At 44.9% G+C, this 133,316-nt stretch overlaps 2 protein-coding genes, 1 long non-coding RNA gene and 1 pseudogene across 4 annotated transcripts in view; 1 reads left to right on the top strand and 3 right to left on the bottom strand.

Moving 5' to 3' along the window:
• Nucleotides 1-29,000: 29,000 nt before the first annotated feature.
• LOC149439091 (ribonuclease inhibitor-like) lies at nt 29,001-61,516 on the top strand. Its single transcript, XM_089659500.1, has 5 exons — nt 29,001-29,128; nt 44,447-44,611; nt 46,912-47,076; nt 55,880-56,044; nt 58,503-61,516. Exons 1-5 carry the CDS (start codon nt 29,001-29,003, stop codon nt 58,564-58,566), a joined length of 687 nt encoding a protein of 228 aa, XP_089515626.1. The 3' UTR covers nt 58,567-61,516.
• A 13,080-nt stretch (nt 61,517-74,596) lies between these two features.
• LOC149439090 (ribonuclease inhibitor-like) lies at nt 74,597-90,615 on the bottom strand. Its single transcript, XM_089659485.1, has 5 exons — nt 90,375-90,615; nt 88,203-88,364; nt 84,938-85,102; nt 80,823-80,987; nt 74,597-77,141 (listed from the first exon to the last, which is right to left on the bottom strand). Exons 2-5 carry the CDS (start codon nt 88,238-88,240, stop codon nt 77,057-77,059), a joined length of 453 nt encoding a protein of 150 aa, XP_089515611.1. The 5' UTR covers nt 88,241-88,364; nt 90,375-90,615; the 3' UTR covers nt 74,597-77,056.
• A 12,941-nt stretch (nt 90,616-103,556) lies between these two features.
• On the bottom strand, nt 103,557-120,295 carry LOC149439089 (NACHT, LRR and PYD domains-containing protein 3-like; annotated as a pseudogene). The gene is made up of 6 exons (XR_016307863.1): nt 120,195-120,295; nt 116,057-116,171; nt 113,833-113,993; nt 112,152-112,329; nt 107,339-107,404; nt 103,557-105,265 (listed from the first exon to the last, which is right to left on the bottom strand). The product of XR_016307863.1 is annotated as an NACHT, LRR and PYD domains-containing protein 3-like (transcript).
• A 12,454-nt stretch (nt 120,296-132,749) lies between these two features.
• The window catches only part of LOC149439088 (uncharacterized), an 8,307-nt gene continuing 7,740 nt past the window's right edge, over nt 132,750-133,316 (bottom strand). The window contains exon 2 of the long non-coding RNA XR_016307867.1: nt 132,750-133,316. This exon is cut by the window's right edge and continues 1,719 nt beyond it. This is a non-coding gene — a long non-coding RNA (uncharacterized LOC149439088).

Raw genomic sequence — 133,316 nt, 5'->3', positions numbered from 1 at the left:
AATTTGCAACCAATTTGTGGACCTGACTAAGTGCTTGGGTGCTATTTTTTCTTCCTTTGTTGCACTAAAACTTTATATCACTTTTGTCTTCTGTGTGATACTCTCTGCGACAGGTGTGACGGGCACGGCATCAGACCCCCAGACCTTCTCACCGACTTGTGACCGAAGGACTAGCCAATCTAAAACCGCGCTGCCACGTGCGTAACAATGCCACGTTCAGCTGCACCCTGCACAAAAGTTTTCCACCTCATTGGACCACAATCTAGGTGTCGCAGCCTGAGAGCGATTGTTACTGGGTCAGGTTAATTACGCAATTAACCCTTCACACTGCCACCACCACCTTTCTGTACAGAGGAGAAAACTCACCAATCTTATAGCAGTAACATTATGTTTGAATAAGCGTCTGTATACACACTGTCACAGCAGGCAGATGTATGCAGAAGTTTAAAACACACAGTAGCACTCTTCAGAGACAGGGATTCTTAGTTTGCATTAAAGAGCTTTAGAAACCGTTCAACACTTTTCAGAAGATAGGATTTATTACTAAAAAGGTCAAAATGGTGCAATAAAAATATTTACAGAAAAAGATGTAGCCAATATATATATATAAATACAGAGCGCAATAACACAACAGGGAGATAACAAAAAGAAGTTTAGAGAGGTAGAGTGGAACCAGAGTGTTCAGGGGTGTCATATGCTAAAATACTAAGATGTAGCTTCTTGATAAGGTAGAGAATGAGCTTTCTCTCTCCAGTCTCATTCCTCAGGCCCAGGACTACCTCTGACCCGAAGGTAGTGGCGCCTGTGTGCACCGGAATCAGACAGGTGAATTCGGGAACTCGCCTCCCAGGTGTGCCTACAGGTACCTTCGTCCAGGTTGAACAGTCCTCTTCACATGCTAGCATCAAGGACACCATTTCCATCAGTTTCCTTATCTTAGTTACATCTTTTAAATATTTTTATTGCACCCGTTTGCCATTTTAGTAATAAATCTTTTTTTTCTGAAAGTGTTGAACTGTTTCTATAGCGCTTATTGCAATTTACGAATTCCTGCCTCTAAAGAGACGTTACTGTGTTTGTTTAACCCTCTGTATAACTGTGTTATGCAGACGATTACCTCAACCATTATAGTGTAATTGCTGAAATTGCAGAGTTTCCTCTTTCTCTGTATAAAAAGGAGGTGGTGGCAATGTGAAGGGTTAATTGTGTAATTAACCTGACCCAGTAACAATCGCTCAGGCTGCCGGTACATCGATCTGTGGTCCATTAGCTGGAAAATCGTTGTGCAGGATGCAGCTGGGTGTGGCATTGTTACTCACGTCACATCGCGGTTTTAGATCGGCTAGTCCTTCGGTCACGAGTTTGGGTGAGACGGACTGGGGTCTGACGCTGCGATCATGACATATTGTTGGCAGTGTATGTGGGATAGTTGCATTAGGAGCTTCAGTGCATTGTTAGGCGTTAGCTCTGCACTGAAGGATTGTAACCTGTGTGGAAACAGTCCTTAGGCTCTACATTCCCAGGGGCTCAGAGAGGGCCTCGCAGGATGGGCATACAGAGACTGACACTGGAGGACCACCGAATGTTATCTACACACCACCGCCTGAGCAGGCTAGCACCGGAGTGCCTGTAAACAGCAGAGACTCTCCCCAGATGCAGGAAGCCCTGAAATGCACCTAGGAGACAGCTCCTCTGGCATACTTGTAGTTCCTTGAACGCCAAGCAGCGGCTGACAGAGAGGAACGCCAAGCAGCGGCTGACAGAGAGGAATGCCGAGCTGAAAGAGCGGCTGTGCAGAGGGAATATGATCATCGGCATGAGCTGGAGATGGTCAGGCTTTAGCAGCAGTGACAGAGCCAGAACCTCGGGTCCCTAGAGCACAGGGACACCACTCTGGCCGTGGGCGCAGCCAAGTTCCCAGTGATGGAAAAAGATAGTGACATTGACATGTACTTACTGTCCTTTGAAAAAACGTGCCATCAGTACCATGTGCCCCAAACACAATGGGCTCGGTACCTGAAACCAGGGCTATGAGGCAAGGCCCTGGACGCATTTGTTGAATTGCCAGAGGGGCAAAACGATGATTACGAAGTTTTAAAAGATGCCATCATCCGGAAGTACCAGATGACCCCGGAAGTGTACCGCAAGCGGTTCAGGTCCATGCAGAGGGGACCTGGGGACTCTTACACGGATGTGGCGAGTCGCTTACGCACTACATTCCGACAGTGGACTAAGGGACTGAAAGCTGACTCCTACGAGTCTTTAGACCAGATGCGATTTCTCCTGCGCTCTAGGGCCCAGACCGGTGGCAAATAGATGGAACCAACACCAAAGCAAGCGACCACCAGTATATTTCAAGGTTGTGCAGCTCCAAAACAGGGCTGGGGAAGCCCGATCGATACTGCAAAGTGAAACAAAAAACAAGAAGCACACCAACCTTGCGCAGGTAGACATTCAGTATAGCTGACGCGTTTCGAAGGCTATGCCTTCTTCCTCAGGGCTGAATGCCTACCCTCATGATGGGATTCGCGCTGGCTTCTTATCTTTGAAGTCCCTTTGAGGACTACATGCCTGATTTTATTCGCTGTTTGTGAGTACCTATCTTCTATTAATAAATTCTGTTATTGAGGTAATGCGCAAGGTTGGTGCGCTTCTTGTTTTTTGTTTCACTTTCCTACGAGTCTTTGGAAGATCTCATGATACGGGATCAGCTTCTGCACATCTGCCCGGCCAACGTCAGACAGTTTGTCTTGAAGAGAGAGCCAACATCTACTAAAGCTGCAGCCGATTTGGCCGATACCTACGTTCATACGCGAGTGTATCACAAATCGCAAGGCTCCGCCGAACGGCTGGAAGGGGAAATAATCGCCCCTAGCAACCTCTCCTACATCGGTGAGTCAAGCTTCCCCTCCGCCCACACCTGCAGCTCCTGGAGCCAAGTCATTCCTGCCTGACAACCGCAGATCTTTCACATGTGGGAAAGCCGGACATCTCAGGACGCAGTGTCCTGAGCAAAAGCAGATGACATCATCTGGCCAGCCGGCCAGAAACTATTCTTCCATGCTGTTTGTCCGCAGGAAGATGCGGTTAACCCCCGCCAACTTGCAGCCAGTCACTGTGGGCAACCGGTCTGTAACTGGTTTCCTGGGACACCGGGGCAGAAGTCACCTTGATCCGGCCAGAGGTGATTGAGCAAAGAAACCTCATCCCAGGAAAGTTCCTTACCCTCACAGGAGCTGGGGGGACCCGTTCACGCATACCCTGTGCAAAGGTATTCATTAATTGGGGTGCGGGAAGGGGATGAGGGAGGTGGGGGTCTCGGAGGAAATTCCCACACCTGTTTTGTTGGGTGCTGATCTAGGCACTCGTTTCTTATTATGCCCCTGCCGAGAATACCCGGAAGGGCCCCCTGGAACTCTCTGGACATGCCAAGGTACTGTGTGCAGATATTGGGGTAATGTCTGGGCACCCTGTGCATGGACAGAGGGAGGGGGCTGGAAATGGATTGGGGCTACAGGATTCTCCATTAGCTGGAGAACGAGAAGAAATCCCCCTGCCTGGGGAGGTATTGAACTCACGTGTCACTGATATTATAAACGTGACTGTTGATAATGATAATGATGATGACGAGGGTGATAATGTCAGTTGATGATAATGTAAGTAATGCTAATAATGGTTATGATATGCATGATGAAACAAATGATGCATTTTCATTGTTGGGGGTCACCCAGAGTGCTGTGGAGGGGGCAGAGGTACAATCTCTGGGGGCTGAGCAAAGGGATGGTCTGGATAGCCCTGTTCCGTGCCCAAAAGATTGTCCCTTGATAAGTGCCCAGTTGTTAGCCTTGCATGGTACTGGGCAACCGTCTGAGACTTGTAGTTCCACGCATAGGGTAGCACTGAAAATCAATTCACAAAGGAACTTCAGCGGGCAGCTAGCTCTGAGTTGCCCCGCTGAGAAGAGTAAACAACAGCCGGCTGGGACTTGTAGTTCCACGGGTAAGGCAGCCCTGGAAAGCCATTCAGATGGGGATTTCAGCCTCTGACTAGCTGTGAACTTCCCTGCTGGGAAGAGTAAACACAGGCCTGACAGGAAGAATGGCCTATCACCAAGGGGCTGGAAGCCTGAAAGCATGTCCATTGATCTGACCTGTCATGGTGTGTCAACAGGCAGGCAAACGTGTGTCCGAGGCAGTGACAGCACACCTGGATTGGAAATGCGAGGGATCTCCGGAGCTCAGAGAGGGGGCTGCGGTCCTCGGCTCCAATCACCTTTACTTTCCACTAAGGTCCCGAAGCTGCTGGCAATGCCTCTGATAGATGGTGTCTGGATTAAGGAGAACCCGGGAGGAGCTCACAGTGCGGTTCAGGAGTTAGACGGCAGAATGTCTGCCTCCCTCCTGCCTTCTGCCAACATCCTCTCCCAGGAGGTGCAGGCTGAATGGGCCAAAGAGACCGAGGAAATGGCGCAGTCAGGAATCCAGGGGTCCGCTAGAGTCTGGGCATCCCCGGGAGTCTCAGTCCTCAAACAGGATCAGATGACCAGGCTTTTTGAGGACCTTGGAAAACTGAGCACCAGCCCTGTGGTTGTGGCCTACCCCATGCCCAGGAGCCATGAGGTAATGGAGCATCCGGAAGGGGCCCGCTGTCTAACCATCATGGACCTGAGCAGAGGGTATGGGCAACCATCTCCAACCCAGGAGGCTCAGGACGAGCCAGCCTTCACTACCCCATGTGGCTTGCCTGAATCCACGGGAGAGCTAGTTGGGGTTGAGAACGTGCCAACCACCTCCCGAGGGGTCAGGAATGGCCCACAATGTAGAATGGAACTGGGTGCAGTTGCCCACTTTAGGGGCCTTGCGGTGTTTGGCCCTGTCTGGGAAAAGCAACTCGGGCCCCTGTCACTAGTCAGTAGCAAACCACCCGTGCCTAGTCTGACAGTCGAGAATGGCAACTGTCAGAGGGGCATGTCAGTGGTTCAGTTTTGGGAACCACCAGTAGGAAGAGACCCCCAGAGGTCTGAGCATGGGGAGACTGAGGCAGTGGTGGCCTAGTCTACTCCCCAGGCCAAAAAACAGGTTACGTCAGTCGTGGGTGCAGCTGGCTACGGTAAGACGCCTGGGTGCAACTATCATGGCTCAACTGGACCTGTGACTGACCTAGCAGACAGGAAACTGGCGGAAATGGTGTCCTGAATGCTAGCAGGTAACGAGTGTAGCTGGCCAGCTAAGACCAGTCCTAGGTTGCTAATATGGTTCACATATATGTGTATACCAAACCTGCCAATAACCTCAGTACAGTGTATATGTGTATATGTTAAAGCTAAAAGCAGAATCATTGCTGTGATTTATGTCTTTGAATGTTATATGACATTTCTATATTCATTGTGTTAGCAGAAGCAGAAAAGGAAAATATGCCTTTAAGAGTTAGTTAAAGGTGAGCCAATCACAGACAGCCTCACACTGTACAGTGCCTTAACCAATCCCAGCCAGTTTCACATTTATGCCTGTGTAAAACTCCCTGCTAGGTTTTTCTAGAGACACATGCTCACCAGACAGAGGAGGAAACAGACAAAGTTCCAATCGGAGAAGCTCCATGGAGGTAGAGAAGGCCAAATAGGTATTTAATGCACTTGTGTGTTCCTCTATTGTTTAACAGTGCAGGTAGATCTGTGTCTAAAAAACTGTTGTATGTGTTTACTTGTAGTTCCACCGAACTTACGAATCAAGTCACTGTAGAGTAATCATAATCCAACGAATTTACCGAATCTAACGAATTTATCAATTTATCGAATCAACCCAATGTAATACAAATTAAACCATTGTAATATGAAAGAAATAAGCCATTGTAAGCAGTTATATGAAGAAGATTGAAGTTATTAAAGAAGTTAACTAAAGTATTCGGTGTGCTCTTTAAACCTACTGCATCCATAGAGCGGCATTGGAGGAATTAAAGAGTAAAGTCAGTCTAATCAACAAAGAAACAGCAATTGCATAATTTTTCTAATGCCACAGCGCACTAGGCACCAAAGGGTGCTGCGCCTGCCACAGTGGAACTATTACCCTCAGAGGTCAAGCAACAGCGCTCCTCAACTTGCACAGTAAAGAGTACACAGAGCGCCAGCATATACCGCCACGCGGAGACACCTCAGCAGAACAACAGTACAGGCCATAGCACGTGCGCATTAGTCAGGCTGCAGCCGACTCTTAAAGTGGCATAACGGCAAAGGCAAGACAGTCAGAGAAAGAGCGCCAAATCTCCTGCACCCCTAGAGAGAGAAAGAGATGCATGGGGGGAGGGCCAGAGTCCAGAGCCAGAGTACCCGCACCGCTATCCATCAAGAGACCACGTGTTACATCCAGGGAGTTCACGCAGAGCATCGCAAAGTCACCGCAGAGCATCGCAAGCTACAGCATCAAGAAAAGAAAAGTCTCCTTTAAGACTGACATTTGTTTCTGCAACCTTCAGATCACGGTTTCCTGCTTTCCAATTAAGGTCAGATCTTTCCTTTATTACTCACTTATGCACATAAGTTTCTGCAAGAGACATTTTTGTGCTCAAGAGAATACAGACTTTTAATAAAAAGAGACAGTTGTAGTATATGATTCTGATGTATTTAAAGTGAAAGTCATTTATTGCCTATGTTTTGGTGCTATTACATGTAAAGTGAAAGTCATTTATTCTTGCATTTGTTAGTATTGCATTTAAAGTGACAGGTCCTTATTATTCATATTAATTGTTATAGCATTCAGAAATGGCTGAGCCTAGCATTGCCACCCCCCTGTTAGCGGATGCAATGATAGATATGGTAGAAGGTGAAGAGCAAGAGAACCCGTCTGAAAGGTGCAATGAAACGGTAGTCTCGCCCCAAACAAATATAGCTGAAACAGGTGAACTAAGACGTTCATCACGGGACAGAAAACCGACCCAAAAGGTGCTAGAAAATTTGGAGCAAGAGGCAGCACTAAAAGGAAAAAAGTTCACCCGAATGTATGAGAGGTGGAAAGCATACATCAAAGACATTCGCAGAAAGCTAAAACAAGAAAGCATAAAGGAAAATTTGAGTGAAATAATAGAGACAGTAGAAGATTCTGAGTCAGAGCTTATGACAACATATGTCAACTTGCGGTCGTCCTTGACACCCTCCCAGGATATTGTAAGGAACATGGATACATGCACCGCAGTCACTAGGGATTTAGTGAAGCTTATGAGAGAACTATCATCTGCAGCAAATTATGATGAAGTCAAGGCACGGAAGGGAATGAATGAGCTCTTCATGAAAGACTATGCTAGGTCCTTAGGAGGAACCACAATCTCAAGTGTGACTTCCATCACTAGCAGAAGCGCCAGCCACATAACAGAGTTCTCAAGTACGTCAGCCAAAAGAAAGGAATTAGCTGAACAACTCGCTGCCAAAAGAGCAGAAGTAGAGATGGAATCTGCCATTGAGGCTCAGCGCCAGGAAATGGAAGCTCAGCACCATAAAATGGAAGCCGAAATGAAAAGTCTGGAAAGGCAGAAGGAAGTTAAGATTATAGAAGCCAGACTCAGAGTGCACGAAGAGGATACGAATCAGGGTAGTCATAGATCCAAATCAGTACTAAGTGGAGAAGCTGACTCCTACGTTCTTCCTTACGCCCAGGAAAATGGAAGGAAATCTCCAGCATGTAGTGAAGAAATAAGTCACAGTTCTTCCATCCCTGCTCAGAGAGAAAAGAAGAGAGACTTACCTGATTCAGAACAAAGTGGAAAAAGAGAACCAGATAATTCAACTCCCATATGTCATGGCAGTGGTCACGAGGATGTTACAACTGTTGACCCGGCGAAACCTCAGAGAACATTTCTCACTAGACTTCCTGTTCCGGAACCTACTGTATTCTCCGGAGACGTCTTGAAGCTTATAGAATGGAAGGCAAGTTTTGAAATGATCATTGAACATCATTGCTCCAGTCCAGTGGACAAGGTATTCTACCTCCAGCGATATACTGGCGGAGAAGCAAAAAAGGTTCTTGAAGGTAACTTCTATAGGAAAGATGAAGAAGCCTACAAGCAAGCTTGGGAAAAATTAAATGCAAGATATGGTCATCCCTTCTTAGTGCAAAGAGCTTTCAGAGAGAAGTTAATAAACTGGCCTAAAATAGGTCCTAAAGAACACTTCAAGCTCCAAGAGTATGGCGACTTCCTGCAAGCATGCAGCAATGCTATCCCACATGTTCCAGGACTAGAAGTATTGAATGACTATCTAGAAAACCACAGGATGCTAGCCAAGCTACCAGAACAAGTGGCTTCTGGGTGGAATCGCTATGTGACTAAACAGTTAGATCATGGCAAAAACTTCCCAAGTTTTAAAGAGTTCTCTGAATTTGTCAATGAGGAAGCACGAATAGCGTGTAATCCAGTAACAGCATCTTATGTCTTAAAACCCTTAGAAGAAAGGCCTACAAGAGAGATAAGACGCTCAAGAGCAGCTAGCTTTGCAACCAACACAGCTTCTAAAGGTCCAGATGCCCATGCGAGCAAGTTCAACGTCATTACTGGGATCAGTAAAGCGTTTGAACCGACAATTCTTCAGACTACCTTCAAGTGTATGTTCTGTGAAGAGAATCACTCCATACATAAGTGGCAACAATTGAAGGAAAGGTCTCCAGATGAAAAGAAAAAGTTTGTGTTTGATAATCAGCTGTGTTTTGGATGTTTAACCACTTGCCTACCAGGCACTTATACCCCCTTATTTACCAGGCCAATTTTCAGCTTTCAGCGCTGCCGCACTTTGATTGACAATTGCGCGGTCATGCAACATTGTACCCATATGAAATTTTGATCATTTTTTTCTCACAAATAGAGCTTTCTTTTGGTGGTATTTAATCGCCACTGGGCACTTTACTTTTTGTGCTATAAACAAAAAATTGCCAAAAATGTGAAAAAAAAAAAAAAGTTTCTTTGTTTCTATTATAAAATTTTTCAAACAGGTAATTTTTCTCCTTCACTGATGTGCGTTGATGAGGCAGCACTGATGGGCACTGATAGGCAGTACTAATGAGGTGGCACGGATAGGCGGCACTGATAGACAGCACTAATGAGGTGTCACGGATAGGCGGCACTAATATGCAGCACTGATAGGCGGCACTGATAGGTGACACTGATGATGGGTAATGATAGACGGCACTGACTGGCATCACTGCTGGGCACTGACTGGCGGCACTGACTGGCACAACCGCTGGGCACTGACTGGTGGCACTGACTGGCAGCACTGCTGGGCTGCACTGGTGGGTGGCACTGGTGGGCAGCACTGGTGGGCACAGGTGGGTGGCACTGCTGGGCACAGGTAGGTGGCACTTCTGGGCACAGGCGTGTGACATTGCAGAGTGGCACAGGTGGTGCATTGCTGGGCACAGGTGGGTGCATTGCTGGGCACAGGTGGGGGCACTGCTGGGCACAGGTGGGGGCACTGCTGGGCACAGGTGGGCGGAGCTAGTGGGCGCACTGCTGGGCACAGGTGGGCGGAACTTGCGGGTGGCACTGCTGGGCACCGATCATCAGGGCACTGATCATCAGTGCCCTGATGATCGGTGCCGATCCCCGCTCTGACAACTGCCGGTTCTCGGCAGTACTTTCCTCACGATCTGACAGCGTGAGGAAAGTGCAGCCGAGAACCGGCACTTGCATTTCCCTCTGATCAGCGTGTCATTGGACACCGCTGATCAGGTGGTAAAAGGCCGCTGTGATTGGCCTTTTACCACATCACGTGATCAGCTGTGTCCTTAGGACACAGCGATCATGGAGATCGCCGGGTGCGCGCCCCCTGGGGTGCGCAGGAGAGCGCGTTCTGGGGGGACGTCATATGACGTCCACTCAGAACTGGCCGGCCGCAGTGCAGCCTTCATTCGGCTATCTGCGGTCAGCAACAAGTTAAGAAAAGGTCATATTACTAAAGAATGCAAGAAAAAGGCCAATTGCAGCGTTTGTAAAGGACGCCATCCTACACCACTACATGAAGAACGTCCAAAGAAAGAGAAATCCTTAATGCCTAAGGACACTGAGGAAGAAAATAAAGCGACAGTATTCTCTTGCAGAGTGAGAGAAAGAGAAATCAATGGCACATCAATGGTTGTACCAGTGTGTATTTCAAATCCTAAAAGGAAGAATAAGAAGGTATACGCCTATGCGCTACTGGATGCCCAGAGTGACGTCACCTTCATTGATCAAGAAATCTGAAAGAAATTACAAGTAGCCACAGAACCAGTGAAACTCAAACTCACCACAATGACAGGAAGAGACACATTGGTGAACAGTCAAAGAGTCAAAGGACTGAGAGTTAGAGGACTCCACTCAAACTGCATATTATATCTACCTCCAGCTTATACAAAAGACGACATACCTCTGGATCGAGATCGCATACCTACCTGTGAAACAGCCAACAAATGGAATCACCTATCTGTCATATCTCATGAAATGTCCCCGCTGAAGGAATTTGGTGTTGGACTCTTGATAGGCTATGATTGTCCCAAGGCGTTGGTGCCACGAAAGATAATTGCAGGAGGAAAGGGTGAACCCTATGCAGTCCAAACTGATCTAGGATGGGGTGTTGTTGGAGGAAAACGACAGATTGCAGATTCAGGACAGGTGACAGGATTGTGTCATAGAATATCTGTCCAAGAGTTACCAACTGTAATCCAGCGAAAGTACTCAAAATCCTAGAATCTGACTTTGCAGACGTAAGTTGTAATGAAAAGAGTGTATCCCAAGAGGACATAAAGTTTGTACAAGTTCTAGAAGATAATATTCAGCAAAATCAACAAGGTCATCTTGAAATGCCCCTACCTTTTAGAGAACGACCTCATCTGCCAAATAACAGAGATCTTGCCCTGGCAAGATTGAAAAGCTTAAAGAAAAGGATGGGAAGAGATCCCAAACTCAAAGACGATTATTTGAATTTCATGAAAGAAATCCTCAAAGAAGGGCACGCAGAGAAAGTTGATGGTCAGCCTAAAAATGGAGAAGTGTGGTACATTCCACATCAAGGTGTCTATCACCCAAAGAAACCGGATAAGATCAGAGTAGTTTTTGATTGCTCAGCAAAGTACAATGATGTTGCATTGAACGATCATCTACTAAAGGGACCAGATCTTACAAACACTGTACCTGGAGTACTCTGTAGATTCAGAAAGTATCCCATAGTAGTCATGTGCGACGTTGAAAAGATGTTCCATCAATTTCATGTAAAGGAAGAAGATAGAGACTTCCTGAGGTTCCTATGGTGGGAAGACGGAGATACAGATACAGAGCCAGCGGAATACAGGATGAAAGTACACTTGTTTGGAGCAGCATCATCCCCAGGTTGTGCCAATTATGGTATGAAGTATCTGGCCAATCAGAATGAAAAGGATTGTCCATCAGCAGCAAATTTTTTGAAGAAAAACTTTTATGTAGATGATGGTCTTATAAGCCTAGAATCCTCAAAATCTGCAATTCAATTGGTGAGAGAGAGCCAAGAGTTATGCGCAAAAGGAAACCTGCGTCTTCACATATTCATCTCAAACGACAGAGAGGTACTAGAATCCATCAGTGACTCCGAATGTGCATCAACAATAAAGAATGTGGATCTTAACTATGATCCTCTTCCAGTTCAGAATGTACTCGGATTGGGATGGAATGTAGAAAACGACAATTTTTTCTTTGAAGTATCCATGGAAGAGAAAGTTCCAACTAGACGTACCATTCTTTCCACAGTAGCCTCAATATATGATCCGTTGGGATTCTTGGCACCAATAATCCTCAGAGCAACAGAAATACTGCAAGAATTATGCAGACAGAAGTTGGGATGGGACGAACCCATACCTGCAGGCTTGAGGCCAAGGTGGGAGAGTTGGATAAGAGACTTGCAAAATTTGAAAGAAATTCGGATACCCAGATGTTTTGTACCTCATGATTTCGGAAAGTACAAGAAAATAGAACTTCATCACTTTTCAGATGCCAGTAGTCATGGTTATGGTCAGTGCTCCTACATCAGAGCAGTAGGAGAAGGAAAGATACACTGTGCCCTAGTTATGGGAAAGGCCAGAGTAGCACCCAACAATATTCAGACAATACCAAGACTCGAACTAACGGCAGCAGTCGTTTCAGCATCAGTAAGTCAGTTTCTGAGAGAAGAATTGGAATTGAAAATAGATGAAGAGTATTTTTGGACAGACTCTCAAGTTGTCCTAGGTTACATAAACAATGAAGCTCGAAGATTCCACACTTTTGTCGCTAACAGAGTTCAAAAAATTCGGAAAACAACGAATCCAGAACATTGGCACTATGTTGACACAAAGCAAAACCCGGCAGATCATGCTTCAAGAGGCCTAAATGTAACAGAATTGAAGAATTCAAACTGGTTCACCGATCCAGAGTTCCTTTGGGAAAGGGAAATCATACCCAGTGAAGGTTATACAGAACTGTCTATGGGTGATCCAGAAGTAAAGGTAGTTCAAACATTGAGCACTACCGCCAAGTGTCAATATGACATACTTGAACGACTAGCCAGATGTTCAAAGTGGAATACAGTCATAAACATAGTAGCTCGAATTCAACGCTTAGCAAAAGGAATCAGAAAGAAAGAATCGTTGAATGTAGAGGAAAGAGTGAAAGCTGAAGAAACGGTTATAAGACTCATTCATCAAAGATTCTACAGTGAAGAATTGAAGAGACTTAGTCAAGAACCTAAGAGACTTCCAAACAACCACCCATTGTACAAGCTTAATCTTATTCTGCAGGATGGTACACTGAAGGTGGGAGGGAGGCTGGAAAATGCGTCGCTACCTAACAGAGTTAAGCATCCAGCAATTCTACCCAAAAATTCTACGTTCACAAGATTTATTATCAATCACTACCACAACAAATCCTTGCATCAAGGAAGAAGCTTTACTCAAAGCTGTTTGAGAGAAGGTGGTTACTGGATAGTGAAAGGAAGCAAAGTTATAGCGAAGTACATAAGTAAATGTGTAATCTGTAGAAAGACACGTAGACCTACAGAAGAACAAAGAATGGCTGATCTACCAGCTGATCGTGTAAACCCATCACCACCATTTCTTTATAGCGGAATGGATTGTTTCGGCCCATTTATCACCAAACAAAACCGCAAGGAGTACAAGAGATATGGACTGATATTTACGTGTCTAAGCTCCAGAGCAATTCACCTGGAAATGTTGGAAGATATGTCAACCGACGCCTTTATCAACGCCTTAAGATGTTTCATAGGCATTAGAGGTACTGTCAGAGAACTTAGATCTGACCAAGGATCTAATTTTGTTGGAGCAAAGAACGAATTGAACAAGGCTCTAAAAGAGATTGATAAAGAAAAAGTAACTGAGTACTTGTTAGAGAAACAGTGTGATTTTTACATGAATGCTCCACATGCAAGCCATACAGGCGGAGTCTGGGAGAGGCAAATCAGAACTGTAAGAAACGTACTAAGTTCAGTGTTGAAAAAGAACGCCGGAAGATTAGATGATGCTTCACTTAGGACACTATTCTATGAAGTAATGTCTATTGTTAACAGTCGTCCACTTACAGTCAACAACATCAACGACCCAACAAGCTTGGAACCTCTAACTCCCAACCATCTACTTCACCTTAAAGCTGATTACATACAGCCACCGCCTGGCAACTTCACCAAAGAGGATTTATATGCAAGGAAAAGATGGCGAAGAGTTCAATATCTATCAGAGCAGTTTTGGAATAGATGGAGCAAGGAGTACTTAGCTCATCTAATACTAAGAAGTAAGTGGCAAACGCCTAGAAGAAATGTTCGTGTTGATGACATAGTGTTAGTAAAGGAAGACGACTTACCTAGAAGTCAATGGAAATTGGCCAAAGTCCTAGAAGCTCGAAAGGACGAAGAAGGACTAGTAAGAAGAGTTTTGTTACAAATGGGAGACTCAAAACTGGACAAAAAGGGAAAACGTCTCACAACTCCACTCAAGTTGGAACGTCCAATACAAAAGTTAGTCGTTCTGCTTGAGAGTAACAAAGACACTTGAGAGTTGAGAAACTGATGGAAAATTCATCAAATTCATGTTCGAATCCTATTACTGAGAACATAGAATTATAGGTAATTTTGGTGGGAGTGTAGCTGGCCAGCTAAGACCAGTCCTAGGTTGCTAATATGGTTCACATATATGTGTATACCAAACCTGCCAATAACCTCAGTACAGTGTATATGTGTATATGTTAAAGCCAAAAGCAGAATCATTGCTGTAATTTATGTCTTTGATTGTTATATGACATTTATATATTCATTGTGTTAGCAGAAGCAGAAAAGGAAAATATGCCTTTAAGAGTTAGTTAACTAGTTGCCGACCGCAGATAGCCGAATGACGGCTAAACTGCGGCCGGCCAGTTCTGAGTGGACGTCATATGACGTCCTCCCAGAGCGCGCTCCTGGGGCGCGCACCCGGCGATCTCCGTGATCGCTGTGTCCTACGGACACAGCTGATCACGTGATGTGGTAAAAGGCCAATCACAGCGGCCTTTTACCACGTGATCAGCGGTGTCCAATGACACGCTGATCAGAGGGAAATGCAAGTGCCGGTTCTCGGGTGCACTTTCCTCACGCTGTCAGATTGTGAGGAAAGTACTGCCGAGAACCGGCAGTTGCCAGAGCGGGGATCGGCACCGATCATCAGGGCACTGATGATCAGTGCCCTGATGATCGGTGCCCAGCAGTGCCACCCGCAAGTTCCGCCCACCTGTGCCCAGCAGTGTGCCCACTAGCTCTGCCCCCACCTGTGCCCAGCAGATCACCCACCTGTGCCCAGCAGTGCACCCACCTGTGCCACTCTGCAGTGTCACACACCTGTGCCCAGAAGTACCACCTACCTGTGCCCAGCAGTGCCACCCACCTGTGCCCACCAGTGCCACCCACCTGTGCCCACCCACCAGTGCTGCCCACCAGTGCCACCCACCAGTGCAGCCCAGCAGTGCTGCCAGTCAGTGCCCAGCGGTTGTGCCAGTCAGTGCCGCCAGTCAGTGCCCAGCAGTGATGCCAGTCAGTGCCGTCTATCATTACCCATCATCAGTGCCGCCTATCAGTGCTGCATATTAGTGCCGCCTATCCGTGACACCTCATTAGTGCTGCCTATCAGTGCCGCCTATCCGTGCCACCTCATTAGTACTGCCTATCAGTGCCCTTTAGTGCTGCCTATCAGTGCCCATCAGTGCTGCCTCATCAACGCACATCAGTGAAGGAGAAAAATTACCTGTTTGAAAAATGTTATAATAGAAACAAAGAAACTTTTTTTTTTTCCAAATTTTTTGCAATTTTTTTATTTATAACGCAAAAAGTAAAGCGCCCAGCGGCGATTAAATACCACCAAAAGAAAGCTCTATTTGTGAGAAAAAAATGATCAAAATTTCATATGGGTACAATGTTGTATGACCGCGCAATTGTCAATCAAAGTGCGGCAGCACTGAAAGCTGAAAATTGGCCTGGTAAATAAGGGGGTATAAGTGCCTGGTAGGCAAGTGGTTAAAGGTGAGCCAATCACAGACAGCCTCACACTGTACAGAGCCTTAACCAATCCCAGCCAGTTTCACATTTGTGCCTGTGTAAAACTCCCTGCTAGGATTTTCTAGAGACACATGCTCACCAGACAGAGGAGGAAACAGACAAAGTTCCAATCAGAGAAGCTCCATGGAGGTAGAGAAGGCCAAATAGGTATTTAATGCACTTGTGTGTTCCTCTATTGTTTAACAGTGCAGGTAGATCTGTGTCTAAAAAACTGTTGTATGTGTTTACTTGTAGTTCCACCGAACTTACGAATCAAGTCACTGTAGAGTAATCATAATCCAACGAATTTACCGAATCTAACGAATTTATCAATTTATCGAATCAACCCAATGTAATACGAATTAAACCATTGTAATATGAAAGAAATAAGCCATTGTAAGCAGTTATATGAAGAAGATTGAAGTTATTAAAGAAGTTAACTAAAGTATTCGGTGTGCTCTTTAATCCTACTGCATCCATAGAGCGGCATTGGAGGAATTAAAGAGTAAAGTCAGTCTAATCAACAAAGAAACAGCAATTGCATAATTTTTCTAATGCCACAGCGCACAAGGCATTAAAAGGGTGCTGCGCCTGCCACAACGAGGACTGTGCATCTTGGATAAAGGTATCTGTGGACACATCTGGGAGGTGAGATCCAGAAATCGCCTGTCCGGTTCCGGTGCACACAGGCATCACTACCTTCGGGCAGAAGTAATCCTAGGCCTGAGGAAGAAGATGGGAGAGGGAAATATCCTTCTCTACCTCGACAAGAAGCTACATATTAATATGTTAGCAGGTGACACCCCTGAGCCGAAGTGTTTTGTGAACAGGTGGGCATCCCAGCAGTCACCACAGTATTTGGATAGCCACAGCCGACTGGTGCCCACCCATGACCACTCACTTGGTCGGCACAGCAGTGTTGCCGGGGAGAAAAGATTCCTTTTCAGACGGAACTTGTCCCTCCCGCAGTGCAGCGGTACCAGGTCGACCCAAGGTGAACCTCTGGGCAGAGGTCAGTTGCGTCAGGAGGGAAATTGCAACCACCTGAGCGGGAGGTGTCGCAAATGTGTGCAACAGAGACTGACGCAGTCCGCCATTTTGTTAAGAGTTTCCATTATTCTCCCCTCACTCCCTTCCCCCTCCCTCTCTGAGAGGAGACATTTGGCCAGTGTGTGTGTGCTGGTTGTGGGTCACTGGCAGGCCAAGGCAGCAGGGAACCCTAGAGCTATAAAACCTCTCTGAGCAAGGTGCCTAGCTGTCTGGGCAAGCTGTACCATATCACACCTTGTATAAGATAAGGCAAGCTTTCCCAAGAGTTGAAAGAGATTCTGACCTAATGAACCTAACTCAGCTTAGGTGACAGAATCAGATAACACTCCTCAAAATCCATTTTTTCCCTATGTCTCATATCTTGGAATATGAGAGACTTAAATAAAAACCGGACATATCGTCAGATGGACGATGAGCAGGCGAACAGTTTGATGGGTCACTCTCTTTGTCTCGGACACACAGGAAAGCAGAAAAATAAATCTTGTGAACTGTTCAGTATAGAATTACATATTTCATCTCTAATCAATCCTCACACTTGTCTGCATAATAATCTACCCGCGGGTGGAATGTCACTTGTGCAGATGGAAAGTTATGGACCAAAATATGAGTTATGGGAGACTTTGGCTCTAGTTGAGGTATCAGCCCATACCTATACGCCCTAAATGCGGTATTGGTCCTTGACTTCAGAGACGCCCCCTGCTGGGGAACTACAAATTGGGCTGTCAGGCCTAAGAGGAAGTGGAAGACATCTCCCATTTTAACATCAATACCACCCGGGGAGACCCGTGCCCTTTTGCTCTGAAACTTGGATCTGCTAACCCAGGATTTTGGCAGGTACCTTAACCCCTTCACCTCTCTGATATCTCCTTGCTTTGCTGTTGGTTTCTGTATTTGGTTTCTGTATTTGGCCAGTGTATATATATATATATATATATATATATATATCTCTTAGTTACATCTTTTTCTGTAAATATTTTTATTGCACCCGTTTGACCTTTTAGTAATAAATCTTTTTTTTCTGAAAGTGTTGAACTGTTTCTATAGCGCTTTATTGCAATTTACGAATTCCTGCCTCTAAAGAGACGCTACTGTGTTTGTTTAACCCTCTGTATAACTGTGTTATGCAGACGATTATCTCAACCATTATAGTGTTATTGCTGAGATTGCTGAGTTTCCTCTTTCTCTGTATAAAAAGGAGGTGGTGGCAGTGTATAGGGTTAATTGCGTAATTAACCTGACCCAGTAACAATCGCCGGTACATCAATCTGTGGTCTATTAGCTGGAAAATCGTTGTGCAGGGCACAGCTGGGTGTGGCATTGTTACGCACGTCACATCACGGTTTTAGATTGGCTAGTCCTTCAGTCACGAGTTTGGGTGAGAAGGTCTGCGATCGCGACATAGAGTACTTGCCAGAGTCCTTGGTTTAAGCAGATCAAGTGTCCTGAACAAAAGGGTACCGTTTCTCCCAAAATTGATTCCTGATGTTAAAAGGGAGAATCTTTTCATCTTACCTCTCTCAGGCCTGACAGCCTCTTTTCTGGTCCCCCAGCAGGGGGTGTCTCTGAAGCCAAGGGCCAATAGCCTCATGTGGGGAGGGGGTTTAGGCGGAGACGCAGGCTAGGACTAAATCCCTCGCAAGTTATACCATGGTCAATAACCTTCCATAGGTACATGTAGCATCCTATCCACTGGTAGGATAATATGCAGAATGATATTCTGAACGTCCAGACACTAGATATAACATATCTGCTTGAGACGGTTAAGGAGATATCGCTTTCTGCTATCGGGTAGACGTAATCTAGGGTTGTAAGGTATCAGGTGACTCGCATTAAACTGACCTGTCTGAATATATGCTTTATTTTATTGTAAGTATTTCCTGCCTAAAGACATGAAATTGTATGAAAAAGTGGTTTCACATGGAATGCAGGTTTTACTGCTATCCCGGAATGCTTTCAAGTTCAGTGACTGACAGGTTAATAGCTTTTTGATCAGCTCAGAGCAAGAGTCAGCCAGACACCATGGCATCAGCTAATTGGGTTTACAACCATGAAGTTTATCCAGCTGTGCCCGATGCACTCCTCAACTCAGCCACACCAGACCACATGCCATTCAACAGAAAGGGAGGGGGGGACTGATTTGGAGTGAGAATGACACAAGATGGAGGATCTTTAGCAAAATGGATGTCCGCATCCATATATGTATGTACAATTGCTACACCTTCCCCCTCAGGTGGTTGCATGGGAGGGAACTGCAATTTTGCTCCTGAAGCAACCAACACCTGCTGTTGGATTGGCTGATCAGGACACAGATTCGTTAGGCCCAGATGTTCACCTTGGGGTGATCTGGTTCATTCTGATCAGGTGAATTCAGGAACTCGCCTCCCAGGTGTGCCTACAGGTACTTTCGTCCAGGTTGAACAGTCCTCTTTACATGCTAGCATCAAGGACACCATTTCCATCAGTTTCTTGTCTGCTAGGTCAGTCACAGGTTCAGCTGAGCCATGATAGTTGCACCCAGGCATCTTACCATAGCCAGCTGTACCCAAGACTGACGTAACCTGCTTTTTTGCCTGGGGAGTAGGCAAGGACATAATTGTCTCAGTCTCCCCTTTTCCAGGCTTCTGGGGGTCTCTTCCTACCGGTGGTTCCCAGTGCTGAACCACTGACATGCCCCTCTGACAGTTACCATTTCTGACTGTCAGACTAGGCACGGGCAGTTTGTTCCTGACTAGTGACAGGCGTCCAAGTTGCTCTTCCCAGACAGGGCCGAACACTGCAAGGCCCCTAAAGTGGGCAACTGCACACATTTGCACTTCACATTGTAGGTCATTCCTGACCCCTGGGGAGGTGGTTGGTGCGTTCTCAACCCCAACTAGCGTTCTCGTGAATTCAAGCAAGCCACATGGGGTTGTGAAGGCTGACTTGTCCTGAGCCTCCTGGATTAGAAACGTTGGCCTATATCCTCTGTTCAGGTCCACGATAGTTAGACAGTGGGCACATGACGGCTGCTCCATTACCGCATGGTTCCTGGGCATGGGGTAGGCCGCAACCACAGGGTTGGCGCTCAGTTTTCCAAGGTCCTCACAAAGCCTGGTCATCTGATCCTGGTTGGGGACCGAGACTACTGGTGATGACCAGACCCTGCGGGACTTCTGGATTCCTGACTGCGATATTCCCTCTGTCTCTTTAGCCCATTCTGTCTGCACCTCCTGTGAGATGAGGTGGGCTAAAGGCATGAGGGAGGGATACACCCTGCCGTGCAGCTCATGAACAGCAGGGTGGGCTTTCCCAGGGTTCCCCTGAACCCAGACATCAATTACCACAGGCCTTGCCAGCAGCTGCTGTACCTGAATGGAAAGGAAGGGTGATTGGAGCTGGAAGCTGAAGCTCCCTCTCTAAGGACCGGCTATCAACTCCAATAGGGTCCCTCGCACTTCCAATCCAGGTGTGCTGCCACTGCCTATGACATACGTTGGTCTGGTTGGTTTTTGGGGAGTGAATCTAAGCCAGAAATAGTTTGAGGTGACTTCCTCCCTGGCTTCAGGGTTTCTCCATAGACATTGACAGGCTGTATCAGGTGACACTCTCACTACATGTCTCCTAGGCTGACTGGATACAATGAACATTTGGTTAACTCTTTCAGTCCGCAAGCCCCCTGCACTGTCCCAGCCAAGCTGTTGTGTATCTTTTTCAGCAGGGAAGCTCACAGCTTGCATGCTAATGGATGCAACATTTTGGTCACTCCCCAGTGTTGCCTTGGCCGTGGGACTACAAGTACCAACCAGCTGTCTAGTACCATACAAAGACAACTACTGGGAGGTTATCAAGGTAGAATCCTCTGGGCTGGAGCAAGGCAAGGGCCTACCCAGACCATCATTTTGCTCAGCACCCAGAGGTTGTACCTCTGCCCACTTCACATCACCCCAACAATGAAAATGCATCATTATTATCCTCATGATCATCATCATCATTATCAGTATTATAATCATCATCAACATTTACATTGGTAACATCAATGACACAGGAGTTCATTACCTCCCCATGCAAGGGGATCTCCTCTCCTTCTCCAGGCGACGGAGAAGTCTGTAACCCCCCTCTATTCCCAGCCCCCTCCCTCTGTCCATCCACAGATTGCCCAGACATTACCCCAACATCTGCACACAGTACCTTGGCATGTCCAGAGAGTTCCAGGGGGGCCTCCAGGGTGTTCTTGGCAGGGGCATAATAGGAAACCAGAGTACCTAAATCGGCACCCAATAGAACAGGTGTAGGAATTTCATCCGAGACTCCCACCTCCCTCATCCCCCTTCCTGCACCCCAATCAAAGAATACCTTAGCACAGGGTATGTGTGAACAGGTTCCCCCAACACCAGTGAGGGTAAGAAACTTTCCTGGGATGAGGTTCCTTCGCTCAATCACCTCTGGTCGGATCAAGGTGACTTCTGCCCCAGTGTCACGGAAACCAGTTACAGGCCGGTTGCCCACAGTGACTGGCTGCAAGTTGGCGGGGGTTACCCGAGTCTTCCTGCGGACAAACAGCACTGAAGAAGAGTTGCTGGCCAGGTGATGACATCTTCTTCTGCTCAGGACACTGCATCCTGAGATGTCCGGGTTTCCCACAAGTATAAAATCTGCAGTTGTCAGGCAGGAATGGCTTAGCCCCAAGTACTGCAGGTGCTGGGTGATGGGAAGCTTCACTCACCGGTGTAGGAGGGGTTGCTATGGGTGATTTCTCTTCTTTCCAGCCGTTTGGAGGAGCCTTGCGATGGTCAGACACCCGCATTTGTGGACATAGGTGTCGGCCAGGTCTACTGCAGCTTTGGCAGATGCTGGTTCTCTCTCCAAGACAAACTGTCTGACGTCTGCAGAACAGAGATGCAGTAGTTGATCTCGTATCATGAGATCCTCCAGGGACTCGTAGGAGTCAGCTTTCAGTCCTCTGGTCCACTGCCGGAATGTGGTGCATAAGCGACTTACCACATCCATGTAAGAGTTCTCACGTCCCTTTTGCAAGGACCTAAACCGCTTGCGGTACACTTCCGGGGTCAGCTGGTACTCCCGGACAATGGCTTCTTTTAGAGCTTCATAACTGTCGTCCTGCTCCCTTGGCAACTCGAGAAATGCATCCAGGGCCTTGCCTCGTAGCCCTGTTGTTAGGTACCGAGCCCATTGTGCTTGGGGAAGATGGTACTGACGGCACGTTTTTTTAAATGACAGTAAATACATGTCAATGTCACTATCTTTTCCCAATGCTGGAAATTTGGCTGCTGGGCCAAGGCCAGAGAGGCGTCCCTGTGCTCTAGGGACCCGAGGTTCTGGCTCTGTCGCTGCTGCTGGAGCCTAGCCATCTCCAGTTCGTGCCGACGATCAGCATCCCTCTACACCGCCTCTCTCTCAGCCGCTGTCTGGTGTTCCGCTCTGTCAGCCTGGCGTTCTGCAGCTTCTCTCTCAGCCGCTGTCTGGCGTTCCAAAGCCCCTCTGTCAGCCGCTGCCTGGCGTTCCACAGCTTCTCTCTCAGCCTGGCATTCCGCAGCCTCTCTGTCAGCCGCTGCCTGGCATTCCGCAACTTCTCTCTCATCACTTAAATCACTTTTGTTCATTCTCTTATATTCTGTGAAACCAGGCATAATTGCAAGCAAAGGTAGAATAGAAAGCAGAAAAAGGAAGGCGCTGTTGCTATCTCTCTCTCTCTCTATATATAAAAACCGACTTGTGACCGAAGGACTAGCCAATCTAAAACCGCGCTGCCACAGCGTAACAATGCCACGCTCAGCTGCACCCTGCACAAAGATTTTCCAGCTCACTGGACCACAATCTAGGTGTCGCAGCCTGAGAGCGATTGTTATTGGGTCAGGTTAATTACGCAATTAACCCTTCACACTGCCACCACCACCTTTTTGTACAGAGAAGGAGGAAACTCACCAATCTTAGCAGTAACACTATGATGTTTGAATAAGTGTCTGTATACACACTGTCACCGCAGGCAGATGTATGCAGAAGTTTAAAACATACAGTAGCACTCTTCAGAGACAGGGATTCTTAGTTTGTTGAACGGTTTCTAAAGCTGTTTCATGCACTTTTCAGAAGATAGGATTTATTACTAAAAAGGTCAAAATGGTGCAATAAAAATATTTACAGAAAAAGATGTAGCCAATATATATATATATATATATATATATATATAAATACAGAGAGCAATAACACATCAGGGAGATAACAGAAAGAACTTTAGAGAGGTAGAGTGCTTGCCAGAGTCCTTGGTTAAAGCAGATCAAGTGTCCTGAACAAAAGGGTACCGTTTCTCCCAAAATTGATTCCTGATGTTAAAAGGGAGAATCTCTTCATCTTACCTCTCTAAGGCCTGATAGCCTCTTTTCTAGTCCCCCAGCAGGGAGTGTCTCTGAAGCCAAGGGCCAATCGCCTCATGTGGGAAGGGGGTTTAGGCGGAGACCCAGGCTAGGACCAAATCCCTCGCAAGTTATACCATGGGCAATAACCTTCCATAGGTACATGCAGCATCCTATCCACTGGTAGGATAATACGCAAAAGGATATTCTGAACGCCCAGACACCAGATATGACATATCTGCTTGAGACAGTTACGGAGATATAGCTTTCTGCTCTCGGGTAGACATAATCTAGGGATGTAAGGTATCAGGTGACTCGCATTAAACTGACCTGTCTGAATATAAGCTTTGTTTTATTGTACGTATTTCCTGCTGAAAGATATGAAATTGTTTGAAAAAGTGGTTTCACATGGGATGCAGGTTTTACTGCTATCCCGGAATGCTTTCAAGTCCAGTGACTGACGGGTTTATAGCTTTATGATCAGCTCAGAGCAAGAGTCTGCCAGACACCATGGCATCAGCTAATTGGGTTTACAACCATGAAGTGTATCCAGCTGTGCCTGATGCACTCCTGAACTCAGCCACACTAGACCACATGCCATTCAACAAAAAGGGAGGGGGGGACTGATTTGGAGTGAGAATGACACAAGATGGAGGATCTTTAGCAAAATGGATGTCCACGTCCATATCTGTATGTACAATTGCAACAACAGGTTCTCCTTGATGAGACATCAGAGGTCTATCAGACCCCTGATGCCTCACCTGCCCTTGATTGAAGCTAATGTGCAGATCACAAGAAACTGGAAGTGACATTATATGTATCACTTACAAGTACTTAACAGCCAGCGAATGGATGTCTCCCTGCTTTCCTTGTTCCATGCCCTCAGATAGGACAACAGAGCCTGGGAAACATGGTACATACAGGGCCACAGTTCTGGGGGTCAAAAAAGCAAGCTGTACAGCTGCCTGATTGCTTTTATCGGAAAATTGGTTTGTAGAGTAAACACAATATACAGTGATATGAGTTTTAACACACACACACACGGATTCAACTGGATGGACTGGTGTCTTTATTCCACCTTACCAACTATACTATATTGCCAAAAGTATTGGGCCACCGGCCTTTCCACGCACATGAAACTTAATGGCATCCCAGTCTTACTCTGAAGGGTTCAATATTGAGTTGGCCCCGCCCTTTGCAGCTATAACAGCTTCAACTCTTCTGGGAAGGCCGTCCACAAGATTTAGGAGGGTGTCTATGGGAAGGTTTGAGCATTCTTCCAGAAGCACATTTGTCAGGTCAGGCACTGATGTCGGAGGAGGAGGCCTGGCTCGCAGTCTCTAATTCATCCCAAAGGTGTTCTATGGGGTTGAAGTCAGGACTGTGCAGGCCAGTCAAGTTCCTTCACCCCAAACTCGCTCTTCCATGTCTTTATGGACCTTGCATTGTGCACTGGTGCAGTCATGTTGGAACAGGAAGGGGCCATCCCCAAACTCTTCCCACAAAGTTTGGAGCATGAAATTGTCCAAAATGTCTTGGTATGCTGACACTTTAAGAGTTCCCTTCACTGGAACTAGGGTTACAGAAGAGGATCTGAGTGAGTACTCCTGCACCCCCTGGACAGATAGTGGAAGGAGCACTCTGGTGCGACACCAGATTTGCCACCTGCCAGTGACTCTCTTAAAGTGACAGGAACCGGATCCCCTGTTCAAGGATATCTCCAGATTGCTGGGTGAAGTAGAAGAATTCATCTAGGGTCTGGGGTGATATATTGGGAGATGCTGGCTAGAGAGAGTGTTGCAGAGAAGGCTTGTAAATAGTTCCAGGAAGTTGTCCTTAGTCCATCTGTTCCCTTGGGCATCCTGTACACCCCTAACCCTGTCTCAGTTCAAATCCCCTAACTAAAAATAACAGGACCAAAGCTAAGGTACTGATTTCTAATTCTGGATGCAAGTCTATGTAAAGATGTGGATCGCCTGGCTGTCCAGGGCTAAAGGGCCCCAAATCTCTAGCGACTCCTAAGGGGGTAGTGCGACACTAGGGACAATTTATTCGTGAACCAATTAACCTACCAGCATAAATATATTAAAAAGTAAGGGTCCCAACACTGAACCTTGGGTTATATCACTGACAACCCTAGACCATTCAGAGTATGAATAATTAACCACTACTCTCTGAAATTTGATCTTTTAGTCAGTTTTCTATCCATTTACAAACTGATTTTTCCAGCCTGTAGACTTTACCTTTACACATTAGCCGTGTGTGGGGAACTGTGTCAAACGCGTTTGCAAAATCCAAGTATACCACGTCCACCCCTCTGTCCAAGTATACCACGTCCACCGCCACCCCTCTGTCCAAGTATACCGAGTCAACAGCCCCCCCTCTGTCCAAGTATACCACATCCACAGCCACCCCTCTGTTCAAGTATACCGAGTCCACAGCCCCCCCTTTGTCCAAGTATACCACGTCCACAGCCACCCCTCTGTCCAAGTATTCCCCATCCACAGCCAGCCCTATGTCCAAGTATACCACAGCCAGTCCCTTGTCTAAGGTTTTGTTCACTTCCTCATCAAAAGAAATCAAAATGTCTTACAACTTCTGTCTTTCATGAATCCATGCTGTCTGTTGCTCAAAATGTTTTTTTTTTTTTCCCACAAGAACTCATCTATGTGTTTTTTTTGTAACACCCTGCTACAAGTGGATGCAGGATGTTCAAACAAACACATGATGGCAGTGTCCTGCATTACAGTGGCATTCACACTCTGTAAAGCAGCCCCATGGATCTTGTATGCTGAACTGCAGGACTTTGCTAAGGAACAGTGTAGTAAAGAACATTTCCCAAAAAAGCATGCATGTGGGCAGGGCAGTATATATATATGAAAGCCCGTGAGATGAGACAGAAAGTGAGAGGGGAGAGATCTGGAGAGATGAGTGCATTGACTGCAGGAGGACCCGACCAGGCCCGGGAAAGAGAAAGAGAGGAGACAAGGAGAATCTGCTGATCACTGACCTTGCCGCATCATGGAGAAAGCTAATCTGCTAGCAGGTGACCAGACAGAATGTTGCAGGCAGGACTGGAGAGTGTATGGAGGCCTTAGTGAAGGAGAGAGAAAAACCACCAAAATTCACCAGATGCCATCCCTCGGGTGAGAGAGTCCCAAGCATTATCAAGGACAAGGAACACTGACACCTGCTCCACCTTTGTTATTTTCATGCACGCAGTTGCAGACATTGCACACAGTTATTAGAAGTTGCGGCCTAGTTCCTTTAGCCACTATCATCTGATTACACTTAGCACAGCCTTACCATCAGAACTGATAGCAGGACAGTCGGTCCACAGGCCAAACCACCGCTGTGTCACCATCATCATCAATTCACTCTGCTAAGGAGGCCATTTCCCTATTTTCCAAAAGTCTTGTAGCCCAAAGAAGAGTTGCCCTGTGCCAACAATCACTTTTACCAGATTGGCCCCTTGTTGCTTTAGACTTGGAAGTGACTAGTGCCCTAAAGGAACATTATATTTGTAAAATTTCTGTCTGCAGGGGGAGTGTTATTCTTTCCTCTCTTTTTTACACTGTTCCTCAGAGAGTTACAGTCCACACTTCTCTTCACTGCACACCAACTGGGCCCCATCACACGTGTGGAAGACACTTCATTGCCTTTAAAGAACATTGGTTGTTTTGGGGTAAAGAGCTCTTTTCCTTATTTCAGGATATCTTGCCATCAGGTCCTGAGGACCCAAAGTGAGCTAGTCTACCTGATAGTCCTAGCTGCTCACTGGGGACTGTAAGACCACCTCAGGTTGAGGGTATTGGGTTAGTTTCTGAAAACTAGGGGGTTAGTTTTCCTTAAGGTAAAATCAACGCAAGTAACATTTGATTTTACACATTCTAATTCTGTTTATGCTGTGTAACCAAGCCATATTGAATTTTGCTAGAAACCTCTTACTAGTTAACCATTAGCCGCCCGGCCAATGGCCGTTTGGCGGCTTCAAATGTGCTGCTGTATTCCGGGTGCACGCCATTTGGCGTGCTCCCGCACATGCGCAGTTTGCGCTAATGCAGAGCGGTGCAGCAGCGCGATCTGTCACCGGCCGCGTACCTCGGACACGGCTGATGACAGATCTGAGTACCGGCCCCCGTTGCAGGTACCATGTGACCTGCTGTGACCAATCACAGCAGGTCACATGACAGTTGTATACAATGGATGGCTTCATTCATGCCATCCATTGTATACTAGTGCCCAGCTGTGAATGGTCACAGCTAATCACATGCACATGTCATGTGATTAGCTGTGACCAAATCACAGCTAAGCACAAAAAAAAAAAAAAAGCTGAATGAATCGATTTCATTCAAGTAAATGCTTGCTTATAGCAAAGTAGTTCTTTGCTATAAGCAAATTGTGTAAAAAAAAAAAAAAAAATACTGATCACTTCCCCAAAGTAGTACAAGGTTACTATGGTAACCTTGTACTACTTTGGTCATAGTAAAATATGAAAACAAAATCTTAAAAAAAAAAAAAAAATGTAATAAAAATTTAAAAATAATAAAAAAAAAATATATATTTTTTTTTTTTCATACTGTCGCCAGTCAGTGTCCCTGTTCACCGCCATGCCAGTTATATGATGACGCTGTACTGCACTGGTGACAATATGTAAAAAAAAAATAGTGAAAATTTTTTTTTCATTTTTTCATTTTCCGAAAAATTATGACAAAAAAAATACAACTTCAAAAAACTCGCCATGCCTCTTATGAAGTACGTCGGACTGTCTACTCTGCAAAAAGGGGTAATTTGGGGGATATCTGTACTGTCCTGACATTCTTGGACCTCTAGAAATTAGATTGGCCGTCAGTACTTCAGGATTGATCAATATTCAGATCTTTACCATAGTTTGTGAACTCTATAACTTTCCTACAAACTAAATAATATATCCTAATTTGGGTTATTTTCACCAAAGACATGTAGCAGAATACATCTCGGCCTAAATTTATGAAGAACAATTATTTATTTGTAAACTTTTATAACAGAAACAAAGAAAAACGTGTTTTTTCAAAATTTTTGGTCTTTTTTTGCTAATTTAGCAAAAAATAAAAACCCCAGCGGTGATTAAATACCACCAAAAGAAAGCTCTAGTTGTGTGAAGAAAATGATAAAATTTTAGTTTGGGTACAATGTTGTATGACCGCGCAATTGTCATTCAAAGTGTGAGAGCTCTGAAACGTGAAAAATGGCCTGGGCAGGAAGGTGTAAAATTGCACGGTATTGAAACGGTTAACTTCAATAGGTGTGAGAATTCACTTTCTGGTGGAGATTTCCCTGTTCAGAGAGTCTGTGAACCCCAGGAAGAAAGAAGGAAACCCACTGATCACTGCCTGATACCAAAAGCAGAATGCCAGAATAGTGTGTGGTGCTGAGCCTCCCTGGAGATGACTGGACTGAAGAGCGGGTCGAGCAGATGCTGACAGCCTGCATCCCTGATCAGGGAGTGAGAATCCTCTACATCAGACGTATTGCAGATGTTCCGAATGTTTTGATACTGACAGAATGCAAAAAAGGAATTCATCCTCTACTAGAACAAGATAATATACACCTGTCTGATACAGTAATGGCCCAGGTGTTTCAACCAGTCCACCCTGATGGCAGCTCAGAGAGTTCAAGAAAAGGAACCCCGGAACCTGAGCCAGGGGTGGACTGACAATTCATGGGGCCCCCGGGCAATAGGGGATCCTGGGGCCCCTGTGTCCTTGCCAAACTCAAAAAAGCCTATGAAAAAGGTACCAGGGGCATCTCATGGGGCCCCCTACTGACCCCGGGGCCTTCGGGCAATGCCCGAGTTTCCAAATAGTCAGTCTGCCCCTGACCTGAGCAATCCACCTCAGCAGACATACTGGGAGGCATACCTGCTACCTCACTGGTGGTGTCAGCAGGGGTTGTGTGTATCATGTGTGTGACAGTGTGTGTATCATATGTGTATCGTGTGTGTGTGTATATCTTGTATGTGTGTATTGTGCACATGCAGCCCTTCTTTTGGGTGCCTGCACTGGAGAGCAGAAGTGAGTGCCCTCTCATCCTGCATGGATCCTGGCTTAGAAGAGGAGACCTGCCTTGTAGTGGAGGTGTGCTGTGCAGTGTACTGGGATGTCCAGGATGGCATAGCTGTGGATGGAGAATTGGATCCCTCTATGACAGGTGGTGGGGTTGGGTAAGGACCCTGCCCCCACCCCCCATTATACGCCTGTCATTATTTGTATGTTGCAGTTGCACAGACCTGCTCAGTACTGCTCACCGCACGATGGCCAGGAACAAGCTGCTGCCTCCACTTCCAGAGATAATGGCCTCCCCCACCTCCTATTTCCCCCCAATTCTGCCCGAGGTGCTGCCTGTGTCACCGGCAAGAACTGCTCTGAATGGTTAGAGTAGTGTGCTGCCCTTGGGTCTCTGCAGCCCGAGCAATGTCACCCGGGCGCTGGCCAGAGAATAATTTCTGAGCTCCTTTAAATGTTGCTCATGGAGCGACTGCATCAGTTGCCCCCCCTCATCCGACAATTAGAGCCTCATATGAGCTTCCTGTCACCTGACACAACCATCCACTATTCATTGTCAGTGGATCCCCCCATTACTACACATCTACTAATAAACAGGAAAGCGCAGGGCTAAGTAATATAAAATAACCAAGCAAATAAGGATGAGATAAAGTTATAAAATTATAAAAATAAAGAGACATCCCATCCCTGGTATGATGATAGAAATAAAAGTTCCAGTATATACCATATATAGGATAAAGTGACTCTTGTGCTCTGGTGACTCTGGACCCGGTATCAGTGCAATAATGATAAAGGTAATGCGCACTCACCGGACGCACATAATGTTTGCGCCTTATGTATATAATCCAGGTGTCATCAGATATGGAGAGGGTCAGGAGATGGGTGGTCTTTCCTCTAAGGGATGGTGGGTCATCAACCTGGGTGCTATGAGGCTGGAGCAGGTGATCCTCGTCCTCTAGGGGTCCCCCTTTTCCAGGTAAGCTGTTACTCTCTGGGTGTGCAGATATCCACCAGAAAGTAATAATCCGTGCCGGGGTAGTAGGTCTGTAGATTAAAGAACTCCTCCAGGGGGTAGGAATAAGGATACTCCCATAGTGTAGTAAGTATAAAAATTGTGATACATCAAAGGGTATAGTAAAAAACAGCAGACAGAGACCGGTTAGGACTAACCATTTGGTAAAGTAAGATGGCCACCGGAGCTCCACATTGCTCCGGCGGCGTGACGTCACGGTGTGATGTGGCTCCTCCTGACGCCTAGCGTGTTCAAACACGTCCTCAGAGGGGGGTCACCCCATTACTACACATCTACTATTCAGTGTCAGGGGATCCCCCCATTACTACACATTTACTATTCAGTGTCAGGAGATCCCCCATTACTACACATCTACTATTCAGTGTCAGGGGATCCCCCATTACTACACATCTACTATTCAGTGTCAGGGGATCCCCCATTACTACACATGTACTATTCAGTGTCAGGGGATCCCCCATTACTACACATGTACTATTCAGTGTCAGGGGATCCCCCATTACTACACATCTACTATTCAGTGTCAGGGATCCCCCATTACTACACATCTACTATTCAGTGTCAGGGGATCCCCCATTACTACACATCTACTATTCAGTGTCAGGGATCCCCCATTACTACACATCTACTATTCAGTGCCAGGGATCCCCCATTACTACACATCTACTATTCAGTGTCAGGAGATCCCCCCCATTACTACACATCTACTATTCAGTGTCAGGGGGTCCCCCCATTACTACACATCTACTATTCAGTGTCACGGGTCCCCCACTACTACACATCTACTATTCAGTGTCAGGGGATCCCCCATTACTACACATTTACTATTCAGTGTCAGGGGATCCCCCATTTCTACACATCTACTATTCAGTGTCAGGGAATCCCCCCATTACTACACATCTACTATTCAGTGTCAGGAGATCCCCCCATTACTACACATCTACTATTCAGTGTCAGGGAATCCCCCCATTACTACACATCTTCTATTCAGTGTCAGGGGATCCCCCATTACTACACATCTATTCAGTGTCAGGGGATCCCCCATTACCACACATCTACTATTCAGTGTCAGGGGATCCCCCATTACTACACATCTACTATTCAGTGTCAGGGGATCTACCATTACTACACATCTACTATTCAGTGTCAGGGGATCCCCCATTACTACACATCTACTATTCAGTGTCAGGGGATCCCCATAACTTTTTATGAGTACAGAGCTCTGATCAGTAGAGATAAATAGAATATCAGATACAATCGTCCCGTCCAATCACTAGCAATGCTGATTCCGGCCTCACACTGTCTGCTGATCCCATTCATGCTCCATACACAAGGAGATGATAGCACAATACGAGTCATGTCAGTGGTATTCTGTGCTCATCCTGTGTATGGAGATATCACCGTCTCTACACATGGAGGACAATGTTGGGGGGTCCACTCCAGTATAACATTTGTCTTATAAAATTCTATTTCCTGGAGATTTATAAAGTGATCGAATATAAATGATTCCAATAAAGAGAAATGAGTTCCATCCATGTAGAGAATAGTTCCATTCATTCTTGGGGGGGGGGGGGTTCATTTAATTCTGGTAACATTCTTCTCTTCTTCTACAGATTGGATGATAATCACCTGACAGACAGTTCCTGCCCCCACCTGGCATCTGGAATAAGAAATAACCTGACACTGAGGACACTGGACCTGTCTGGGAACAATCTGGAGGGTCCTCATTTCGGGGATCTGATGGCGGCTCTGACAACAAGCCAGATAGAGGGATTACGGTGAGTATAACAGGACAGTTCTGGTGGAGCCTTACGTGCTGATGTCACGGCACCGCGGCCAGAGTTCGGAGCGGCGGCCAGAGCTCGGAGCGGCGGCCATCTTGGTATGTGCTTTATACAGAAATGAATTGTTTTATCCATGTGGATTGTATATTAAGCTTTTAATAAATACTTGTAAATTGTGGTGCTGCGCTAATAAAATATATGTGAATCTCAATACGTGATAGTCAGTGAATGGGTAAACAATATCCCCTTATAGATCAATTAAATCAAAATATGACCTATACCCCAATATATACCTCTACACCACTTCTACAAAGTGAGTACATAAACAAAATATTCCACGTATACATATACAATAATTATACACATACCGTATATACTCGAGTATAAGCCGAGTTTTTCAGCACATTTTTTGTGCTGAAAAACGGCCCCCTCGGCTTATACTCGAGTCAACGTCGAGTCAACGTTGCAGATGACATGCCGTCCCTGTCATCTGGACACCCCCCCGGGATCAATCCTGTCAGTGTGGGAGGAATAGTGCCCCATCGTTGGTGTTAGTGGGGGGGGGATTACTGCCCCATCGTTTGTGTCAGTGGGGGGAGGAATAGTGCCCCATCGTTGGTGTCAGTGGGGGGAGGAATAGTGCCCCATCGTTGGTGTCAGTGGGGGGAGGACGAGTGCCCCATCGTTGGTGTCAGTGGGGGGAGGAATAGTGCCCCATCGTTGGTGACCCCTGCTCCAGCCTGGGCTCGTTCGCTCCCTCCCTCTCCCATGGTACACACTTACCTGTCAGATGTCTTCCTTCTCCGGCCGCTCTCCTCCTCCTCACTCGCTCAATCTTTGCGGTGCCGCTCAGCTCCTCCTCTCGCCGGTGATTGGGCGCCTGTGTGCCTCTCCTGAGCTACAGTTCCGGCGGCCAATCACCGGCGAGGAGGTGGAGCTTGGAGAGGAGGAGCCGAGCGGCACCGCGGAGATCGATCGAGGAGAGCGGCCGGAGAAGGAAGACATCTGACCGGTAAGTGTGTACCATGGGAGAGGGAGGGAGCAAACGAGCCCAGGCTGGAGCAGGGGTCACCAACGATGGGGCACTATTCCTCCCCCCACTGACACCAACGATGGGGCACTCGTCCTCTCCCCACTGACACCAACGATGGGGCACTATTCCTCCCCCCACTGACACCAACGATGGGGCATTATTCCTCCCCCCACTGACACCAATGATGGGGCACTATTCCTCCCACACTGACACCAATGATGGGGCACTATTCCTCCCACTGACACCAATGATGGGGCACTATTCTCCCCACTGACACCAATGATGGGGCACTATTCCTCCCCCCACTGACACCAATGATGGGGCACTATTCCTCCCACACTGACACCAATGATGGGGCACTATTCCTCCCCCCACTGACACCAACGATGGGGCACTATTCCTACCCCCTCGGCTTATACTCGAGTCAATAGTTTTTCCCAGTTTTTTGTGGTAAAATTAGGTACCTCGGCTTATATTCGGGTCGGCTTATACTCGAGTATATACGGTATATTAAATGCCGTGATGCCGAATGAACTCCTCAACGGCAACACCAGTGAATAAAGTGACATAAACGCATGTTAACTTTACATTCCCTGAAAAAGCAGGCTGAAAGAAATAATAGTGATCCCACTAGGGGGTAAAAATCAAAGTGAATCAGTGACATCACTCTTTGTAGCAAACATAACAAAACAAAAAAAAAGGAATCAAAAAGCTAAACGCATGTATATGCTCAAAATGAATTGTGAATCTAAACAATGCCAGTGATCCCACTATGGGAGAAATACAGAGGATCTGTGAAACCACAAATGGTGGTAATTGTGAAAGAAAGAGAAAAACAGGCTCACCGCCTGTAAATCATTAACAGTCACTTAAATAAACGATAGTGACCCCCTACTGGGGATAAGTGACACCAAAAAAAAAAGGCTAAATGCCTATAGATACCGACGTGATTCCTGACCCCAAATGGGGGTTCTGAATAAGCGTGAAAATAAGTGACTTCAAACAGTGCTTCACACTTTCCATACAGTGAGGAACAGAAGTATTTGAACACCCTGCGATTTTGCAAGTTCTCCCACTTAACTCCTGAACTCCTGAAGGACAACACCAGTGAATAAAGTGACATAAACGCATGTAAACTTTACATGCCCTGGATAAGCACGTTGAAAGAAATAATAGTGCGGGTTCCCCCTCATTTTCTTTGGTTGCTTCAGGAGAGTTAATGCGTTTTATCTGGGCCGATAAGCACCCCAGAGTATCCAAAAGTACGCTTTTTGCCCATAGACTTCAGGGTGGTCTTGGGGTGCCTAATGTGACTAAGTATTATCAAGCGAGCCAGATTGCCCCACTGTCTATGTTGCACGCCTCTTCCGACATCCCCCTCTGGGTCCTGTTGGAACTACCTAATTGTGCCCCTATCGCACTGTCGACGCTTCTATGGCTTCCCCCTGCCCTGCGCCCTATGGCACTGAGTCCGATGTTACTTCATGGCCTACAAGTTTGGGACTCGGTACGTTATTCTGGTGGCCTGATGTCACCTTTTTTGCCTTTGCTCCCAATTATTAACAACCCTCTTTTCCCACTGGGTTTAGATCACCCAGGGGCGTTTTCTTGGTGGGTGACTAATGGTTTTTCGCAGGTGCGACACTTTTTGATTTTTCGGTCCTTTCCCACCTGGAACTCTCTTCGGGAATCCCGGAATATCCCCCCGGCGGAATTCTTTCGATATCTTCAATTGCGACACTGGCTGCTCTCGCTGCTGGGCACTTCTGCTTTCCTGTACCAGAAATCTGTCTTTGAACAGCTTTGCCAACAGCGTCCGGGCGCTCCGGGCCTTATATCCCTTCTTTATGCAGCTCTGAACAGACGCTCGTCGCATACTTCTCTTTCATATGTTGTTCAGTGAGAGCGCAATCTGGGAGTGGCTTTGGATCCGGAGGACTGGAATAGGGCTTGGTCACTCATAGCTAAATGCTCATTTAATACGACCACACTGGAGGCAGCCTATAAGGTATTGTTTCGTTGGTACTGGGTTCCGGCTCGGTTGGCCCGGGCCAACCCTGCCTGTAGTGATCAATGTTTTCGGGGTTGTGGCCATCGTGGTGATGTATTGCATATCTGGTGGTCATGCCTGAGACTGTTTCGTTTTTGGTCTCATGTGTTTGGCCTCCTTTTCACCTTGTTCCATCTCTCCATACGCCGGGATGCTCGGTATGCTTTGCTTCATTGCCCCATACCGGGCCTCTTGGCTCACCAGCAGAAGTTGGCTTCCTATGTGTTTTTATCCACCACTAGAACAATTGCTCTGGCCTGGAAGAGTCCATTTGTTCCTCTTCAGGGGGTGCGGGATCGTATGACTACTATGATGCTCAATGAACAGATGTCGAGTATCCGCAACGACTCCCAACGTAAACTTTTGAAAATATGGGAGCCGTGGTTGCAATATGCCTTTCCCTCACTCCCCCCAGGTAGTCTGGGGATGTAATGGCGTTCAGTATTGGCGCTCTTGGACCCCTGCTCTTTGCCCCCCCTCTTTTTTTTTTTTCTCCTCTTTCTTCCTTTTTCTCTCTCTCTCTGTTTTTGGTGTGACTAGACAGCTGCATTTAGTTGTTATAGTCAGTTACATTAATGTTTTGTAACTTATGTGCCATTGATAGCCCCTGTGTGGGCGTATCTTTTGCCCTGTTGGCGTTAGAGCACCGTTTTTCCTTTTTTTTTATTTTGCATTTTGTTTATCTGTGCAATTGATAGCCCCTGCGTGGGCGTGTTTTGTTGCCTCTGTTTTATACTGTTTAAAAAATTAATAAAAACCATTGAAATAGAAAGAAATAATAGTGATCCCACTAGGGGATAAAAATCAAAGTGAATCAGTGACATCACTCCTTGTGGTAAACATAAGAAAAAAAAAAGAGGAATCAAAAAGGTAAACGCATGTATATGCTCAAAATGATTTGTGAATCTAAACAATGCCAGTGATCTCACTATGGGATAAATACAGAGGATCTGTGAAACCACAAATGGTGGTAATTGTGAAAGAAAGAGAAAATCAGGCTTACCGCCTGTCAATCATCAACAATCACTTAAATAAATGATAGTGACCCCCTACTGGAGATAAGTGAACACCAAAAAAATATGCTAAATACCTATAGATACCGACGTGATTCCTGACCCCAAATGGGGGTTCTGAATAAGCGTGAAAATAAGTGACTTCAAACAGCGCTTCACCCTTTCCGTATATCCACAAACATAAATTAACAGTGGATAGTCCACCCACCAACATAAACCAAAACTACAAAAAATGAACGTGTCCTAAAAAGTGAAAAAATAAAAAAAATTAAATAAATGTCCAATCTAAAAAAGTGTCCAGAACCATCCAAATGGTGGAGGTGTACTGTAGTCCTGTGATCACCAAACTGTGCAACAGGATACTATGAATCCCACTCTAGGTGCAATGGCCCCTCACCTCCATGCGGTGACTCTGCAGGGTCAAAATGCCTTAGACAATCAAATACCACCGCTCTGGACTCCCTCCCGGTACCCTGATGAAGTCACGTGACATCGTGATGTAACGCGTGGGCTTGTGGGGACACAACTTCCGGCGTGCTGACTCAACTTTCGGGGCGGATGCCATCTTGGAACTCCTATTGAGGTCAATGTATTAGTACACCCACAGCATGTGGATAGGTACTAAAAGCTTATAATTTCAAGTTAAATGTGAGTGGAATTTGATACGTTTTTATCCATTTTGAGTCATTAAACGTTCATACACTATAGGAGCACTTTGCATTCTCTTTCTGGGCGAATGAGGAGCTATCACTTCTAGGACCACTGAGAGGAGGCTGTATGCGGGACCTTGGCCATCAGAAGGTAGCGGACATGGTGGTGGACCTGACATCCGTTGGAGGGATTCTGGGTTCCAAACTGGTGGAATTTGATTGTCTAAGGCATTTTGACCCTGCAGGGTCACCGCATGGAGGTTAGGGGCCATTACACCTAGAGTGGGGTTCATAGTATCCTGTTGCACAGTTTGGTGATCACAGGACTACAGTACACCTCCACCATTTGGATGGTTCTGGACACTTTTTTAGATTGGACATTTATTTATTTTTTTCACTTTTTTGGACACGTTCATTTTTTGTAGTTTTTGTTTATGTTGATGGGTGGACTATCCGCTGTTGATTTATGTTTGTGGATATACAGTGAGGAACAGAAGTATTTGAACACCCTGCGATTTTGCAAGTTCTCCCCCTTAGAAATCACGGAGGGGTCTGAAATTGACATTGTAGGTGCATTCCCACTCTGAGAGACAGAATTTAAAAATAAAATAAGAAAATCACATTGTATGATTTTTAAAGAATTTATTTGTCTTGCACTGCTGAACATAAGTATTTGAACACCTAAGAATTCTGGCTCTCAAAGACCTGTTACTGCGCCTAAAAAGTCCCCCTCTACTCCCCTCATTAATCTAACTTAGTAGCACCTGTCTGAGCTCTTTAAAGACACCTGTCCACCCCACAGTCAGTCAGACGCCAACTACTACCATGGGCAAGACCAAAGAGCTGTCAAAAGACACCAGAGACAAAATTGTGGACCTCCACAAGGCTGGAAAGGGCGACGGGGCAATTGCCAAGCAGCTTGGTGAAAATAGATCAACTGTTGGAGCAATTGTTAAAAATGGAAGAGGCTAAAGACGACTGTCAGTCTCCCTCGGACTGGGGCTCCATGCAAGATCTCACCTCGTGGGGTATCACTGATGATAAGAAAGGTGAGAAATCAGCCCAGAACTACAAGGGAGGAGCTAGTCAATGACATGAAGAGAGCTGGGACCACAGTTTCAAAGGCCACTGTTTGTAGAACACTACGTCGTCATGGTTTCAAATCATGCATTGCACGGAAGGTTCCCCTGCGCAAGTCATCACATGTCCAGGCCCGTCTGAAGGTTGCCAATGACCATCTGGATGATCCAGAGGAGGCATGGGAGAAAGTCATGTGGTCAGATGAGACCAAAGTAGAACTTTTTGGTCTAAACTTCACTCGTGTTTGGAGGAAAAAGAAGGATGAGTTGCATCCCAAGAACACCATCCCTACTGTGAAGCATGGGGGTGGTAACATCATTCTTTGGGGTGCTTTTCTGCGAAGGGGACAGGACGACTGCACTGTATTTAGGAGAGGATGAATGGGGCCATTTATTGTGAGATTTTGAGCAACAACCTCCTTCCCTCAGTCAGAGCATTGAAGATGGGTCGTGGCTGGGTCTTCCAACATGACAACGACCCAAAGCACACAGCCAGGAGAACCAAGGAGTGGCTCCATAAGAAGCATATCAAGGTTCTGGAGTGGCCTAGCCAGTCTCCAGACCTAAATCCAATAGAACATCTTTGGAGGGAGCTGAAACTCCGTGTTGCTCAGCGATAGCCCTGAAACCTGACAGATCTAGAGGAGATCGGTGTGGAGGAGTCGGCCAAAATCCCTGTTCCAGTGCAAACCTGGTCAGGAACTACAGGAAATGTTTGACCTCTGTAATTGCAAACAAAGGCTTCTGTACCAAATATTAACACGGATCTTCTCAGGGGTTCAAATACTTCTGTTCAGCAGTGCAAGACAAATAAATTCTTTAAAAATCATACAATGGGATTTCCTGAATTGTTTTTTAAATTCTGTCTCTCAGAGTGGGAATGCAGCTACAATGTGAATGTCAGACCCCTCCATGATTTCTAAGTGGGAGAAAATCGCAGGGTGTTCAAATACTTCTGTTCCTCACTGTATGGAAAGTGTGAAGCGCTGTTTGAAGTCACTTATTTTCACGCTTATTCAGAACCCCCATTTGGGGTCAGGAATCATGTTGGTATCTATAGGTATTTAGCCTTTTTTTTTGGTGTCACTTATCCCCAGTAGGGGGTAACTATCGTTTATTTAAGTGACTGTTAATGATTTACAGGCGGTGAGCCTGTTTTTCTCTCTCTTTCACAATTACCACCATTTGTGGTTTCACAGATCCTCTGTATTTCTCCCATAGTGAGATCACTGGCATTGTTTAGATTCACAAATCATTTTGAGCATATACATGCGTTTACCTTTTGGATTCCTTTTTTTTTTTATGTTTACTACAAGGAGTGATGTCACTGATTCACTTTGATTTTTACCCCCTAGTGGGATCACTATTATTTCTTTCAGCCTGCTTTTTCAGGGAATGTAAAGTTAACATGCGTTTATGTCACTTTATTCACTGGTGTTGCCGTTGAGGAGTTCAGTCGACATCACGGCATATATGTGTATAATTATTGTGTATGTATATGTGGAATATTTTGTTTATGTACTCACTTAGTAGAGGAGGTGTAGAGGTATATATTGGGGTATATGTCATATTTTGATTTAATTGATTCATAAGGGATATTGTTTACCCGTTCACTGACTATCACGTATCAGGGTTCAAATATAGTTTATTATGAAGCACCACAATTTACAATTTGGGTTAAACATTTTTATTGGTATATGGTTAGGTGTTAGCAGCTTTAGCCACAAGTTCATCTAAGCGCAGGAGGACTTTGATTATTGTTTTAATAAATACTACACTATATGCCGAACCTTGGGCTCCTGTGGTGAGCATTTCCCCCTAGGAGGATTCCCTAATAGGTTTTCAAAAGTCTATTTTCTGGAGAAGTCTGGTCTGCATATATGTCTCTTCGAGATCTTCTATGGAATCAGCACAAATGCTCCTATACCAGTAGTGTTCTGGTGAGTGCATATCCATAAGAGGTGGTGGATTCCCACATTGCATTATGAGCACCTTTTCAATATCTCACCTGGTATTGCTGAACCTTGTAGTACCACGGATTCTTTCACTGGATGATGAGCACTATTATATTTATCACATTGGTATTGCTGAGACTTGCAGTACCACGGACATTTTATTTATGTTTTATTTTGTTTAATATTTGAATGGTTACTTGTGCAATACATTCAGATTTTGTCACATGGTCTAATAACATCAGGTGTTCACATTTTTCACCATAACACTTTATGACGTCATTTAATATTTAGCTCTGCACTTCCACTTATACTAGTTTTTGTGGGATTCTTTTACCTTTGCCCCATTTTGTGCTAGCAGCTCCTAATACTCAGCGCTTGCCAGATATCCTGCATTCCATATATATAGGTGACATTATAGATATTCATATACAGTACATGGGAATCTGATCCTAATGCAAGTGATCAGAGTCTCATACAAATTCTTTTCATCTGGCGTGCTATTCAGTTCCAGAAGATCTCCCCATTACTGAACATTTGTTACCTAGCGCCATGACGTCCTATGAGTACAGAGCTCTGATCAGCAGAGATAAATAGAATATCAGATACAATCCTCCCGTTCAATCACTAGCAATGCTGATTCCAGCCTCACACTGTCTGCTGATCCCATTCATGCTCCATACACAAGGAGATGATAGCACAATACGAGTCATGTCAGTGGTATTCTGTGCTCATCCTGTGTATGGAGATATCACCGTCTCTACACATGGAGGACAATATTGGGGGGTCTACTCCATTATAACATTTGTCTTATAAAATTCTATTTCCTGGAGATTTATAAAGTGATCGAATATAAATGATTCCAATAAAGAGAAATGAGTTCCATCCATGTAGAGAATAGTTCCATTCATTCCTGGGGGGGGGGGGGGGGATTCATTTCCTTCTGGTAACATTCTTCTCTTCTACAGATTGTCCTATACTCACCTGACAGACAGTTCCTGCCCCCACCTGGCATCTGGAATAAGAAATAACCCGACACTGAGGACACTGAACATTTCTGGGAACAATCTGGAGGGTCCTCATTTCAGGGATCTGATGGCGGCTCTGACAACAAGCCGGATAGAGGAATTACAGTGAGTATAACAGGACTGACTGAGACAATCATATTCTGGGACAGATTAACATTCAATTGTCTAAATCTTCGGATCTTCTCTAACTCTGTTATCAGCAATAAATTAGACTTTTTCTACATCTGGCCATAAGTGGATCAAATATGGACAGGTTTAGTAAGGACCAGCCGAGATCTGACCCATCTATGGGCAGGCTGGTTGTACTGAAGTTGATCCGTCAATCACATTCAGTACAACCATCCTCTGGGACTTTTTGCATTCGATCACTGCTGGGGGTCTATAGCAGCTAACAGTGATCAGTGTTCTGCTGGCAGGGAAGGCTTCCTGTTGGCAGAACACAGTTGTGCGGCAGGAGTGATTCCCCCATCCATTCTGACTGTGTTGATGGGGGGATTGAGCAATTGTCTTTCTTTCCACCCGTAGTGGAAGGAAAGAATATTGTATAGTCTGTAGCTTACTTAAAGCTCCCCACACACAGTACAGTCTGATCTTACAATCTTCTTTACCTCCATTGCCTAATTGGATACAAACTGACTGGATACATTGGGTAGGTCCTCATATGATATAAAGTTGTACAAACAGCATAATATCAGATGGTAACATGGTGACCCTATAGACTATAAAATGTAAACATTAAAGTGTTACTAAACCCACAACAGTACAATCAGTCTGTAGATGCAGTAAAGCATGCTTGTGATACTCACTGTGGAACCTAAGGGGTTAATCCTCTGCATTGTGTAAAAAGACCGATTGATCCTTTCTGCTCTGTTCCTCCATTTTGCAAGCGACCACCTCTTATCTTCTGATAAGACAGACTGAACCATAGGCATTTTGCACATGCTCAGTTTAGTGTGTATTGTTAGAGGTTTTTTTTTCCTTGGAAGGGTGCATGTGATCAGCACAGGGCCAATCAGCGCTGTCCAGACAGAGATCAAGAGTTCTGCATCCTCCTAGAGCAAAAAAAAAATCTCCTCCTACAAGCTTTAATCATTGCTCTGCTGGACACTAATAGAAGTCAAAAGACTGCTATATACTGCGGATGAGAAAAGGGATATAGAAGTTTATATTTACTAAAGTAATTGCATTTCCACGTTGATGGGTTTGGGGAGAGCATATATAGTGAATGCAGGGTCAAGGGAGAGCTGATATAGTGAATTCAGGGTCCGGGGAAAGCGGATATAGAGAATGCAGGGTCCGGGGAGACCACATATAGTAAATGCAGGGTCCGGGGAGTGCGGATATTGTTAGTGCAGGGTCTGGATAGAGTGGATATAGTGAATGCAGGGTCCGGGGAGAGCAGACATAATGAATGCAGGGTCCTGGGAGACCAGATATAGTGAATGCAGGGTCCGGGGAGAGCGGATATAGTGAACGCAGGGTCTGGGGAGAGCAGACATAGTGAATTCAGGGTCCTGGGAGACCAGATATAGTGAATGCAGGTTCCGGGGAGACCAGATGTAGTAAATTCAGGGTCTGGGGAAAGCGCATACAGTGAATCCAGGGTCCGGGGAGAGCGGATATAGTGAATGCGGGGTCCGGAGAGAGCGGACAAAGTGAATGCAGGGTCCATGGTGACCAGATATGGTGAATGCGGGGTCCGGGGAGAGCGGATACAGTGAATGCAGGGTCCAAAGAGAGCAAATATATTGAGTGTAGGGTCCGGGGAGAGCAGATATAGTGAATGCGGGGTCCGGGAGAGCAGATATAGTGAATGCGGGGTCCGGGAGAGCAGATATAGTGAATGCAGGGTCCGGGGAGAGCGGATATAGTGAATGCAGGGTCCGGGGAGAGCGGATATAGTGAATGCAGGGTCCAGGGAGAGCGGATATAGTGAATGCAGGGTCCGGGGAGAGCGGATATAGTGAATGCGGGGTCCGGGGAGAGCGGATATAGTGAAGGCGGGGTCCGGGGAGAGCGGATATAGTGAATGCAGGGTCCAGGGAGAGCGGATATAGTGAATGCAGGGTCCAGGGAGAGTGGATATAGTGAATGCGGGGTCCGGGGAGAGCGGATATAGTGAATGGGGGGTCCGGAGAGAGCGGACAAAGTGAATGCAGTGTCCGGGTAAAGCAGATATAGTGAATGCAGGGTCCATGGTGACCAGATATGGTGAATGTGGGGTCCGGGGAGAGCGGATACAGTGAATGCAGGGTCCAAAGAGAGCAAATATATTGAGTGTAGGGTCCTGGGAGAGTGGATATAGTGAATGCAGGGTCTGGGGAGAGCGGATATAGTGAATGCAGGGTCCGGGGAGAGCGGATACAGTGAATGCAGGGTCCGGGGAAAGCGGATATAGTGAATGCGGGGTCCGGGGAGAGCGGATATAGTGAATGTGGGGTCCGGGAGAGCGGATATAGTGAATGCGGGGTCCGGGAGAGCGGATATAGTGAATGCGGGTCCGGGCAGAGCGGATATAGTGAATGCGGGGTCCGGGGAGAGCGGATATAGTGAATGTGGGGTCCGGGGAGAGAGGATATAGTGAATGCGGGGTCCGGGGAGAGCGGATATAGTGAATGCGGGGTCCGGGAGAGCGGATATAGTGAATGCGGGTCCGGGCAGAGCGGATATAGTGAATGCGGGGTCCGGGGAGAGCGGATATAGTGAATGCGGGGTCCGGGGACAGCGGATACAGTGAATGCAGGGTCCGGGGAGAGTGGATATAGTGAATGCAGGGTCCAGGGAGAGCGGATATAGTGAATGCAGGGTCCGGGGAGAGCGGATATAGTGAATGCGGTGTCCGGGGACAGCGGATACAGTGAATGCAGGGTCCGGGGAGAGTGGATATATTATTATTATACAGTATTTATATAGTGCTAAAAGGTTTGCTCAGCGCTGTACATTATAGTAGGGGACAGAACATGATACAATACAGTAACAAAACAAAACACGAGGGGTTCGAGGGCCCTGCTCTTTCCAGCTTACAATTTAGGAGGGAGGGGATAGTGGTCCAGAAGGAAGTGGCTGTGGGGGATGGAGTGGAAGAGATGGAAGAAGTGGCTGTTAGGTGAGGGTGGGGTATGCATCCCTAAAGAGATGGGTTTTCAGGGTGCGCCTAAAGGTGAGGAGGGTAGGTGACAGTCTGATGGATTGGGGTAGTGAGTTCCAGAGGATGCGGGAAGTCCTGGAGAAGTCAGGCGTGGGAGGTGGAGACCAGGGAGCTAGAAAGTAGGAGGTCTTGTGAGGAGCGAAGATTACGGGTTGGGTGGTATTTGGGTGTCATGTCGGTGAGGTAGTTTGGGCAGCGTTATGAATGGCTTTGTATGTCTGTGTTAGTAGTTTGAATTTAATGCGTTGGGCAATCGGGAGCCAATGGAGGGAATGGCAGAGGGGGTGGCAGGAGTGGAGCGGTTGGTAAGGTGGATGAGTCTGGCTGCTGAGTTCAGGATAGACTGATATAGTGAATGCGGGGTCCGGGGAGAGCGGATATAGTGAATGCGGGGTCCGGGGAGAGCGGATAGAGTGAACGCGGGGTCCAGGGAGACCGGATATAGTGAACGCGGGGTCCGGGGAGAGCGGATATAGTGAATGCGGAGTCCGGGGAGAGCGGATATAGTGAATGCAGGGTCCGGGGTCTACTCCATTATAATATTTGTCTTATAAAATTCTATTTCCTGGAGATTTATAAACTGATGGAATATAAATGATTCCAATAAAGAGAAATGAGTTCCATCCATGTAGAGAATAGTTCCATTCATTCCTGGGGGGGGGGGGGGGGATTCATTTCCTTCTGGTAACATTCTTCTCTTCTTCTACAGATTGTCCTCTAATCACCTGACAGACAGTTCCTGCCCCCACCTGGCATCTGGAATAAGAAATAACCCGACACTGAGGACACTGAACCTGTCTAGGAACAATCTGGAGGGTCCTCATTTCAGGGATCTGATGGCGGCTCTGACAACAAGCCGGATAGAGGAATTACAGTGAGTATAACAGGACTGACTGAGACAATCATATTCTGGGGCAGATTAACATTCAATTGTCTAAATCTTCGGATCTTCTCTAACTCTGTTATCAGCAATAAATTAGACTTTTTCTACATCTGGCCATAAGTGGATCAAATATGGACAGGTTTAGTAAGGACCAGCCGAGATCTGACCCATCTATGGGTAGGCTGGTTGTACTGACGTTGATCCGTCAATCACATTCAGTACAACCGTCCTCTGGGACTTTTTGCATTCGATCACTGCTGGAGGTCTATAGCAGCTAACAGTGATCAGTGTTCTGCTGGCAGGGAAGGCTTCCTGTTGGCAGAACACAGTTGTGTGGCAGGAGTGATTCCCCCATCCATTCTGACTGTGTTGATGGGGGGATTGAGCAATTGTCTTTCTTTCCACCCGTAGTGGAAGGAAAGAATATTGTATAGTCTGTAGCTTACTTAAAGCTCCCCACACACAGTATAGTCTGATCTTACAATCTTCTTTACCTCCATTGCCTAATTGGATACAAACTGACTGGATACATTGGGTAGGTCCTCATATGATATAAAGTGGTACAAACAGCATAATATCAGATGGTAACATGGTGACCCTATAGACTATAAAATGTAAACATTAAAGTGTTACTAAACCCACAACAGTACAATCAGTCTGTAGATGCAGTAAAGCATGCTTGTGATACTCACTGTGGGGCCTAAGGGGTTAATCCTCTGCATTGTGTAAAAAGACCGATTGATCCTTTCTGCTCTGTTCCTCCCCTTTTTCAAGCGACCACCTCTTATCTTCTGATGAGACAGACTGAACCGTAAGCATTCTGCTCATGCTCAGTTTAGTGTGTATTGCTAGAGGTTTTTTTTTTCCTTGGGAGGGTAATGTGATCAGCACAGGGCTAATCAGCACTGTCTGGACAGAGATCAAGGGTTCTGCATCCTCCTAGAGCAGAGAGAAAACCCTTCCTACAAGATTTAACCATTGCTCTGCTGGACACAGATAGAAATCAAAAAGGTATTTAACAGTTTATATTTACTAAAATAATTGCATTTCCATGTTGTGTGTACTGTAGGAGACCAGATATAATGAATGCAGGGTCCGGGGAGAGCGAATATAGTGAATGCGGGGTCCGGGGAGAACAGCTATAGTGAATGAGGGGTCCGCGGAGAGCGGATACAGTGAATGCGGGGTCCGGGGAAAGGGGGTACAGTGAATGCGGGGTCCGGGGAGAGCGGATATACTAAATGCAGGCTCCGGGGATTGTGGATATAGTGAATGCAGGTTTCAGGGAGAGCGGATATAGTGAATGCAGGTTCCGGGGAGAGCGGATATAGTGAATGTAGGTTCCGGGGAGAGCGGATATAGTGAATGCGGGGTCCAGGGAGAGCGGATATAGTGAATGCGGGGTCCAGGGAGAGCGGATATAGTGAATGCGGGGTCCACGGAGAGCGGATATAGTGAATGCGGGGTCCAGGGAGAGCGGATATAATGAATGCGGGGTCCGAGGAGAGCGGATATAGTGAGTGCGGGGTCCGGGGAGAGCGGATATAGTGAATGCAGGGTCCGGGGAGAGCGGATATAGTGAATGCAGGGTCCGGGGAGAACGGATATAGTGAATGCAGGGTCCGGGGAGAGCGGATATAGTGAATGCAGGGTCCGGGGAGAGCGGATATAGTGAATGCAGGGTTTGGGGTTTAGTAACACTCTACATTTATTTTGGTATCTGTATAAATAGATGACATTAAAGATGCTCATACATGGGAGAATCTGATCTTAATGCAATGAGTAATCAGAGCATCAAACAAATTCTCTTCATCTGGCGTTCTATTCAGTTCCGGAAGATCTCCCCATTACTGAACATTTGTTACCTAGCGCCATGACGTCCTATGAGTACAGAGCTCTGATCAGCAGAGATAAATAGAATATCAGATATAATCCTCCCGTCCAATCACTAGCAATGCTGATGCCGGCCTCACACTGTCTGCTGATCCCATTCATGCTCCATACACAAGGAGATGATAGCACAATACGAGTCATGTCAGTGGTATTCTGTGCTCATCCTGTGTATGGAGATATCACCGTCTCTACACATGGAGGACAATATTGGGGGGTCTACTCCATTATAACATTTGTCTTAGAAAATTCTATTTCCTGGAGATTTATAAAGTGATGGAATATAAATGATTCCAATAAAGAGAAATGAGCTCCATCCATGTAGAGAATAGTTCCATTCATTCCTGGGGGGGGGGGGGGGATTCATTTCCTTCTGGTAACATTCTTCTCTTCTTCAACAGATTGAATGATACTCACCTGACGGACAGATCCTGCCCCCACCTGGCATCTGGAATAAGAAATAACCCGACACTGAGGACACTGGACCTGTCATATAACAATCTGGGGGGTCCTCATTTCAGGGATCTGATGGCGGCTCTGACAACAAGCCGGATAGAGGAATTACAGTGAGTACAACAGGACTGACTGAGACAATCATATTCTGGGACAGATTAACATTCAATTGTCTAAATCTTCGGATCTTCTCTAACTCTGTTATCAGCAATAAATTTAACTTTTTCTACATCTGGCCATAAGTGGATCAAATATCGACAGCCTTAGTAAGGACCAGCCGAGATCTGACCCATCTACAGTCAGGTCCAGAAATATTGGGACATCGACACAATTCTAACATTTTTGGCTCTATACACCACCACAATGGATTTGAAATAAATCGAACAAGATGTGCTTTAACTGCAGACTGTCAGCTTTAATTTGAGGGTATTTATATCCAAATCAGGTGAACGGTGTAGGAATTACAACAGTTTGCATATGTGCCTCCCACTTGTTAAGGGACCAAAAGTAATGGGACAATTGGCTTCTCAGCTGTTCCATGGCCAGGTGTGTGTTATTCCCTCATTATCCCAATTACAATGAGCAGATAAAAGGTCCAGAGTTCATTTCAAGTGTGCTATTTGCATTTGGAATCTGTTGTTGTCAACTCTCAAGATGAGATCCAAAGAGCTGTCACTATCAGTGAAGCCATCATTAGGCTGAAAAAATAAAACAAACCCATCAGAGAGATAGCAAAAACATTAGGCGTGGCCAAAACAACTGTTTGGAACATTCTTAAAAAGAAGGAACGCACCGGTGAGCTCAGCAACACCAAAAGACCCAGAGGACCACGGAAAACAACTGTGGTGGATGACCGAAGAATTCTTTCCCTGGTGAAGAAAACACCCTTCACAACAGTTGGCCAGATCAAGAACACTCTCCAGGAGGTAGGTGTATGTGTGTCAAAGTCACCAATCAAGAGAAGACTTCACCAGAGTAAATACAGAGGGTTCACCACAAGATGGAAACCATTGGTGAGCCTCAAAAACAGGAAGGCCAGATTAGAGTTTGCCAAACGACATCTAAAAAAGCCTTCACAGTTCTGGAACAACATCCTATGGACAGAGGAGACCGAGATCAACTTGTACCCGAGTGATGGGAAGAGAAGAGTATGGAGAAGGAAAGGAACTGCTCATGATCCGTCGCATACCACCTCATCAGTGAAGCATGGTGGTGGTAGTGTCATGGCGTGGGCATGTATGGCTGCCAATGGAACTGCTTCTCTTGTATTTATTGATGATGTGACTGCTGACAGAAGCAGCAGGATGAATTGTGAAGTGTTTCGGGCATATTATCTGCTCATATTCAGCCAAATGCTTCACAACTCATTGGACGCTTCGCAGTGCAGATGGACAATGACCCAAAGCATACTGCAAAAGCAACCAAAGAGTTTTTTAACCTCCCTGGCGGTATTCCCGAGTGTAGCTCGGGGTAACATTTCAGTACCAAAAGCGGTAACCCCGAGCTACACTCGGGAATACCATGCGGTGCTGCTCCGGCGTGTGTTCTTCACTTACCTTACCCTGCGCTCCCGCGATGTGTCCCCTGCAGCGTCCCCGGCCATCTCCTCCGGCTGATGCCGGCATTCGGCTTCTGTGTCCTGTCCCTGTGACGTCGGGACGTACGGGCGCCGCTGCCGCCGGCGGCGGCGGGAAATTTAAAAATTTTAAAAAATGTCATTTTTTTTTTTTTACATTTTACATAGTAAAACATTGCTGTCTCAACCCATTTCACATACATATTGTCCCGAGTGCTTTGTCCTGCGCCCTGCCTGCATTTTGTCTGTTCTTTCTGCCTGGAAACTGAGAAATGTCCATGGCGTCCAAAAAGTGTCCCTTTAGGTCAAAAGCGGTTTAGATCAGCTAGAGAACAGCGATAGTAAATCAGAACCACTTGCAGAATTGAGTGATAATGATTCGTGGGGAAATTCATCATCAGACACTGAAAACGATTTTGCGACTGAGCTCAGCAATGTGCGAACTTGGCGCTATATTTCACATTTCAGTGTTTTTGGTTTGATTATATTATTGAATTAATTTTTTTATTATTTTTATATTATTTTTATGATTATTTATTAAATTATAATTTATGATTTTGTGTTTCAAATTTTATCATACCCGGGATGTTTACTAGACTCTTGTTCGGACAGATTTCAGTGAGTGCTTCCTAAAAATTACAGCCTACAATAAATAAAATACATATTTCCATGCAAAAAAATGGTACCGCTTTCAGCACCAAAAATCTGAAATAATCATACCGCCAGGGAGGTTAAGGGAAAAAAGTGGAATGTTATGCAATGGCCAAGTCAATACCTGACCTGAATCCGATTGAGCATTTCACTTGCTGAAGACAAAACTGAAGGGAAAATGCCCCAAGAACAAGTAGGAACTGAAGACAGTTGCAGTAGAGGCCTGGCAGAGCATCACCAGGGATGAAACCCAGCGCCTGGTGATGTCTATGCGTTCCACACTTCAGGCTGTAATTGACTGCAAAGGATTTGCAACCAAGTATTAAAAAGTGAAAGTTTGATTTATGAATATTATTCTGTCCTATTACTTTTGGTCCCTTAACAAGTGGGAGGCACATATGCAAACTGTTGTAATTCCTACACCGTTCACCTGATTTGGATGTAAATACCCTCAAATTAAAGCTGACAGTCTGCAGTTAAAGCACATCTTGTTCGTTTCATTTCAAATCCATTGTGGTGGTGTATAGAGCCAAAAATGTTAGAATTGTGTCGATGTCCCAATATTTATGGACCTGAGTGTATGGGCAGGCTGGTTGTACTGAAGTTGATCCATCAATCACATTCAGTACAACCGTCCTCTGGGACTTTTTGCATTCGATCACTGCTGGAGGTCTATAGCAGCTAACAGTGATCAGTGTTCTGCTGGCAGGGAAGGCTTCCTGTTGGCAGAACACAGTTGTGCGGCAGGAGTGATTCCCCCATCCATTCTGACTGTGTTGATGGGGGGGGGGGGGGAATTGAGCAATTGTCTGTCTTTCCACCCGTAGTGGAAGGAAAGAATATTGTATAGTCTGTAGCTTACTTAAAGCTCCCCACACACAGTACAGTCTGATCTTACAATCTTCTTTACCTCCATTGCCTAATTGGATACAAACTGACTGGATACATTGGGTAGGTCCTCATATGATATAAAGTTGTACAAACAGCATAATATCAGATGGTAACATGGTGACCCTATAGACTATAAAATGTAACCATTAAAGTGTTTCTAAACCCACAACAGTACAATCAGTCTGTAGATGCAGTAAAGCATGCTTGTGATACTCACTGTGGAACCTAAGGGGTTAATCCTCTGCATTGTGTAAAAAGGCCAATTGATCCTTTCTATTCTGTTCCTCCCCTTTTTCAAGCGACCACCTCTTATCTTCTGATAAGACAAACTGAACCATAGGCATTTTGCACATGCTTAGTTTAGTGTGTATTGCTAGAGAGGTTTTTTTTTTTCCTTGGGAGGGTGCATGTGATCAGCACAGGGCCAATCAGCGCTGTCCAGACAGAAATCAAGGGTTCTGCATTCTCCTAGAGCAGAAAGAAAACTCCTCCTACAAGATTTAACCAGTGCTCTGCTGGACACTGATAGAAGTCAAAAGACTGCTATATACTGCTGATGAGAAAAGGAATTTAGCAGTTTATATTTACTAAAATAATTGCATTTCCATGTTGTGTGTACTGTGGGAGACCAGATATAGTGAATGCGGGGTCTGGGGAGACCAGATATAGTGAATGCGGGGTCCGGGGAGAGCGGATATAGTGAATGTAGGGTCTGGGGAGACCAGATATAGTGAATGCAAGGTGCGGGGAGAGCGGATATTGCGAATGCAAGGTGCGGAGAGAGCGGATATAGTGAATGCAAGGTGCGGGGAGAGCGGATATAGCGAATGCAAGGTGCGGGGAGAGCGGATATAGCGAATGCAAGGTGCGGGGAGAGCGGATATAGCGAATGCAGTGTCCGGGGAGAGCGGATATAGCGAATGCAGTGTCCGGGGAGAGCGGATATAGCGAATGCAGTGTCCGGGGAGAGCGGATATAGCGAATGCAGTGTCCGGGGAGAGCGGATATAGGGAATGCAGTGTCCGGGGAGAGCGGATATAGCGAATGCAGTGTCCGGGGAGAGCGGATATAGCGAATGCAGTGTCCGGGGAGAGCGAATATAGCGAATCCTGAATACGGCTGCCAGACTCATTCACCTTTCCAACCGCTCTGTCTCCGCACCCCCCTCTGCCAATCCCTCCACTGGCCTCCACTCAGTGTCCTCCACCCCCCTCTGCCAATCCCTCCACTGGCTTCCGATTGCGCAACGGATCAAATTCAAAATCCTAACACTGACGTACAAAGCTGTCCACCATACTGCCCCGAACTACATCACTGACCTAATATCCAAGTACCGCCCAACACGCACACTCTGCTCCTCACAAGACCTTTTTCTCTCTAGTTCCCTGGTCTCCTCCTCCCATGCCCGCCTCCAGGACTTCTCCAGGGTGTCACCCATCCTCTGGAACTCCCTGCCCTAACCCATCAGATTATCACCTACTCTCCTCTCCTTTAGGCATACCCTGAAAACTCATCTCTTCAGGGAAGCCTACCCCACCCCCTGCTAACTTGCCGACCTCCTCCACTCTTCCTACCACTCCATCCCCCACAGCTATCTCCTCCTGTGCCACCATCCCCTCCCTCCTAGATTGTAAGCTCGAAAGAGCAGGGCCCTCCATCCCCTCATGTTTTGCATTGTATTGTTATTGTTCTGTCACATGTTCTGTCCCCCTTTGTAATGTACAGCGCTGAGTGAACTATTGGAGCTTTATAAATACTGTAGAATAATAATAATAGCGAATGCAGGGTCCGGGGAGAGTGGATATAGCGAATGCGGGGTCCGGGGAGAGCGGATATAGTGAATGCGGGGTCCGGGGAGAGCGGATATAGCGAATGCGGGGTCCGGGGAGAGCGGATATAGCGAATGCGGGGTCCGGGGAGAGCGGATATAGCGAATGCGGGGTCCGGCGAGAGCGGATATAGCGAATGCGGGGTCCGGGGAGAGCGGATATAGCGAAAGCGGGGTCCGGGGAGAGCGGATATAGCGAATGCAGGGTCCGGGGAGAGCGGATATAGCGAATGCAGGGTCCGGGGAGAGCGGATATAGCGAATGCAGGGTCCGGGGAGAGCGGATATAGCGAATGCAGGGTCCGGGGAGAGCGGATATAGCGAATGCAGGGTCCGGGGAAAGCGGATATAGCGAATGCAGGGTCCGGGGAGAGCGGATATAGCGAATGCAGGGTCCGGGGAGAGCGGATATAGCAAATGCAGGGTCTGGGGAGAGCGGATATAGCGAATGCAGGGTCCGGGGAGAGCGGATATAGCGAATGCAGGGTCCGGGGAGAGCGGATATAGCGAATGCAGGGTCTGGGGAGAGCGGATATAGCAAATGCAGGGTCTGGGGAGAGCGGATATAGTGAATGCAGGGTCTGGGGAGAGCGGATATAGCGAATGCAGGGTCCGGGGAGAGTGGATATAGCGAATGCAGGGTCCGGGGAGACCGGATATAGCGAATGCAGGGTCCGGGGAGAGCGGATATAGCGAATACAGGGTCCAAGGAGAGCGAATTTAGTGATTGCGGGGCCCGGGGAGAGCGGATACAGTGAATGCGGGGTCCTGGGAGAGCGGATATAGTGAATGCAGGGTCCGGGGAGAGCGGATATAGCGAATGCAGGGTCTGGGGAGAGCGGATATAGCGAATGCAGGGTCCGGGGAGAGTGGATATAGTGAATGCAGGGTCCGGGGAGACCGGATATAGCGAATGCAGGGTCCGGGGAGAGCGGATATAGCGAATACAGGGTCCAAGGAGAGCGAATTTAGTGATTGCGGGGCCCGGGGAGAGCGGATACAGTGAATGCGGGGTCCTGGGAGAGCGGATATAGTGAATGCAGGGTCCAAGGAGAGCGAATTTAGTGATTGCGGGCCCGGGGAGAGCGGATACAGTGAATGCGGGGCCCGGGGAGAGCGGATACAGTGAATGCGGGGCCCGGGGAGAGCGGATATAGTGAATGCAGGGGGTGGGGAGAGTGGATATAGTGAATGCAGGGTCTGGGGAGAGCGGATATAGTGAATGCGGGGCCCGGGGAGAGCGGATATAGTGAATTCGGGGTCCGGTGAGAGCGGATGTAGTGAATGCGGTGTCCGGGGAGGGCGGATATAGTGAATGCAGGTTCCGGGGAGACCGGATATAGTGAATGCAGGGAGCGGGGAGAGCGGATATAGTGAATGCGGGCTCCGGGGAGAATGGATATAGTGAATGCAGGGTTCGGGGAGAGCGCATATAGTGAATGCTGGGTCCGGGGAGAGTGGATATAGTGAATGCTGGGTCCAAGGAGAGTGGATATAGTGAATGCTGGGTCCGGGGAGAGCGGAGATAGTGAATGCAGGGTCCAGGGAGAGCGGATATAGTGAATGCAGGGTCCAAAGAGAGCGAATTTAGTGATTGCAGTGCCTGGGGAGAGTGGATACAGTGAATGCAGGGTCTGCGGAGAGTGGGTAGTGAATGCAGGTCCTGGGGAGAGCGGATATAGTGAATGCAGGGTCCGGGGAGAGCGGATATAGCGAATGCAGGGTCCGGGGAGAGCGGATATAGCGAATGCAGGGTCCGGGGAGAGCGGATATAGCAAATGCAGGGTCTGGGGAGAGCGGATATAGTGAATGCAGGGTCCGGGGAGAGCGGATATAGTGAATGCAGGGTCCGGGGAGAGCGGATATAGCGAATGCAGGGTCTGGGGAGAGCGGATATAGCAAATGCAGGGTCTGGGGAGAGCGGATATAGTGAATGCAGGGTCTGGGGAGAGCGGATATAGCGAATGCAGGGTCCGGGGAGAGTGGATATAGCGAATGCAGGGTCCGGGGAGACCGGATATAGCGAATGCAGGGTCCGGGGAGAGCGGATATAGCGAATACAGGGTCCAAGGAGAGCGAATTTAGTGATTGCGGGGCCCGGGGAGAGCGGATACAGTGAATGCGGGGTCCTGGGAGAGCGGATATAGTGAATGCAGGGTCCGGGGAGAGCGGATATAGCGAATGCAGGGTCTGGGGAGAGCGGATATAGCGAATGCAGGGTCCGGGGAGAGTGGATATAGTGAATGCAAGGTCCGGGGAGACCGGATATAGCGAATGCAGGGTCCGGGGAGAGCGGATATAGCGAATACAGGGTCCAAGGAGAGCGAATTTAGTGATTGCGGGGCCCGGGGAGAGCGGATACAGTGAATGCGGGGTCCTGGGAGAGCGGATATAGTGAATGCAGGGTCCAAGGAGAGCGAATTTAGTGATTGCGGGCCCGGGGAGAGCGGATACAGTGAATGCGGGGCCCGGGGAGAGCGGATACAGTGAATGCGGGGCCCGGGGAGAGCGGATATAGTGAATGCAGGGGGTGGGGAGAGTGGATATAGTGAATGCAGGGTCTGGGGAGAGCGGATATAGTGAATGCGGGGCCCGGGGAGAGCGGATATAGTGAATTCGGGGTCCGGTGAGAGCGGATGTAGTGAATGCGGTGTCCGGGGAGGGCGGATATAGTGAATGCAGGTTCCGGGGAGACCGGATATAGTGAATGCAGGGAGCGGGGAGAGCGGATATAGTGAATGCGGGCTCCGGGGAGAATGGATATAGTGAATGCAGGGTTCGGGGAGAGCGCATATAGTGAATGCTGGGTCCGGGGAGAGTGGATATAGTGAATGCTGGGTCCAAGGAGAGTGGATATAGTGAATGCTGGGTCCGGGGAGAGCGGAGATAGTGAATGCAGGGTCCAGGGAGAGCGGATATAGTGAATGCAGGGTCCAAAGAGAGCGAATTTAGTGATTGCAGTGCCTGGGGAGAGTGGATACAGTGAATGCAGGGTCTGCGGAGAGTGGGTAGTGAATGCAGGTCCTGGGGAGAGCGGATATAGTGAATGCAGGGTTCGGGGAGAGCGGCTATAGTGAATGCGGTGTCCAGGGAGAGCGGATATAGTGAATGCGGGGTCCGGGGAGAGCAGATATAGTGAATGCAGGGTCCCGGGAGAGCGGCTATAGTGAATGCGGGGTCTGGAGAGAGCGGATATAGTGAATGCAGCGTCCGAGGAGAGCGAATTTGGTGAATGCGTGGCCCGGAGAGAGCGGATATAGTGAATGCCAGGTCCGGGGAGAGAGGATATAGTGAATTCGGGGTCCGGGGAGAGTGGATATAGTGAATGCGGGGTCCAGGGAGAGTGGATATAGTAAATGCAGGGTCCGGGCTTTAGTAACACTCTACATTTAGTTTGGTATCTGTATAAATAGATGACATTAAAGATGCTCATACATGGGAGAATCTGATCTTAATGCAATGAGTGATCAGAGCATCAAACAAATTCTCTTCATCTGGCGTTCTATTCAGTTCCAGAAGATCTCCCCATTACTGAACATTTGTTACCTAGCGCCATGACGTCCTATGAGTACAGAGCTCTGATCAGCAGAGATAAATAGAATATCAGATACAATCCTCCCGTCCAATCACTAGCAATGCTGATTCCGGCCTCACACTGTCTGCTGATCCCATTCATGCTCCATACACAAGGAGATGATAGCACAATACGAGTCATGTCAGTGGTATTCTGTGCTCATCCTGTGTATGGAGATATCACTGTCTCTACACATGGAGGACAATATTGGGGGGTCTACTCCATTATAACATTTGTCTTATAAAATTCTATTTCCTGGAGATTTATAAAGTGATCGAATATAAATGATTCCAATAAAGAGAAATGAGTTCCATCCATGTAGAGAATAGTTCCATTCATTCCTGGGGGGGGGGGGGGGGGATTCATTTCCTTCTGGTAACATTCTTCTCTTCTACAGATTGTCCTATAATCACCTGACGGACAGTTCCTGCCCCCACCTGGCATCTGGAATAAGAAATAACCTGACACTGAGGACACTGAACCTGTCTGATAACAATCTGGAGGGTCCTCATTTCGGGGATCTGATGGCGGCTCTGACAACAAGCCGGATAGAGGAATTACAGTGAGTATAACAGGACTGACTGAGACAATCATATTCTGGGAGAGTTTCCATTGAAATCTTCCTGAGACCTCTATGCCTGGCCTGAACAGAGCAGAGACAATCACTGCAGACATTTTTCCATCAGATAATTGAACTCACCAAACACTGCAATCATGAATATTTTTCTTGTATGCAGGACGTTCCGGCAAACTATACAATGTGGAAGAATTCGGTATATATAGTGATATAGAGTAAAATTTCTGCCTCATTTCAGTGCCTGTCTTGCAGAAAGGATAGCAGGAAATTACAATGAAAGAGAAAAAAATGACATCATACAGATACAGGGGAGGATATAGAAAAAAATGAGTGCATTAAAAACAGTGACCATAGACAATACATGAACAAAAACGAGCTGCATGGTCGAGTTGCCAGAAAGAAGTCTTTACTGTGCCAATGCCACAAAAAAGCCCGGTTACAATACACCTTACAACACCTTGAGACGCCTCACCGGGCTTTTGTTGTGGCATTGGCGCAGTAAAGACTTCTTTCTGGAAACTTGACCATGCCGCTCTCTTTTGTTCAAGTATTTTCCCATTGTGCTTCTTAAAAAAACAAAAACCACACCATCTTTTTACACAGCAGCCTGTATTTCTCCTGAGGTTAGATGGGGTTTTTCCTTGTTTCCCAAATAATTATTCTGGCAGTTGTGGCTGCTGTTACTTGGTCTACCTGACCTTGGCCTGGTATTCCCTGAATTTTCCACTCCTTAATAAGTGATTGAACAGTACAGACTGGCATATTCAAGACTTCCATTACCTTGTCTTTTGACAGTTATCTCTGATTCCCATGGCTCAGTATTAAGCCTGCTCAGTGCTTCCATGTGAGAGCTAACTAACTCATTATACTATTTATACACAGACACCAATTGCAATTGAAATAGCCACAAATGCAGGAAATGAACGTTTATTTGCCATTGTAACCTGTGTCCCCCCTTGTGTGTCTGTACAAAGGCCAAACATTCCAGGGGAGGGAAACTTTTGCTCAGGTCTATTTGGGTGATTTCTGTTATCATTAGGATTTAAAAAGGAGCCAAACAACTCTGTGATAATAAATGGCTCCTCCCTGTCTTTATGGACCTTGCTTTGTGCACTGGTGCGCAGTCATGTTGGAACAGGAAGGGGCCATCCCCAAACTCTTCCCACAAAGTTGGGAGCATGAAATTGTCTAAAATGTTGCCTTAAGAGTTCCATTCACTGGAACTAGGGGGCCAAGCCTAACCCCTGAAAAACAGCCCCACACCATAATCCCCCCTCCACCAAACTTTACACTTGGCACAATGCAGTCAGGTAAGTACTGTTCTCCTGGCCACCGCCAAACCCAGACAAGTCCATCGGATTGGTAGACAGAGAAGCGTGATTGGTCACTCCAGAGAACACATCTCCACTGCTCTAGAGTCCAGTGGTGGCGTGCTTTACACCACGGCATCTGACGCTTTGCATTGCACTTGGTGATGTAAGGCTTGGATGAAGCTGCTTAGCCATGGAAACCCATTCCATGAAGCTCTCTATGCACTGTTGTGCTAATCTGAAGGCCACACCAAGTTTGGAGGTCTTTAGCTATTGACTCTGCAGACAGTTGGCGACTTCTGCGCATTGTGCGGTTCAGCATGCGCTGACCCCGCCCTGTCATGTTACGTGGAATGCATGGGAAGTCTGGGAGAGTTTAGCAGCAGGAGATTCACCAGTTACAGCTCTGACCGGGGCATGCGGGGATACTTTCTCAGGGTGTTGCAGGCATGTTATCTATGTGGAGCATTTGAGTGGATTATTTTTATTTCATATATTGCACTTTTCAATAAAAACATTCATAGCTCTAGTCTTTGTGATTCTATTGTTTTTCTTTTTGTTGGAGGCTAAACTGAACCTACCTGTACTTGGTCTTATGTTCATATCTCTGATGAAAACCGGGATCGGTGATTTAGCCATGCAATTTTATTTTACCCAAAATACCCCAGGTGCCTGTCTGTCCATGTATGTGTTTTCATCCTCCCAATTTACGTCCACCAATCAGTGTTCATCATCATGTCATTTTGTGTCTCTGCCCATCAGTCTGTGTGGGTTTTGGTGTATTATGAAGAACACTCCTCTGATATAAATGAATATAGATGGAGAAATACAGTTGTAGTCCCAGGGATTCATATAATCAGTCATTTTCTACATGTTCAGGGCCTCCTATACACCGTCTGACCTGCTATAGCATTAGGAAAGCCAGAACCTGATTGGGTAATGCAGTATATGTATAAATAGTTCTACAGACTTTTGGCGGGAGGTTCTTTATGATCTGGAGAGCAGTAATTAAGCCTGTGAATAAAATTAATATAAAAAACAATAATAATCGTCATACATTTCTCTCATTATTACACCTCAGCAAATTAAAGACATGAGATTGATCTGATGACCATTTCTATCCTCTCTTCTAGGATCAGGAGCAATCAGCTGTCAAATGAAGCTAAAAGAAACCTGGAAAGGCTGGAATCCCTCTGACCAGGACTCAAGGTTGTCATATGATGACCCTAGAGGAAAAATCTCTGCTACAGCTGTGAATGGAGTCGGGACATTGCATGGGATGACGAGGAGCATAAGATTCAGAAAAGGGAAACCCGACGCAAGAGGAGAATGAAACATACACTATGAAAAAGTGTCTATGCAGCGCACAAATAATGCTCTAATATACTAGTGTTATAAGTAGATGTACACCATAAACATATATCATTGTGTGTAGTAAACAGATATACTCCAATAATTACCAAATATACATACAAAAATGTGTGAATCCTTGTGACATAACTGACAAACACATGTGCCCGAACGTGCATTGAAATGATCCAAAATTAAACATGTCCATCAAAAAAATGAGAACATATTAAGTTCCAAATTCATCATAAATCACTCATACATCCACGTGGTGAACTTGCTGAACGCCGTGTTTGAAATTCCCCGTACCCTATTAAACAAACAGTTTTTATAGTGAATTGTGCCTTTAATACTGCCGTGCGTCATGTGATATTCAAATCCAACCGAAGTGCAATAGTGTCCCTCTTCAGTGTCCACACACCCCCGACACACTGTTGTGCTCACCTTAATGTCTGACCTGTATCCCAGGTCTAGCTGCGCTTTTCCCTTTTGACCGGATAGGTATATAGATGTAACTGCTCTTCCACCGTCAGCTTACTGTCTCCTCCAACTCCACTCCATACATATGAAAAAGATACTCCTCATAGTGTAGTATTGTAAATAAAACACCTTTATTAAAATACAAAGATTTTCCAAAAGCACATTTGTCAGGTCAGGCACTGATGTCGGGGGAGGAGGCCTGGCTCACAGTCTCCGCTCTATTCATACCAAAGGTGTTCTATGGGGTTGAGGTCAGGACTCTGTGCAGGACAGTCAAGTTCCTCCACCCCACACTGGCTCCTCCATGTCTTTATGGACCTTGCTTTGTGCACTGGTGTGGAGTCATGTTGGAACAGGAAGGGGCCATCCCTAAACTCTTACCACAAAGTTGGGGGCATGAAATTGTCCAAAATGTCGCCTTAAGAGTTCCCTTCAGTGGAACTAGGGGGCCAAGCCCAACCACTGAAAAACAGCCCCACACCATAATCCCCGCTCCACCAAACTTTACACTTGGCACAATGCAGTCAGGCAAGTACCGTTCTCCTGGCCACCGCCAAACCCAGACACGTCCATCGGATTGCCAGACAGAGAAACATAATTGGTCACTCCAGAGAACACATCTCCACTGCTCTAGAGTCCAGTGGCGGCGTGCTTTACACCACGGCATCCAATGCTTTGCATTGCACTTGGTGATGGAAGGCTTGGATGCAGCTGCTCGGCCATGGAAACCCATTCCATGAAGCTCTCTACGCACTGTTGTTGGGCTCATCTGAAGGCCACACCAAGTTTGGAGGTCTTTAGCTATTGACTCTGCAGACAGTTGGCGACTTCTGCACACCTCCATACACTGACATTGCTAGGCCATGTAACCTGTCCCAGATGCCCACAACCTCCCCCACCACCAGCACTGCACTCACTGCTGGAGATTTACTAAAACTGGTGCCCACAGAATCTGCTACAGCTTATTGTCAATGTTTAATTGAACAAGCTGACGTTGGAAGCTGATTGGTTACCAGGTACAGCTGCACTAGTTTCTGTGTTCACCAGTTTTAGTAAATACTCCCCCCCCCCCCCCCAGTGAGTCAAACAAAAGAAGCCTTATTGTTATTGCTGATTATCAGCAGTGAGGAGCAGAGTGTCACCTATCGTTATGGTCCCTTGCTTTTCTGGAAGAGGTTTGGTCTCTGCTATTATGGATTCTGTTTGGTTAGTACCAGCATTAGCCAATCAGGAGTCAGAACACACCCCTTGATGGGAAAAAAGTGGACAATCTTAATGTAGCTACTCTCTGTTGTGATTTGATAGTAGTAAAGCTACTGGTGCTTCGCCAATTTTTTTTTCTAGGATACATATATTTATAATGTGGATTTTACAATAATTAAAGTGGTTCTAAAGTCAAAAAATGTATTCCCTTTATGTATTCCCTGCATTAACCACTTGGGGCCCGCCTGCCCACAATGTACCCGTACATCACTGCCTACTTTCTTCCTACTTTGTGATTGTACAGAGCGGGAGCCTGTCAGCAAGTCACAGCCAATTATTCATGGCCCAGACATGCTGATCGGCTGTGTCCAATCACAGCCCAGAGCTCTGTACACAAGGAAAGAGCTCTGTTTCTCATCCCTGCAAAACAGGGATGAGAAACTTAAGAGATCAGTAAGTAAAAGCTGCACACTTTACACACATTGTTAGGCATACATTTAACCCCTGGATCGCCCTAGATGTTAACCCCTTCCCATTATACAGCATATATTGGGACTGTGATAGTGTGATGGGCAATCTTACACTAACTGACACTGGGGGAGGATGTAGCTAACTGCCAATGACATCACCAGTGACATTATCACAGTGAACAGTGATAATACTATACATTGTCACTGAACTAATGTCAATGGTGTTGTCAGTGGCAGTTAGCCAGTTCCTCCCCAGCATCAGTTAGTGTCAGCTTGCCCACCGCACAATCGTAGTCCCATTATAAGTTGTAAATCGCCGCCATGAGTAGTATAAAAATAAATAAATAATAATTCCAGTATATATACACCATAGTTTGTAGGTGCTAATACTTTCACTCAAAGCAATCAATATACACTAATTGGGATTTTTTTTTTCCTATAAAAAGACATGTAGCAGGATACATTTTGCAAAATGTTGAAGAAATGTGGTTTTTGTTGTTTTTTTATTTGGATATGTTTTGTAGCAGAAAGTAAAAAATGTTTTCTTTGTTTTTTTTTTAACATTTGTGGTCTTTTTTTTGTTTGTTTGTTTATACCGCAAAAAAATAAAAAACCAGTGGTGAACAAACACCACCAAAAGAAAGCTCTATTAGTGTGAAAAAATGATATAAATTTTGTTTGTGTACAGTGTTGCATGACCGCGCCATTACCAATTAAAGTAGCGAAGTGCCAAATAGCAAAAAACCATAGTTAGGCCTACCGTTAACGGTCTTTTCCAGGATGGCTAATATGGAGAGATACTGGCTCCTCCCTCTACAGGAAACACAATACAGAGATGGTTTAAAAAGCCCCTCCCCCTTGTCCTCAGTTGTTAGACAAAGCAGGCCGCCACCAGTGTGCACGAGGGGAGATAAAACATGCAAACATAAATCCCGTCAAAAATGAAATACTCAAATCCAGGTGGGAAAAAAGGACGCTGTCCTGGAAAACCCCCGGAAAGACAGTTAATGGTAAGAATAACTGTAGTTTTCCCAAAGGATCTTCCAGGATGGCTACCATGGAGAGGATAAACAAGTAATACTACTACTTTAGGGAGGGACCACCGCCTGCAGAACTTTCCTTCCAAAAACCAAATCCTGGCTAGAAAAAAGCTCCACGCGGTAGTGTTTGAGAAATGTATGATTATTGGACCAAACCGCAGCTCTGGAGATTTCTTTCCATGAGCCATTGACACCAGGGGCATAGATAAGGGGGTCAGGGGGGTCTGAACCCCCCCAGAGAAGAGTTGACAACCATCCCTGGCTGTAGGCCCTCAAAATTTGGGTTGGATAGTGAGAAGAACACAGCGGCGGGCACACAGCAGTGGTGGAAGGGGGGGGGGGGAGCAGAAATAAGACTGTGCTATGCAGCGATGGAGGCGGCGAGCAGCGCTGGGGCTAGGTGTGTGTGGGAGGGGCGGCAGTGGTTGTGGTGACAAACAGCTATCACCTGTATGGCTTTCAATGAAGCAGCTGAAAGCCGCGGGAGGGAGAGGAAATGGATCAGCCCTTCTCATGAACTGGGTACCCCCACTTTAGCTAATTCATCATTTAGGGGTTCCGAGAGTCCCATGCGAAATTGATAACACAGGGCTGAATCGTCCCAGTCTGTGTCAGCACTCCAGCGTCTGAATTCAGTCACATATTCCTCAACAGCCCTGCGGCCTTGCTGGAGTGTGTGAAGGGCCACCTCTGCCGAGGTTGAACGTTGAGGGTCATCATAGAGTTGTGCCATGGTATCAACAAAAATCCTTAAGAGTGGACAATCGGGCATCTTCTTTTTCCAGGAGATGATTAGCCCTGGTCTGGGTTCGCCTTGTAGCAAGGAGATGACGAATCCCACCTTGGTGGCCTCTAATGACAATGTGCGGGGGTGGAACCTGAAATTTAGAGGAGGGCCTCCCTTGCGGCTGTAGCTCGGGGCCCTGGTAAGGTGACGGAGAGCACCGGATCACGAGTGCCTGGTAGGAATCCGGGGACGGCTGTGCGCTTGGAAATGCAGGAGTGGCTGGAGGAAGGCACACTGGCAGAGGTGCAGGTGCAGGATACTTGCATGGTAGATGGTAGGAGGCAGGATCAGAGTAGGCAAAGTCAGGCGGTCCAGTCCAGCAACAAGTGGGCAAGGTCAGGCAAAATCGGCAGGCAGAAGAATAGTCGGTGGGCAGGTAAAGGTCAAGGCAGGCAGCGTTCTAGCGAGGTCAACTGACAGGTCAGGATCAGCAAGGCAAAACAAATAGCAGAGTATACTGGAGCACAGGATAGAGACCAAACGGCAATGTGGCAGAGTCTCATTGAAGTTTAAATAGCCCGCACGGCGCCAAAAAGCCACCAAGCACACAACCGCGCACACGCTGACCGGCCGCAAACGGAGCCGACCGGAGCCCCGAGACGGTGCACATCTGTGCGCCGTCCCTGACACAATAGCAGTGAATAGTATTTACTGCTATTGACAGGACTTCCTAAACCCATGTGCAGGGTCAGATTTAGGCAGAGTAGGCACGTGTCTAAGCGTCCTCCATAGAGATGCCTTCTCTGCCTTTTTGCTGAGGTGTCTGGCGGTGTCCTGTGGTGCACTGACAGGACACCACACACCCCAGCATAAGGCTGCCCTGTGCAATGCCTGTCCAGCGTTTTGGAAGAAAATTGAGAGTGGCAGCTGTCGTTCCAGGGGCAGCGATAACAGCCGTCACTCTGTCAATTTTCTTCCAAAACCTGGAAAATTTATAACTGGTGGGGTCATCTTTTCCATTTAATAGTGTGTAGCAACAACCCTGAAGAAGGAAGAGTCTTTTCTCCCGAAACGCATTGGTTTGAGTACTTGTTGATAATCTCAATAAATGCATCTTAATCTACCAGCAAAAGTGCATTCTTCTGGACATCGGGCGCTCCTTCTTTCCTATTATTCCAAGTCTATGTGTGGAAACGACCTTAAGGCCGTACCAGAAAGGAAACCAGTATCCACCACTGGGCACAACCGACTGGAGAGACATCACCCTACCCACCCACACAACCACCCACCTACAACCAATGACTGATCCAGTAAGTCTAGTGCGGTCTTCACCACAGACAAGATAGTGTGTTTTATAGGGCATCCTTACATCGGGATCCAGCTCCTAGGGGAGTCTTAGTGTGATATTTACCTCTATTGTCAATGAGAGAGAGAGAGGGGAGAGGAGAGAGGGGAGTTGATAAAAAAGGCGATTCTTATAATCCACACACTGATGCAGATGACTAAAATATGACTAAAACTAAAACTTTTGCAGATGACTAAAATACAACTGAAACTAAAACAATGGTAGATGACTAAAATCGACTAAAATTAACCGCTTTCCTGGTGCCCTATAGCAAAAATACTGCTATAGGGTGGCAGGGGTGCGCAAAATTATGTGTATATATACGTTATTTCGCATTTCCAGGTAGGGGGTGCGCGGCCTCGGCTGCCAATCACCAGGTCCCGGGTGGTGATTACTCGCTGACACCCAGTGATCGCAAGATAATAATGACAGGGGGAGAGAACTGTATGTGTACAATACAGATCTCTCCCATGTCGACTCCACCACACTGCTTTGTATGGCTCTGTATAGCAGAGCCATACAGCGTGCTTACAATAAAAAGCACATACACAGCCCCATAGTAAAACACAAACAGCACACAGTTAACCCTTTGATCACCCCAGATGTTAACCCCTTCCTGCCCAGTGCCATTAGTACAGTAAATAATAAATAAACAAACTACCCTACTACATATAGGGTCCCCACAAATGTGCACATACTACAATGCCCTATGTGCAGACAAATATATCCTTCCTGCCCAGTGACTACAGTAAATCATAAATAGGGAACCAATATATATACTCAGCGTGCTCAACCAACAATTGTGCTATAAAATAAATAATAGTAAATATACAATACCAACAAACTACATGTACAGTGAACTTGTATGCAAAAGACAATATGTATGTATATTAAAGTCCCAATCAATGTGCAAACAAATAAAAATTCCCATGTGGAAAAATAATCCCCATCCGCATCCAATATGAATACCCGGTGATACAATAGTTAATCTTCTAATCCATAGCAATCCTCTGTGTGAAGTGCTCCAATTAGTGCTCCCCCTCCAGAGCCCCACTCATCACAATAATTTACCACCATAATTTACCCCACTCACCACATAATTTACCACCATAATTTACCCCACTCACCACATCATTTACCACCATAATTTACCCCACTCACCACATAATTTACCACCATAATTTACCCCCCTCACCTCATCATTTACCATCACCATCTTGAATGGTAGGTCAAATAGCACATTGGGTGTGGCAGCACTCTCCTGCAGTAAGTTGGCTGTCTGTGTGATCTTGATACCTCTATACGCTGGTAACGGACTTCAGAACATCCACAGTACTCCTCCACCACCAGACCTCCTGTGTAAATATAAATTGGTGACCTGTAAAGGCTTTTAAAGCGTTGCCTATCAATAATAAAAATGTATGTACTTTGTTGCGATTGCACGGGCATGCGCAATTTTAAAGCATGTCATGTTGTGTATCTATTTACTCAGCGTCAAATCATCTTTTATCTTATCAAACAATTGGGCAATCTATTGTGTTTTTGTGCATTCAAATTCTAAAAAGTGTATTTTTCCTAAAAGATTTGCGTTTGAAAAAATCGCTGCGCAAATTCTGTGTGACGTAAAAAATGTCAACACCCACCGTTGTATTCTCTAGGGCCTCTGCTTTAAAAAAATATACGTTTGGGGGTTCCAAATAATTTTCTAGCAAAAAAAAAACAGTTTTTTCATGTGAACAAACCACAGAGGTGATCAAATACCACCAAAAGAAAGCTCTATGTGTGTGGAAAAAAGGACATTAATTTTATTTGGGTACAGCATTGCACGACCGCGCAATTACCAGTAGAAAAATGTATTTTTGTGAAGAGGTGAGCACAACCTTGGACAGAGGGGTGGCGGTGGACGTGGCATACTTGGACAGATGAGTGGCGGTGAATGTGGAATACTTGGACAGAGGGGTGGCGGTGGATGTGGTATACCTGGACAGAGGGGCGGCGGTGGACGTGGTATATTTGGACAGAGGGGTGGCTGTGGACGTGGTATACTTGGACAGAGGGGTGGCGGTGGACGTGGTATACTTGAACAGAGGGGTGGCTGTGGACATGGTATACTTGAATTTTGCAAAAGCGTTTGGCACAGTTCCCCACACACGGCTAATGTGTAAGGTAAAGTCTACAGGTTGGAAAAATCTGAATGTAAATGGATAGAAAACTGACTAAAAGATGGTATTCAGAGAGTAGTGGTTAATGATTCATACTCTGAATGGTCTAGGGCTATTAGTGGGGTACCCCAAGGTTCAGTGTTATTAGAAGGATACCCCAGGGTTCAGTGTTATTAGTGGGGTACCCCAGGGTTCAGTGTTATTAGTGGGGTACCCCAGGGTTCAGTGTTATTAGTGGGGTACCCCAAGGTTCAGTGTTATTAGTGGGGTACCCCAGGGTTCAGTGTTGGGACCCTTACTTTTTAATATATTTATAACCAATATAGGGTCTGAGATTATAAATCCCATTTCAGTCTTTGCAGATGACACCAAGCTGTGCCGGGGAATAACGTCCTTACAGGATGTCTCCAATTTACAAGCCGACCTCAATGCTCTGTGTAATTGGGGGACCATGGGGCCAAAGAGGTCAATGTTGATAAATGTAAGGTTATACACTTGGGGGCTAAGAATATGCATGCAACATACATACTAGGGGGAGTTAAACTGGGGGGGTCAATGGAGGAGAAGGATCTGGGGGGGGGGGGTCAATGGTGGAGAAGGATCTGGGAGGGGGGGTCAATGGTGGAGAAGGATCTTGGGTGGGGGGTCAATGGTGGAGAAGGATCCGGGGGGGGGGGGTCAGTGGTGGAGAAGGATCCGGGGGGGGGGGGGGGTCAGTGGTGGAGAAGGATCTGTGGGGGGGTCAATGGTGGAGAAGGATCTGGGGGTTCTGGTAGATCACAAGGTTAATAATGGCATGCAATGGCATGCAATGCCAAGCTGCGGGTTCTAAAGCGAGCAAAATCCTCTCTTGTATTAGGAGAGATAGAGAGATATCATCCCCCCCCGGGTACAAATCATTAGTAAGACCTCATCTGGAATATGCAGTTCAATTCGCAAAAAGAACATTGGGGAATTGGAGAAAGTACAGAGAAGGGCAACCAAACTGATAAGAGGCATGGAGGAGATCAGCTATGAGGAAAGATTAGAGGAACTGAATTTATTCTCTCTTGAGGAGATTAAGGGGGATATGATCTCCATGTATAATACATAAGGGGGATATGATCTCCATGTATAATTACATAAGAGGGATATGATCTCCATGTATATTACATAAGGGGGATATGATCTCCATGTATAATACATAAGGGGGATATGATCTCCATGTATAATACATAAGGGGGGGATATGATCTCCATGTATAATACATAAGGGGGTATATGATCTCCATGTATAATACATAAGGGGGGATATGATCTCCATGTATAATACATAAGGGGGATATGATCTCCATGTATAACACATAAGGGGGATATGAACGTCATGTATAATACATAAGGGGGGATATGATCTCCATGTATAATACATAAGGGGGGATATGATCTCCATGTATAATACATAAGGGGGATATGATCTCATGATAATACATAAGGGGGGGATATGATCTCCATGTATAATACATAAAGGGGGATATGATCATCATGTATAATACATAAGGGGGGATATGATCTCCATGTATAATACATAAGGGGGGGATATGATCTCCATGTATAATACATAAGGGGGATATGATCTCCATGTATAATAAGGGGGGGATATGATCTCCATGTATAATAAGGGGGGATATGATCTCCATGTATAATACATACGGGGGGATATGATCTCCATGTATAATACATAAGGGGGGATATGATCTCCATGTATAATACATAAGGGGGGATATGATCACCATGTATAATACATAAGGGGGGGATATGATCTCCATGTATAATACGATATGATCTCCATGTATAATACATAAGGGGGATATGATCTCCATGTATAATACATAAGGGGGGATATGATCTCCATGTATAATACATAAGGGTGGATATGATCACAATGTATAATACATAAGGGGGATATGATCTTCATGTATAATACATAAGGGAGGGATATGATCTCCATGTATAACACATAAGGGGGATATGATCTCCATGTGTAATACATAAGGGGGGATATGAACGTCATGTATAATACATAAGGGGGGATATGATCTCCATGTATAATACATAAGGGGGGATATGAACGTCATGTATAATACATAAGGGGAGATATGATCTCCATGTATAATACATAAGGGGGGATATGATCTCCATGTATAATACATAAGGAGGGGATATGATCTCCATATATAATACATAAGGGGGGATATGATCTCCATGTATAATACATAAAGGGGGATATGATCATCATGTATAATACATAAGGGGGGGATATGATCTCCATGTAGAATACATAAGGGGTGATATAATCTCCATATATAATACATAAGGGGGATATGATCTCCATGTATAATAAGGGGGGATATGATCTCCATGTATAATACATAAGAGGGGATATGATCTCATTGTATAATACATAAGGGGGGATATGAGCTCCATGTATAATACATAAGGGGGGATATGATCTCCATGTATAATACATACGGGGGGATATGATCTCCATGTATAATACATAAGGGGGGATATGATCTCCATGTATAATACATAAGGGGGGATATGATCACCATGTATAATACATAAGGGGGATATGATCTCCATGTATAATACATAAGGGGGGATATGATCTGCATGCATAATACATAAGGGGGGGATATGATCTCCATGTATAATACATAAGGGGGGATATGATCTGCATGTATAATACATAAGGGGGGATATGATCTCCATGTATAATACATAAGGGGGGGGGATATGATCTCCATGTATAATACATAAGGGGGGGTATGATCTCCATGTATAATACATAAGGGGGATATGATCACCATGTATAATACATAAGGGGGATATGATCACCATGTATAATACATAAGGGGGGGGGGGATATGATCTCCATGTATAATACATAAGGGGGGGGGTATGATCTCCATGTATAATACATAAGGGGGATATGATCACCATGTATAATACATAAGGGGGATATGATCTCCATGTATAATACATAAGGGGGATATGATCACCATGTATAATACATAAGGGGGATATGATCTCCATGTATAATACATAAAGGGGATATGATCTCCATGTATAATACATAAGGGGGGGGGGGATATGATCTCCATGTATAATACATAAGGGGGGGGTATGATCTCCATGTATAATACATAAGGGGGATATGATCACCATGTATAATACATAAGGGGGATATGATCTCCATGTATAATACATAAAGGGGATATGATCTCCATGTATAATACATAAGGGGGGATATGATCTCCATGTATAATACATAAGGGGGGATATGATCGCCATGCATAATACATAAGGGGGATATGATCACCATGTATAATACATAAGGGAGGGATATGATCTCCATGTATAATACATAAGGGGGGATATGATCACCATGTATAATACATAAGGGGGGGATATGATCTCCATGTATAATACATTAGGGGGGGATATGATCTCCATGTATAATACATAAGGGGGGATATGATCTCCATGTATAATACATAAGGGGGGATATGATCTCCATGTATAATACATAGGGGGGGGGATATGATCTCCATGTATAATACATAAGGGGGGATATGATCTCCATGTATAATACATAAGGGGGGATATGATCTCCATGTATAATACATAAGGGAGATATGATCTCCATGTATAATACATAAGGGGGGGGGGATATGATCTCCATGTATAATACATAAGGGGGGGGATATGATCTCCATGTATAATACATAAGGGGGATATGATCTCTATGTATAATAGATAAGGGGGGGGGGATATGATCTCCATGTATAATACATAACGGGGGATATGATCTCCATGTATAATACATAAGGGGGGGATATGATCTCCATGTATAATACATAAGGGGGGATATGATCTCCATGTATAATACATAAGGGGGGATATGATCTCCATGTATAATACATAAGGGGGATATGATCTCCATGTATAATACATAAGGGGGGATATGATCTCCATGTATAATACATAAGGGGGGGGGATATGATCTCCATGTATAATACATAAGGGGGATATGATCTCCATGTATAATACATAAGGGGGGATATGATCTCCATGTATAATACATAAGGGGGGGATATGATCTCCATGTATAATACATAAGGGGGATATGATCTCCATGTATAATACATAAGGGGGGGGATATGATCTCCATGTATAATACATAAGGGGGGATATGATCTCCATGTATAATACATCAGTGGTTCATATAGTGAACTCGGTGTAGTTATTCCCCCTGAGGTCATCACAGAGGACAAGGGGGCACTCTTTACATCTGGAGGAAAAGAAATTTAATCTCTGAACCTGGAAAGGTTTCTTCACAGTGAGAGCTGTGAGAATGTGGAATAGACTCCCTCCAGAGTTGGTTGTGGTCAGCTCAGTGGATTGCTGTAGGAAAGTCCTGGATTGTTTCTTGGATACACAGAATATAACTGGATGTAACATTTATAGGGAAAGTTGATCCAGGGAATATGAGGAAGGAATTGTTTTCCCTGCAGGAGCACATTGGATCATTCTTTGCTGGGTTTTTTGCCTTCTTCTGGATCAGCTGAGGGTGTGGGATTATAAATTTTTTCTTTTTGGTTGAACTGGATGGACTTTTGTTTTGTTTTTTCAGCCAGACTATGTAACTCACGGCTGTTACTTAGGTCTTCCAGCTTTTCCCCTGTGATTGGCTGAGGAGACCTGTCACTCCCATCACAGCTGTCCTGCCTCCCAGCTCCTCTCCTGTTATTGGCTGAGACTGTTTGTCAATCATCTCACAGGCGTTTTGCACCTTCCATTTCTTCTCCTGTGATTGGCTGAGTGGAGACTCGCCAATGCCTTCAGAGCTGTTCCACCTCCAGTAATTAGCTGAGAGAGCTTGTCACCTGTTACCTTGGGTGTTCCCGCCTCCCAAATACTCTTCCGTGATAGGCTGAGAGAGCTTGTCACGTGTTACCTCAGGTGTTCCCACCTCCCAAATACTCTCCTGTGATTGGCTGAGATTGTCACCTGTTACCTCAGGTGTTCCAGCCTCCCAAATACTCTTCCGTGATAGGCTGAGAGAGCTTGTCACGTGTTACCTCAGGTGTTCCCACCTCCCAAATACTCCCCTGTGATTGGCTGAGATTGTCACCTGTTACCTCAGGTGTTACCGCCTCCCAAATACTCTTCCGTGATAGGCTGAGAGAGCTTGCACGTGTTACCTCAGGTGTTCCCACCTCCCAAATACTCTCCTGTGATTGGCTGAGATTGTCACCTGTTACCTCAGGTGTTCCTGCCTCCCAAATAATCTCCTGTGATTGGCTGAAAGGAGTGTGTCATTTACCCCACAGATGTTGTAGTCTCCTAGTTCCTCTCCTGCGATTGGTTGAGGAAACCAGTCACTCACCTCACAGCCATCACACCTCCCATCTACTCTCCAGTAATTGGCTGGGAGAGCTTGTCACTCACCTCACAACAGTTACCTCAGGTGTTCCCGCCTCCCAGATTCTCTCCTACGATTAGCTGAGGAGACCTGTCACTCCCTTTAGTGCTGCCCTGCCTCACAGCTACTCTCCTGGCTGTGAGAAATTGTCCCCTCACAGCTGTGTTCCCACCTCCCAGATAGTTGCCTGTGATTGGCTGAGAGAGCTTGTCCCCTCACAGCTGTGTTCCCACCTCCCAGATAGTCTCCTGTGATTGGCTGAGAGAGCTTGTCCCCTCACAGCTGTGTTCCCAGATACTCTCCATCACCCTCTTATAGTTATAACCTCAATTGTTCCCCCTCCCATCTGCTCTGTGGTAATTAGCTGAGGGAAGCCTGTCACTCACCTCACAGTTCCCAGCAGTCCCTTCAGGTGTTCACACCTCCTCTCCTGTGATTGGCTGAGGAGACCTGTCACTCACCTCACAGTCATCACTTCAAACATTATCACCTCCCAGCTGCTCTGTGGTAATTGGCTGAGCAGTCCTGTCACCCACCTCACAGTCCCCTCATGTGTTCCCGCCTCTCAGCTCCTCTCCTGTCATTGGTTGAACAGTCCTGTCCCTCTCCTCACGGTTCCCAGCAGTTCCCTCAAGTGTTCCCGCCTCTCAGTTTCTATCCTGCGATTGGTTGAGCAGTCCTGCAACTCCCCTCACAGTTCCCACCTCTCCTTTCCTGTGATTGGCTGAATAGTGCTGTCACTCACCTCTAGGTTCCCAGCAGGTCCCTCTTCTCAGCTCCTCCTCTGTGATTGGCTGAGCAGTCTTGTCCCTCCCCTCACGGATCCCAGCAGTTTTCTCAAGCGTGTCATCCTCTCAGCTCCTTCACTGTGATTGGCTGAGTCGTCATGTCAATTACCTCACAGTTCCCAATAGTTCTCTCATGTGCCTCTCAGTTCCTCTCCTGTGATTGGCTGAGCAGTCCTGTCACTCACCACACAGTTCCAAGTAGTTTCCTTCATGTGTTCCCTCTTCTCAGCTCCTGTTCTGTAATTGGCTGAGACGTTATGGTCCCTCCCCTCACGGTTCCCAGCAGTTCCCTCATGTGTTCCCGATTCTCAGCTCCTCTCCTGTGATTGGCTGTCCTGTCACCTCACAGTTCTCAGCAGTTCCCTCATGTGTTCCCGCCTCTCAGCTCCTCTCCTGTGATTGGCTGTCCTGTCACCTCACAGTTCTCAGCAGCTCCCTCATGTGTTCCCGATTCTCAGCTCCTATCCTGTGATTGGCTGTCCTGTCACCACACAGTTCTCAGCAGTTCTCTCATGTGTTCCCGCCTCTCAGCTCCTCTCCTGTGATTGGCTGTCCTGTCCCTTCCAGCTTTCCCTCAGGCAGACCTGCTCTGTGTTCCCGGCTTTTCCAGGCTGAGGGGAGGAGAATGGCGGCTGTGGGGTGTGAAGTCCTCTCTGAGATCTCCGGGTGTTACATCTACATGAGGCGGAGCTGCTGAGGTGTAGCCAGGTGGGGTAGCATTGTTGGTTATTGTATGTTGGAGAAGACCCCCTGCGTGGGGAATCCATGTTTGCTGTAATGTCATGTAATAGAAGTGTGCTGCTGATCATTAACCCCTCGCCCTCCTGAGGATTCCTCCCTTTCCTGACCAGGACATTTTTTGCGCTACGTTACATTAACTGCCAATTGCGCGGTCATGCAACGCTGCACCCAAATTACGTTTACGTCCTTTTTTCTACAAATATAGCTTTCTTCTGGCAGTATTTGATCACCTCTGCAGTTTTTATTTTTTGGGCTATAAAGAAAAAAAGACTGATGATTTTGCCCAAAAAAAAAAAAAAAAACCTATTTTGCACTTTTTGCTATAAAACACGTCCAGTGAAAAAAATGGCAAAGGTGTGGGTTGGGCGGTCGCACGCCCTCTACCTGGAAATGCAAAATCACGCTTGTGTGTGCGCATATATATATATTTGATATATGTGATTTTGCGCACAGGGCCCGCCCAGCAGTAAATGTACTGTGGGCGGGCCTTAAGTGGTTAAGTGTGCATTAAAAAAAATTATTGAAAATCAAATTTTGTCAAATTTAGGCCAAAATGTATTCTGCTCCGTGTCTTCCCTAAAAGAAATCCCAATATGTGTAAATTAATTGGTTTACGTGAAAGTTACAGCGTTTACAGATGGCGTTATAGATACTGGGATTTTTTTTTTTATACTAATAATGGTGGCGATCAGCGACATATAGCGGGACTGCGGCGGGCATTCTGACACGGGGGGGGGGGAACGGACTTGGTGTCACTGACATCCCCAGTGACACCAATACAGTGATCAGTGCTAATACAAAGCACTGACACTGTACTAATGGCCCTAGGCAGGAAGGGGTTAACATGTGGGGCGATCAAAGGGTTAACTGTGTGCTTTTCTACTGTAAGGACACTGCTTTGTATGGCTGAGCTATGCAGAGCCATGCAAAGCAGTGTGCAGGAACTGACGGGAGAGATCAGTGTTGTTTACATACCGGTCTCTTCTCCGTCGGAAATCCTCGGCGATCACCGGCCGGGACCCGGTGATTGACAGCCGAGGTCGCACTGGGCAGGAAGGGGTTAACATGTGGGGTGATGAAAGGGTTAATTGTGTGATTCACTGTGTAAGCATACTGCTATGCAGGGCCATACAAAGCAGCATGTCGGTGCTGACAGGGGAGAGATCTGCATTTTATACATACAGACCTCTCCCCTGTCAGAGTTCCTCAGCAATCACTGGGTGCCGACGTGGAATCTCCAGCCAGGACCCAGTGATTGACAGCTGTAGCCATCAATGGCGGCGTGGGTAGGGCAGCACCTGCCCTACCCGGAAATGCAAATCACATTGCATGTGTGTATATATATATATATATATATATATATATATATATATAATTTTGTGCTTCCCTGCCGCCCTGTAGCAGTACTTCTGCTATAGGGCGGAGGTGAAGAGGTTAACCATAAATCCACTCGAGATGTCTATAAAATATATACATTTTAATACAAAATTCATATAAACATAGCACAATAAATCATCTTATTTCATGATATTGTTGAACGTGTGACTTTAGCCGGAAAATGTCCTGAGAGATCGCTTCATTCTAGCCCCTTATGCAGGTATAGCTATGGAAAACATTACAAATAAGTGCCTAGACTGTTTAAAAATCCAATAAAGCGCTCTCTTACACTGCTCTGCACATGCTCAGTTCTCCTGTCTCCTTGACACTATGCCAATAGTCATTGAATCGCTAGAGACCAGTCAGCTGACAGTTCAAGATTTACTGCTGCTGAGGGGGAGGAAATAACAGGAATGACACAGACTGTGTCAATGGTAAAAAAAAAGATTAGGGGGAGAGAAGAGAAAAGGAGAGGTGACCGGACTGTATTGCCAGCGAGACACAAAAGTGTTAAACTTCCAAGGGTAGTGTCTTGGCTTATCTCCCAGATACTCTCCTCTTTCTCCTTTGGCAGCAGCACCGATATGAACGTCAGTGCTGTAAAACTTCTGTCCGCCTTCCTCTCTAGCTGAGCCAAGACATACAATCATGACTGGAAATGCACACATTTTAATTATAGAAAAAGACATGAAGTTTTTGAGACTAAGGAGTGGAGGTAGAGTTTTTAATAGGAAGGTGACTGCACTAGGCTACAACAAAATGGCGGCCTCCAGCAAGAAGAAGCAGGAGCAATGCTGGAGGCAATTTACAGCACACACTGATTTTGGTAGCATAATTATTCATGTGGAGTGTACACTCACCAGCCACTTTATTAGGTTTGATTGCTTGGTAACACAAATTGCTAATCAGCCAATCACATGGCAGCAACTCAATGCATTTAGGCCTCTAGACATGGTGAAGACGACTTGCTGAAGTTCAAACTGAGCATCAGAATGGGGAAGTAAGGGGATTGAAGTGACTTTGAACGTGGCATGGTTGTTGGTGCCAGACGGGCTGGTCTGAGTATTTCAAAAACTGCTGCTCTACTGGGATTTTCCCGCACAACCATCTCTAGGGTTTACAGAGACTGGTCCAAAAAAAGAGAAAATATCCAGTGAGTGGCAGTTGTGTGGAGGAAAATGCCTTGTACCTGGTGTCAGGGGAGGATGGGCAGACTGGTTGGAGATGATAGGCAACAGTAACTCAAATAACCACTTGTTACATCCAAGGTATGCAGAATACCATCTCTGAATGCACAACATGCCCAACCTTGAAGCAGATGGGCTACAGCAGCAGAAGACCACACCGGGTGCCACTCCTGTCAGCTAAGAACAGGACAAAATGTATTCTGCTCCGTGTCTTTGCTAAAAAAAATAATCCCAAGATGTGTAAATTAATTGGTTTACGTGAAAGTTATAGCGTTTACAAATGGCTGTATATATAAATGTATATGTATGTATTGGATTTTTTTTCCCACTAGTAATGGCAGTGATCAGTGATTTATAGCGGGACTGTGGCGGGCATTCTGACACTGGGGGGAACTGACATCCCCAGTGACACCAGTACAGTGATCAGTGCTAATAAAAAACACTCACACTGTACTAATGACACTGGGCAGGAAGGGGTTAACATCTGTGGCGATCAAAGGGTTAACTGTGTGCTGTGTGTGCACTTTACACTGTAAGCACACTGCTTTGTATGCAAAGCAGTGTGCAGGAGCTGACGGGAGAGATCTGTATTGTTTACATACAGGTCTTTTCCCCCGTCGGAAATCCTCGGCGATCACCAGGTGCCGGCGTGGAATTACCGGTCAGGACCGGGTGATTAACAGCCGAGATCGCGAATGTCAGCATGGGTAGGGCATGTGCGCAGCTCGCCCACGCCCCCTACCCAGAACTGCAAAATTTCATATATATATATATATATATATATATATATATGTGTGACTTTGCGCACCCGTGCCGCCCTGTAGCAGTATTTCTGCTATAGGACGGTGCAGAATCAATTAAATAAACACAATGTGGGTGGATTTACTAAAACTGGAGAATACTAATCTGGGGCAGCTGTGCATGGCAGCCTATCAGCTTCAAACCTCATCTTGTTCAATTAAGCTTTGGCAATAAAACCCGGAAGCTGATTGGTTTCTATGCCGAGCTGCACCAGGTTTTGCACCCTTCAGTTTTAGTAAATCAACCCCAATATGTTTGGCTCTGTAGAAGTGTCCTTAATTATAGACAATTATCCTTCCATTGATCAATAAATTGTACAGTTCTTGAATTCAAGCAGCGCCCTTATCACCACAACATGAGCACTGGTTTCGGGTGGAGTGTATTTTAAAACCTTTATGCCCGAAGGTATCGAGGGCTAAGAAAAAATCCTCCCCATCCTGTCCTGGGTATATTATGATTCTCCTCTTGGGTCAGAGTTGTCCATGTCTTAATCTTACTCTGTTCTATCATTCAGAATCCAAGCTCCTGTTCAAAGCCTCTTCCACTGGAATTGTTATAGGTTAACCTTCAGTCCTGGACGGAGCTTTTCTAGCTCTCTTAGTTCTCTCATTGTTTCTTCTGACACGGGGTTCCTGATCCTAGAAGAGAGGATATAAATAGTAATTAGAGCTCATTATATTGCTCAAGAGCTCTTTATATTGCTCACACACTATTTCCCAGCATCCTCCAGGACATCCCTTACACAAACCTGTCACCTTGTATGACGTTAAAGCAGGACTAAACCGCTGAATGCGTTGGCTTCCCTGCCCCTCTTCTGCGTCGCCATATTTAAAACTACGGCGCTTGCCGGTGTCTGCCAGGTATCTTGGACCTAGAAAAGATCACAGTGCCTATGCACATGCTTGGGAAGGGGTTCTGTGAGTGCACAATTCTGCCAGCTTCTTCCAGATTTCCACTATACCGCCCAGTGGTGTTTGTGCACAGATGCCGCACAGCAGTGGCTTAGTAATACACTGCCTCCTGGGATACCCACAATGTAGCCAAGCCAGAAACACGGAAGCACACAAATAAATAATTGAATTTAATGTGTATTTTTTAGAAAATATTGAGTTGATATACACTCACCAGCCACTTTATTAGGTACACCTGTTTAATTGCTTGGTAACACAAATTGGCAATCACATGGCAGCAACTCAATGCATTTAGGCATCTAGGCGTGGTGAAGACTACTTGTTGAAGTGCAAACCGAGCATCAGAATGGGGAAGAGAGGGGATTTAAGTGACTTTGCAAGTGGCATGGTTGTCAGTGCCAGACAGGCTGGTCTGAGTATTTCAGAAACTGCTGATCTCCTGGGATTTTCACGCACAACCATCTCTAGGGTTTACAGAGAATGGTAGAGGGGCAAATGTGTGGACGAAAATGCCTTGCTGATGTCAGAGGAGGATGGGCAGACTGGTTCGAGATGATAGAAAGGCAACAGTAACTCAAATAACCACTCGTTACAACCAAGGTATGCAGAATAACATCTCTGATCCCACAACACGTCCAACCTTGAAGCAGATGGGCTACAGTAGCAGAAGACCACACCAGGTGCCACTCCTGTCAGCTAAGAACAGAAAACAGAGGCTACAATTCGCACAGGCTCACCAAAATTGGACAATAGAAGACTGGAAAAACGTTGCCTGGTCTGAGGAGTCTGTATTTCAGCTGCGACATTCAGATGGTAGGGTCAGAATTTGATGTATAGAACATGATACATGGCAGGATGGATCCATGCTTTCAACAGTTCGTGGATGTGCAGCCGACAAATCTACAGCCACTGAGTGATGCTATGATGTCAATATGGAGCAAAATCTCTGAGGAATGTTTCCAACACCTTATTGAATCTATGCCCGAAAAATTAAGGCAAAAGGGGGTCCAACCTGGCTCTAACAAGGTGGACCTAATAAAGTGGCTGGTGATTTGAAAACGTATCCAACAGCTATTGTGGAATGTACAAAATCAGCAGCACAGATCCAGCCGTGTGAGATCCTGATGTTACTCAGTGATGACATAAATGAAACGCAATCGTTACCCCGATATCCCACAGATTGCCACTAACTTAGAGTCATTTCTCCATAGATGTTTAGATCTCTGAGAGCAGCTAATGTAAAGCTCATTCCAATAATGAGTTATACAAATGTTATACATTTTAGAATGACCATTTAGTTTTTAAAATTAGCAACTTGTAAGTAACATATTGTTCATTGTGCCTGTACAGGATCTTAGAATTGTTCTCAGACCAGAATTTACATGTGTTGATATTTCTAAAGGAGCTTTAAGTACAATGTGTTTCTGTGTCAATGTGAACATTCCATAATGGTAGAGAGTTTATCCTGATCCCCATGACATCAAGCAAAATTTCAGTAATAGGGAACAAAAATACTTCCAAACAAGGGTGGTCTGACCACACATGGGTCCCTAGGGCAACAGCAGATTTTGGGTCCCCCTGTGTCCCCACACTCAAATGTAACAAAAAATGACATTCTACACACAAGCACAACAAAGAGGCACCATCCATTGAAATCAATAGGGACTGCACCAAAAGTGCCCCAAGAAAGCACCCGGGGTATGTTTTTAGGAGCATTTTGGGGTCAAGTGCCAAAAATATGCTGGTGGTTAAGGAGCAGGCACCTACCTGCATCCCTAACAACCAATGAATAGCTGAATGTTAAGGAGCCAGACCATGTCAGCTTCCTTAACAATCAGCAGACAGGTTCAAAAAAATTCACCCCATCTCCCGCTATTCGCTGCTAAGGTGACATAGTTGTGCAATCTTGCATCCCGCTCCTCCAGTCTAGCCACCCCTCCCCTCACAGATGCTGCTCCCGTCCACTGTCTCTCCATCTTCTCCTCTCTGGTGGTAACATAACTTGCTGACCACTGAGGGGAGGCCTTATCATTGCCAGGTTCTGGCTCCTTAACAATCATAGCTCCAGCTGGCCACTGAGGGGGTGGCTTTATCATTGCCAGGTTCTGGCTCCTTAACAACCATAGCTCCTGCTGGCCACTGAGGGGGAGGCCTTATCATTGACAGGTTCCGGCTCCTTAACAACCATACCTCCGGCTGGCCACTGAGGGGCAGGCCTTATCATTGGCAGGTTTCGGATCCTTAAAGCGGTAGTAAACCACATAACAAAAAAAAACCTGCAAGGTAAAGGCATAATGAGCTAGTGTGCATTGCACACTAGCACATTGTGAAGGACTTACCTTGAATTGAAGCCCTCCAGTGGAGCGTTTCACAGCTCCCCGGGGCTTCCATCTTCACCTGGTCTTCCTTCCGGGTTCACGAGCTGTGGCCGAGCCACAATGACGGGGCCATGGCAGAGTGCTCTGAAGGAACGGCATGGGTATGCCGTTCCTTCTGAACACATGCGGCGAATATCAAAGAGGGCTACTATCGGTTCACTTTTAGGAGATATTAATTTTACCTACAAGTAAGTTTTATTATAAGCTTACCTGTGGGTAAAACTATTCAAGAAGAGTTTACTACCACTTTACCAACCACCCGCCAGTGTCCTTAACAATCAACGAATAGCCGGTTATTAGGGAGCCGGCGCCCAACAATGTCCTAAACAAACCAGCTATTCACGCAGATACGCTGTAATGCCACACATTAAAATGCTCTGTGCGGGCAGGGAAGCCTCTCTCTGATGGCAGGTTCCAGTCAGCAGCGTTCCCGGTCCAGCGGCGGCAGCAGTTACAGCACGCAAGCGGCTCTGCATCCTGTGTTCATACAGCCGTCCATCCACCTCATCCCTGGACTTTCCATGAAGGAGACATGCCTAGCATAGCTCCACATCTGTGAGTGCATATTTATTGCTTTTAAATCTATCTTAAGAAACCCCACTTACTACATTAGGCTCCTGTGCACCTTTTGCTGCACAATGGCCCTGGTCTCCTCTCTGCCAGGAGCCTCTCATCGGGCCCCCTACTGGCCCCGGGCCCTCAGGCAGTGCCTGACTGCCCAAATGGTCAGTCCACCCCTGATTCCAAATGAAAACATTAGGTAACATTATTACATCACATTTGTAACAAATGTTCTGTGAGCACTATGCGGCATTGCAGAATTACTCCACCACTTCTGACACCTTGTGGTGGTGAAGCTGGGGAGATGAGTAATTATTGGCACAGAGCCTTCCTTTGGTACTATGTGATATATCAACTAAATCATGCCATACATGAATGGAGACACTGATATCGTCATACACAGGATTATCTGTCTATGGAATGTAAAACTCTCCCGAAATATTGTCTCAGTCATTCCTGTTATACTCACTGTAATTCCTCTATCCGGCTTGTTGTCAGAGCCGCCATCAGATCCCTGAAATATGGACCCTCCAGATTGTTTGCAGCTAGGTTCAGTACCCTCAGTGTCTGGTTATTTCTTATTCCAGATGCCAGGTTGGGGCAGGAACTGTCAGTCAGGTGAGTATTATTCAAACTGTAGAAGAAGACAAGAATGCTATCAGAAGATAATTAATTTTACCCCCAGGAATGAATGTAACTACAACCCCAATTCCAATAAAGTTGGGATGCTGTATAAAAACAGAATGCAATGATCTGCAAATCTCATAAACCCATATTTTATTCACAACAGTCAATAGAAAACATATCAAACATATAAACAGAGCAAATTACCATTTTAAGAAAAGAATATGGTCATTTTGAAATTGATGGCAGCGACATGTCTCAAAAAAGTTGGGACAGAGCAACAAAAATTGTAAAACGTAAGTGGTGCTAACGAAGAAAAGAGCTGGAAGAACATTTGACACCTAATTAGGTTAATTGGCAACAAGTCAGTAACATGACATGGTATAAAAAGGGCATTTTAGAGAGTCAGAGTGTCTCAGAAGTAAAGGGCAGGGGTTCACCAATCTAAAAATTGCCAATTTCAGAATAATGTTCCTCAATGTAGAATTGCAAACGCTTTAAATCTATCATCATCTACAGTACGTAATATCATCAAAAGATTCAGGAAGAATCTCTGTTTGCAAGGGACAAGGCTGCAACCGAAACGCAATACTAGATGCCTGTAATCTTGGGGCCCTCAGATGGCACTGCATTATAAACAGGCATGATTCTGTGATGAACATCACTGCATGGGCTCAGGAATAATGCCACTGTCTTCTCTGGGCAAAAGTACATGTAAAATGGTCTGTTGCAAAGTGGAAAATTGTTCTGCGGTCAGACGAATGGAAATTTGACATCATTTTGGCAACCGCATCCTCCGGACTAAAGAGCAGAGGGACCTTCTGTACTGCTGTTCTGCCTGAAGACCCAAAGCTGTTAACTACTGCAGTGCTGGAAGTTCAGGGACAAAAAGGAGGACAGGCATCCCTACAGTGAATATTTCTCCAGGATCCAACTGCCTGCACAGTGTGGGACACACTTCATTACAGGTGAGTGACGTGATGACAGCTGTAGAAATTTTTTTAGCTAAACATCAGCTTTAATGAGCCAAGCCCTGCACAAATTTAATAGAAACAGGCTGTGGTTTTGCTATGAAATAAAATACTGCAGAAGGTACAACAGTGTAAATTTGGCAGGACAATTTTATCCAGAGATAATTGGCCTGTCTAACCGGAGTAAGCCTTTTATATAACCTCTGGGGATAGAGTATGCTCTGGTCTGCAGCGGCAGGAGTCCCAGGCGTCAAAACTCCCTCCTCACACTCTTCACCGGATTGACTTAATTATCGTGGAATAGGTCAAGGTATTATTTTGGTGTTTTGTCAGAAGCTTCGGCATTATGGGGTCTAGAGGTTGTTTGACTTTAAGAACCTGAGTCTGCAAGGCTTTACGTGCAATGTCTGTCTCCATTTTGCTCTTCAGTATGACCTGGTGGAGAAACTTTTCCAGGCCTGTGGTGAAAGAGGACAATTTCTATCCCTCTTCTGGATAGGTGTGTTCAAAGAGATCTCTCGAAAATCTTGCTTATAGGTGCAGCTTATCTTATCATTTGTTAGGCTCTGGCTGACATCTAAAACACTCTTGTAGACTTTTGATTTTCTCGATATTTATGGTGTCTGCCTCCTCCCATTCTTACACAGTCAGTACTGCTTGGTAGATTCAGGTGTCAAAGTTCTCTTCTCCTGATTGTACAGGGGTTTTCCCAGAGTAAATCCACAGCCTTTGGTACCTATAAACGGGTATAGACAAGTTCTTCACAAAACTTCCCACCTGTCTTCCTACGTCTATGGAGCAAAAGACGGGGAAATCCTAATGATGGAGCAGAGGCAGTAGTAACTATACGTGGAAATGGCATCATCTGGCTGGGACTCTGAGTGACTTTCTGGTGGGTTCGGGTGGATTACCCACACCTCACCGCCACTTGTTATATGTAAGCTCTCAACCAAGAAGCAGGCCAGAATTTCCTTCCTCTACTCTAGCAATGTGTAGATATTTGCTTGGTCTATTTTTGTGTCTTGCATGAACACTCACTGATAGGAAGCTAGTGCAAAAAGACAATACAGCAATCCCGGACAAGCCCCCACTTCTAAAAATTGTGTTCTGTCTTCCACCTGAAATGACCCACCTAACTTGCCCAAAGCTCCCTGACACCCCTTGTGGAGTTTGACAGGCTTTAAAAAAAAAAAGGCAAAAATCTTTCAAGGGATAAATCAAATGGTGAATTAACACAACACTTTGCAATGACAAGAATAGCAGGCACAGTGGAAAATACCAATAGTACAGGCACAATTTCTTAAAGTGCTAACCCTTACACTGGAATGTGATGGACAATACTGCAACACCCTTAACAGAAAAATGCAGTGACCCTTCATACCACGGTCAGATAGAGTAGCACAACGATACATGAGTGAGGACACCCAACAGGTCCCTTCCTGATGTCTATGGTAAACCTCTCACACTAAAAGGAAATTTGCATTCAGGATCCCAATTCTAGTGAAAAATCCCTACCTGCTGCACTGCCAGTGAGGAAATAATTAACATTGGCATGCAATGGGGCCCAAAGTCCTGTGCTGGAGTTCTCCCATAAATCTCTGGTCCCAAAAGGGGCACAAAAAGTAACAAAACAATACATCAAACTAAAAAAATGAGGTGATACTATATATATATATATATATATATATATATATATATATATATATATACACACCATTTACAAAATTTGTTCACTAAACTGCTTTATTGTATTACATTTGCCACATAGGTGACGTTGAAATGTAACAGAATACAGTTGTCGAAACTGGAGATTTACTCCACAACCCTCTGCCATCTTGGGGTAATAAAACCAGAGAGATTATTTTTGTCATTAAGAGTCTTGTATGGGGCCACTCCAGTACTGTGTGATGCATCCCTAAAGCCTGGTACACTAAGATTTTTGTTTCGTTCAACTAAGCAGGCTGAATGAAAAAACACTGAGGAGCTCAGGAGGGGCTCACTGTACTAACTATTAAATGTTAGTACAGAGATCTCCCTGCTGAGCTATTGTGTATTGACGGGGATGCCGATCAACTGATGGTTTTTCCAGCATGCCTGTCAGGGTCCTGTCCACGGCGGAAGTTCTGGAAGATCTGGCATTTCCGCCAGAACCCTACATGGCCGCAGAAGCGCGCGTTGGCAAAGATCCATGCGCATTGGCACATGGACGCGAGCCGGACCACGCATGTGGACTGGCGCATAGTTGCGCACGCATCAGGCTCAGTTTGGCGCCAGACGGCCTTTATAAGGAGGCTCGTCACTTCCTCAAGTTGCTGGATGATCTTACTTCCCTGTACCTTGTTCCTGTTTCTTGTGCTATTGTGATCTGTGATTTCCTGATACCGACTCGGCTTGCTCTTGGACCTGTCTGTTCTTTTTAACCCCTGATCTGACCTTGGCTTGGCTAACGGATATTCCCTCTTGCTCCTCTGTGTATGACCTCGGCTATCCCATCTGACTACGTCTGCTCTGATTCCCACCTGGTACCTGACCTTGGCATTGAACCGGCTATACAGTAATCCTCTGTTCCCCGGAAGGGCTTGCATACCTCGCAAAGGCGCCACCTGTCTGCAGACCTTATCTCAGTGCATCAGCTGTGCTCCTGGGTGGACCACCAACAAGCACTCCTACAGGCGACCTGTGCCACTTTGGGCATGACTCCCACTGTCCCACTCTCAGGGGAGTCTGGAACTTAAGCCCACTCTCCATTGGCCTCTCACACCAGGTACGTGACAATGCCCGTTCGACAGCAGTTGGACGTTTGGTCGGCTACTTGTGGACAGGCTGCCATACACATCAGCTGAACTGGCTGATATTTGGCCTGTGTGTATCAGGTTTAAATCCTGCTGCAGAAGGGTGGAGACACTCATATCACCTTAGGCAGCATTATCATAGTGTATAGAATGTAAAACTGTCCCAGAATATTTTCTGTCAGTCCTGTTATACTCACTGTAATTCCTCTATCCGGCTTGTTGTCAGAGCCGACATCAGATCCCTGAAATGAGGACCCTCCAGATTGTTCCAGGACAGGTCTAGTGTCCTCAGTGTCTGGTTATTTCTTATTCCAGATGCCAGGTGGGGGCAGGAACTGTCTGTCAGGTGATTATTATACAAACTGTAGAAGGAGAGAAGAATGTTACCAGAAGGAAATCAATTTCTCCCCCAGAAATTAACTATCCTCTACGTCAGCCTTCAACTTTTTCAATAGACAGGAACCCTTGGAAAAATGTTCATGTCTTAGGGGACCCTTGCAAAAGGATTACATCTCTAGCTTATGGCACATTTGCATGGTCCGTATGTTGTAAATATAATAATACATGAAAGAATAAAGAATGTGGTGTTTCTAGGATGTACTCCTGCTCTGTAAGAAACAATTAGTTTCAATAACTTTCATGAAATGGAGAAAATAATAATGGCCAGAAAACATCAACAGTGGAAATTCTAAGGCCCCTTACAGGGGCCTATCTACTGCGAGGCAAACAAGGATTTGCCTAGGGCGGCATCTTTCAGGGGGTTGACGCCGCGCAACAAATATACATGGGAGGGTGATATTAGTCTTGCCTAGGGCAATACAAAACCAAAATACACCACTGGCCCCTTACACCGGTAGTCAGCGAAAAAGCAGCTTCTCATATAGGTAGTCAGTGTAGTGGCCCCATACATTGGTGGCCAGTGGGAGAAGAATCCCTTATATGAACGGTCAGTGAGATTAGACTAGTCTTACATGGTTGACCAGTGGAAAATTTACCCCCCTCAAAAGCACCCATAAAAATATAATTGATATTAGTTCAGTTAGAAACTCTTCATTGATCCAGGAACCCCTTGAAACCTCTGGAGGAACCCCAGGGATTCAAGGAACACTTGTTGAGTAACCATGGTTAGTCTTGCTGAAAAAAGACAAAAGTCCATCCAGTTCAACCATTTAAAAAAAAGTTATAATCTTATACCCACAGTTGATCCAGACGGAGGCAAAAAAAAACCCAGCAAAGAATGATGCTCGGAGAAAAATTCCTTCCTGATCCCCCGAGAGGCAATCGGATATTCCCTGGATCAACTTTAGCTATGAATGTTAGTATCCAGTTATATTCTGTATCTAAGAAAGAAGGTCTTTGTGAACAGAGCTCATTTCTCTTTATTGTAATAATTTATGCTAAGTCACTTTATAAACTCCAGTAAATACTATACCATATCCAATCTTTATTTTAAAAGAAAAATGCAGAAATTAAAATGTAGTTTGTTTCCCTCTTAGTTCTAACCTGATATAGAGATTGCTTGTTCAAAATAAAATATTAATAAAGCAGGTTTGATACTTTAGAAGAGTGGAGTAATAAAATGTTGTTTTTCCCTGAAATTGAAAGGAACAAAGAATATTTTTGGATATTGGACTTCTAGAAAGTGTCTGCCATATTGGATGGATTCTATAGTGATGGGGTGGATCATGGGTGCAGTGCCTGGCCTCTCTCTGACCTTTTATCTCAGGGGTTTGCACTTTCTTCCCATTCCCTTGGAAACACACACAAGGGGGAATGTATTAAGACTGAAGCAGACAGAACAACCAGGAGCAACTGTGCATAACAAAAAGTCAGCTTCTAGATTTCGTTTTCAAAGCTTAGCTGAAAAAGTTGAAGCAAGAAGCTGATTGGTTGCTATGCACAGGGGCTTAATCTTGATTAACAGTCTCTGGACTGGCCCACGACATGTGCGCTGACTATCAGTAATAGTACACACTTACCACATACTACTGCGTGTAGTACCGCCATGCTAGCATGTCTTTTTATACCTGTAAATTTAAAAGTCCGAGTTTGACTTGAACACCCCTCGTAGATAGTGTAGCACTACCTCCTTAGGAGTTGCTGAAGATTTTGGGTTCCTCTATAGTCCTGCACAGCCAGGCAACACTCATTTCTCTCAGACACGCATCCAGGAGACAGTAAACTAAACAGTCCTTGAACTTGGTGTTTATTAGGGGAATTGAAACTTGGATAGGGATGAGGGGTGCATGGGATGCCCAATGAGCTGTGAAACTGTGAGCAACTTTTTGGAACTATGTACAAGTAGTAAAAAGGATTTTCTCTTCCTGGAGAGCTAGCAAGTCTCTCCTTGAGTACCTCCTCAGACCCCAGATGAAATCTCCTCTTCACCCAGCTGCCTGAGGAAATCCCTGGCTAAGGGGTCCCAGAATATGACACCTTGAATGAAGCATTCCTAGATGAGGGCTAGTCAGCTTTCCCACCCAAATGCCCTCTCCTATCTGACCCAGGGGGTGTGGGGTTACTAACGCTGGGCTGGCTCCTTCCCTGCTTCCCAGACTGTCCTCTCTCAGGGGAGATAAGGCTAAGAGATCCTCCCTTCAGGGGAGATAAGGCTAAGAGATCCTCCCTTCTAGCTCTTGTGCCTGTCAGTTGACCCCTCTCTTAGACCCCTTCCCAAGCTCTATCCTATGCTTTAGCTCACTTCTCCATCTTTTACCCGAACCCTCCTGCTACTAGGCCGGCTGTAAAGGTTGTCCTAGCCCCTTGCCAAGTCTGCTGTTGGGGATTGGCTAGGATCCCTCAAGAGTGCAGATTAGCCACTCCTTACATCCGCCCACTACTTCTAGAACTTTCTCCAACGTTCTACGCAGGCGGAAGTCACAGAGAGCTGATTCTGCAGATCCTCCCAGCTCTGGCCGAAATGTGACCCCTCTGACTATTACACCTGGGCTGCTATTCAGCTCTTAGCTGAAAATTAACAGTCCTAGCTCCCTCTAGCTACCTAGGAGGGTGCTACAATAGTTTAGACTGATACTTATGGCACTAAGCAAAATTTCAGTAACGGCACAAAAATATTTCAGATTAACGAAAGTTAGGCAATATGGTTTATACCATATATAATGTTTAGTCATTGCTTTATTACATCACATTAGTCACATAGAATTACACTTAAATAGGATACATCCATGATGTCACATCCAGTTCTGTGAGAAGTTTTAGCATTTACTCCTCCACTGCTGATATCTTGGGGTAGTAGAGCTGGAAAGATGATTAATTATTGCCACTAAGGGTGTTGTCTCAACCTTCCTCTTGTACTGTGTGATTTATATATATATATATAACTAAATCCTGCCATACATGGATGGAGATACAGATATATTCATACACAAAATTATTACACAGTATTTGCAATGCAAAACTCTCCCAGAATATGATTGTCTCAGTCAGTCCTGTTATACTCACTGTAATTCCTCTATCTGGCTTGTTGTCAGAGCTGCCATAAGATCACTGCAATGACCCTTCAGATAGTTCCAGGACAGACTCAGTGTCCTCAGTGTCGGGTTATTTCTTATTCCAGATGCCAGGTGGGGGCAGGAACTGTCTGTCAGGTGATTACTATCCAGACTGTATAAGAAGAGAAGAATGTTACCAGAAAAAAATTAATTTCTCCCCCAGGAATAAATGTAACTATTCTCTACATCAGTTGTCTCCAGACTTTCCAAGAAAAGGGCCAGTTTATTGTCCTTCAGCCTTTAGGATGGCCAGACTGTGGCCAATGGGAGGAGAAAATGCTCCAGCCTCAGTGCACCATGATTGGTTTTAATGGGAGGAATAGTGATCCATTGTTATGAATCAAATGAATAGTGCTCCATTGATGGTAAGAAGAATTATGCAACCGAATGCATGTGCTCCTGCGCTGGACTGTGGACTCCACAATATTTAGTATCTCCAAATGAGTGAGAGAGAAATGCAGGTCTTGCTGCCCTCTACGAACCAGGGAAATCCAAAGAGAACTGTATATAGGAAACAAAGAGAGGGTGTACAGGCCTAGTCATTACCGTAAAAAAATGGGATTTATTAATAAATGGCAAAATACTTACAAAGAAATATAAAATCAGATAGAAATGGGAAGCATGTGGCCACTGGCTCTGAGGAAGAGGTACAGCCTCGAAACGCATTAGCCACCAGCTATCCAGAGGCTCACAGTCACCCATCAGACCACTCTTTGTTTCCTATATACATGCCCCATTGATGGTGTCTGTAGAGGGAATGGTGTCCCATCATTCTTGACCCCTTTGATCCCTCTCCAAACATAGTGCTTATAGTTGTGACCATAAAGCTCTATTTTGGTCTTGTAACTCCAGATTACAGTGTGCCAAAAGCTTTGAGCCGTGTCAGTGTTGTTGGACATATTGTAACCGCACGTTTTTAGGGCATTGGCGCAGTAAAGGCTTCTTTTTGCTAACTTTACCATGCAGCTCATTTTTTTTCAAGTATCGTTGTATTGTGCTCCTTGAAACAACCACACCAGTCTTTCCAGAGCAGTCTGTATTTCTCCTGCGGTTACCTGTGAGTTTTGCTTTGTATCCTGTACAATTCTTCTGGCAGTTGTGGCTGCAATATTTCTTGGTCTGCCTGACCCTGGCTTGTTATCAAGAGATCCCCAAATTTTCCACTTCTTAATAAGTGATTGTACAGTGCTGACTGGCATATTCAAGGCTTTGGATATCTTTTTATATTTTTTTCCATGTTTATTAAGTTCCATTACCTTGTTATGCAGATCTTATGACAGTCTTTTTCTGCTCCCCATGTCTCAGTGCATCCATGCAAGAGCTACAAACTCATTGACTCACACAGACACTAATTGCAATTTAAAAAGCCACGGATGTGGGAAAATACCCTTTAATTGCCATTGTAACCTGTGTGTCTGTACCAAGGCCAAACATTCCAGGGGAGGGAAATTTTTGACCAGGGCCATTTTAGTGATTTCTGTTTTCATTATGATTTAAAAAGGAGATGAACAACAATGTGATAATAAATGGCTTCATAAGATCACTATACTTAAAGTGGAGTTGCAGTTTTAGTGTTTATTAAAAGTCAGTAGCTACAGTTTTTGTATCTGCTGACTTTTAATAAGCACACGCTTACCTGTCCCAGGGTCCAGTGATGTTCTCACCCGCACCATCCCTCCTTCCCTTCTCTCTGCCATGGTGTCTGCATCTCAACTGTGGGCACCAGGCTGTAACAGCTTGTGGCTTCACAGCCTGGTGCCCACTGCTCATGCACGAGTTGCGCTGTGCCTCCTAATTGATCCGGCAGTCTTTGGGGACCTGTGGAAGTTCCCAGGAGACTGCGTTAGAGAGGAGGGGGGCAAACTTCCGTCTCACTTCGCCACAACGAACTGAGGTGGAAGTGGGTATCTGTCAAAAACAGAGAGGTGGAGGGGGCAAACAAGCAAAGATTCTACTTTTGAGTGGAACTCCACTTTAAAATAGGAATGGGCTGTAATTCACTAAATATGTATATATAAAAAAAAGTCCATGTGTAAATTGCAAAAAAGTCACTTTATAAATTAGTGAGGAAAATATATAATCATAGTCATAATCCACCACCAGAAGAAATAAATAAACTCACCAGAGCTTATTGCTGATTAATTAAAACCAACAAAAGCGCTATTGCTCTGGGAGCGATGGTAATAAATGAATCCAGATATTCAAAGCAGTACTCTATAGAGGAATGGAATATCCAAGCTTGGGAGCAATACTCTGCAGCAGCAACATCAAACCAGCATCTAGGAACCTTTCCTTAAACATCTCCTCCATTCATGATCATGGAACCACACTCGGGAATAAAGAAAAGGAATGATGGTGCAGTGTGTTTAAGAACATCACATTTAATCAAAATTAGGTAAAAAAAACCTCACAAACAAGGTGTTAAGCCGACACCAGCATGATAAGCAGTCAGCAATAGCATTAGATTGCAAGTAGCGTGCACAGCCCGCTCACCGCGGATACCCCCGCTGCTACCAGGGTGTGTCCTGACGTCACGAACATCCAGGCTCTCCCCTACGCGTTTCGTCACAAATGACGTCCTCACAGAGCGGCGTGGATGTCGGACACCATGGTAACCATACATACACACATACACACATATATATATATATATATATATATATATATATATATATATATATATATACACACACACACACACCCTGCCCGCACTTTACAATGCAGGAGATCTTAATCAATCAGCGCAACATCTCACAGATTGCTGGGCTAATTGTTACAAATAGGTAACCATTCCAAACATGTCATTTACATAAACTGTATCAAATTTACAAAATAATATGTATCATTTTACTCAACATAATTTAGATACAAATTCAACAAAAGGAACAGATAATATTGAACAAGCGAAAAAAGGAGTGTTGAATATGTCCTTCCATTAAAGGACCCATTACACATATAAAGGGGAACTCTAGATATATATATATATATCTTTTTATCTCCACTTGTACACAATTAGATATAGATAAAAATAAAAAAAATCCGGTAGTCTTTGCAACAAAAGAAGATATCCACACCCACATATACAAAAAACTTTTAAATAATATATATGAACATGAATAAAAAACTAATACCCATTCTACATCATTCCCTCATACCAAGTATAACCTTAACCAGTAGGCAATGATATATAAATGGCTAATCTAATTTAAAAATGAGTCAAAAAACAATTCAAATCAATATCTATATTTAAACCTTGCGGTTTCAATACCTCCATTTCATAAATCCAAAATGTTTCTCTCTTGGATAACTCATTAATCATGTCCACCCCTCGCCAATGCCTCTTCATTTCTTCTATCCCATAAAAGGTTAGTAGACTTGGATCGCTATTATGTTTAACCTTAAAATGTCTTGAAGCACTATGTTTATCATAGCCTTTTTTAATATTGTTAAGATGTTCACCTATTCTGGTTTTTAATAAATTACTAATAATCTACAATACTCCCCACGTATTGGAAATGGCAAGGGCATTCCAAAACATAGACTATATGCGATGAATTGCAGGAAATTAATGTATCAATTTTATATTCTCGACTGGTTGATGTAGACTGAAAGGACTTCCTCTTTTTTTTTTCAAATTTTTATTAACCGTCTTACAGGTCTTACAATTTTTACAGTAGAAAAAAACCTCATAAATCAGGAAATAATTTTATATCTTTAGGAGGGTTCAAGACATTATGGACCAATCTGGTTCTTAAAGACCCATTTTTTCTATATATGAATCTAGGTTTCTTAGGTAAGATATTCCTTAAAGCCTCATCTTTCTGTAATATCGGCCAATATTTATTGAATATACCCTCAATCTTTTTATATTGGTTATTATAATTTGTAATAAAGGCGATGTTATCCCTATTAATACCCATTTTGTTACATGACAGAAGAGTATTCCTATCTCTCGTCAATAATATCCCTTTCTGTTTCCAAAAAAGATTTTTTTATACCCCTTTTCTATAAATCTATTAATTAGCAATTCAGTTTGATCTACAAAATCTTTTTTCATACTATTTCTTTTTATTCTTGTAAATTGACTTCTAGGCGTATTGTATAACCTAATCTTGGATGGTGTCCACTCGAAATGGAAATATAACTATTTTTATCAATGTCTTTAAAAAACGTTTTAGTGTAGATCTGTCCCCTATTCTTATAAAGGGTAAGATCCAAAAAATTAACTCTATCAATGTCACTAATCACAGTAAACTTCAATCCATACCCGTTTTCATTGATATACTTCGAAAAGGCATTAAGCTCATCTATTGTGTCCCTCCAAATCATCATAATATCAATGAATTGTCTGTATCGTCACTATTCACCTTTTATTTAGAGTTTAGGTTTGCTGCGTTTATGTAATTAATTTTGTATTTTGTTGTGTTGTTTTTCATCGGGCGCTTTTCTTTTCTTTTGAACTCCGCTTTAAATAAGAGTTTTTTTGGCAGTCAAATTTTCAATAGCAATGCCAAAATTTCACAATTTCTGCTAGGGGGAAGAAAACGTTTGAGCACAACTGTGTACTATTTACAAAGCGTGTTCACTAAACTGCTATATTGTATCATATTTATGACACAGGTGAAAATACTCTTCAAAATCCTATGGATGTGATGTCACTTCCAATTCTGGGAGTGGTGTGAATCATGGAAGATTTACTCCACCACTGCTGATGTCTTGGGGTGGTAAAGCTGAAGAGATGATTAATTATTGGCATTAAGGGGCATTGTATGAGCCTTCCTCCTGTACTGCGTGACATGTCCCTAAATCTTGCTTTACATGGGTGAAGACACTGAAATTGTCATACAGAATATCACGGAATGCAATAATGTAAACCTGTCCCAGAATGTTATCTCAGTCAGTCCTATTATACTCACTGTAAATTATCTATCCGGCTTGTTGTCAGAGCTTCCATCAGTTCACTGAAATGAGGACCTTCCAGATTGTTATTAGACAGGTCCAGTGTCCTCAGTGTCTGGTTATTTCTTATTCCAAATGCCAGGTGGGGGCAGGAACTGTCTGTCAGGTGATTACAGGTCAAACTGTAGAAGAGAAGAATGTCGCTAGAAAAAAATTTTCTCCCCCAGGAATGAATGTAACTACAGTGGGGAAATAATTATTCGATCCCCTGAAGATTTTGTAAGTTTGCCCACTTAGAAAGAAATGGTCTATAATTTTTATCATAGTTGTATTTTAAATGATAGAGACAGAATATCAACCAAAAATCCAGGAAAAACACGATACAAATGTTATAAATTGAGTTGCTGTTCAGTGAGTAAAATAAGTATTTGATCCCCAAGCATTTGGTGGAAAAACCCTTGTTGGCAAGCAAGGAGGTAAGACGTTTCTTGTAGTTAGTTACCAGGTTTGCACACATCTCAGGAGGGATATTGATCTACTCTTCTTTACAGATCTTCTCCAAATCCTTAAGGTCAATTGGCTGTCACTTGGCAAGTCGAAGTTTCAGCTCCTTCCATACATTTTCTATGAGATTAAGGTCTGGAGACTGGCTAGGCCACTCCATGACCTTAATGTACTTCTTCTTGAGCCACTCCTTTGCTTCCTTGTTGGTATGTTTTGGCTTATTGTCATACTGGAAGATCCATCTATGACCCATCTTCAGTGTTCTAGCTGAGGAAAGAAGGTTCTCATCCAAGATTTTACAATACACGGCCCTGTCCATTGGCCCCTCGATGCGGCAAAGTCCGCCTGTACCTCTAGCAGAGAAACAGCCCCAAAGCATAATGTTTCCACTTCCGTGCATTACTGTAGGGATGGTGTTCCTAGGGTCATAGTCAGCATTTTTCTTCTTCCAAACACAGCGAGTTGAGTTAATGCCAAAGAGCTCAATTTTGGTCTCATCTGACTACAGCACTTTCTCCCAATCCTTCTCTGAATCATTTAGATGTTCATTGGCAGACTTCAGATGAGCCTGTACATGTGTTTTTTTGAGGAGGTGGAACTTGTAGGCGCTGCATGATTTCAGTCCATCGTGATGTATTGTGTTACTAATGGTTTGTTTGGTGACTGTGGTCCCAACTGCCATGAGATCATTCACAAGCTCCTCCCGATTAATGGTTATTTTGCATTTCTTCAATTTGCAAATAATCACTCCAACAGATGTCTCCTTCTCACCAAGCTTTATGCTGATGGTCTTGTAGCCCATTCCAGCCTTGTGCAGGCAGGTCTACAATCTTGTCCCTGACATCCTTTGACAGCTCTTTGGTCATGGTGAGGTTTGAATTGAAGAAGGAGATTATGTGGACAGTTGTCTTTTATACACATTATGAGTTGTCATTAGGGGCACCTTCTTAAATTGACAGGACTAATCTGTGTGCCACATCAGCACATAGCCAGTCTGTGGGAGCCAGAATTATTGTTGGTTGGTAGGGGATCAAATACTTACCATATTTTTCGCTCCATAAGGCGCACCTGACCATAAGACGCACATAGGTTTTAAAGGAGAAAAACAGGAGAAAAAATATTCTGGACCAATGGACTGCAGACATAGTACAGGAGATGACCAGAGACTGCGGACACAGTACAGGAGATGACCAAGAGACTGCGGACACAGTTCAGGAGATGACCAAGAGACTGCAGACACAGTTCAGGGGATGACCAAGAGACTGCGGACACAGTACAGGGGATGACCAAGAGACTGCGGACACAGTACAGGGGATGACCAAGAGACTGCGGACACAGTACAGGGGATGACCAAGAGACTGCGGACACAGTACAAGGGATGACCAAGAGACTGCGGACACAGTACAGGGGATGACCAAGAGACTGCGGACACAGTACAGGGGATCTCAATATAAAGGTGCAGCGCTAAACACTTAATATACAGCGTAAATCTCGTCAATAGATTAAAAGTGGCCATCCTGAAATCCCTATTACATGGTCAGTGTTTTGTTTCCTTTTTTGTCATTTGCACTTCTCATTTGATGAGAAGTGCCAATTCCCTACGGTATCACACTATGTGGTCTCCTTTATTGGTCCCTATTTTGTGAGGGGCATTCACAGAGATCGCACTATGGGTGAGCCCCTAAGGTGATACGCATCAAGGATCCCTGAGTGCTGCATGCAGATGTGACTGGGAGTATCCTGACCTGGCCTGACCTGATCTGGGAGGTGGATGACCTGAATTATACCTATTGAGATAGGTTATATCTCAAATGCGTTTATACACGCACTTCTGGTGAGTGCGCATTTCATTCATATTGAACACCTGCCACTGGAAGTAACCCTCCACGCACGCTTATCGGGATCATTTAGGATCCTCACGTGGGCAATACATCTGGGACTTTTTTGCACTTTATTCACCGATTGGTGACATCATTTATGCACAAATTTTATTTATTTATTTGTACATTTTATATTAGTTTATTCCCGCAAACGATCTAATATTGCTGGAAATCTATACCTATGTACTGAGCACATGTTAACTTTCTCATGTTGCACTATTTTAAAGAGACTGCATTTTCTCATTTTCTTTTAATCTATTGACGAGATTTACGCTGTATATTTAGTGTTTAGCGCTGCACCTTTATATTGAGACTTACATTGGAAGGTTCTGTTTGGTTACCTTTTTTGGTGTTTCAGCGGCTATTTTTCTTTTGGATAGCGCTCGCATATTCACTCTTTACATACTGTACAGGGGATGACCAAGAGACTGCGGACACAGTACAGGGGATGACCAAGGGACTGCGGACACAGTACAGGGGATGACCAAGGGACTGCGGACACAGTACAGGGGATGACCAAGGGACTGCGGACACAGTACAGGGGATGACCAAGGGACTGCGGACACAGTACAGGGGATGACCAAGGGACTGCGGACACAGTACAGGGGATGACCAAGGGACTGCGGACACAGTACAGGGGATGACCAAGGGACTGCGGACACAGTACAGGGGATGACTAAGGGACTGTGGACACAGTACAGGGGATGACCAAGGGACTGCGGACACAGTACAGGGGATGATCAAGAGACCTTTGGGGAGGGAGAGGGAGCGGGTACCTGAATTTGACGGGTACCCTCTCCCACTTCCGCTGAGTTGTCCTCCCGTTAGTGTGGGCACCCCTGCGCATGTGCGAGAAGCGCTGCGCTTTGTGAATGACGCCAGAAGACGCCGGACCATTCACAAAGCGCAGCGCTTCTTGCGCAGTGGGCACCCGGCTGTCACAGACAGGTGCCCACACTAAAGATACCGGAGCGGGAAGACTGTACAGTGCTGGACCAAGGAACAGGAAAGGTCCTGCTTCAGAGAAGAGCTGAGCGGCCGGCCCGGTATTCTGACATGGCGGCGGCGGAAATACCGGACCGGCCGGTCTGTATTCGCTCCATAAGACGCACTGACATTTTTTGGGGGGGGGGGGGGGAAGTACGTCTTATGGAGCGAAAAATACAATGTTTTACTCACTGAACTGCAACTCAATAAACATTTGTATCATGTGTTTTTTCTAGATTTTGTTGATATTCTGTCTCTATCATTTAAAATACACCTAAGATAAAAATTAGACCTCATTTCTTTGTAAGTGGGCAAACGTACAAAATCTGCAGGGGATAAAATCTTTATTTTCCATACTGTATTCTTTACATGAAATGATACTAGATTCTCTTAATTAAAAACATGTAATCAATTTATAAAACTTTTTTCAATCAGATTCACCTGTCAGACTTTTAGGTGGACCTGAATATAAACTCATAAATCCAATCGGGGGTCCACAAACATCCCCTGTCAAAATGCAGACAAAAAAAATGTCTGCTTTGAATTGGCAGGGATCTGTGTCAGAGATCCACTGCTAAATGTAAACGCACATGCCTGTGGAAAAGGACCCTTTTCTGTAAGATCTTTTTCATGGAGTATATCACAGGGCACAGGAAATTAATAATTCTTAGACAATTAGTCCAGGTGGTTGGACAATGGCAAATTGTGAATCTTAACTCAACCCTGCATAACCTCTTCCACTCCCAGGATTGCTTCAGAATCACTGTTCACTGCAAATCGCAAGAGAAGCCAGGGAAGGGAAGTGGAGATCCAAGTTACTGTCAAAACTCATCCATTGGAACTCTTGGGGGCTCTGTCTTTAAACTGTATGTGGGGCCATCACGATATGTAATGGCAGCCCTGTCTGACTATGTTGGAATACCATGCCCTCCTGGGCCAATTTGGAACTATGAGAATCACCCGGATGCATTCCCTCTCTAACTTCCAAAGCAGACAATGCACTAGTCTGAGAGGGGGAAACATAAATCAGACTGAACTGTTCCTATAGAGTCACAAGGACACACCACAAAAGCTCAAGAATTACAGTGTAGAGTTGAATCTGGATACCAGAAGATCTAAATCAGGCATTCCCCATCATAGATACCAAAACACTTGGATGGAAAGACCACTCTCCAGGATCCAGACCTCGATGTCTTAGATCAGGGTTTCTCAACCAGGGTTCCTCCAGAGGTTATTAGGGGTTTCTTGAGCAATAGATAATGTCTACCTCTCAGACAAGTTCCCACTGACACCATTGATCTTTTTAGCCCAAAGCATAAGGAGCATTCTTTCCAAAGACGAATGTATCACGGGTAACTCCTGCCACTGTCTTGATTAATGATGTATATCACTGCTGTGGCATCATCAGATTTGACCCTGACAAGCAGACCCTGAAGCAGGGGTGTACAATGATGAAGGGCAAGGGGATTTTCTTGAGCTCCATAAACCTGGATTCTTCCAATGATCATATCTCCTGAATAGATAAAAATCCAGGACATCTCCCTAGCTTGACAGACCGGCATCCATTGTCAATACCTTCCACACCATGGGTAAAAGGGATTCCGCTGAGCTGGACAGCCACTACTCCAGGACTATCCTGGAGCTGTTATTCAGATGCATGGGGCAATCCAAGGACTGTGTCCATTTGTCCCATGCTGTCAAGCACTATTCAGGAGTGACATTTAGCACACAAGACCACCTTAAAGGAAGCCACCATTAATTCCAACACCATCATTCTGAAGCAAATGGAGGGACATGACAGGGCCCATACCTTGGACTGGGGGGGGTCAGAACTTTTTTTTCTGAGGAAAAATAATACATTCTAGAGCCATGTCCGGGACCATGCCCAGATACTGCTGGTGATGTGACGGATCCAAGTTTTGGAGATTTTGCATCAGCTTCTGTAAAGTCTGAACCCTTTGCTGCAGATCATCCAGATACCCAAAAATGGGGGGCCCTCAAGCTTGTGGCAGAGCCAACACTGGGGCCAGCACCTTTGGGAAAACTTGTGGTGCAGTGGCAAGGCTAAAGGACAGAGCCACAAAATAAGTGTTTGTTCCCTAATGCAAAATACAGCACTGATGAGGAGGAAAAATGGAGATGTGTGATCCACAACACTGCCCCTAGCTACATCGCCAACCTCATCCACAGATACCGCCCAAATCGCCCACTCCGCTCCTCCCATGATATCCTCCTCTCTAGCTCCCTCATCACCTCCTCCCATGCTCGCCTCCAGGACTTCTCCAGAGCCTCTCCCATCCTCTGGAACTCCCTACCACAGCATGTCCGGTCAGCCCCCATCCTGTCTGCCTTTTAGGCGATCTTTGAAAACTCACTTCTTCAGAGAAGCCTACCCCACCTCCACCTAAGAACTGTACTTGAATCACCTTCGCCAGATCATCCCCCGCAGCTATCACCTTTTGTATCACCTCCCCCTTCCTTTAGATTGTAAGCTCCACGAGCCCTCCTATTCCTTCTGTACTGAAATGTATTGTAATTGTACTGTCTCCCTTATATTGTAAAGCGCTGCGCAAACTGTTGGCGCTATATAAATCCTGTATAATAATAATGTGTAGGCTAACAATTAAAACATTAAAAAAACAGGAGATATAAAATCTGATTGTAAGAAAGCCAGCGGCATCCAGCTTTCTAGTATCCAGTGACCAATTTTAAGATCCTGCACATACACAGGCTTATCATGCAATGTTTTAAATGTAAACTGCCCGTTATGATATTATCTCAGTCCGTCCTGTTATACTCACTCTAATTTCTCTATCCGGCTTGTTGTCAGAACTGCCATCAGATCACTGAATTGGGGACCCTCTAGATGGTTCTTAGACAGGTTCAGTGTCCTCAGTGTTGGGTTATTTCTTATTCCAGATGCCAGGTGGGGGCAGGAACTGTCTGTTAGGTTATTATTATCCAACCTGTGGAAGAAGAGAAGAATTTTACCAGAAGAAAATTAATTTCTTCACCAGGAATGAATGGAATTATCCTCTACATCAGAAGTCTTTGATTTTTCCAAACAATGGGCCAGTTTACTGTCCTGCAGACTTTAGGGGGGGGGGGGGTCGGACTTTGCCCAGTGGAAGTAGAAAATGGCTTGGTGTCAGTGGATATAACCAATGCCCCATCATTGGTATTAGTGGGAGGAATAGTGTCCCATTGTTGGTATCAATGTAAGGTATAGGGCCCCATTGCTGGTATCTGTGGTCCAAATCACTCATGTTTTAGCATTCATGCCTTGTATCAGTGTGAGATATAGTGACCCTTTGTTGGTGTGAGTGGAAGAAACAGTGCCCCATTGTTGGTGTTAGTGGGAGGAATAGTGCCCCAAAGGCTTTACAATGGCAAGCAAAGGGCCACATTCAGCCTTTGGGCGGCAGTTTGGAGACCACTGCTCTAAATGAATGAAACTCATTTCTCTTACTGGAGTCATTTATATTAGATAACTTTATAAAACTCCAACAAAAGGAATTTTATACGAAGAATTTAAAATGGACTAGATCCCCTAGTATTGTCCTCCATATGTAGAGACGGTGATATCTCCATACACAGGACAAGCACAGAATACCACTGACATGACTCGTATTGTGCTATCATCTCCTTGTGTATGGAACATGAATTGTATATGTGTTAGAGATTACTATTAGTAATCAGGGCCTATCCTGATGTTGGGCAGAGATTCTGTGGCCTTTAGGTCTATTACCTCCCCCTTTGGCCTTCAGGTCTTTTATCTTAGGGAGAGCCCCTCACCAAGTACTTGGTAGACTGGCTTTGGCTTAGGTAGACCATGAAGTACCTTGTCCCTGTCAGGAGCCTTGCTCCCCAAAGGAGTTCAGGATTAGAGGCCCTTCCTTTTCAGAGGATTGGCCATTTCTGTACCTTCTTTGCACTTCGTGTGTGCTGTGATTCACAGTTCACAAGGGTTTGACTAGCACTGCACTTTGGAGCTTAAAAAAAAGTTCTTGTAGATCTTTTGACAATACTTAAAACCTTTTAGTTTTGCTTTGTAACTACAATAAAGACACCATCTTGTAACATGTAAATGTCATTTTAACTTTGTATCTCTGAAGGATGAGACTCACTATCCTATCTTTATTTTGAGAATCTCTAAAGCTCTAGTTACACTCTCAGTAGAAAACAACATTCTCAGATCAGCTGATGGGAGGAGTGGTTCTGGTCTATATGATATAGAGAAACCATGTTGGAGTTACTTTCAAATACAGATTTCTTAATTGTTTACTATATTAAGAACTATAAGAGCTCTCTCACTGATTGATACTCACTGTATTTCCTCTATCCAGCTTGTTGTCAGAGCTGCCATCAGATCCCCGAAATGAGGACCCTCCAGATTGTTCCCAGACAGGTTCAGTGTCCTCAGTGTCGGGTTATTTCTTACTACAGATGCCAGGTGGGGGCAGGAACTGTCTGTCAGGTGATTACCATTCAATCTGTTGAAGAAGAGAAGAATGTTACCAGAAGAAAATGAATCCCCCCCCCCCCCCTCAAAAATGAATGGAGCTATTCTCTACATGGATGGAACTCATTTCTCTTTATTGGAATCATTTATATTCGATCACTTAATAAATCTCCAGGAAATAGAATTTTATAAGAAAAATGTTATAATGGAGTAGACCCTCCAATATTGTCCTCCATGTGTAGAGACGGTGATATCTCCATACACAGGATGAGCACAGAATACCACTGACATGACTCGTATTGTGCTATCATCTCCTTGTGTATGGAGCATGAATGGGATCAGCAGACAATATGAGGCCGGATTGCCAATGATTGGATGGGAGGATTTTTATCTGATATTGTATTTATCTCTGCTAATGAAGAATTATTTAATCCAAATATGTGATTTAGTTTATTATTTGAATATTAAAATTTCATATTGCTAGGGCCTAAGAAAACTTTCTCCACCCCTTCAAAATTCTTTGGGTTGAATGTATGTATGAATAGGCCTCTTGAACAGCTAATTGTGTGCAGATGTATTTATCTCAAAAGCATAGGAAAGCCAAGCTATAAAGTCCCTAAGACATTTGAGAGCAGTGTTCCTCAACCAGGTTGATTTGGGTTCTGCTGATTTCTATCATCCAATCGTGTGCAAGCAAAAATACTTTTTTTAATTTTTCTTGCACCTGATTAAGTATTCTTTACAAAGTGAAGCTTTACTGCATTGACATTTACTAAGAAAAAAAAGTGCAACTTCACTTTCAGAGTCCACAGTCTATTGGCCTTTAGTAAATCTGCCCCAAAGTCTTCTCTTCCTCTGAACCAGTGGTCTCCAAACTGCAGCCTGGGAGCTGGATCTGGCCCTTAAATTGCCCTTATCTGGCCCTTGGGGCACTATTCCTCCCACTGACACCAACAATGGGGCATCATTTCTGTCACTGATGCCAACAATAGGGCACAATTCCTCTTTGACAGGGCACTATTTCTTCCACTGACATCAATGATGGGACACTATTTCTTCCTCTGACATAAATCATGCGGCATTATTCCTCCCACTGACACCAACAATGGGGCAATATTCCTACTATTTGTTGTTATCATGTAGGAAGTTAATAGCCTACTATGTGATACCATAGTAGTAAGGATTTAAAGGAGGCATCAAGGGTCTTGTAGACCTCTAATGCCACCTCTTTATCCCAGTGAAGCTGGTTAAGCAGATTGTGTATAATCAGCTGCTTCCACAGGCAGCGCTGCCATGAATGACAACTTCGAACCCAAAATGATGACATGCTTGTTGCTTCTTTGTTCATTCACCATAGGGGAGATCAGTATATGAATGTTTGCTAATCTCCCTCTAATCTACCCGCCTACGCCCACCATGCTGATTCCAGGTTCGTAGAAGGGAAGAAGAGCCTAGGATAGATGACAAAGGTAATGGGAGAGCGGTACTTCTAGGGGTGTGAAAGTGATGATCACTGATTTCCTTCCACTGTATTTAGATACCCAACATATGAGTCCTAAAGACACAGGAAGGACATCGGAGCCAGGAAAACGGGATAATCAAGCGGGGGTGGTACCTTTAGGGGGCTGTGAAAGTGATGATCACTGATCTCTCTCAGCTATACCCAGCAACAATGGGACAATAAAGCCTGGAACACATGGTGAGGATGGTTGAGTTAGGGGGGTAGAGGTGTGGAAGTGGATCGTTTCCACCAGGAAACCGACAGTCAGTTTGTGCTTAAAGGCCCTTGCTACTAACTGTGATTTATAAATCTTGCTGGTAGACAAATTTTTAAAAAATAGAAATACAAAAAAAGGCCCTCATAGAGGCCAAGAAAATCTTGCAATACAGAATGAAGCAGCAGCTGCCATAGTAGAGGCAGATGCCCTAGAAACCCCCCATATATCCTGAACATAGATGCCACAACAGACTCGGTCCAGAGCCAAAATCCCAAAAGTCCTTGCAACTTATTTCAGAGTATGTCGGTCAACATTCTAAGATAATTAGGATTCGCCTAGAAAAGACAGGGAAAAATGCCATTGAAGAAATAAACTAAAGAACCCATGCAGCACCATTTAATTCAGTCAAAAGCCTCAAGAGAACTTCAAGCAAAGTCACACCCCTCATGGTGGACTCCCTATGCATGTGTACCTGAAACTTCAAGTTGTCCTGTAGGGTTAACCTTCTTCATGCCAGAGAGGTACAATACAGACCATCTTAAACCAGAGACTCTTAAAAGTCCTTTGATGTTTGGATAAGTGTAAAGTCTTGCAACTACCTTCTGGGGAAGATGAAGGGAGCAGTACATTTCCACATTGTGGCCCTGGATCAAAATGCAATCCATCAAACATAATTTGAAACCCAGTGATATTGTTCTTGTGAAAGACTTAGTCGTGAAAGATCAGTCTTAAAGAATTAAGTGGCCTCTAGGCTTTGTCAAAGAAAGGAGAAACACTAATAATTAGTAATTTATATGGAGAATTTGCAGATCATTCCAATTTAACACAGAAATGTGATTAGTCACAGTTGACCTTTACCTAAAACGCTTGATGTTGTGTAGAGCTGGTAGAAGTTTGCTCAATCCTTCACTCTGAATAATGCATGAATTTAGATTTACTTCTTCTGTCTCTCTGTGGGATTGAAGGATAAAAGACAGCACAGAGCAGTCCAGAGGGCTGAGGTGGACACCAGAAAAGTCCACTTTCTTTGACCCAGTGTGTTGTGACACCAGAGCCTTATTCCTGGACTCATAGGTATAATAGAATACATTCAAATTTGTTTTGCTTCTTATATATATGGCAGTCTTTTGTTCTGCAATTTTCTTTTGGATCCAGGTGATGACTTGTCTGTTAGCCTGAGTAGACAATTCTCCCACATGAGACTTTAACATGGATCTAGTAGAAGAGTCTGAGAGACCACAGAGGAAACGGAGGAATATTTCGGCACGGCCATCTTTGTAAGATTCAGCCTTATCAAGTGTTTTCTGTAATCTGTCAGGATTATAGTTAATAAAATGGACTAAAGCAGCAAAAAACTCCTGAAGCGTGAGATGTAAGAAGGTGTAATCCACATCGGGAGGCTGACCAGATTCCATCATGAAAGATGAAAAGAGATGTTTATCATTTCTCACACTGAATGACTCCAGATGTCGCTCATCAAATACAATCATGTGATTCATGACTCCATGTTCTGCCATCCACCCCATAGATGTCAGCAGTTCCTGGGCAGTATGACCGCCATATGTATTCTGGCTGTGATTGGCCAGAATGTTGGAGACAAAAGTCACAAAGAGTTGTGTCACTGTTTTGGGTAATGATGTCATCAGCTGATCAGTGATTGTTGGTTGGGCTCTGAAGCACATTGATAACACTGTACAGATGATCCAGCAGTATGCTGGGATATAACAGAAAGTGTACAGCGTGTCATTCTCCTGCACATAATGAAAAGCCTTCTCTGACCATTCCTCATTTCCAAAGAAATTATTGAAGAAGATCCGTCTGTCTCTTTGAAGAAATCCCATGATCTCCGCTATTCTCTGGAAGACATCGGTATCGACTGATGCCAGTCTGGTTGGACGGCTGGTTATCAGTACAGAGCAACCCTTAAGAAGAATCTGTCTCACCAAACTGACCACAATCTCACCAAAGTGTCTTTTTTTTGGGTTGGACAGTTTACTTGATCTGAAATCCATTTGGTGAATACTTTCATCTAAACTATCAAATATAAATAGAAGTTCCTCTGGATCCTGTAACATATTTCCAATCTGACTCTCCAGATAAGGATATTGTTGAAGAATCATCTCCTCCAAGCTGACCTCTCCCAGTCTATTCAGGTCCCGGAATCTGAAGAAGAAGACAAAGGCAAATCTCTGGTAGTGTTTTCCAGTCACCCAGTCATAGACAAACTTCTGCATCAGTGTGGTCTTCCCTATTCCTGGCACTCCGCTCACCATTACTGCATGTGGTACACATTGGGACTGGTGGTTCCATCGGAACAGCCTGTTGGGGGAAATATGTTCCAGTCTAGTTTGTGTTTCCTTCAAGCATTCCTCATGTTTTACCCCGGTCTGTATTATCTCATTCTGGGGACGCTGCCGGAACTCATCAGTGGAGACTACAATCAGCTTCACATAACGCTCATTGATGAGGAATCTTTGTGGTTCCAGGGTAGTTCCTGGGGGTCTATGCTCCACCAGAGTCTCAGTCTTCTCCATCAGATGTTGTTTGTGCTTTTCCTGAATATCTGGGAATATGATGGAAATATTTTACAACAGAATGTCACAATTTCGTGTTTAGTTTAAGCAAAACTTCAATTTATGTTCTTAGCACAGATCTTTGGGAATATACTACAAATACATATACATTTTCATTCAGTGAGAAAAATAGAATTTTGCTGTTGTATAGCATTCCTGCAGTTCTGTTGTCAGTCCTTGATGCCAAAAGATGACATACCCCCTGGCTAGCCTTGCTCAGGCTATATTCACAGTGGCTACCGGTGGGAGCCATGCTGTCACAGAAGTTGTGATTTGTGTACAAACAAGGGAGTAGATTAAAGAAATGCCTGTAGTCACATGCCTTCTGCATGTAGCACCATCCTAGGAAAGCTAGGTGAAGCTAGTCGATGAGTATTATTATTTTTTAGATAGAAGGCTGAGCAGCAGCCTGGGTGATAGTCAGTGGGGGCCAAATTCAGGTCAGGGCTGAGAAGCTCTACAGATCAGCTCTCTGAAACCCTCCCCTGATCTAAAGACTTTGAGAATCCTCTAGAACTCAGTGGGCGGAGGCGAAAAGTGGCTGATCTGCATGCTCAAGGGATCCTGACCAATCCCCAGGCAGGAGGTTTGACATGGGGTTGGGACAGCCTTTAAGCATGGCTGAGCCTGCTCAATAGGGAGGAGAGTTCGGGTGGAAGATGTAAGAGCAGAAACTGGAGTGTGCAACCTGGGAGAAGGCCCAGCAAAGGGTGGATGTGGACAGAGGGAAAGCTGAACCTCATGGGCCCCCTGAGAGAGGATCATCTGTGGAGTTATGGAAGGAGCCAGTCCAGCAGAAGGCCTGAAGGCAACTGCCAACTCACAGTCTACAGAAGAGGAACAATGAGTACTTCTACGCTCCCTGGACAGGAGTAGGAGAGAGAACATTTGGGTAGAAAACCCGAGTAGCTCCTGCTGGACTGTATGTTTAAAGTGTCAGATGCTAGATCCCCTTGTCCAGTGGTTCTTACACAGCCTGGAGAGCTCTCCAAGAAGAGAAAACCCTTCTGTGCATTTTACTTAGTTTCAGGAAGTTGTCTTCAGTTTAACAGTTCTTTGGGCATCCCATGTATCCCTCATCCCCATCCAAGTTCGAATTCCCTAATAACATCCAAAAAGTTAAGGTATTGTTTACGGTCTCTGAAGTGCAACTGTGGAAGGAAATGTGTGTTGCCTGGCTGTGCATGACGATAGGGGGACCTAAATCTTCAGCAACTCCTAAGGGGGTAGTGCTACATGTACAGTATATTATGGGATAGCCTGCTTGTTTGTTGCAGAATTCATATTACTTTTTATGAATACAAGAGGTAGGATACGTTGTAGAAACTAACTGATTGTAGTTAAAATCCCATTGTGATTAGCAAATCATATAAAAAAAATTTTGTTAAAGTCTCGCCTTTTGCATTATGTTATGTTACACCCAAGTTTAGGCTGTAATATATAACGTGGTGCAAATGTCTACCCTCAAACCACTTCCCCCATGGCAGCAAGCAGGGATTCTTCATTTTTGCATGGCTGTAGCGTTCCACCTGCATAGCTGTGTCATTTATTCACAGAGATCTGTGACTGAATAAACTACATGTTCCGTCTGTTACTGAGGCAGTCAGACTTGTAGTTCTCAGTGAAACACAACTGTGGTAATCAGTGCACATAGGCTCAGTTCACACTAGTGCTGTTCTGCGGACCACAACAGGGCAGCCCATTCATTTGATTGGACTGCCATGCCACCCAAAATGCAGGGAAAAGGTCCCTGCACCTTTCCAGAAATCGCAGCCAACACCAGGAGCTGCACTGCAGTGTGGTTCCCAGTGCGGGTGGCGTGCCATTAAGATTACTGGCACCTGCCCAGGGGTCCCGCGATTTGTGTGCAGGTGGTTGCAGCTGCGGGACGAAATGCGGGTCCCACAGCTGCTTCCACCTGCACTAGTGTGAACCGAGCTTTATAGTCCGTTGATACTTCTAGCCCTCAATAGGAACACCATTTTAGTGTTGCCTAGGGCATCACAAGAGCTAAATACACCACCGGGTATCGTTGCATCCCTACATTACTGTATATTCTTTACCTCTCAGCTCCGGAGTCAGTGACTGTCCAAGTTCATCCAGCAAAATTTGCTTCACCAGATCCTCACCTATAGAAAAATAACTCAATAAAATCTATGACATGATCCTATACTTTTGAGGCATACACACGAAATTATGCATTGAAAAGATGTCTAAACAGGCTGCATTGAATAAAGCATGTTTTTTTTTTTTGTTATATATTTAGTATACAAACTGTGGACAGAACGTGAACTTTCAACAATACCATCGTACACGCTTTGATAAACAGGACATAAAAAACTAAAAGATCATTAAAAGGAGAAGTTTGGGATTCTTAAAAATGTTTGCAGCTGTCCCCCGCTGGCTCTAAGACTGAGAACTGGGTGACCGCTGATCACTCTGTTCTTGGTCTTACCTGGAGCAGAGAGTGGTGACTGTTAGTCACCACTCTTTTCTCTGCCCCTCCAGTGCAGTGTGAGAGCCATCCAACCCGGGGTTTGCCCCGAAGATATCAACTACTGGGGAAAGCCACAAATGGACTTTTATTCACATGGCCTTTGCCTTTTGTAGGTAAGCTGGGGCAGTACATTGCCTGGTTAGGAGTAGGGACGGTTTCATCTGAGTTCTTGTTGAACTGTTCAGTATGCTCTTGGGTTTTGTATTGTTGCTCTTTAAAGCACTAAACTTTGCCTTCTGCTTGGTCTGACGTCCTTTGAAAGGGGTGCACTGCAAGTAACCGGCACCATTGAACACTTAGTCTACAGTTTTTGATCACTGGCACATGGACTATGAAGAGTCAGCATGTTAACAGTTATTCTGGTACACGTTATACATGTGACTGCTATGAGCAGCCAAGGCACAGTCAACAAGCAGCCTGTCATAAAAGTGTACCTGTTGTAGCTCTAATTGCCTCTAGCCACCAGGGAGATGTTGTCGGCACTTCCTATGCCACATTCTATCTCCCACAGCAACTGGAATTGAACTGCACTACAGAGATTCCCATCCTGTACAGAAACAGAGTTAAAGTCAAGTGGACGATGAAGTCCATGCTATGTGCTGGATGGAGTTCCATCCTTCTACCAGGACCGGTAGTGGAAATGATGGACAAGTGGCTGTGGTCAGTGTTCAGCACAGCCCACTTAATTGCAAGCTACAGTGGAAGATGTACATTTTCATAGGGACCCAGGAGAAACTGGAGAGGAGTTGTGCATTTTGTATGTTAATTGTTAATAGTACAGGCCTACCTTAAAGGTTAGGTTCACCTTGTGGAATATGTTACACGTTTCACCCGTTTTTAGGGTGGAACATAGAACATGTTCCCATAGCTGCAGTAGTGCCTGCCGCGCCCTCTCCCTAGTACGGGGAGAAGTTTCCCTGTGCTATCTGTCAGATTTAAAAATAGCGTGGCCGTGCAGGGATCCGCCCACACGACTGCGTCATTCATTCACTGACTTCCGTGAATGAATGAACTCCAAGTCCCGACAGCCTTAGCAGCTGTGGGCTTTATTTATTTATTTATCGAGTTTATATAGCGCCAAAGGGTTTGCTCAGCGCTGTACAATAGAGGGGGGGACAATACATGAAACAGAACAGTAACATCAAACAGTACACAAGAGGTAAGAGGGCCCTACTCTTTCGAGCTTACAATCTAGGAGGGAGGGGGTAGAGGCACAGGAGGAAATGGCTGTGGGGGATGGAGTGGTAGGAGGAGGGAAGGGCAGCGGCTGTTAGGTGAGGGTGGGGTAGGCTTCCCTGAAGAGGTGGGTTTTCAGGGAGCGCCTGAAGGTGAGGAGGGAAGGTGACAGTCTGATGGATTGGGGTAGTGAGTTCCAGAGGATGGGGGAAGTCCTGGAGAAGTCTTGCAGTCGTGCGTGGGAGGAGGAGACCAGGGAGCAAGATAGAAGGAGGTCCTGTGAAGAGCGAAGGGTACGGGTAGGGTGGTACCTGGGAATCAGGTCGGTGAGGTAGTTAGGGGCAGTGTTGTGAATGGCCTTATAGGTCAGGGTGAGCAATTTGAATTTAATGCGTTGGGCAATGGGGAGCCAGTGGAGGGAGAGGCAGAGGGGGGTGGCAGAGGTGGAGCGGCTGGTGAGGTGGATGAGTCTGGCAGCTGAGTTCAGGATGGTCTGAAGCGGGGAGAGTTTGCACTGGGGTAGGCCGGTGAGGAGGGAGTTGCAGTAGTCAAGGCGTGAGATAATCAGGGAGTGTACGAGTAGTTTAGTGGTGTCTGGGGTAAGGAAGGAGCGTATCTTGGCGATGTTCCGGAGGTGGAGCCTGCATGTGTTTGTAAGTGATTTGATATGAGGTTGAAAGGAAAGGTTTGAGTCCAGAATGACGCCAAGGACTTTGGCTTGCTGGGCGGGATTGATGGTGGTGTTGTTGGTAGTGATGGAAAGGATGGGGGGGGGCACGGGCTGGGGGGAAGACGAGAAGCTCGGTTTTGGAGAGGTTGAGCTTGAGGAAATGGAGCGACATCCAGTCGGAGATGTCGTTTAGGAGGTGAGTGATGCGGGTGGAGAATGTGGGGGTGAGGTGAGGGGTGGATAGGTAGATTTGAGTATCATCAGCGTAGAGGTGGTAATTGAAGCCGTGGGAGTGTATGAGTTTGCCAAGGGAGGAAGTGTAGATGGAGAAGAGAAGGGGTCCAAGGACAGAGCCCTGGGGGACCCCAACAGAGAGGGAGAGGGAAGAGGAGGTGGCATCGTTGTAGGAAACGCTGAAGGAGCGTTGGGATAGATAGGACGAGAACCAAGAGAGAGCGGTGTCTCTGATGCCAAGGGAGAGTAGTGTCAGGGCAGGGGCCGAGGAACGGACAGGCAGGCCCAACAATGTAACGCACTGGCTGACGACAACCACCACCCACAGACCGAAGTCCCTCAGGGCGCGGAGTCTAAGTCCCAGGCTGCCCTTCACCAGGGCCCCTGATGGCGGGGATGGACTTGATGCAGCCAGGAACCAGGTCGCGGCCCCCGAGACACCTCAGCTGCGGTAATGGCCGCCGCCAATGGCGTGTAGCTGGTGGAAGAGACAAAAGAGTAGTCAGACAAGCCGGGTCAACAACAGGACAAAACAGTACAGGACAGCAGACGAGAATCACAGGTCACGAGCCGGGTTCAGCAACAGAGGGTCAGATCAAAGGAGAATATAAAGAATAGTCAAGTCACAAGCCGAATCAGATACCAGGAGAGTCACGAGAGTCAGAACAGAGTAATAGCAACACAAAGACACAAGACACAAGTGCAAAGAGCATGTGCGGGCCACAGGCTTATATGTCATCAGCCACTCCCCTCTGGGGGATGGACCACAAAGACCTGAAGGCATAAAAGGATTCCCATCATGCACAGCAGAATCCAAAATGGACGCCAGCACATGGAGTAACATAACCTCAGGGAAAAGGTAGGACCTTGACAAGTAGTTTATTAAGGAGGAGGGGGTGGTCGACTGTGTCAAAGGCCGCGGAGAGGTCCAGGAGGAGGAGGACAGAGTAGTTGCCTTTGGCTTTGGCAGTTAGTAGATCGTTGGTGATTTTGAGTTTTCAGTGAACTACCACGGCGCTGTGGTAGTTCATTGAAGCTTCCTGTCAGAATATCTGTTTGCTCATACATCCCTTACACCCCATATGACAAGCAGATATTCTGACAGGTCAGGAGACCTGCATGGCTTCCACTGATTGATGGTGCAATGCTTTCAAGGCTCCTTTTGGACAAAAATATTAAATGCACATTTTTTTTAAACTGCAAAAAAATGTGCATTTATTATTTTTGTCCAAAAGGTGAACTTATCCTTTAAGGCTGAGTATTCCCCATGGTAGCCTCAGCCTTGTCTCAGGGCATTGGTGAAAGTGGCAGAAAGTAAAGGTACCCCATGTGTAGTAAAGTTGCCTTGTATAAGGTGCCTAGCAAAGCTCAGAAGAACCCTTCCTGGGGTAGACCTCCAATGTGACTCACACTTGGCACCCAATGAGGAGAGTGTCAGGGCTGGGCTCCTGCTACTTATCGAGCAGCTCTTTTCTTTCAGTGCTCAGAAGCTGCTCAGCTGTCAGTTAATTACCAGCCTCTCGTCTCCACAGCAACTCACCTGGATACCATTACCTGCCTCATTAGTCCAGCCCACAGTCAGCCCCTTTTGCTATTTTAGCAGCTTAGCTCATTTCCTCCTTCCCCTTGCTGATTCTATGATATCCAGTGTGTTCCTGCCTGTGTTCGTGTGTACAACTCGGTCTGGCTGTCTTCTCTTCCGATTCCTATTCCTGATTTCTGGCTCCTGACTACGCAGACTTCTGGTTTCCTGACCCTGGGTCATCTGATTACCCGCTCTAGCATCCAAACCCTGGCTTCTGTTTTGACTACATTCCTGAACTGTGTTACTTTTTCTATTTCATTAAAGATGTGATTTTAACTGCACTTTCTGTCCCTGCCTGACTTCAGGTTCCTGACAGAGGGGAACATGGATGAGGTATCACCCACCTACCCTACAGGATTCAGGAGCCAATTGTCAATCAGGTATCCGGGTGGAGCATCTCTGACATCAACCAAATATGGGCTTTAGCCTGCTGTTCTGGGTCACAAGAGAAGACAAATAAGTGCACTCCTGTGACACCCATGAGAAGTGCAGCCAAGAAAGTTTTGGCCTTACTTCTTTCATACTTACCTGGCCTTCTGCCTGTGCCTTGGGGCTTCGCTCTCTTGAAAAGCTACTCCTTCAGCATCCAAAACTTTCCATGTGTTCTATTCTTGCATCCCCCACTGCACAATGTGGTTCCCCCATCTGGCTGCAACATCCCTACTGTGTCCTGGGATTGTCACAATTGTTATTGCAAACACAAGGTCCTGTTACCTCTCTGTGTGATCTCATCCAGAACCGCCAATAAATTCGGATGAGAACGATCTTTCTGTAGCACATAGAGACATTCCCAGAATCCAATCACGGCTTCTCTTCCCCGATCCTGAATATCTTGTAACAAGGTGTGAGAGAAGGCAGCCCGGCTCATGTGTTTTTCCCTGGCCAAGAGGGTCTGAAAAACAGACAAATCTGCAATTAATAGCTAGAATTATCTACACACTATTATCCACTTACCAACTGCCCTGTAGCACATTTACGTGATTCTGCATTTCTAGGTAGGGGGCACGCACACATGCACTGCCCGTCCTATGCTGTCATTGGCTTCCAAAGGTGTCAATCACCCGGTCCGGGACAGTGATTTATGGCTGGGACTTGGTGATCGGCGGAGCAGCTGACAGGAGAGAGATCTGTGAGTGTAAACAAAACAGAACTCTCTCCTGCCAGCAGGGACTAGCAGAGAGATTAAAAGCAGCATGCACCATAGTAAAACAGCACACAGTAAAAACACTCCCCAACACACAGATGCACCATAGTAAAACAGCACACAGTAAAAACACTCCCCAACACACAGTTAACCCTTTGATCGACCCAGATGTTAACCCCTTCTTGCCCAGTGTCATTAGTACAGTGTCAGTGCAAAAATAAAAAAAAAAGCAGAAGTGATCAAATACCACCGAAAGAAGGCTCTATTTGTGGCAGAAAAAAAATTACATCAATTTCATTTGTATACAGTTTTACATGACTGTGCAATTGTCAGTTAAAATTATGCAGAGCTGTATCACAAAAAAAAAAGGTCTGGTCATGAAGGTGGGGATAAATCTTTCGGAGAGCAAGTTGCTATTAAAAAAAAAAAAAAAAAACTGATCCAAAGAATAAAAAAAATGGTATAATGAAAGTGTTACTAAACCCAGGACCCCACATTCACTATATCCGCTCTACCCCAACCCTGCATTCATTATATCCGCTCTCCCTCAACCCTGCATTCACGATATCCGCTCTCCCTGGACCCCGCATTCACTATATCCGCTCTCCCCCGACCCTGCATTCACTATATCCGCTTTCCCCGAACCCCGCATCCACTATATCCACTCTCCCCGGAACCCCGCATTCACTATATCCGCTCTCCCCGGAACCCCGCATTCACTATATCTGCTCTCCCCGGAGCCTGCATACACTATATCTGCTCTCCCCGGAGCCTGCATTCACTATATTTGCTCTCCCCGGAGCCTGCATTCACTATATCCGTTCTCCCCAGACCCTGCATTCACTATATCCGGTCTCGCTGGACCCGGCATTCACTATATCTGCTCTCCCCGGATCCCGCATTCACTATATCCGCTCTCCCCGGAACCCGCATTCACTATATCTGCTCTCCCCGGACCCCGCTTTCACTATATCCGGTCTCCCCGGACCCTGCATTCACTATATCCGGTCTCCCCGGACCCTGCATTCACTATATCCGGTCTCCCCGGACCCTGCATTCACTATATCCGGTCTCGCTGGACCCGGCATTCACTATATCCACTCTCCCCGGACCCTGCATTCACTATATCCACTCTCCCCGGACCCTGCATTCACTATATCCACTCTCCCCGGACCCTGCATTCACTACATATGGGTTTTAATAAATCAACCCCAATATATTGCAGTTCATTTAGAAATATTTCTGCCTTACTTCTATGTTTAAGACTTTTCGAGATTTTAGTTCCTTCAGGAGGACCCCGGTGTCCATGTTCTCCAGGATGTAGGTCAGGTCATCTCTGTAATACTCCTATATCCTCCTCAGTGATGGATCATCATATGCAGACAGCTGGTGACGGAATCTCCTGATGTCCTCTACAGAAACACAGAAAATACATTTACAGGATTGTGGCTTGAACTCAGAACCCAAACTATCATTGAGGAAATCTATATATTTTTATCTTTTCATCTTTGCTTTGTAATACTGAGCAATTGTTTTATAGTGTTATATTTTTTTTTAAAGTTTAGACACCTCAAATAAATATGAGGGGCGTTCAAGTCAATCCAGGGCTTTTGAGTTTCTTTAATAAAATAAATAATTGCAAGGAGTGGAAACTGCCTTTTATTTTTCAACATCCTCCCCTGCTACATTTATACACATATCCCAGCATTTAACTAATGCCTGGAAAGCTTTGGCATAGAAAAATTTTTCAGTACTCCTGAACCATCCTAGGACAGCCGGTTTCACTTCCTAATCATTGTGTTCACCATTCCCACAGAAAGATTTGTCTCTTGTGCATTTTCACGATGGATTAAGTATCCATTATCCAGCATCAGGCGTTCTACACGCTGAATGTTCACAGGAATGACTGCTGTGGGCTGGGAACCACCACGGCCGGAATCGTCAGTGATGGATGTATGGCTATCTTTGAAACGTTTATAACGTTCAAATGTTTTACTGTGGCTGAGCGTCTCATCACCATACTGCGCTTGAAGTCTTCCGTAGATATCCATGAGTTGTACATCTTCCTTCGCAAGAAACTTCATCACCACATGCTGTTCCATGCCCGTACCAACACTGTTGTCTGCCATCTTGATTAACGGTCTCTGGACTCTGTACTTCATTATTTCACAGAACACCGAACGAATGACGCAGCTGTATGGGCGGAGCTATTTTTAAAAAGCAACAGCTAGCATGGGGATCTTCTCCCCGTACTTCTGTCACGGGGTGGGGGGTGCAGCAAAACAGGTGGAACATGTAACATGTTCCCAAAGGTGAACTTATCCTTTAATAAGATCCCTACCGCCCTATAGCAGAAATACCACACACACACGATTTTGCATTTCCAGGTATGGGGCGAGTACAAACTGCGCGCACTCCCTTCCCGTGCCACCATTCACGGCCGGTGATTACTCGCCAGCGCAAGGTTATTTTCGAGGATCTCCGATGGGGAGGAGGACTGTTTTGTTTACAAACAGTTCTCCCTGTCAGCTCTGGCACACTGCATTGGATGGCTGTTCACAGCACAACCATCCAAAGCAGTGTGATTACAGTGAAGCACACAGGCACCGTCCCCTAGTAAAAAACTCCCAGCACACAGTTAACCCTTTGATCGCCCCTCATGTTAGCCCCTTCCTGCCCAGTGCTTTTAGTACAGTGTCAGTGCTTTTGTTAGCACTGATCACTGTATTGGTGTCACTGGGGATGTCAGTGATACCAAGTCAGTTCTCCCCAGTGTCAGAACGTCCACTGCAGTCCTGCTAAAAGCCACTGATCGCTGCCATTACTAGTAAAAAAAAATATTAAAAAATCCCAGCATCTATACCACCATTTGTAGACGCTATAACTTTCACGTAAACCAATTAATTTACACGTATTGGGATTTTTTTTTTTAGCAAAGACACGGAACAGAATACATTTTTGCCTAAATTTATGATGAAATTTGATTTTTTAATTTTTTTACTGGATATGTTTAAGAGCAAAAAGTCAAAAATATAGTTTTTTTCTCAAAACGGTGAGGTTTTTTTTTTTTTTTTTTTTTTTTTATACAAAAAAATGTAAAAAACACAAAGGTGATCAAAAAAAGGCTCAATTTGTGGGGAAAAAAGGACCGCACAATTGTCAGTTAAAGTAACGCTACGTCGTAACGAAAAAAAATAGTCGGGGGGGGAGGGGGGGTGGAATCCTCAGGAGGGCGAGGGGTTAATAATCCAGCTTGATCAGATTATTACAGCATTACACATAAAACATGCATACAATATGTGCTTTTAAAATACATTTAAAAAAAACTGAATAATTTTAAGCCTTCACAAAAAAGAAATATTGTTCACAAAATTCATGTGAATATGCATCTTTTGTAAACTATTTACTGGGTTATTTAGTTGTTTTTCTCTGTAAAGATGATGTAAATAAAAGGTAACAGTGTATTGCTGCTTACCAGGTAATTCTCGTGGGTAAGATATTTTCATTTCCAATCTTTTATTTGTTGGCAGTTCATGTAAAGCAGAAATTAGTTTGTCATGAGACACCTGACAGAATCATCGCTTTTTAATCTGCAATAATAATAAAGTTCAGTGAATACATAAATAAATACAAATACCTACACCATAAAAGAGCCATACAAAAGATCCTTTAGGTTGCATTCACACGCTGTACAACAACATATTGGGGTAGATCTACTAATACTGGAGCACCCAGACTCTGGTGCAGCTGTGCTTGGGAGCCAATCAGCTTCTAACTTCAACTTATTCAGTTGAGCTTTGACAATAAAACCTGGTAGCTGATTGGTTTCCAATGCAGATCTAAAAAATTTTTTTGAAACATTAAAAAATAAAAATGTAAAAATAAAAACTACTGACACCATCCACTACCCTACTGACACCAACCTCTACCCTACTGACACTGTCCACTGCCCTACTGACACTGTCCACTACCCTACTGACACCAGCCTCTGCCCTACTGACACTGTCCACTGCCCTACTGACACCAACCTCTACCCTACTGACACTGTCCACTGCCCTACTGACACCAACCTCTGCCCTACTGACACTGTCCACTACCCTACTGACACCAACCTCTGCCCTACTGACACTGTCCACTGCTCTACTGACACCAACCTCTGCCCTACTGACACTGTCCACTGCTCTACTGACACCATAGACTTCCCTGACACCAACCTCTGCCCTACTGACACCGGCCACTTGCCTACTGACTAAGACTGTCCATTTTTAACCACTTCCTGTCTGCCCTTTAGCAGAAATACTGCTACAGGGCAGCGCGGGTGCGGAAAATCATGTGCATATACGAGATTTTGCGTTTCTAGGTAGGGGGAAATGCATCTCATTCGGCTGTCAATCGCGGGGCCCCGGCCGGTAATTACCAGCACCGACGTGGAGGACTGTTTAGTTTACTAACAGTCCTCCTCCCTGTCAGCTCGGGCACACTGCACAGCACAGCCATTAAGAAATAGTGTGATTACAGTGAAGCACACACACCCCGCCCGCTAGTAAAACACTCCCTGCACACAGTTAACACTTTGATTGCCCCACATGTTAACCCCTTCCTGACCGGTGCCATTAGTACAGTGTCAATGCTTTTTTTTTTTTAGCACTTATCACTGTATTGGTGTCACTGGGGATGTCAGTGACACCAAGCCAGTTCCCCCCCAGTGTCAGAATGCCCGGCGCAGTCCCGCTATAAGTCGCTGATCACCGCCATTACTAGTAAAGAAAAAAAAAATCCCAATATATATATATATATATATATATATATATATATATATATACTGACATTTGTAGACGCTATAACTTTCACGTAAAACAATTAGTTTACACGTATCGGGATTGTTTTTGTAGCAAAGACACGGAGCAGAATACATTTTGCCGTAAATTTATAACGTAAATTTATATTTTACTGGACATGTTTAATAGCAAAAGGTCAAAAATATTGTTTTGTTCTCAAAATTGTTGGTCTTTTTGTTTTAATAGCAAAAAAAAAAAAACCGCACAGGCGATCCAATACCACCGAAAGAAAGTTCAATTCGTGGGGAAAAGGATGTAAATTTAATTTGGGTGCAGCGTTGCATGACCGCGCAATTGTCAGTTAAATGAATGCAGCGATGTAACGCAAGAAGAGGCCTGGTCAGGAAGGGGAGGAAATCCTCTGGAGGGCGAGGGGTTAAGGTAGGCTAAGTTTGTATTTTTGCAGTGACATTTGTTTTATAATATTTTTCTTTGTTTTCTATATTTTGCTACATTTTCCTTGCTCTTTAGTTAGGGCTTGCTAATTAATTTTTTTTTTTTTTTTTAAATGGCGCTGAACCCCGGTGATCTTTTTGATCTCTTTCATGTTGTCCAGGTAGATCTCCACCTCTCAACAATAAAACACAAACAAGCCACCCAAAATGACACGTATGGCTGGTGTCATTAACTTATCTCCGACTCACTTGTATAAGTGTGGATCCATAAACCCAAAAGGTACATACTAAGCAAAATGGTAGTGTGACAAGAACACCCCTACCTGGAAAAAGAAGGTTACTAGGTGATCCACGCGGAGTAATATGAATTCAAAAATATTCCAAACAATACTTTATTTGATCACATAGATCATAAGGAGGTTAAACATGAGCATGGTGTACATATGAAAAAAATAAAATCATGTTAAAAAGCACTAGGCGTCTTCAGTTTAGGGTCATCTTAGCAAATAGAGTACCACAAAGCAGAGTTATATGATGGTGATATAGTTATCCTGGGTTTCCATGGGTTTTCGGCTTGTATTCAAGTAAACCATGTATTCAGCAAATGTGTTCCCAATATATGACAGGTATCTCCTGGTATGAAAAAGCTGGAAAAATACATAGTATATATATAGAAGTGTGAAAACCAAAAAACCAGATCACATCCAAAGTTCACCAGGCCTCCCTCTACAATGGTCAATGGATACTACTATTACCTTCTCAATAGTGAGATTAGCAGGCCAGCTTCTCAAGTGTAGGGACTTCCTGGATAGCCACCCCAAGTGAAATAAAGTCCACAGTACCAAATGATTCTCCACCTCTCATATGTTGCCTACCCCTAGTTTAGACCTTGCAGGTTCCTGCGCAGAAAACAATATCTGCGTGCGATCCCAGTGTTGTGGTGTGAACAGGACACATAGAGAACAACTGATTTTGTTGTGCCCTTGCAGAACGCATGCAGAAAAACTGATATGTCTGCACACTGGTGTGAACGAGCCCTAAAAGTAGAGGGAGTAGAAGGAGTTAATAAGGGCTGGCTAGTGTAAACTAAGGATTTGTAGTTTTTTTTTGTTACACTTGATCCTGGATTCACATAAATGCAGTGCGGTATGTTGCATCTGATTCGCACAGGAACTGCACCGCATTCACATGCGATTCGTGTGCGGTGCGATTGCAGCCGTTCATTTTTTATGGCTCTAATCGCACCACACCCGCACTAAAAATGTGCAGGACTATTTTTTGGGTCCACACTAGAATCAGATCGCATGTGTATTCACACCTATGTGATCCGATTCTGCACTGCGTTTTGTGGATCGCTTTCAGGGTGTTAACTTAACATACACACCCACAGCGGTTTGCATGAACGGGGTGCGATTCTGATGCGGTACGGAATTTGCACTGAAAACGCTGCGAATTCCGCATTGCGGCTGTGTGAACCCGGGCTGAACGTTAGCAAGAACCAACATTATGCAGACCAAAGGGCAAACCTCTGACCTGAAGAGTAGCAAAAAAAAAAAAAAAGATATGCTGTAACAACAACCGCAACAAAAAGACAAATGTTTGCAGACTGTATACAAATAGGAAAGAAAAACAGGGGTAGTGCATAGATGTAAAGGGAACGCCCAAATCTGTAGACAAAGTATTCATATACAGACCTCTCTCACCTAAGATGTAAACATTGCTTGCAGATAGGGTGGCAACCTCCTTCCTTTAGCCCAGGCTCACACTGATGCAGTGCATTTTTTGTGCGAATCCTGCACCGCCTCACAATTGCGCCCCATTCGGGCGAACCGCTGCGGGTGTGTATATTGAGTTGACAACACCCCGAAATCAGTTCTCACAACGCGGTGCGATGTGCAGAATCGGATCGCATGGCTGTGAATACCCAATGCGATCCATTTTTAATGCGGACAAAAAAAGGGTCCTAACAACTTTTTGGTGCGGATGCGGTGCGATTTGAGCCACACAAAATGTACGGCTCAAATCGCAGCGCACAGAATTCACATGTGATTCACACAGGAATGCGGTGCGGTTCCTATGCGTAACACATGCGATGTGCCGTACCGCACAAGGGTGAAACCGGGCTCAAACCCGAACACATAATAATTACACAGGTTCTGAGGCTAATTTAATGCAGGTAAGACACTAAGTGAGTTTCAATGATAAATACTATATTTTCCTTCACTGGGATGCCTGAAATCAGAAATCACATGTGGAGGTTCAAACATGTGAAATCTAAATGCATGTTGAAAACAATCAATACAAATGTTATTATCTAAGAAAAGAAACTGCAACTGTAACAAAGTTAATAACAAGTTAACAAGTTCCAAGTTCTGTTTACCTTTTTCTGTTCCTTATGTTGGTTCTCATAAAATGGCCACAGGGCGGGATGGAATTCTACAATCCCCCCAGGAAGTTATTTTCTTCAGCAGTTCATGCGTATAGTCCTCCCATAAAGTCATATGACTGTAGACGTGCATGTTGATACTTCCTGAAAAACTAAGCAGATTCTCAGGCTGGGATCTGACCTTCGCCCTGCACTGTATTCGTGATCTCATCAGGAAAATACTAAGCACAAGTCATCCATAGATATTTCCTTTCAGTCCCTCGGACGTAACGTTTTCCCAACACACAACTAGTGCATCAACACACAACTAGTGCACATGAATATTTGGAATATTTATGTGTGGTTCTCTGCAACTTTAAGGACAGGATCACATCTGTGCGGTCGTGCGGGTACATAAGCCCATTCGTTTGAATGGACTCCCGTGCCACGTAGGGAAGAAGTCCCTGCACTTTTTCAAAAATCGCAGCCCACATGGGCAGTGAGGTTCCCAGCATGTTTGCGATTTCCAGTGGCGTGCCATTAGAATGAATGTCACCTGTCTGCGGGTCCCGCATTCCTCTGTGCGGGTGGTATTTGTGCGGGTCCCACAGCGGCACCGCCCACACAGATGTGAACAGAGCCTAAATGTTAATGTGGATCCGTCTCTAAAATCGTTACCTTCCAGCTGCAGGGGAACTACATCTTCCAGCAGACGGTAAGAAGGGCATGCTGTGCCCTGTAGTTTTGCAAAAACTGAACACAGGCGGTTTGCATAGTTGCCAACATTCCCAAGAAATATTTAGGGACACTTTTTTTTCTGTAGGTGGAGCATTATTTTAATTAGGGGTGTGGCATTCATTAGTGGGTGTGATCTTAAAAATGGGCGTGGTTTAAATTGCCAGCCCATATCCTCAGTAAAGACCATCCTCAATACAGGCCCCATCTTAGGCTCAGTTCACATAGGTGTGGGTGGTGTCGCTGGGACCCACACAAATACCTGCAACCACACTACCCACACAGAGGAATGCGGGACCCACACAAATACCTGCAGCTGCACCACCCGCACAGAGGAATTACCCAAATTAGTTCTAATGGCACGCCGCTCGCATTGGAAATCGCAACTGTACTGCAGGCTGTACAGGCTCCAGTGACTTCTTCCCTGTGTGTTCCAGGGCAAATGAATAGACTCTCGTGCCCGCGCAAGTCACGGCATGTGAACCTGGCCTTAGTACAGACCACCCTTCCTTGTCCCCCCTACCATAATACAAACTCTCAACTCCCTTCCAGCCCCCCTCCCCAGCATAGAACTTTAAAGATCAACAGAAGTCTCATTATAGGGGGAATAAAAAAGAGGGAGGGGTGAGCAGAGTTGGAAGGATAGAGTAGGGGGGGGTGAGCGGAGTTGGGGGGGATAGAGAAGTGGGGGATGGAGAGGGGGTGAACAGAGCTGGCAGGGATGGAGAAGAGGGGGGAGAGCAGAGTTGGGGGGGGATACGAGGGGGGGTGAGCAGAGTTGGAGGGTATAGAGAAGGGGGGTGAACAGAGTTGGAAGGATGGAGAAGAGGGGGGTGAGCAGAATTGGAGGAATAGAGAAGAGGGGGGGGGGTGAGCAGAGTTGGGGGGGATGGAGAAGAGGGGAGTGAGTGGAGTTGAGGAGGATGGAGAGGGGGTGAACAGAGCTGGTGGGGATGGAGAAGAGGGGGGGTGAGCAGAGTTGGAGGGGAGAAGAGGGGGGGTGAGCAGAGTTGGAGGGTATAGAGAAAGGGGGGTGGTGAAGGAGGTGAACAGAGTTGGAAGGATGGAGAAGAGGGTGGTGAGCAGAGTTGGGGATGGTGAAGAGGGGGGTGAGCAGACTTGCGGGTATGCAGAAGAAGGCGGTGAGCAGAGTTGGGGGGGATAGAGGAGAAGAGCGGGGGCGAGCAGAGTTGGAGGAATTGGAGAAGGGGGGGAGGGGGGGTGAGCAGAGTTGGGATGGAGAAGAGGGAGGTGAGCAGAGTTGGGGGGGATGCAGAAGAGGGGGATGGAAAAGAGGGGGGATGAGAAGAGTCTGGGGGATGGAGAAGAGGTGGGTGAGAAGAGTTGGGGGGGTGGAGAAGAGGGGGTAAGCAGAGTTGGGGGGATGAAGAGAGGGGTGAGCAGAGTTGGGGGTATAGAGAAGAGGGGGGATAGAGAAGGGGGGTGAACAGAGTTAGTAGAGATGTAGAAGAGGGGGGCAAGCAGATTTTGGGGGATGGAGAAGAGGGGGTGAGCAGAGTTGGGTGGAGGAAGAAGAGGTGGGTGAGCAGAGTTGGGGGTGGAGAAGAAGGCAGGTGAGCAGAGTTGGGTGGAGGGAGAAGAGGTGGGTGAGCAGAGTTGGGGGTGGGGGATGAGCAACGTTGGAGGGGATAGAGAAGGGGAATGAACAAAGTTAGCAGGGATGAAGAAGAGGGGGGCGAGCAGAGTTGGGGGGCTAGAGAAGAGGGGGATAGAGAGGAGGGGGGATGGAGAAGAGAGAGATGAGCAGAGTTGGTGGTATGCAGAAAGGGGGTGAGCAAAGTTGGGGGGATAGAGAAGAGGGGGTATAGAGAAGGGGGGTGAACAGAGTTAGCAGGGATGGAGAAGAGGGGGGCAAGCAGAGTTGGGGGGATGGAGAAGATGGGGGGTGAGCAGAGTTGGGGGATGGAAAAAAAGGGGGGTGAGCAGAGTTGGGGATGGAGAAGAGGAGGGATGAAGTCACGTGGGCGTGATGTAATGCATAAGGGGCTTGGCTCTGGGCAGACGTGAATAGTGAGTTCAGCTGACAAGTGAAGCCGGCATCTGATGATTTGATGGCATTTATTCATTTCCTACATGTGAGTGTATTACTGCTTCTTAATACATTTTATATTCGTACATCCTGCACCATGGGAGCCGCCTTTGTTCCCTTTTAAGGATAGGAATGTGTGACCTCCATCACCCGTAAAGGGACCGATCCTTGGCTCTGGTTGGACAATCTATGGAAAGCTGAAAGGTGTTTGATTTCTATCACACAGCTGTGGATTGAAAAAGTGAAGAATCCGTTTTCCTATTGGATGTCATATAGTGCATTTCCATGTGCTCTGAGGTGAGAGTTCGGTGAGCACTGAGGTGGCACTGTATGTTATGGGCACTATTCTACTGGATGGTGTTTGGGGATATCAGCACAAGAAGAAAACACATGAATTATGGAAGAATCTTTATTACAAATTAATTGATTTTACATCTATGGACTCATTATGGATGTTTTATTCAGTTATGTCACTCTTATTTTTTGTAGCTATTATTTAGCGGCGCTACATCACTTATTTAATTTTTAATTTATGTACAAACCTTTACAGCCACATTTTCTTCTGCAGTGCTAGCCAGCATGTCCTGTTGTCAGCATCTCCTGTTGTACCTCCCCAGACCCCAGATGAATCCTCTCCTCATCCAGCTGTACTGGGTGAATCTCTGGGCAGGATCCAGTGCCTGCGATGCCACTGCAGTGTGAAACAGTCCCAGGTGAAAAGCTAATCTAGTTTCCCAGCAGAGTGCCTCTTTCCCCTCCCTGGCCCAGGGGTGCAAGTTTACTCACTCAGTCCTTCTCCTGTGCCGCTGGTGGGTTAGTGGCTGCTACCAGGTCTTCTAGTTGGGCCGCTCCTTTCCCGTTGCATAGGTGATCCTCTTTCTGGGGGCTGTGAAGTCCCAAGCTTTGCTTCCTCCAAGCTCCCCTGCCTGTAGGATAGCCCTTCCCCATCTGAGCCCCCTCCCAGGCTCCTCCTCTCCAATCTCACGTCTCCATCTTCCACTCGAACTCCCCCGCTGCTGAGCAAGCTCAGTTACTCTTAAAGGACGCCCTGACCCCTTGCCATGCCTCCTGTCGGGGATTGGCCAGGATCTAAGACTACAGACCAGACTACAGGACAGGACAACACAGCACATGGCCGTACTTCAATACCTAATAATGGTGACTCTTTCTTTATCTCTAAACTTTTGCTTGTTATTTAGGCTAGTAGTTTTATCTACATGGAACTGTTCATAATACGCTTTACATTGTTATTTTACACCATTGTGTGATAGAATAAAATCACACTTCATTTTTTATTTCAATGGCTCAATGTCTAAAATCCAACATTTTGGTGAGCCAGCCATCGCCGAAGTTTTTTCTACGGTCTTCCCATGCCTCGCTAAGGGGGAAAACGCACAATTCTGTGATTGTCAAGTCTTGGGAAAAACACGGTGAAAAAAACCTAGCAAGAAGGCGATTAAACAGACGTGGACGAGAGGTCCAGTGACTGAGCCGGGTCAAACGAGAAAATCTTCTGATTACGGTGAGTAACAATTATGGAATTTATTGATGACTTAGTTAATGAAAGCAAGCTAGAGTTTAAAGATGTTTCTTTATATCCTGAAGACAGTCAGCTATGGCACTATATGTATAACGAATGTTTACAGGCCAATATTCAGATAGATAAATCTAGATTTACTGTGCACAGACAGCGTAAGAAGATATCTAACATCTTAAATTTAGTAAGAATATTCAACAAAATGATTTTGAATGTTGATTTATCTGTTAAAAAAGCTTGTACATTAAAACAGACAGAATGTAGTGCTGTACAGAATACAGAAAAGCATGAAAATTTGTCTCAAGATGCTCCTAGTTGCCCAAACTGTGAAATTTTTTGTAATTACATAGAGAATCTTGAGGAACAAATTGACTCAAAGACAAATCTTTTGTTAAGACTGCAGAATGACAGTAAACAGGTTGCCATGATAAACACAGATGACAAACAGAGTGATTCAAAATCAGAGCCACGGTTGTCCGATATCTCTGAAAGTTCGGATATTGACTCTGATGACGAAACACAAATTAAACATAAAGAATTGTTATGTAAAACTGCAAAACTTAAGTTGCAAATACATAATCAATTAATGAAAGTTTTAAAAGACATCCCTGCTTATGATCCAGATAAAGATATCTACAGCAACATGGAAATATATGAAATGCATGTCAAATGCCATCAGATTTCAAATCATGACATAAATTATTTATTTCCGTTGTGGCTGCCAATTAAATTTGTGTCTCGAATTAAAAATTCTGTTATTAACGATAAAGATCAGAAAAAACATAATGATGCGACAGACAGACTGCGACAATTGCTGTTATGTTCAACAGGTGAAGACGTACCTTCTGTAGAAATGCTCGACTTACTGCAGACTACTGCTGACGAAGACCCTTTTGAGTTTAAAAATAAGTTTTCCAAAGCGTATAAAATTATATTTGGAGTAGAAAATGAGGAAGACTCAGCTATGATCAAAGCTTTTGTAAAGAAATTCACGTATCTAGACCCAGTAACCATTGTCATAGCAGAGGAAAAACAAAATTTGAATGACATAGTAAGTTTCATTGACAAAATCCGGAGAACATTGAAAAACAGCAATCTCACTTATGAGGTAGCTGTGCTTCAAAGTGACAACAACAGTCAGACTACAGTTATGCCAGGAACTACAGGTCCCAGTAAGAATGACAACGACAGATGCAAGCAAGTGAGCCATACAGAGTATACCACATGCTTTCACTGTCATAAACAAGGTCATATCAGACGGCATTGTTGGAAGTTTAAACTTGACTCACAAATAAAGAAAATGGAAATAAAAAGTGAAAAAGCAGCTTTTGTACAACCTGCTGTGTTGTGTAATGATAAAAGTTTAACTGAATTGCCTTATGCCTCATCAGTTAAACAGATTCATACTTTGACTAGAAACAACTGTTCTGACAACATGGTGAGAAGGGTTGTCACTGACAGAAATGGTTTATTACCAGTTCCAAAAATAGAATCACGTCCACATTCATCCCCGATATCGTTAGAATTTGTCGCTCCAATTGTACTGGATGACAATGGAAGACCATTTCTACACGGATTACTAAATGGTAAAAAGATCAAATTCCTAATTGACAGCGGATCGAGATTAGTCTTACCAGAGAAAACGTACCTGTGAAACCAAATTCACCCATGTGTAATATAAAAGGTTTTAATAATACAGGTCATTCCACTGCTAGACAGGTGCCTAATGTAACATTTGAAGTACCTGGGCTAGTGAAAACTAACATTGATATTTGGTATAGTAATGACACCGAGAATATTCTTGGCATTGATTTTATCAATAAGCAAAAGTGGATTATTGATATTATGACCAAAGTTATTTGGAGGAATCCATCTAGGCCCAAATCAATGTTAATGGATTCTTCTATATACAGTGATGTTGGTTTCAACTCTAAAATGTCTACAGCACAAAAATGGCCTGATACTGATGGTAATTGTGCTTTACAAGAATTGGTACAACGTTTTCCAAGTTTGTGGTCAAAGTTTAAAAATGACATAGGAACTTTGAAAGATACAGAATTGAATATTGAGGGAAAAGATTCCATACCCCTTAATCAATATGAGTTACCACAAGAATCAATAGGACCACTTTCTGCCATTATTCAAGAGTTTGTACAACTTGGCATTTTAAAGAAAACACAATCAGTGGTAAATAACTGTATTTGGCCTATCAAAAATGCTGACAATTCATATTCTTTGTCAGTTGATTTCAGGACACTGAATAAACATATTACAAATAACAAAGCAGTTGTTCCTGATCATTCTAATATCAAGTCACATTTAAAGGCCGAATCCAAAGTGTTTTCTGTTTTGGAAATCGATAACAGTCATTTTTCGATCCCCTTAGCTAAAAGTTGTCAATACAAGTTAGCTTTTAAGTTTCAGAAAGAGACTTATGCATTCACTCAATTAGTAGCTGGTTTAGACATCAGTGATGGTATAGTCCATGAGTCCATAGAAAAAATTCTATCACAATTTTCAAGGCCAGAATACATTTTTCAGCATGTAAATACAATTATGCTGAGTACGCAGAATGTTAATGAACATATTACTCTTTTGTCTGAGTTATTTATGTTGTTACAGGATGCAGGCCTAAAATTAAACCCGGAAAGAGTTCAGCTGATGAAAAGTCAGGTGAAATGCTTTCACATGCAGATTGGTCAAGGGAAAAGACAATTATTGCTAGAAACAGTCAGAGCAATCACTGCCTTTCCAGTTCCTACAACACATAAAGCATTGCAACAATTTTTGAAAAACATAAATCATTGCTAAGAGTTTATACATGGTTTCGCAGAGAAAGTTAAGCCATTACATCATCTTTTGAAGAGTAAAAATAACTTAGTTGACCAATAGGGTCCAAATGAGAATAATGCTTTAAAAGTGTTGAAAAAGGATTTGCAGAATGCGCCAGCATTAGGTACAATTGAGGTTTGTTCCAATGCTCCTTTTGTTGTGAAAACTCATGTATCTGATAATACAATTTCAGTAACTTTGTCTCAATTAAAAGAAGGTAATGAGAGACTAATTAGTTACTTCTCCAGAAATTTATCACCATTGGAAAGAACTTTTACATCAGAGGCACAACAACTGTTGAGTTTCTTTTATGCAATCAAAGCTTCACAAAGCATAGTAAAGTCACATAGTATCATATTACAGTCTCCTGACAGTTCACTAAGAAGAATTCTTGAGGAAGATATATTCAGAGAATGTCGTGAAAGGTATCCTCAGTGGATAAGAGCACTGTTAGCCAAACACATTGTGATAGGTACAGCTGTTTCAGACAAGTCTCTACCTCACATTCACAGCAACACATGCATTACTGAAGAACACTCTAACACCAGAATAATGACATCAGCACAGAAAACAGTTACGCATATTTCTAATATTATAGGTAGAGATGAGCGAATCGAACATGACGAAGTGGAATTCGTTCCGAAGATTTGGAAAAATTCTATTCGCGACGAATCCGAAGATTAGCAAACTTCGGATGCACGAATCGAATTTTCCCAAAAATGGCAGCGACATGTGTGGCGACGGAGAAAATGGACAGAGAAGATGGGGCGGGGATCTCTGGGAAGGCGCGCAGACAAGGCGCGCTGACCCATAATGCATTCATGACATCTGATCGCATTAGCCAATCAGCAGCCAGCCAGCACTGTGTAATGGTGGAGCTATAAATCACGGCCATCTTAGAATTCTCCATTAGCCTCCGGTCATTCAAGAGAGACAGACCTGTGTGTATTAAGGGACAGAGTTAGGGCCACAGAGACTTTAGGGCCACAGAATCGTTACTCAGGGACACAGAATCGTTACTCAGGGACACAGAATCGTTACTCAGGGACACAGAATCGTTACTTAGGGCCACAGCTATCAAAGAATCGAAAATTTAAAGTGACATACACCCTTTTTTTTTTTGGTGGCTGTCGTGCACAGTTCGTGCTGCAGTTTGCCGATTGTGCAAAATAAACTGACTTTCTGCTTCACAACCACTATTGTACGTTCAAAGAGTTAAATCCATTTACACGCCGGCTGGCGGTAATATTTTTTGGGTGATTAGTGCATTCCAGTGACACAAACGTACAGTTTCCAGCCAACGGCAAGCTGCAATTGACCGATTGTGTACAATAAACTGACTTTCTGCTTCACAACCACTATTGTACGTTCAAAGAGTTAAATCCATTTACACGCCGGGTGGCGGTAATATTTTTTGGGTGATTAGTGCATTCCAGTGACATAAACGTACAGTTTCCAGCCAACGGCAAGCTGCAATTGACCGATTGTGCTAAATTGCATCTGCAATCACAACGCTGACTTCCCGGATCGCCACTCAGCCATTGGACTCTTGATAGTCGTCTCCCCACACTGCTGCTGGGGGGACTTTTTAACCTAGGCCTGTGTATGGCCTTCAATTGAAGCTGCTTCCGCTCCGCCACTCTGCCATTGGACTCTTGATAGTCATCTCCCCACGCTGCTGCTGGGGGGACTTTTTAACCTAGGCCTGTGTATGGCCTTCAATTGAAGCTGCTTCTGCTCCGCCACTCTGCCATTAGACTCTTGATAGTCGTCTCCCCACACTGCTGCTGGGGGGACTTTTTAACATAGGCCACTCTGCCATGGGCCCCTGTACCGCCTCCTCTTGCTGCTGCCAGGTCCAGAGTGTGTCATGGGTCCCTGTACGGCCTCCCATTGCTGCTGACTTCATCGCCAGACTCTGCCATGTGCCACTTTCAGGTCTCCTTACACTGTTGGTGGGTTCCATTTTGTGATAGGGTGCTGTATGGCCTTCCATTGCTGCTGCCTCCACCGCCACCCTGCGCCATGTGCCTCTGTCGTCTGCTCACGCTGCTGACGGCTACCGCTTTTTAACCGAGGCCTGTGTTTGGCTTCCGAATACTGCTGCATCCACCGCCACCCTGCGCCATGTGTCTCTGTCGTCTGCTCACGCTGCTGACGGCTTCCGCTTTTTAACCTAGGCCTGTGTATGGCTTCAGAATAATGCTGCCTACACCGCCACCCTGCGCCATGTGCCTCTGTCGTCTGCTCACGCTGCTGCCAGGTCCATACTGATTCATGGCCCCCTGTACCGGCTCCTCATGAATGTGGTTCAGCGGGTTTGCATCACTTAACGGCAAATCGTTGACAAACGCTGGGACGTTCAGTGTTGTGCGCATTAAGCCAGACACCAAAGGGCAGCACAGACCTGTTATTACTCGATCAAGCATGGCTGAACAAAACCAGTCTCTACCACAAATTGGACCCAGACCTGCCCAGGGTCTCGTAAGTAGATTGCACGGAGGAGTAGAGTTCGTTATTGGAATTAACTGTGAGGGACTTTTAAACCTAGGCCTGTGTATGGCCTTCAATTGAAGCTGCTTCTGCTCCGCCACTCTGCCATTGGACTCTTGATAGTCGTCTCCCCACGCTGCTGCTGGGGGGACTTTTTAACATAGGCCTCTGTATGGCCTTCAATTTTAGCTGCTTACGCTCCACCACTCTGCCATGGGCCCCTGTACCGCCTCCTCATGCTGCTGCCAGGCCCGTAATCTGCCATGGGCCCCCGTACCGACTCCTCATGCTGCTGCCAGGCCCGTAATCTGTCATGGGCCCCTGTACCGCCTCCTCATGCTGCTGCCAGGTCCAGAGTGTGTCATGGGTCCCTGTACGGCCTCCCATTGCTGCTGTCTCCATCGCCACACTCTGCCATGTGCCACTTTCAGGTCTCCTCACACTGCTGGTGGGTTCCATTTTGTCATAGGGTGCTGTATGGCCTCCCATTGCTGCTGCCTCCACCGCAACACTGTGGCTCCACACTCTGGTTTTGGCCCCGTGACTGCCCAAATGAGTGAAGTGTGCGGTGATTCTAAGATCGACGGCACTCATCTGCATGTCATACTGACTGACAGTATTATTTCTCTTCCCCAGCAGACTCCAAGGGCATTTAAATTAAAGGTACAGTGTTCTGCACTAATATAAAGGCTCTCTGAAGCCTAGAAACACCCTTTTTATAAGTTAAATTCGCAGCGAATATATTCGGCTCGAAGCAAATTTATTCGGCGAATTCAGCGAATCAGCCGAACCGAATTTTTTAATAATTCGCTCATCTCTAATTATAGGGATGAGAACAAAGGCATAAACCTTTGTCATCTCTGGGGTGATACAAAACCTTTCTTTGTTTAGTAAAACAGGGTTTTGCAGTCATGACCTATGATGAAATATTGCGTCCTGTCATACCTAAATATCACACTACTTTTGCATTCTAGTTTAGGTAATTTCAGACAGGATTAGGACAGTATTTTGATTGATATATAGAGGTTTTCTGTAAAATGAAATGGGAAGTAATGTTACTTCACAATATGTGTTTCAAACTCATAAACTGATTGTTCCATAATCTTTCATATTTGTTGAAAAAGGTGCAAGAATAATGCAATGTTTGTGCCAAAGTAATGATACTGCATTTCTTTACAGAAATGGCATCTAAAATCAAACATGAAGCGTAACAATCTCCTACAAGCCAACTTTAAGGAATTTGGACGTTAAAGAAGAGATCTTCATATGGGAAGAACATTGAACAAGAGCTTAATACTTCACACTTGTGACTGATTTATCACGTTCAACAAAAATGTTTCTACTTTACAGAACTTAAAGAAGATATTATATAGACATTGCATTAAGAAAAGATTCATCAAGATGATTGAAAATATTGTTATAAGTCACATATACATTTTAATCCTTTTATTCCGATACTTACATCCATATTAGGATAATATTAATATTATTATTATTATTTTTTATTTTTTACATATTCATATACGGAATATTTTTTGGTTAAAACTTCATAGAGTTATTCCAGTTTATAGAATATCTTTTGTTAATAGGTTAAGAAACATATTACTCTTATAGGAGTAATAGAAACTTATGACACATTTTAGAATATATTTCCGGAGAGTTAAAATATTATACAAATATTATTACATAATTTAATTATTATTATTATTACTATTATCATATATCAATTTACATAATGATTAAGAATTTTTAGGGAGAGAAACTCAGGTAAGGTATAGAGTTTTGAAGGAAAGTTATTTTTGATTGGTCCAGTTATGAAGAATATGTACGATCATTTGGTATAAGACGGTGTGTATGGGACATGAATGAAGTGTGCATTGATTGATCATTAATTTTAGACTAATCATAATAAGGGGGATTTGTAATAAATCTAAATTATGATTTGGCACTTATATTGATGGCAAGCTTGCAAAATATTTGGTTTTCATGATTAGTCATAATTAATATTAATATGTGTAAATGGTCTTTTGACAAATGGTAGTATTAGTATTCTTCAATTAAACTGAGACTGAAAAAGATATGAATAAGTCAAGCTGAGACAGTAAAATAAGACAGGAGTAAGCTAAATCAGTTGAAGGCTGAGTATACTATATTTAGGCATAAAGTATCTGGTAGTTATGTCAAGGTTATTAGAAGTGACTTACTATTACATTATATATTTTAATAGTATTTCTGTGTATTTAGTATACGTCTCTAACATTGATACATATATAGTTTAGTTATTATACATTGATATGTTCTTAAGCTATACTATTCTTTAAATATATAGCTGAGGGTTCATCAGCATACATATGTTCCTGTCCATCAAACATCATATGTATAGCATCCTTTCCTTATATGAAATGGCTTTGCTAAGCAGTAATAATTTCCATAGAAGGTATTAAGATCACTAACTATGACGTACATTTGCCTCTTAAAAGACCATGAGACAACGGACAAGAGAGACTCTCACTCACACGCTAATACTGACACTCTTTCATACATAACACACACACACACACACGGCTTTTCATGAGAACATTCTGAGATGCTGGAACAGGTGCTGCAAGACAAGAGATCATCATTAACGTCACTTCCGTCTACTTGCTGCTTCTTCCCAAGGAGACATGAGAAGGACAAGTAGAGTTTGAAGGACAGGACAACACAGCACATGGCCGTACTTCAATACCTAATAATGGTGACTCTTTCTTTATCTCTAAACGTTTGCTTGTTATTTAGGCTAGTAGTTTTATCTACATGGAACTGTTCATAATACGCTTTACATTGTTATTTTACACCATTGTGTGTTAGAATAAAATCACACTTCATTTTTTATTTCAATGGCTCTTTCATTCATAATCGCCTCAAGACACTAGAAGAAGTATTATATGTGTCTAAAATCCAACAGCTTTATTCATGTATTATATTCAAATGAAGATAACATACCAATCTGAAGATGTTTCTGCTTCTCTTATGACAAGTAAATCTGAACTATTACATCTAAATATTTGATTAGAAATGTTTCTCATTTTTCCCTCTCTGGCAGACTAATCAAAGTGTCAAATGCCTTGTTTACTACAGTGCTGTGAATATACAGTGCCTTGAAAAAGTATTCATACCCCTTGAAATGTTTCACATGTTGTCATGTTGCAAGCAAAACCGTCAATGTATTTTATTGGGATTTTCTGTGATAGACCGACACAAAGTAGCACATAATTGTGAAGTGGCAGGAAAGTGATAAATGATTTCCAAAACGTTTTACAAATAAATATCTGAAAAGTGTGGCGTGCATTTGTATTCAGCCCCCTTTATTCTGATTCCCCTAACTAAAATCTAGTGGAACCAATTGCCTTCAGAAGTCACCTAGTTAGTAAATAGAGTCCCCCTGTGTGCCATGGGATCTCAGTATAAATACAGCTGTCCTGTGAAGTCCTCAGAGGTTTGTTAGAGA

This window comes from Staurois parvus, unplaced genomic scaffold (genome assembly GCF_062004578.1).
Source record: "Staurois parvus isolate SC_StPar_1 unplaced genomic scaffold, SC_StPar_1.0 ptg001161l, whole genome shotgun sequence".
Lineage (NCBI taxonomy): Eukaryota > Metazoa > Chordata > Amphibia > Anura > Ranidae > Staurois > Staurois parvus.
The sequence above is the reverse complement of the archived record's forward strand: the minus strand, read 5'-3'. Positions and strand labels throughout refer to the sequence as shown.

Bases quoted from the DNA above. Each gene is read 5' to 3' on its own strand.
- LOC149439091 (XM_089659500.1), top strand. From the start codon at position 29,001: ATGGATCCTGGCTTAGAAGAGGAGACCTGCCTTGTAGTGGAGGTGTGC. The intron at 29,129-44,446 runs GTAAGGACCCTG...CTTCTTCTACAG, and splicing joins ATGACAGGTGGTGGGGTTGG to ATTGTCCTCTAATCACCTGA. The intron at 56,045-58,502 runs GTGAGTATAACA...CCTCTCTTCTAG, and splicing joins AGCCGGATAGAGGAATTACA to GATCAGGAGCAATCAGCTGT.
- LOC149439090 (XM_089659485.1), bottom strand. From the start codon at position 88,240: ATGGCAGCTCTGACAACAAGCCAGATAGAGGAATTACA. The intron at 85,103-88,202 runs GTGAGTATAACA...CTCCTTCTACAG, and splicing joins AGCCAGATAGAGGAATTACA to TTTGTATAATAATCACCTGA. The intron at 77,142-80,822 runs GTGAGTATAACA...CCTCTCTTCTAG, and splicing joins AGCCGGATAGAGGAATTACA to GATCAGGAACCCCGTGTCAG.